General features: G+C 36.0%; 2 protein-coding genes across 3 annotated transcripts; both read right to left on the reverse strand.

The window, feature by feature from the left end:
• Nucleotides 1-14,999: 14,999 nt before the first annotated feature.
• Nucleotides 15,000-80,660, reverse strand: LOC150101381 (alpha-(1,6)-fucosyltransferase-like). The gene is made up of 10 exons (XM_090400788.1): nucleotides 80,605-80,660; nucleotides 61,810-61,977; nucleotides 56,543-56,589; nucleotides 44,827-45,013; nucleotides 40,423-40,537; nucleotides 31,253-31,505; nucleotides 21,512-21,701; nucleotides 20,651-20,827; nucleotides 19,115-19,268; nucleotides 15,000-15,367 (listed from the first exon to the last, which is right to left on the reverse strand). Exons 1-10 carry the CDS (start codon nucleotides 80,658-80,660, stop codon nucleotides 15,047-15,049), a joined length of 1,668 nt encoding a protein of 555 aa, XP_090256914.1. The 3' UTR covers nucleotides 15,000-15,046.
• Nucleotides 80,661-89,902: 9,242 nt separating this feature from the next.
• On the reverse strand, nucleotides 89,903-139,808 carry LOC150101382 (alpha-(1,6)-fucosyltransferase-like). Of its 2 annotated transcripts, none has more exons than XM_090400123.1 (10): nucleotides 139,626-139,808; nucleotides 127,548-127,715; nucleotides 122,312-122,358; nucleotides 117,999-118,206; nucleotides 114,440-114,554; nucleotides 111,606-111,858; nucleotides 94,279-94,468; nucleotides 93,464-93,640; nucleotides 92,277-92,430; nucleotides 89,903-90,268 (listed from the first exon to the last, which is right to left on the reverse strand). In XM_090400123.1, the coding sequence occupies exons 1-10, from the start codon at nucleotides 139,661-139,663 to the stop codon at nucleotides 89,948-89,950; spliced, it is 1,671 nt and encodes a 556-aa protein (XP_090256249.1). In that variant the 5' UTR covers nucleotides 139,664-139,808; the 3' UTR covers nucleotides 89,903-89,947. The 2 variants fall into 2 exon arrangements, with proteins under 2 accessions (XP_090256249.1, XP_090256251.1); XM_090400125.1 differs by having other exon boundaries at nucleotides 117,999-118,185; nucleotides 139,626-139,807.
• Between the last annotated feature and the right edge of the window lie 4,371 nt (nucleotides 139,809-144,179).

A 144,179-nucleotide genomic window follows, 5' to 3' on the forward strand; every position in this document is an offset into this window, starting at 1 on the left:
AAATACTAAGTTCTCAGTGAAACACGTCTGGCGAATAGTTATTGCAAAACGTTTGTGATGCAAGTGTTCTCAGCTTTCACTCTTTTCGACATCCCTATTGCGCACAAGCTGAAATACCCACAATTCTAACAGTGAGTTCATAATAATATGGACCAATTAATAAAAACTATTTCGTTCCCATTATAGCTAAATTATTATACGGTCTCAGGTATGTCAAAAACCTTCTCCTTGCTGTACACATAACGTGAAGATCTTCATTGCTGCTCATTCTGCAACAAGCTGCATTTAGCTGCTCGTGTGAAAAACAGTACTGGCAGGACTCCGGAGATTTCTCTGCCAATGAGCCTGTTACTACTATTACTATTAGAGTATATCAATAAGAATAAAAAATAGGTACTAAGCATATATAGTTTAAAATGAAAATCGGTTAAGCCTATCGTGAGAAAAGTGCTTAAATCATATGTTCCTATGTTATTTGATTTTAAGATGACATATGCAAAATAACCACGTTGCCTAAGATTATATATTAAGCCTTTTCTGGGTGATGCTCGAACAAGCAGACATTATTTCAATTTTATTTATACAGTTAATCCCCATGAAAGTATGTTCCGCTTTCATATCATAAATAAACATCATAGACGCTGGATTGAATTGCTCTTTATTGGATTTCCAGTTTAAGTAAAGTGAGGATGAGTTCTTCCCCCCCCCCTCACTCCCTCTTTTTTTTATCTGAATGAATATGGTTAGCTATGGACATTAGAAAAACTTTCAGATTTTCGCATTCCGAGCATTATAAATAAAAACCAGAAATAGAAGGCTGCTGATATAGATTTTGAGAATAGGAATTTTGTTTTCTGTTGGAAGACGCAAGTAATGAAGATAATAAGTAGTGAAGAGATTGAATGCGCTCATTATTAAAGGATGTGAATGAACGCATAATTAACATAAGTGTGAATTACTGTGGAACAATTAAAAAATCATTTAATAGAATTATTCAAAAATTTTCAAAAAATTATTCAGAAAATTAATCAAAAATATTTAATTTCTTTTGCGAATTTCAGTTAATACGCATACTCTGAAACGCAGTGCATTATTAAAAAAATCTTCGACTGAAGTATCATATCTAGGTCTTTTTTTCTTTTCATGAGACTCCCTAATATTGTAATGTGTATAACACATCGCAACTAATAGCTTATGTTAATAAGCTGCAGCATCTCTGAGTTTTAACATACATCCGAAGTGTGATACTGTAATTCATGAACGAAACAATGTTATTATTGACTCATTCATTCATTCATTCGCGAATTAGATGTAAAGCACCCTCTCTTGCACGAATAAATTTTTTCTATTCAAATTTGTTGCTAAAAGTCATATGCAGTGCTGAGTCATTAGTATGCTTAGAAAACGAAACTGTCTTGTCATTAATTGAACATACTTGGAGATAATATTTTTTTTTTATAGTTTAGTAGTTTAATACTTTATTTTGTCTCTGATAAATTGCATACATGTGATACAGAATTTAAGCAATATTCTTTCGTGTGTTTCAAGAACAATTTCTAATTAATATCATTATGCATAGTGTGCAAAGCTGTAACAGGATAATTCACGTATTATTAGTTACAATTACCACAATAATTTACAGTTACAATACCACAATAATTTAAGTGTACTATTGTTAAGTTAAGATTGCGTTGTAAACTAAGTGTTGCAATTTAAAGTTTTTTTTTTAAAGTTTGACAAAATATGATGATATATATACATACATACATAATATGATCATCAATATGAATAATATATAAATTTGTTTAACATCAATAATTAAAAAAAAAAAATTTTAACTGTAATGACATTTTGTTTATCATAATACAGGGTATTTTCAAATATACAATAAAGCATACTATTACAATTTCTATTCAGCACAAAATGTAGAGTACGGTGCTTTTTTTTTAATATAAATATGCATTTTTTTCCTGTATCAATATCATAGCTTCTTTTTATACAGCCTATATACATATACACAATTTTTTTTAAATTTTTTTTATTGATTTCTAAAATATCTACACAATTACAATAATCATTTTTAGTGACATTCCAACTTGTAATTTTTACAAAATTCAGCACTGAGTGCTGCATATGTGATTTATTTTCTACATTGCATTTCAATTAAAATTTTGGTAGTAATACTTTTTTGCATATATATGTACAACATGGGACTTCTAATATAACAATGAAGATTACACGGAATTTTTGAATAATGGATAATAATAATATTTTTAACACTTTATTATGTCTCTAATAAATTACATACATATATTTTAAAATTTTAGCAATAGTAATACATTTTCTTTGATGTGACTAAAGAACAAATTCTAATTAATATCGTTGTAATATGCAACTGATGTAACAGCATAATTCGGGTATTATTATTATTATAAATAATACTACAATAATAATTGACTATTTTTCACAGTTGCACAACGAAATATGATTACATGTTAAAGTTTATTGAAAGTTTATTTTTCACTTGGTTAGAGTATAATAAATTTAGTTTAATCTTTTATCCAAGTGTGAGCAAACAAAGTTTGCGCCTGAAAGTATCTTTAGGACTGGGGTAAGGTGGTACAATACCAGGGCACTCGTTGCAAAGGTGGAGCAAGATACCAACACTCCTATCTCAGTATCTCCCATAATGCAAAACACATCTCCTTGCGGATATGTCTAATGTTATGCATTAAGGGAAAGGCCACAACCCAGACTAGTTTCGACCTTTATTGAGGTCTCTTCAGTGGGAGCGTTAGCAGGTCATCTCTACCTATAGGTAGAGATGACCTGCTAATGCTTCTGCCTGGTATCTCCACTTGGGCCTGGCTCCCACTGTCGCTGAACTGGAAGCCTGTATATTGTGTTTCATTAAGTTTGTACGGTATTTTGGGTGCGTGTTTCTTGTTCATATTATATTCTTAAAGCTCTTTTCAGGCTATTGTAGTTTGTAAGGTTTCTGTATTCAAAAGGTAATTTGTTTATCATGACTGGGATGTAGAAGTTTCGCGTGGCCTTTCCGTAATGATTATTGTATGTATATGTGATATAATTAGTTGTCTGAGGTCTTGTTATACGGTATGTATTTCTAACTGTCCTGTAGTTGGCATCGAAATAATGTTTTAGCAAAACTGCATAGTGACATAAATGTTTTGCTGTCAGTATTTTGTGTTCTGACGTGAAATAACGACAATATGTATATAAGGTCGTTATTTTCTCTTTGTTCCCAAAAGATCAGTTTTATCATTTTGTGCTGTAGCGACATTAATCTATTTAATTTGTAGGGTGCACAGAAAGCATACGTGGTTATAGCGTTTCTTAGTATATTTTGGCATAGTGCTTTGTATATTAGTGTTTTTAGGCGTGTGGGAACTATGTCTTTTAACCTGTAGAGTTTGCCACTTATTGTTCGGAGTTTGTTGTGTAGATAGTTTATGTGGCTATTCCAGTTTATATCTGCATTGAAGTAAATTCCAAGGTATCGTATTGTTTCAACCTGAGTGATTGTAGTGGTTTTGCTGTTCTGTGTGTCAACTGGTCGACTCAGTGGATTTCTGAATATCATTAATTTTGTCTTTTCTGAGTTTAGGTGTATGGAGTTTTTCGTGAGCCAGTCTATGATCAGAGTTATGTAATGTTGCATATTTGTTTGGGTTATACTTGCGTTATTATGGATGGATATTATTGCCGTATCGTCTGCGTATTGGAATATCTTACCTTTGAGTGGTAGCTGATTAATATCGTGCGTGTAGATGATGAATAGAGTTGGCGAGAGTACAGCTCCCTGTGGTACTCGACAGGTTACTGGTAGCTGTTTGCTTCGGTTTGACCCAATATGTGTGAGATGCTTTCTATTTTGAAGGTAGTTTGTAAACCACCTGTGAAGAGGCCCCTTCTATTCCAACATGTCTCAGCTTTTCTAACAAGGTTTGATGTGTGAGTGTATCGAATGATTTAGTTAGATCAATAAAGACTACCATGGCAATTTTGTTTTTGCCTAAGGCGGTATTAATTATGTCTGTAAAGTCTTCCAAGAAAGATGTTGTTCCCTTATTTTTCTGAAAACCATATTGTGTTTTGGGGATAATATGAAAGGTCTCTGTGTATGCTGTAAATTTCTTCACTATGATCCGCTCCATAATTTGATTGATAATTTGTATTTGGTAATTTTGGTAATTGATAATTGGATATCGCTTCAATTCTTTCCATAAAGCGTCCTTTCTGTGTATTTCTAGGATTAAGTTTTGTATACTTCTAGGATTTTGTGTTGGTTTTGAACGAATTCTGAATTTCTTTGTAGCTTTCTTATATATTACCTCCAGTGTGAGTTTAATGTTGTTGTATAAAATATCTGATGCCAGGTGTTTCCAGTCTGTTTTTCTTATTTCGTGGTTGACTATTTCTTTGTCTATTACTGTTTTCTGTCGCTTTTCTTCTGTGGGACATTGCATGGATATTGTCTTGGTGTGCAGGTTTAGAGCGGTGAAGTAATGGTCTGCTACGTTGCACTTTATAACTGATGCAGTGTACTGTTTGGTGGTGCTCGTACGTTTATATGATCTAGACAGGAGGCAGTGATAGTATTTCCGAATATTTCTTCTCTAGTACATGATGTTATTGTTGGTATTAGATTATACATGGATAGCGTGTCTAGGTATTGTATGAACCAGTGCTGTTCTGGTTTTCGTTTGCAATATTTATGTTTATGTCGCCAATTATCATTGTACTCGGTTGAGCATATTTCTTGGCGTGAAAGCCAGCAATTGATTCGTGCAAGAATTTTATCCTGTTTAGGTTTGGTGGCCTGTAAATAGCATTTAGTATTATGAGATGCTGTCTATTTGTGGTATTAGTGATTTCGAGGCAGAGGGTTTCAGCATGCTCAAACTGATAGGCCGTTTCTTTTGCTATTAATTTTTGTTTGATAAATATTACTATTCCACCCCTCTTTTTGTTTGGGGGCATTATCTATGTTGTTGGAAGCCTGGAATTTGGAAAGCAGTCGCTTCGTCATTAGTTATGGATACTTCTGTTAGAATCAATATATCAATAATATCAGTGTAATTCCTCAGATAAGCCTGTAATAATAACCAATGTTTTCGGATGCTTCTGATGTTAATATGCAAGATTGAGAGACCTCTCACTTGTACTGTGTGTTGTTTCCATGCATCAAGCGATTCGAAAATACAATTACTGATGTATTCTGGTGTAATTACATTTTTCTGATGGTTCACATTCATTTTTGTTGTGTTGAGATCTTCTTATTGAACTAAGTTGAAGTCTTTTGTTTCACTCTGGCAACCTATCTCTATCATCTATTTATATCTCTATTTTATATTATATCTATATTTTACCGTTTTTGATCCATACGATACTTTTTTCTGTTTTTTCTTTTCTTGCTTGGTTCAAAAGATTTTGATTGAAAGGTGTTAAATACTCAGATAGAAAGATTGGCGTATTGTCTTGCGATGCATTTAAATCCTTGATTACTGGTTTTTTTCAGTCTGAAATGAGATTGTCTCTTGTAGCCTTGCTTGTCAGACGGATTAATCTGGTGCGGGTCATGGCAAGCCTTGTTTTTTGTTCTTCCTGGGAACCGATTTATGGTCTGAATATCATTATGCTCTAGGGGGGGGATGTCACTTGCATGGCCTAACTTTAAAACTACGTCTCTGAGATTTTCTGTGGATTCGGTTTCTGGAAGACCGTTTATGACAGGGTCTTCTTTATGTTGTTGTTGGTTTAAAACTTCGTATTATAGTTTTATGGAATTAAATCCTTGATGGAGTTCCGGTGTCTGTTTCATCAATTTGTTCTGCCTGTCAGTCAGTGCGTTAATGCTGGTTTTAATGTCTTTTACCGTTTGTAAGACTTCTTCGACTTAACTACGGTAAGGCTACGGGAAACTTCTACATCCAAAACAGGATAAACAAATTACCTTTTGAATACAGAAACCTTACAAACTACAATAGCCTGAAAAGAGCTCTAAGGACATACTATGAACAAGAAACACGCACTCAAAATACCATACAAACTTAATGAAACACAGTATATTCGTTCAGGCTTCCAGTTCAGCGACGCATCAATACATTCCAAGTTATTGTGTGTGTGTGTGTGTGTGTGTGTGTGTGTGTGTGTGTGTGTGTGTGTGTGTGTGTGTGTGTGTGTGTGTGTGTGTGTGTGTGTGTGTGTGTGTGTGTGTGTGTGTGTGTGTGTGTGTGTGTGTGTGTGTGTGTGTGTGTGTGTGTGTGTGTGTGCGTGCGTGCGTGCGTGCGTGTGTGTGTGTGTGTGTGTGTGTGCGCGCGTGCGCGTGCGTGCGTGCGTGCGTGCGTGCGTGCGTGCGTGCGAAATCTATGATTGAGAAATTCGTGCGCGCGCACGAATTCATGTAATGTACGTATCACATGTAAATCGATGTATGTAATGTATGTATTACATGTAAACAAATGTAAGTAATGTATCATATGTAAACAAATGTAAGTAATGTATCATATGTAAACAAATGTAAGTAATGTATCATATGTAATCAAATGTATGTAATAACTGTAACAAAAGTATGCAATATAGAGTGATTATATCCATTGATATTGTATATATAGAGTGTGAAATTGCAAAGAAACATCTGTAATAATCATTATTATGAATATTATAATAATATACGTTGTAAACAGTTATTGTTATTATTATTATTAAAAAAACTTTATGTACGAGAAAGTATTTGTTATGCATAATTGTGTTCCTATAATGTATGTAATTTATCTGAGAAATCAATAAAAAAATAAATAAAATAAAAACAAACATACCGAGTGTTAATATATTATAAATATTTTCATTTAATCATATAGCAGAACTCATTATATTAATTAAATAGAAATTAAAATGAAAGTTAACATTATACAGAGTGGCCATTAAGTCACGAAGCGGTTTAAAATGCGAAAAAGGTTTTTGAGTATTAATTTTTTTCATTTTACTTTTTCCACGTATTGTAAGGAAATTAATCATGATAAAGTTCACAACCCAACAATGAAGTGCTGCTTGAACCACAATGGAGCTCATAAGGCACATTTTTGGGCAGATAATTTCGGGACGATGATTAATTGGCCATCACGTTTTCCAGATCTGACAGCTCCCGACTTTCTCCTATGGGATTACCCGAAGGAAAAGGTGTAAGTGAACAAGCCTCAGACAGTCCAACTGCTGAAGGAAAACGATTCGTACAGAAATTAGGCCACTGCCTCCAGAAATATTAACAGATGTCGTGGAGAACATGCCGTAGAAAGGACCCACCTTTGTGAAACCGAAAATGGAAGGTATTTACATGATGTGGTTTTTCATAACTAATAAAAAAATCTCCATGTTTTGTATTTCATGATAACAAAATAGAATAAAAATAATTAATAAATAAATAAGTTATTAAATGTTTAATCCCATTCGTGGCCACCCTGTACTTATAATGTAGAGTGAGTTCAGTTTTCTAGGATGTCTCTGGTACAAGAACTATTCTTTGGTTTATTTTAAGTATTGAATTATATTTTACCTTACATAAGTAGACTCTATAGGTACAGTAGAGCTCTTCCAGTTATTGATTGATGGATTAATTTGAAATCCAGTTTGTTTTCTTCTTATTTACTGAACGAAATCATCTTGAGTACTAAATGAACAGTCATGTGATTCTCTGAATCTCTTTCATTGGTTTTTTTTTTTTACTTTGTAATTAGCCGATATCACCTCGCTACGAACCATTCATCATATAGAATGGCTCAAAAAAAGTACTGAATAACTATTCAGTACTTTCAGTACTCCACAAAACATATGATATATGTTTTGTGGAGCAAACGGGTTTATTAACAAAGAAATATGTTTACACATTGTGATAATGTACATCCACAACTACTGGATGTACAACTGCTTTCAAAACCTGTCTTGAAAGACAACTGCTTTCAAGACAGGTTTCGTAATGCATGCGAAAGATCTCGGTCATCTTGGAGAACAAACGTTGGGATATCTACTGGGCATATTGTGAAATTTTATCCCTTGGTTCATCAAGGTTTGAAGGCGGGTCAGGGTGGAATTCTCTTCCTTCAACATACTCCAAATGAAGGCATCAAGTGATGTGAGATCAGAAGAATGTGAAGGTACGGGAATTCTGTGAACCTCGAAATGAACCATCCGGGTCAGTGTTCTGATGAATAGGTTCTAGAACCACGTGATGCGTGACAAGTTGGTCCATCCTGTTGGAATACCTGTGGGCGAAATGGAATGTTTTTTGCGGGTCACATTCTATGCAGATCCTGGGTGAACGGAACCAAGCACATTTTAGCTGTCGTTCACGGAAAATTCATCGAATGGACAATTCATCGCAAGAAAAATTCATCGCAGAAAAATTCATGGCACGAATTATTGATCGCAGAAAATGTTATTCGCTAGAAAATTGAAACGAATTGCATTAATACTGATGTATAAAAAGTAAATTAAAGACGGAAATGCCAGCCTGAGTGTCCGAGTGGTTAGCGTATCCGCTCTCCAGCCAAAAGGCCGCGGGTTCGAATCCCGCTGTGAGCATGGATGTTTGTGATTGTCTGTGAAAGCACTTGTGGTGACAGTCGGCGGTAAATGGCATTGGTGTTAGATGATGAACGTTGGTGGAGTATTGAGATTGTAGAGTTGATGCCCTCCCTCGATGAGTCTTTGGACTCCCTGGAGGTGTGATATAATAATAATAAAATATAATTTTATTGTTATCTATGAATTAGTCCGCGCGGTTATCCCAGTGACTCGTTGCTTCACAACCATATGCCTGGGAAAGGAGTGTCCTGGGTTCGAATCCCGTCGCTGACATGAGGAGCTTAGGATCTTTCTCAGACATAGCCAAGTTAGCCAGTTTTGGGCGAGGACAACAGGGTTTTCTTCCCCAGTTTATGTGGGGTTTTTCCTCCCACAAGCAATCAAATTAGTCCTGAAAACATAACGCTTCTACAGACATAGGATACACTGGGAGGCATAGGGCCAACCCCCTCATCCTCGTATAACGGTTTCGGTTATAATTTTGTAAATATTAATATTCCTTCAACAGAATCTGTAGTATCAAAGTAAGAAAGAATATTTATATCATTTTAAGACGAAACAGAAATTAGGAAACTCACCAATCAATAAAATATTACTTTCACTGTATAAGAATAAAAAAAAATTATGAATAAATAAATAATACATAGATTATCCCTCTTTTACCTCTACGTGTCGAGAGTTTCTATTCCTTATAACCGTAACCGTTATATCTGGATAAGGTGGTTAGCACTATGCCTTCCAGTGTATCCTATATCTGTAGAAGCGTTATGTTCTCAAGGCCGGTTTGCCTGCTTGCGGGAGGAAAAAACCCACATAAACTGTGGAGTAAAACCCTGCAGTCCTCGCCCAAAACTGGCTAACTTGGCTAAGTCTGATAAAGATCCTAAGCTCCTCATTTCAGCGACGGGATTCGAACCCAGGACAATCCTTTTCCTGGCATATGGTTGTGAAACAACGAGCCACTTGGCTAAACGCACGGACTAATACATAGATACATAATAAAATTTTATTTTGTGAAATTTACCTTGCACTGCATTTACTTTTAATATATCGGTATCAATGCAGTATCATTTCAATTTTCTAGCAATAACATTTTCGGTGATGAATTTTCCCTGCTATTAATCTTCCCCGCGATAAATTGTCTCGCAATGAATTGTCCGAATACGTCTCGCTGTAGCTTCGCTATTCAAGGTCACGGTTACACCACCCTCTTCAATCAAGTAGGGCCCAATTATGTCATGGCCGGAAACTGCACACCATATGGTGACTTAATGTGAAGAGGCTTCTCTTGGACAAATTCAGGTCTCGAAAAACCAAGAAACCTGTAGGTTCATCATATGCTTCCTCCTCCAAGAACAAGACATTATGGTGGAAGGACGGGTCTTCATAGACATTGGCCAGCACGCGTGCAGCGTAATTCGTTACTGTTAAACACTGACCAGCCTGAAGGACGTACGAAAAGGCATACAGTTTTTTAGGATTCTCTTGAATGTCCGCCTCGGTATCCCAAGTTTTACCGCTGTTCGGTGTTGACTGCGTTTCGGACACTACTTACAACAGTTGCTCTAGCACAAAACCGTGATTCTCGTTTGTGTTAACAGTTCGTGGTCTCCCACGAATTCCCTTTGCATTACGGCAGAACACTCCCAGTACGTCGGAACCTCTCGATTAAGGCAATATTGAAGCTGTTGCTTGGGGCGCGCTTACGGAAACGACTAACAAACTGCTCACAAACATGTAAGCTTGGACCATTTTTTCTACAACTCCGTACGAACGAAAATAATGCTCAACAATAAACGTCTTTACACCATTGCTACAGCTAAATGTAATGCCGTAGGCTCTACACCTGCTCTTTTATTAATATGCATGCAGTCGAACGCTATATCTCATACCACGTGTATTGAAGGGGGGGGGGGGAATCGAAGTTCAGCATTTTTTTTTTTTGCGCGATACTGTATGTATTTTGATATGTAACGGAAGGGATAAATATTAAAAAGATGGCTACTTACTTACTTACTTACTGCTGTTTATCACTGGTATCGTGTTCTTGAAGATGAGTACACTGTTCGGCATGATTACAGTAATTAATTTCCTTCAAGTATATAAAATTTTGATAACGCTCAGTTTATCAGACAGGTCATAAAACTCAAGTTTTTACTGAGGCATGATTATCTGATTACCTGATGCCACCGAACTACTTTTAAAGCAAAATAGTATAAAGAAATATCTGAAAGAAAATCCGTAAGTTAAAATATTCTCCGTAAAAATGTATGGGAGTATATGAAGAAAAAATACTTTTACTGAAAAAGGTCACCCTTTTTTGAATATGTTGAAAAACATTTTAGACACAGCTCGAAATTCTCTTAAACCAAGCATCTTGATTTATAAGTCAATAAATAAAGAGAATTATAATCTGACCATGTCTTCCATCTGTAAAGATACCAGAAATGTTTTCTAGTCTTCTACAGCCGAAGATGATTTTTATTAGAGATGTTTTTCGTTAGAAACTCACCCTGCACAAGACAGAAATCAGTCAATAAATGTACCTAGTTGATAGGCCTAACATACATATCATAGCTTCAGCGATCCTGACGTTAATTCTAGCAATCCATTCTTCTTTTTCATTGAATTATATTATATAGCTTTCCATTAACCATTGGGAGGAATTTCTCACTTTTTTTTTTGCTGGAGGAAAGGGGTGTGAATATCATTTCCTTGAAACTTTCTTCTTTCATATATTTGGAGGGGACCAGAATATCCATTTCATATTTTGCACGTTCCTCAGGATTTCTTTCAGGCTCCCATATTCTGCCTTTCCCAACTCTCTCTCTCTTCCAGATGTATTGTGCCCATAAACTTAGAGTAATTTATTTTATTTCTTGGATGTGCTAGTACACATTTTAAGAACGTTTGTTCATTCTGCACGTATTCACTCTCTGAAGAGTCTTTTTCAACTAACTGCTCGACAACGAATGATGTTTTGCAGGAGTTTTGAAAGAGAAATCGAATTCAGGCAGTAATTAAAGGAGGTGTAGTGAAGTTTTTAAGAACTAAAAATATAATGCAATTTGTAAATATATTTCAATTTGTAATTCTGAAAAATCAGCTTTTATTTTTAAAACGAATGTTGTCGTCGCACGTTTTGTATAGACATGTTCTTCTTATGCTGAACATTCAGACAGGAGGGCTGCATCTGCTTTGAAATAATGCATGCACATCTTGTTACCTCCTTTAATTCTTTTTCAGTAATACCAGGTGAAATTATTGTAATTTTTATTGAACTACAACCAAGTATTGAGTTCAGTAACGCTTACTAATTACTTTTATTTACAGCAAATTAGAGAATTGGACTGATAAGCCAATTTTCATATCTCTCTCACTCTCTACAAAATGAAATGACTCCAAAATTACACGTTTGTGTTATACTGGTGTCCAAAACCTAAGCGCAAACACTATTTCTGAAGATTACAACTGCAAATTTAGACAAGTCAGCTTGTGGCAATTTGTGTAACTGACGTTTTCGAATAGAAAGCGGATACACATTCAAATTTTCGAATCTCGCACAAAGTGGTCACGTGGTGGCACTCAACAGGCTAGCAGGCAAAAGTGTGCACTAAGCGAATTGTGTTTAAAGGAAGCTCTTTTCGTGAAGGGACAATGTTGCAAACTTGGATGTCTTATAATGTCTCAAAGACATCAGCTAGATGATTTCACTCGGGGAAGAATTATTGGAAAGCTTGAAGAAACATGAAGAACGTCTGGGACACATTCGTTTCAAACCGAATGTGTTCCAGACGTTCGCTAATAGGTCGCCCTCACTCTACGAAGGAACTTGAAGACAAATTTTTGGTTATAACAGCAAAACGTAATGGACGCGCCACGGCAGGCCACTGCCAAATCGGCTCCATTCAAGCTCAGGTACTCGGATATCTCACCAAATTATAGCAAGACGTATACGACAAGTAGACCTATACACCCGAAGGTCTGTATTCTGCGTTCCTTTATCCACGGCTCATCGTAGAGCACGTTTTCAGGGGCATTGTATTAATAAAAATTGGACAAGACACCAAAGAGCTAATGTACTCTTTACGTATGAAATTCGTTTTAGTCTTTCTTCGGATTCTAGACGCACTTGATCTGGCGCGAAAATGATAGCATCGCCTTTGTTGTTTTATCGCAACAGATTCTCCAGACACATCCCCATACGTGTTGCATTGTGCTCCTCTTGCAATTGTCGGGACACCCAACGGGAACGCACTTCGAAAGCCAAGAACATAGTGAACAATTTCGCAAACAATGGGCTTACGGAAGTTCACCACTTGTGCAATTTCATGCAGTTTGTCTTCTGTCGTTGCTGGATGAATGCCTGCCATCCGATATGGATCTTCAATTTCATTGCTGCCCGCTTTAAATTCATTGCACCAAACACAAACTTCTTTGACATAACCTTTTCGCCATATACATCAACCAGTTCAAAATGAATGTCACTTGGTGAAGTCCGTTTTGCTTGCAAAAAACGAATAACTTCACGGATACCTTTTTTTGGACCACACTTCCACGGTAGGCGCTATCTTGCAACTGGAATTAGCTGAGAGCGCCTCACTGCAATGGCGGTGTTTTTAGATGTTATTAACGGTTTATCGATCCACCGTGTTTTATTTCATTCGCTTTCGCCATTATTAAGAAAAAAACGCGTTACCTTACTTTTCGGAAACCCTTCATAATAATACAGCTTGATCGTGTTACGATTTAATTTTCGATTGTCGATATTTCTTTTGCTTTCAGCAAGAATTATCCTGATGTCTGCAGCATATTTACTCCAACTAAAGTGATACTTTGGTAAATAAAAAAAAAAGTGTGTATGTGTTGAACTTGGACTCCCTTTTTTGGCTTATGTTCTCTAAATATCTAATTTGTTTTCCATAATTTGACCTCTACAAATGGTCCGATTGAAACCGAAATGACTTCACTAGTTTTAATAGCGATCTTAAGCCTTCATAGCTCAATTCGCATAGACGATTCTTCTGGTTGGAAAGACCAGTTTCTAATCCCGTCTATAACGTGAAGAACCTTTATCAGATCTTACTGAGGGGTGTACAGCCACCGTGATCATAATACTCGTTGCTCACGCCTTTTCAATTCGCGTCGGCGATAATGAAAATACGTTCAGTTCATGCAAACAAGAAAACTAATATGCTCTGTAACTGTGAAGTCTACGCTCAAAAAAAAAAAAAAAAAAAGATTGCAGCGCAGTAATGTAGCGGTTTGTATAGTTAAAATTTAATCTACGTTTCACTATGTTCAAACCAATATAACTGATTAAAAAAAGTAACAGATTTCAGTAAAATGAATACATATTCTTTTGTACTATTCTGTGGAGAAAATGATAATGTATCTGCATTGCGTTTATTAAAATTATCAGAATAGGCCACCAACTTGAATGTACAAGTGGTGGCCTTGGTGATCGAGTGGATAGCGTCGCCTCATTCCACCCTACAGGCTATGGATCCAAATCGCATCGCACTGTGGCATGGATGTTAGTGAATGTCTTTAGGTGCGAGATGAGTTTTATCTTCCTGCTTATTTCTTATTCAGAAGCCGACCACGTGGTTGTTTGTCTCCCTCAACCTAATGGTTGGTGGGATAGCAGTGCTACCTACCTTAGTAGGGAATTATGATAGAACAATGCGGTTTCCCGCTGCATTCCTTACCAGTGTACGTGTATGTCCCGTGTGTGTTCAGAGTTATGTACCAGAGGCTGTCTTTCGTCTGTGGGATTCACATAAAAATAAAATGTGTAATAACAGTATACATGAGGAATTATAAGATAATGAAAATTTAGTTTCGTGTAATTTCGCCAGCTTCTTCGGCATTTATCGAACACAAGCACTTCCCACTGACTTTCACTGAGAGTTTTCTATTTAGCTCGGCCTAACAACACTGCTGGTTATCGAGTCAAAGATAACCTTTCTTATTTAAGTTTATGGAATATCAATATTTTTATCGAAGAACATATAATTATCGTTTGGTGAAACTGAATACAAGAAAAGCCTAATGGAAACAAAATGAGTATTCAGGGAAAACAAATCCAGTTCCTTTTCAAGTCCTAGCTCGTGATAACTTAAAAAAAAAAAAAAATCAGCTAACGCCTTTTTTGTTCCCGTATATAGGGAGTAGGCGAGGCCGTTTTATATATATATATATATATATATATATATTTTTTTTTTTTTTTTTTGTATGTTGAGCCAATACACAAGAAGTTGGTTGGTCAACCTATAGTACGTTAGTACCCTGTGTGGGTGGTGGATTGGGAGGTAAGAAACTTGTTTACATTTAATGTAAAAGCTTGTACTGTATATTGTCTCTTTGGGGTGATGCCATACAGAGCTAACACGCTGGCATTTTAAATTCATTTATTCCGTGGTTTGTTCACAAGGGGGTTTCAATAAAATTTGTTCCTTTCAATGGTTTTATATGCAGGAAAAAATCCATCTTCTTTAGTATCGGTCAACTTTCCTTTGTACAAACCATCATATTTCTTTCCTCCCGAAGCTAACTTTGTGCCTTCGTCCATCATGCTTATTTTTTGTCCTCTTCGAAGATTTATCTCGCTTGACGACAATGCTTCATGGTCATATAATACCTCTCGATCCGAAGAGTAGACGAACGCATAGTAGTAGTTGAGGTCTAGAGAGTGAATCACAGGAAGTGATGCATCTGTCACACGAAATCCCAGCATTAGCTCGTAGGCTAGACGACAGAACTGAAAAGAAAATGCATGATCAATAGAATTTTAAGATAGCTTAAAGTGCATTCTAATAACATAATATATCACACTAGTCTAAGGGTGAAAAGTGAAAGAAAGGGTAAAGTATTATCACGTGCCTTTATAGATTCGAATACACGAAGAAAGTAAAGAACTATCTCGAACCGTTGACTAGTCTCTCACTAATGCGATCTGGAAGGCTCAGTACTCTAAGTAATCCCTATTCTTAAGAGCTAAAGTTCTGAATAGCAGTCAGAACACGCTTAAACAATGATAGGATGTTCGATGACCAAACCATTTTAAAACCAACGGAGAACAAAAAAGCAAAGAATATCCTGGGAATGACCGTATCTTAAGTAATCTTCGAGGTAGACGAGGTCGCTAATTAGAAATGTTCCTTTCAAGGGTGGGCGTTGTTGAATATAGATTCTAGAACATCTTTCCTTTGCTTCTTTGTTTTCTTGCCTTTATACTTAAACCTTAAACCCTTTGTCAGCTTACATAAGTGACTTGTAGCTTCTAAATTTACATTTCCGTTGTTGAGAAAGATGCAGAGCATTGCGAACTAAAAGAAAGTGGGAAGAAAGAAAAAAAAATCGTGACCTTGAAATTTGCTTCTGAACCAGATTCTTTTCCCAATTACTTTGCTAGTCATTCGTTAAATGATCACCTTATATAAAAAAAATTTTCTGAGTAGTACTGTCCTTTAAGATTTCGCCTTGGAGCCTGAGGTATTTCTTTGAATTCGTATGTTATTCGGGTGGTTTCTGAGCTAATAAAACTGTAATTTCCTGCAGGAAATGCTTTGCCACTTTTGTTTGAGAATGCTAATTCGCTTTCTTTTCACAAACTCATGTATAGGCTCTTCGAATCCAATAGGAGATTAGTTCATAGATATTTGTTAAAAGATGACGATTGAATTATACAGAAAAGCATAGAATAAATAGATTTCAATCGATCGCCCAGGTAGATTTGCTCATGCTTGAACGTTTACGTATACCTACTGAGACGCTTTTCTTCCATTTATCACGCAGGTGAAAAAGCACGCAACAAGCCAGTAAGCATTTCAATGTCTGGTTAAGAGATATTTACATGAAGTTAGAAGAGCACTGTCGAACAAAGTATTAAGATGCTTCATTGTACTTCGATATTTACGATGACTTTTTCATCATTAAACAAAAGCTTTCTCTTTTACTTTTTGTAGGAATGAGAGTTCAGTGAAACTTAACAAAAGGCAATGTTTACCACTTCTTCCATGCAAACATTTAACAAAGAAAGGCAGAAAGATCGATATTTCCTTGCATATCTATCCAGTGATCGCCTTGTATTATACATTTTATGTAGATTTTTCTATTTGAGAGCGTTCCTTTGTTCGTGACTGCTTTCACCACTGTGTGCAAAATATGTATGTGTGTGTGCGTGCGTGTAGGCAGATGTTTCCTCATATACATAATGACTTTCTGGTGGACAGGACATCTGTTTCATCAGCGTCTTAGACTTCTGAGGTTTACTGCTACATACTGAATCCATGCAATCTGCGTTGATTATCTCGAAAAGATTGCCTTCAGCCCCTTTTGGCCTTTTTAATTTATTGATATGGGGATTTATCTCAGACAGAAAGGATATAAATTCGCGCCGAGTTATAAATAATTATTAATTTCACAAGTCAGTTTAACTGATATTTAGGTTGCTGCATTATTTTACATTTTCAATGAATAATAGTAGATTCTAGTTATCATTAAAAACCTTAACTCAGGATATAGGCAAAACTCTTTGGTTGGGAAGATCTGGGTTTGAATCTCGCGTAAGAGGCGAAGAACTGTATCAGGGCTTTTCAACTGATGCTGAGTTAACTAGCCTCAAGCGGATGTGGAAGAGTTTTTTTGTCCAGGTAGAACACACGCAATATACTGACAAAAGCATACTTATAAGCATAGGGCTAACCCCCTTATCCTCGAGTTACGGTTACGAAATCCAAAGATGCTTGGAGGTCGTGACACTTAAGTGCCTGTTAGAACCATTGATAATGATGACCTAATTGTAATTTATACATAATTAACAAATAATTATATTACCCAGAATTTCTTTCATCGTTATGAATTTAATGTTAATGTAATAGCATACATAAATCTATAATTTTTATTTTCTCTAAGTTGGTTAGGTCAGTTTAGCACGTTGTCTTTCACATTTAAAATAATGATGCAGTAATTGCTGATATTTGGAAAGATCTAAAATAAATTTTATTTTTAATTGCAAATAAATTGCAATTTTACGTGTTGTAGACTTGGATAGAGAGTGACTGTTTCGCTTTCCAAACAATAGAACCTGAGATAGATTTAATCTGACTGCGAGCATGGATATTTTTGATCTGTAGATGGCAGAAAAAATTTCATTGCCCAATGCTTGCTAGAAGCTTGAAGACTGGATTGAAAAGGTCCCATTTTTGGTCTGTACAGCAGGTTTTCCGTATTATCTAAAAACGGCACAACAATGCGTAAAAGCATGTTTGTGAAAAATATCCCTAAACATATAAAAGTGTATTATGGTTATTCAAAGGTCTTGAAAAAGAAAACAAGAACAGTATTTAAGACTTACATATAAAAGACACTAACATACATTTCAGTTTATTAATTTTGTTACATTTTCTCCTCTGAATTACGTCACGTCAACTGTACTTCAAAATTCTCGTGGCTGTGGTTTGTTTTATTTTTCAGGAATGATGCATACATATTATACTAGGTTAGACAGTTGACAGTAGGCAACTGCGTAACCCAGTTTAGACAGTAATAGGGAACTGTCCTAGAAGCAATAAGATAGTTGCCAAAACAATAATATACAATTTCATCATTGTTTATAATTTATTATTCTCATTATTAATCGGTTTTATTTGATTGCATTTCATTTTGAATTTTATTATGTTCTGCTAATAATTTTTTCCGCTTAATTGTGGATTCTCTGACTGTCCTTCCATGAAAACTTCCCTAAGTCAAGAATTAAGTATTTCTTGTTTCAGTGGTCATATTCTTAGAAGGATAATGCCACTGAAACGGTTCAGCAACACTGTCAGTAAGTGTAATTTCCTACATTTATTGATGGTTGCTAATTGCTGAAAGAGAAAATCCACTCCTTATTACCTTTTGTGTTAGGATTACAGACCACAAAATGGCGGCATTCTTTTCCTTCTCTTCACTGGATGTCACGTAAAATTAGTGATAGTCTTTGGTCAGCTCCTCAGATCGGCTACCACTGGAGGCTGAACTCCCCCCCACCCCCAGTCTCCAAATGTCTGGCCTAAAATGGCATTATCTACCTTCCTATCTAAGGGAATAAAAGGCGTTTGCGGATTTGTTTTATTTTACTACTTTTTTTTTGCAATAAGCAACTGCTGTATATGCTGATACCAATGTAACTTTTTTTCAGGTATTCTGGAGAATTTGGGTTCATTTTTCATCCGTTGTGTTAAACGTTATGCAAGGAAAGCTGAGTTGAAACAATTCTGGATAAAATAATCCACAGAACCAACTCAGATAACAAAATACGATGATAGTATGTATTAGTAGGTGCATATACGCAAAATAAAGAAAGTATAGTCATGATTATCCTTTAATTTTTTAAGGTATTTTTTTAAAGATTTTAAAGATAGCATAACTACAATGGAAAAAAAAGAAAACAAACATTTTTAAAAAATGCTTGAAATTTCTCTATTTCTAGAAATAAATATACTTAATGTAAAATGGCACTTACCCCTGAAGACAGGGTGCAAACGATAAAGTCTGATTGGGCTAACAAAAACAAATCCTGCAAAATCTGCCACGTCGAGAGATTTGAATCACGTTGATTTAACTGGCGTGCTTCATATGCAACCGCGGGATTATTAATACAGATATAGGATACGTACCTATTGGAAATAAAATATTAGTTTGGTATCCTGCAGAGACTCAAAATACATTAAATATATCAAATAAATCACTGCAATCCTTTTTATATGCTCGTAAATAAATTACTGTGATCCGATATATTTACTAATCTGTTTTGTAACTAATACCCTCTGGGATACCATTCCACAGGGATAATACTATAAGAATTTCGAAGATGTTGAGGGATTGGTGATTGTTATAAGTTGTATAACAATTCCTTCCTACCCAATACAGTGGCACTTGTTGGCAACTAATCATATAATTGATGGCGCCTGGCCTGCGATATCAATGAGAGTTGTGTGTTGGAAGCAAATTGAACTTTAGAATTCGCTGAATAACATTAACAAATTGTGCACTATACTAGTAAATACAGTGCTTATCCTGATAGAAAAATTAAATGCACTTTTGTCGCATCTTTCAAAAGCGTATATATATATTAGGATAACCAAGTTATTTAATAAACTTGGTTATTTTAACTCCTAATCCCAAGTATGCAAACAATTAAGTCTGCGCCTGAAACTAAGTTCAAGTGTAAAGATGATACAACACCAGGGCAAATCATTGTAAAGGTGGATAAAGATCTTATCACTATTCTTAGTATTTTCCCATAATGTAAAGCACATCTCACTAGAAGATGTATACTGCAATGCATTATGGGTGGGGTCACTACCCAGACCGGTTTCAACCTTTTTTGAGGTCTCCTCTCCTCAGTGAGTAGCTAGGCCCTAAATACCAAAGTTATAGTAATACTGAGCTTTATCAACTTTACCTATAGAAGTTGCAACAAAGTGTTTTTATTTTTAATAATATATATATATATATATATATATATATATTCTTAGAAATGAATATAAGTAGTTTTGAGAGAGTTTGGTGATTGACTTTTTTTAAAAGAAATATTTGACTAGGATTTTAATCATTTTTGATATTTTTAATCTCTACAGTGACGTGTGACTACTATAAAACGATGGTATGGTTTGGAAAGGCTTTTTGCATAATTCGATATGCTTTTCAGTTGTTTCAGTAATTAGCTTCAATCTAAGGTACACCAGATGCCTTGAAGTACATGTTGGGTTGTAATTTCAGAACAATTCAAGTATGAACTAATAATTATCTAGTTATCAAGCCGTACGTAATTCCATTCTTTTCCGACAGCGTATTTTTAACAAGTTAAGAAATGCACTGCGTAACATTGCTAACTCTAGGATGGATTAAGTAGTTTTGAATTGCATCCGAAGCCGTAATTCCAAGCACTGCGCTGGAATTAGTTTCGATCTCTTATTCTAAAGATTCAGATGGTTGTAATGTACAGATCATTTTGCAGTTTTAAAAAAATAAAAAATAAGGTTATAGTGAAACTCACTTGTTTTTGCATTCCTGCACAACACGTGGATCGTCTGTAGCGATGAACACTCGTCGTTTTAGAGGACCATACTGCAACTCCATCCGAAGATAAACGTCTTCCACCTTATCCATATATTCTTTCAGGTCATGGAAAGAAGCTTCTGCCTGCAATTTATCGGTCCTTCTCACGTGGATTCTATAACATTCGAGTAAAAATATATAATAGTTCAATGGAGGCAAGAATTTTTATTCACTAGTTCATTTTAAAAACAAAATGATTGCTCTGCACTGTGTAAATAGTGGAAGCAGTACTACTTTATGCATTACGGTATATCAGTAGGAAATATTCTAACGTCACCAATATTGGTCGGTGGAGTGAATGCATCCGGAATACATTCACCTACATATTCACTTATCTGTGAATTGCTTTTTGATGGTAGTGGATGATTTTTCACTCCCACTGTGAAACCACCACCCTATTCATTGGAAAATTCAATTGGCATGAGGCAAAAAGTTCCATGTTGATTTTGTAGAATAGGACTTACCAATTGTATGACCCTCAACTCATCCAAGGTAATGTAACGTTCTATAAGCTTTCAAACTTTTATTATTAAAAAATCCCCTGAGAAAGAATTAATCAGGACAGTAAAAATGCCAACAAGAACAAGAATATATGCTTGTTCTTGTTGGCTGTTTAAACATATCTGGCTGTTTAAAAACAACCAGAATATATATACTTAGTTCCTTGCATGCTACAAAACATCTGTTTACATCCTAGCAAATTAATAAATATGTTCTATAAGTTTGGTAAAAACATTCAGTGATCCCAACAGATCAGCATTCTAATTTCAGTTTGAAGAAATAAATGCTGCATTCTTACCCAACAATAGGATGCGTATAGCCAATGTGTGATTTTTCTTCTTCAAGGAATGCTAACAGTTGCTCGTTTGGACGCATAGCATAGTAAAGAAGTTGTCCGTACCACCAAGCCATTGGGTGTTCTTGTAGAAGACTTATCTGAGGCCCAATATCACGAGGTAGATAGGTGAGTAGAACTCTTGAATCAGGACCTAAATATTGTTATGTGTAGTGTTTATTTGTGAGTCGAAACCAACTGAAAATATTGCTAAAATCATTAATACCAAACTGAATTATTTAACATAAATAAAGAAAACACCATATTTTCAGAATAGTAATGGTATGTGAAAAATTAAATGAAACACGAATGAAGAATTTATTTAAGTTCAAGGTAAACGTTTACATTTTTGTAACTAAGTGAAAGCACTCCTGAAAAATACACTATCCTGCAGTCAGTCATATAATACCTCCTACTGTAGGCAAAAAGAAGATACATGGATCGCTTATCTTCTTTATAACGGAAGTAATTTCGATCTTGTAGACCGAGCAGTAAATATACAAAAAGAGGTGATAGCAGTTCAGGGAAGGAGGGGGGGGATAATAGTGGGATGAAATTTGGAAAAATGTCTATGTGCTATTAGACGGCTGTAATTAAGCATTTCTAATGCCAAGCGTCTTGAAGAAATGAAGACCCACAGGTTGGTTGTATCCTAAATCCTGAATACAAGTAAATGGCGCTAAAATATTGCCAGGCCCAATGCTTCATGAAAAGACTAGTTCCCCCATTTTCCCTCATATCTCACTGCTTACAATTACACATAAGCATTCCCATAAGTACCATTCGTAGCTCAGTCGGAATAGACGAAGTCCTTTATTCGGAAGAACCTCGGTTCATTTCCCGTCAACGACGTGAGGAATCTTTATCTGGTCCCTTTCGATGAAAGATCAGTTAACCCGTCTCATACGGAGGTTGGATTTTTTTTTTTACTCGGAAACTGGTTTTTCGTCCCACAGAAGGCAAACCGGCCACGTGAACGCTCACGGATTACAGTCACATATATTGCTTTTAATGGAATGCAGCAAGGAGTGACGAACCAGCCGCATTCAGTTCGTCGTAAATCCCTCATTAGGGGACTCCACCGTCTTAAAAAGAAAAGAAAGAAAGAAAAAAAAACGGGTTGGATGAGAGTCAGTCCCATAAGTGTTTTCCTCGACACGAAGATAACGCTGCATGCAAGAAATTTCACGAAAGCACTTCAGCCCATAAACCTTTGTTAACAATAATGAATACAAATCATCGCTTGACAAGAACCAAGATCCGGAATATGGGTGTGGACCGCGGTTTCACATACACGCTCTTCTGCTTAATGGGCGTGTTTGAGTATTTATTTTAATAGTTTTCTAGTAGTTTTCTTCGAATCATGATGATCGGAATCGAGAATGCAATGACGTGGGATTGTTTATTTTTTTTTCTTTTTTCTTTTTTTCTATCGTATGGAGTAGGTCTGCCTGTTGTGGTGCGTGGGATCATTACTTCTAGAATTTTCATTGTTTTTTCTTTATAATTGTGAATGAGGAGATTTTTGGTAGTGGTAAACACGCGCATGCCAATAAAACGGTTATTGTCAACAGGCCATTTGAAGATATCAGAATTGCATCGTCACAACCTAAACCCGTTGGAACATTTCTTGTAGAATTGGAATATAAAATTGAAGCACGACCACTCCTCTTCATGTGAGCATTAGTGTAACATACTAATGCTTAACGGAGGAGTGGAACAAAATGTTGCCAACTTTCTGGTGGAAATTAGTAAAATGTCTTCACAATGCATTGAAGCAGTGATCAAACGACGTATGCGTTATTAATTTCAGTAAAGATCTGTTTTGTATATTTCTGCTCGTTTGATGACTGGGCAGGATAACGGATTTTCAAAATGTTTCTTGCCATTCTGTATTATTACGTTTATAAAATTTTGGTGTCTGTTTAGCCTTGTTAAAAATGATATTTGCTTCCATAGAGTGATATAGGATCGATTCTAGTCGCTGAATGGAGAAACTTTATCTAAGCATTTCTTCAGCCATTTCACGGGGTAGTTGATCTTTTATACTGCCAAGGAGGAAGGGGGAGAGGAGTTTGACTATCCTGGCAAAAATTCGGGGGTTTAACTCATTTTGTCACATATTTGAACAATTCAGGAAACGAGCAAAAGTTAAGAAAAAGTCTTTTCCTTTTGGTATTCCGTTAATGTGGATTGAGTTGCCACAAAAAAGGCATTATGTATATTTGGATAGTTTACTGTGAAATCGTTAGTCTACCATAAGATGGGGTACTCAGGGAACTCATCTACTTTATATCTTTACAGCCAAAATGACTATATATAATTGTTTCATCCGATTCATAATATGATGTCAGTATATGTGGTGAAAGTGACTTATCAGTCTGAAATTGAAGGGGAACTGCAAACGAAGTTATCTTCTGTACGATTTAGTCCACCAAAGGATGATGCATAGATCTCGTGACTAAGAGCAGAGATGAGAAGACACGTGCTTCACGAAGTTCAGTTTCGAGGTAAGTAATCGTGTTAAAATAACTTTTTATGCTACAAAGGAAAATGCGTCCGCCTTCATCCCAGTTTCTCATGATCTAAACGATGCTGTGATATCTCGAACGAATATTGAAATTCTTGGTATAGTAAGAAGAAATGTACGTAATAGGCATTTTAAACCTTGTATAGGATGGATAAATTCAAATAAAGTTCTCTTATCACCATTTCATATACAATTCAAGTTAATGAAGCAAACTGGTAAGGCATTAGACAAGAATTGAACAAAATTGCCAACATTTATAATGAATATTGCGTCTTGGAACGTAAGGGGTACGGACGAATATATTACGACTTTAGATGATACAGTATACGGAGATATAAAATAGGTATGATGTTTTCCTTACTAAGATTACCATCTGAATGTTTACAAGCTGTAAAAATTAGATGGTATAAAATACAAAACAATAAGAACAATATGTGATTGAACATAAGAAGAAAAAAAAAACAATTATGGATCAAATATGTTTATCATGTTTAAAATATTATTTATAGAAAATTTCGAAATATCTGATTACAGATAAAACAGTTTTGTTCAAGCTTTATTCAAAATTTTTTTTAAAAAAAAAATCAAAATCAGCTAACGCCTTTTTATTCCCCGTATACGGGGAGTAGGCGAGGCCATTTAGCCCTATCTAACTTTTGGAGACTGAGTGGGCAGTTCAATCTCCACTGGTACCAATCAGAGATAGATGGCCCAAGGCTATCACTAATTAAGCGGTACTCAGTGAAGAGAGACGGCTCAAATGTGCCGCCATCTCGTGGTCCCTTACCCTAACACAATATATTTAATGTCTGAAATAATGTGGGTTCTACGGTCGATTTTCTTGAGTTTACAGGACGAAAAACCCGAGTTTCCGGGAGGAAAAACCTGCTTGCCCGTGCCAGAGATCGACTAACTCGGGAACCGGTCGAAAAAAGGCTTAGAAAAATTTCCTCTAGTCGCCGACTAGACTCGAAACCAAGTCTTCCTTCGTGCGGCCAAGCGCGTTGGTTGGCAAACGCCACATCCACTGAGCTACACAGGCTCTTATTCAAAATTATGGACCAATAATAATACCTAACAAACAGGTAATGGAAATGATGAAGTTATAATAATAGATTTAAAAATTACTTTGCGAGAAACGAAAATGTTTCTGTTCATAATAAAATCATAAGCAGAAGACAAATTCAGAATTATATAAATGTGAAAAATAGTATTAATTTTACTCTGGTGTTCTACTACACAAGTGATTACTTACACTTGGGCTCGCCGATAGTTTTTTTGGCATGAAACTCTGGGATTTCGATCCGCGTTTCGTAACCGGCTGTAGAATAAAACGGGATTTACCATCTCCCTTAAACTTAAAATAAAAATTATTAATTTTATTTTAGAGTAAGACATGTTCAAAGTATATACTACATGATTAAATTCACATTATCGTTAATGACCTGTGAATAATTTTCTTCCAGTTAGTCTATTACTTGTCAGCATTGCAATATTCTCAGATCTAAACTTTCGTATTTCTAAGGCAATTCTGACTGCATCAATCGTGATCTTGGTCTCCCTCTGAGTATGTTTCCTTCCATCTTGGCATCAAATGTCTGTTTGCTAACTTCTCGTCTCCCATTCTGGTTAATTGGCCATACCATCTAAATGAATAAATGCAAATAACGTCAAGTTCCTTCAGCATAACTTTAGTTTTAATATGATTCTGCCACTGACGCCATCTATTCAGGCCCCTAATTTTGCTCAAACTCTCTTATCTGTGGTCTGCAGTCTTTGGTCAAGTGTTTTACTTCTGACCCAACTCAGATTCATAAGTTAAAATTGGCTTGAACTCAGTCTTATATACTGATAGATTGGTGGTTTGGCTAATTTCTCTCTTATACCATATAAAATTCTTCAGCAGGCAAACCAGTTCTGCTTCTTCTATTGTTGATTTCCATATTTAATTTGTATCTTCACCTAAAATTGTCTCTAAATGACTGAAATATTTGACTTATTCTATAGGCTCTCCATTGAAAATACAGATGAAATTTCCTTCCAGCCTGTTTTCATAGTTTTGGTGTTTTTATTGCTAATTTAGTTTAAAAAATCTTGGAGACTTTCACTGGGATTTGTGTAGGAGTTCAATATCATCTGCATAAATTAGACTGCCGAGTTTCATATCCCCGATTCTAGAATCATGTTTAATGCCTTTTCCGAGCCTCCGTAGCTCAGTCTGTATAGACGAAGCGCTTTGGTGGGAAAGCCCTAGGTTCGATTCCCGTCCATGAAGTCTGGTCTCTTTCGACTAAAGGTGAGTTAGCCGATCTCATACGGCGGAAGAGGGTTTTTTGTCCTTCAGAGCAGTAAACCGGTCCCGTAAACACACATCGATCTTCAGTCATAAAATACATACTTAATCCCTCATTAGGAGCGCTTAATCTCTCATTAGGAAGAAAGGGGGGAACCCCATACGAAACAAATAAAAATAAATGCCTTTTCTTCCACCACTATCTCACCCATGATTTAAACGAAGCCATCTTCCTGTACTTTATGGATTTAATTCTAACAGCAGAATTACAATTTAAATATTGACTGTTTATTGCTCTGCATAATGTTCTATTTATCCCATACAACTGTAGCGTTCAGAATAACTTTTCTCTTGGCACCTTGTCATATGCCTTTTCCAGATCTACAAAACATAAATACAGATTCTTGTTTTACTCCCTCGATTTCTTAACTATTAATATTACAGGAATGACAAATACCAAATAACATTCTACGCGCTATTATACTCATATATTTTATATATACTGTATTTACATGAAACATTAATAAAATGGAATAGAAAGAACCATTCGGATATTAAACTCAGTTCATTTCATGTTTGACGTCACTCGAAACAAACTTTCTTTCGTAGATGAGTAGGTTCTAATTACTGATTACCTGTAATAATAATTACTAAAACCCAAAAGAAATAGCCGAAGATTTCGGAACAATAATCTCAACGGGAACTTCATAAACACCGATCGCCAAAACTAAAGAAGTTATATTTTCAAAAATCACGAGTGAAAGCAATGCTCATCGTCTTTTCGACGCGGAAAGAGTCATTCTTCGTCAGTTTGTTTATAATGGTCAAAAGATCAATGCCTGATTTTATAAATGCGTTGTGCATCGCCGACTACAAAGAATGAATCAAGTGAGACCGGCATTGTACCGATTCGTTCTTGCTTCCCGCCAATGTACTATCACTCAACGCCGCGATTGATAAACAATTTTTCACAAGCAGGAAAATCACTGCCTTTCACCATTCCCCCTACTCGCCAAACCTTGCTCCAATCAATGATTTTCTTTTCCCGAAGTTGAAATTTTCATTTAAAGGTCGTCATTTCCAAACATTAAATGACATTCAAAGATACCAGATACAAAGATTTACACAGCATTAAGGAATAGACGTTTCTGGATGGTATCAGCAAAATGTCTGAATTCACGAACAAGTGTATCAGTCAGTGAGGAGTTTACTTTGACGCTAAACCTTCTTCTTCTTCTTCTTCCTAACATGGAATATAGGCCATGTGGCCTGTTCCGGTCTCATGCCATCTCTTTCTTGGTCTTTCCGATTCTTCTTTTTCCACTTATTTAGTATCTGTATAATATTTTTGGTAGTCTGCTGTTGTCCATTCGATTTAAATGTTCTAGCCATTTTTGTTTATACTGTCTTATGTAGTAATTAATTGGTTTTATTTTTAAGGATTGTAAGATTTCTTCATTTGTTTTGTGGTCCTACTTGATATATCCAGCTGTTTTTCTGAGGAACTTCTTTTCTGCTGTTTGAATTCGTTTTTCATCTTTCCTTTTCATGGTCCATGTTTTGCTTCCGTATAGTAGAGTTGGTTTTGACAAGACATTATATAGTCTGATTCTAGGGATCGCTTAAATATATTATTTATTATGCCATTTACTTTGACGAAGTTTGATATTTTAGTGTCTATGTCTTTTTCTTCTTCGTATGATAGATCACATCCCAAGTATCTGAAAGTGTTTACTTGTTCTAGTATTTTATTATCTATCACTATTTTACTTCTTATTGGGTTTTCTCCTTTGAATGCCATTATTTTTGTTCTTTCTTTGGATATTGTCATATTATATTGCTTTGAGATATCATTTAATGATTTTAATGATCTTTGTAAGTCATCTTCTGATGTAGCTAATACTATTTGATCATCTGCAAATAGTAGTGTATCTATCTTCATTTGCGGGGTCATTTGTATACCAAATGGGTTATGCTGTTTCCAGATTGTTAATATTTCATTTATACTGTATATATATTGAAAAGCAGAGGTGAGAGGGCACATCCTTGTCGTACTCCTCTTGATATATTTTTCCATTCTGAGGTGTGTTCTAATTTAACTGCTATTTTATTTCCTGTATATATTTCTTGAATAGATTGTAAAAGTTGGCTTGGTATGTTTAAATTGGTTAATATTTTAAACAATTTTTGTCTACTAATTTTGTCAAAAGCTTTTTCATAATCAACAAACGCCACATGTGTTTCTTTTTGAAATTCTCTTCTCTTTTCTATTAATAATTTTAAAGTAAAAATTGGATCTATGCAGGATCGGCCTTTTCGGAAGCCATTTTGTTCTTCTAGTAATTTGTTTTCTACAATGCTGCTTAGTTTCTCTTTTAATATTCCTGCATATATTTTATATCCTGTATTCAGCAGGCTAATTCCCCTATAATTATTGCAATTGTCTTTATTTCCTTTTTTATAGATTGGGGATGACCAGTGCTTTTTTCCAAGAGTTAGGGGTTTTTCCGGACATCCAAACCATATTAAAAAATTTCAAAAGTCTTTCATAAATTTTTCACCTGAATTTCTATATTTATATTGTCTTCTCCTGGCGTTTCCTATTTTTCATCTTCTTTATTATATCTTTCAGTTCTAACATTGTGATATTTTCTATTAGGTCATTCTTTGTCTTATAAAATTTTAATTCATTGTTCTCATCTGTCCACAGATTTTGGAAATAGGCCACCAATTTTTCTAAATCTATTGTTTGTATTTTTATCTTTTCTTTTATTTCTTTATTCATGTATTTTACTACTTTATAGATTTTGGGTTGTGGCTTAAATAAATCCTTTTCTAGTTCTGTTACGAAATTGTTCCATCTTTCTCCATGTTTTTTCCTTACTTCTCGTTTTGCAATTGCACTATTTCTTTTATACTCTATTTCTGCTTCTATTGTTTTGGAATTTAGCCATTTCTGGTAACTGTCCTTTTTGGTTTTTATTATATTTTCTATTTCTTTGTTCCAGTCTCGTAGTCCTTTTTTTCTAATCCATTTGTGCTTTATTCCTAAGGTTTCTGTTGCCGCTTTTGTGAGAATTTTTTTCAAATTTTCCCATTCATCTTCTATGTCACATGATTCATATGTGGTTTCTGTTTTTAAGTTTGTGCATTTCTGATATTGTAGTCTAACTTGAGGATCCTGTAATGAAGAAATTTTGTAACTTGGCTGGTAAGAATTTTCAATTCTATGTGTTTTTAGCCACTTTGGTTTAAAACGAATTTTTGCTGATACCATATAATGATCAGAGTTTAATTCAAAGCCTCGATATGCTCTTACATCTAAAATTAACTCCGCTAATTTAAAATTTGTGATAACATAGTCAATTACTGATTTGTATCCTCTGGCTGACCAAGTATATTTATGTATTTCCTTGTGTTTAAACATTGAATTCATTTTTCTCATATTATTATAAATGACAAAATCGCGCAATCTGCGACCATTTTGATTACATGTATCTTCGCCAAATTTACCTATATTTGTTTTGTATTTTTTGTTTCCTATTCTGGCATTTAAATCTCCTGCTAGCAGTAAATAGTCAGTTTTGTTTGTTTTATCTATGGCATTCTGTAAGTCTTTATAAAATATATTACTGTCTTCTTCTTTTCCCTCTTCTGATGCATAAGCACTAATTATTGTTATGTGACCTCTTAATGTCTTGAGTCTAATTTCTATTAGTCTTTCATTCAAATAGTTGTAATATACAATATTGTTCTTCAGGGATTTATGTACCATAATCATTATACCTGCTTTTGCTCTTTCTTCTTTTTTTACTCCACTGTAGATTTGTATACAGTTGTTTGTTTCTTCTGTACCTTTTTGTTTTTTCTTTGTATCTGTTACTATACATATCTTTATGTTAGCTTGGTTTAGTTGTTTATCAAGTTCTTCTTCTTCGTGTGCAATGCTTCTCACATTCCATGTTGCAATCTTCATTATGTGTTCCTTTTTCCAATTTCGTTTACCGTTTCCTGGGTTGTGGTCTTTTCCTTGGCAGTCCGTCCGGCTTTTCTTTGCATGAAACTTGAAAGTGTTGTGAATTTCCCCAGGGCAGGTTACTAACCTGTCGCTGGGTAAGTCCAGTGGTAGGGCTGCTACCTAACAACGCTTAACCTAAAATTAGCATTTATTGTTGGTTTCTATTTATTGTCTCAAATCATTCAGCTGCATCTTGTATGATCACAAAAAAGATTAAATACGGTATAGGAGAAAGTAATAAATTATATGGCTAAGTTTAACCTTGGTGCATAATAATAACAGCTGAAATGCAGTTTAAGAATAAAATCAATTTGATCATAAAAGAAATGAAGTTTACCCATTTAACCAAGAACCAGTAATAGAGAAAATAAAGTGAATAAAAAGGAAAATGAACACAACTAAATAGTTTATGTTAAAAGTGTACAAACAGAAAGATTTCCCAAATAGACACTTCGGTAAATCAGTTGGAAAACGAAACCAATCCTTTCTTTAAGGAAGTTGAACGAAACCTTCTGAACCCCAAACTGGTCTTAATACGTGAATGATGATGCGATCAGGCTTGTTCTGTAGTCGTTTTTAATAGTGAGCTATACGAATTTCAACTACATTTGATGAGTTCTCTAGGTCTGTATAATTTTATTCGCAAATAAGAAACCACTCCGTACAGATGCAGCATAAGATGTCACTCGCAGTTTTAAGGATATCACGTTTAAAAGGATGGAGACAAACATCAGTCACTTTCTTGGCCTCTAGCATTTTACACCATAACTATCTCTTTCTCTTAATAAAATAAAATATGCAAAACAGTCAATGCACAATACGAAATGAAATAATTTAATTGTCAAAACGATTAATTCCACTTACCGTTTATTATTGGATACGGACTTTTTGTTTGTACATCTTCTTTCGTTAAGGGACACTTGCTGCTTAAAGGATGAAAAACGTTTTCCCAAAGTCTAATAGGGAAATGCCAATGGGAAACGTCAAGAATTAGCCGGCGACCTTCTTTGTAAGCCTTCGCTAAACACCAAAGCAGATCATGTATACCAGATGCAAAACCATATGGATTGGTGAGATTGCAGACCATTTTGGGAAAACTGCTGCAGTTCCTTGGGTTCTGCGCAATAAAATAGTATACTGAGTGGAAGTAGTTTACTAACCACAAGAAAATATAACTTCTATACTTGCATTAAAAAATGACTAAATTGTTTGGATATTTTATGACAAGAGATTGCAAGTTTTTATTTAACGGAAGCAAACAGACCTACAGATAATGATTAACTGTTACATTGACAGAAACCATCGGATTCAATGGACAAAAAAAGCCTCTGTAAAGAGAAATAAATTCTAATTTACATATGTATAATAAAGTGCTTTTCAGAATGTACCACACTCTACTAAATTCTCCTCACCTAAGAAATACAGCTCCCTAACTCTGTCCAAAATCTGAAAGGCCTTCATTAGAACGTCAGTGGAAATTCTCCACTGCCATAGAGATCGCTGGTTAGACTAGAATTCACCATTTTGAACACAGTTGTGTTTGCCTTCTCGTTGTTGTTCCTGCGTGCACGTGCAATATCTCACATCTTTCTGTCTATGAAAATATCTTGGTAACCATGGTGAAATATCGGCTAAATATCACTACATAAAAAGTGATTTATCATTCCTAAACGTCTGTTTCTTCTGATAAACAAAAACGTGAGTGATAACACAGTCCAACACAATTTTTGCTGACTTTTATATGAGACTTGTTTTTTACTGATTTGGGTGCACTGATTTCAAATATTACTATTACTATTATTACTATTATTACGGGCAACTCCAGGGAGTCATTAGACTCATCGAGAGAGGCCCCAAATCATATTCATCACAACTATTTGACATTCATACAGTATCTATCATACCTCGCCTTAAACTCATTCACTGTCACAGCATCCACTACAGACTCAGGGAGCGCATTCCACTCATTCACTACTCTAAAAGTAAAGAACCCAGCTCTAACTCCTTTACTAACCACACTTTTGCCCAGTTTCCATGGATGTCCCCTAGTCCTCCCACAACCAGCCCTGTTCTCAAAAATATCTTCTGAATTAATTTTATAGAAACCCTTCAGTAATTTGAATGTCTCAATCATATCTCCCCTCCTCCGCCTATCAACCAATTTTTGCAACCCACAAATCCTCAACCTGTTCTCATAAGGTTCATTCCACAGACCTGCTATCATCTTGGTCACTCGCCTCTGGATCCTCTCCGCCTCCTCCCCATCAAGAAGAAACCTAGGTGACCAAATCTGAGCACAGTAGTCTAGATGGGGTCTTATCAAGGCTCGATAAAGAGGAACAATAACCTGCTTGTCCCTGCTTGTCAACGTATTTCTTCAGCAACCAAGTGATTTGATGAGGTGTTTTGGTCACTTTTGCAATGTGTCCCCTAAATTTCAATTCCTTATCTACCAACACTCCTAAATCTCGTGCCTCATCAATTTCCTGGAGCAGGGTTCCACCAATGCAGTAAACTGCCGCCAATCTTTTCACCCCAAAATGCATAACCTTACATTTTGCCACATTAAACTGACATCCATTCTCCTTAGCCCAGACCTCCAATCTATCCAAATCATCCTGCAAAATTTTGACGTCATCTGCATTCACTATTGCCCTACCCAACTTCGCATCATCCGCAAACAAATGAACTGTTCCTCTCAGATCATTTCCTATATCATTTGAACAAATTAAACAGCAGTGGTCCAAGAACAGATCCTTGTGGCACACCACTAGTCACAGGCCGTCTTGTGGACTCTACTCCCGAGTAAAGCACTCTCTGATATCTCTCCGTCAACCACCCTCCTATCCATCGCACCAACCCTATGTCCATTCCCATATGCTGCAATTTACTGATTAGAATTCCATGTGGAATCCTGTCAAAGGCCTTGGCAAGGTCCAATAGAATCACCGTAAACCCATTACCCTTATCCAGTTCAGCCGTCACTGTGTTATAATACGTGAGCAAGTTACTGAGGCATGACCTACCCTTCACAAAACCATGCTGTCCCCGATACAGTATCCCATTTTCTTCTATCCAATCTTGTATTTTCCTCTTGACTATTTTCTCTAAGACCTTGACAATGATTCCTGATATGCTAATTGGTCGGTAATTTACAACAGCAGTCTTGGAACCACCTTTATGCAGTGGAACTATTTTCCCCTCTTTCCACCCGCTCGGGACTAACCCAGACCCGAGACTCAAATTAAACAAAATGGTCAAGGGTACTGACAATTCTTTAGCTGCTTCTCGTACAACACGAGCTGGTATACCATCCAATCCCACAGATGTATTGACATTGAGGTTATGCAATAGACTACTCACCTCCACTTCATTAACCACAATTCCCGTATAATCTACTGGTTTATTTGTTTCTGCAATGTCACCACCTGGATGATATACTTTTGCAAAGTGCTCACTCAGTAACTCAACTATCTCAACTGATTCAGTTACCTCCCTACCATCCGCATTCTTTAAAATCAATCTGCCATGTACATTTTTCCTTTTACTTGCTACATATCTAAAAAACTGTTTAGGATTCTCTTTAGCCTGCATGGCCAATGTTCTTTCGTAATCCTTTTTTGCTTTTCTTACCACACTCGTCACCCTTCTGGCCTGCGCTTTATACCGTTCATGTGCCTGCCGGTCACCCTTCTCCTTAAATTCCCTCCATAGTTGTTTCTTTTTTTGCAACTCAAGCTTAATGGTGTTATTCATCCATTTAACCCCTACTTGATTTATTATTCGGACTCTAGGTATACAGTCAGCCATTGCTTCATGCAAGCACTTCTTAACTACCTCCCATGCACTATCAACTTCTAGTCCTTGCAGTTGTACATGCCATGGCACTGAACCAATCAAACTCCTAAGCTTGTCATACTTTCCCGCCCGATAATTCCACATGTACCCAGTCTTAATTGAAAATTCCACACCGTTAGCCACCTCCCAAGTTAAGACCCTATGATCACTCTCACCGATTGGTGGCAATGTGGTCATATTTGTTACAGCCAAATCCTCAGATGTAATTACTAGGTCAAGCACTCTCTGACCCCTAGTATTTTCCATTACATGCTGTCGCAGATAGTTATCACTTAATAACCGCATAAAATCCAGTTCCTTCCTCCCGTGTGTCCTCTCCTCACTCCAATCAATGCGACCATAGTTGAAATCTCCCATAATAATCACCCTCCTTCCACCCATTTCTTCTATTTGCTTGTGCATACTGTCACCACCATCTTTTCCATCACCTGGTCTATAGCAGCACCCAATTGTATATTTAGTTCTGCTAGCCACAATCTCACACCAAATGGCCTCAAATGTGCTCTTTTCTCTATCCTGCAATTCAACTTCTATTCTCCTTGGCTGGAGCTCATCAGCTATCATCAACAATACTCCTCCCCCCATTTTATTCTCTCTGTCATTCCTGAACTCACTATACCCATCACATTCAATCCCACTAGTTATATCATCTACAGTCAGCCATGTTTCACTAATAACTATAACCTGTGGTCTGGAAGTGCCGACCATGGCCAAAAACTCTTCCTTCTTGTTCCTAATACTCCAAGTATTAGTGTACATGAATTTAAGACCCCCATTATCCCCAACCCTACCTTGAAGCCTTATATTAACTATCCCACTCTGATTTGTTGTCCTTATTTGCTCTGGCATATTATATTCATTCTTACATTCAACTGCCTCCATAAGGACTGTATCTCTACCCCCCCCCCTAACAAATCTAGTTTCCCTGAATTTGCACATCCACTACATTCAGCAACACTTTCTCAAGTCTTCTTACACCGTAACCATTCAAATGCAAGCCATCCATCTTATATAGATCCTTTCGCCCATCAAACTCACTCCACACATCCACAAATTCCACACCACTCGTCATACATAACCCACGCATAAAGTCATTTGCAATTATAGCCCTCCTTTTAAACATTTCACTGTCATACCGTGGCAAAAGACTAATCATTCTAACTCTCTCACTCTTTTCTTTTGCTACCTCAAACAATTCATTCAGGTCTTCTATCATTTCCATTTTATCTCCTTTCAAATCATTCGTACCTGCCACAACAATCATTTCTTTCACCCTTTCCTTTTGCTCTCTAATAGACGCAGTTACGTCCTTTATGGTCGCACCAGGTTGGTACGATTTTGTCAAATCCTCTACTAACACACCTCGTACTAACGAGTCTCCATACAGCACTCTATCCTTCATTTTGTTCATGTTCACATTCATACGTCTATTTTTCCTGTCATACCTTTTATTATTGGTTGGTTCATTCAGTCTACTTTTGTTCATGCACTCTAGCTGCTGTTTTGCTCTTTCTATCGCACTATTCAACAACGCGATCTCATTCAATGCATCTATCTCATCTTTTTTGTTCTCTGAGAAACCATTTATACTATCATTCACACTTTCTACATTCACACTCTCACAATTTTCATGTACAACCTTGCCGTTTCTTGTCATATCCCTATTTCCTTCATTCTGAAGGTTGACAAAAATATCACACTCACGATCCGAAATACACTTCAATTCCGCATTCTCCCTACATTTTCTACACACATTCAATCCTTTATCATCATCTAACCACACTCCGACCGCACTCCGCAAAGCGTACATTTCACACATTTCTTTTATGCTACCGTTCTTTGATAATGATGGCGAACCTTCATTACTGGCCGCCATTTTCCTACGCACAGCTGCCATATTTATCTGTAACGTGTTTTGTCAAATTAAACGTTATAACACACCAAAAATAGACGCACTAAAATACGCAAGGCAAACAAAACAAAACTACACAATATTAAGTAATTTGTATCGATAACTGAAAATGATACTTATCTTATCTGGAGCTTGCACGAACACTACTCATTACGAATTCATCTAGCGGCGACTTCCCGACATAGATTATGTTATAAAACACTTTAGTACACTAACCACGTTAATAAAGCTCTAATAATATACCAAAATTAAACACTTAAGTCCATTAAATTGAATCCAAAACACCAATAAATCAACAAAAAACACAAATCTCTCAGGAGCTCTCCGATAGCACGTCCGTTCACCAGCTAGCCTCGACACCGATCTTATATATCAAACCCATTTTTCTCTATCCCGTCAGGTTTTTCCTCTATGGCATTTTCTTTTTGCTAATTTGTAAGTTTTTGGTAGTTTTAAGGAGGCAGTACTATTTAGAGGATCAAAAAAATCGATTTTTTAATATTATTTTCTGAAAGTATGTACTTTTAAAAATCTGTTTCTAACTTTTTATCAAGAAAATCGAAAAATTCCCGAAGATATAACCTATTATTCAAAGCGATGCGCCGATCAGAATCGGAGCGCTCACCGCTCTCGCTTTTTAGTAAACGAATAAATGTGTAAGAACCTGCAACGGTACGAACTGGCGCTTTGAATGCGAGAGAGGCCGATAATTAGATACATAACTACTTAACAATATTCATTAAAATTACAAGAATATTTATAAAAAAAATAACAATTTTACTTACACATGAGTTTCAGGGAATAAATTTTTGCTTGTAGCAATTTCTGCTGTGTGTTCTGTTTTGGCAATCCCTTTGAATACTCCAACAGTAGTCGGCCATCATGTGAGAATTCCATCTTCCTTGGTACCGATCTTCCATAGTTTTTAAGTCTTGATGAAATCTTTCGCCTTGTTCATCGCTTACAGCACCTAAATTCTCGGGAAATCTATCAAGATGACTGTATAGGAAATGAAGCTTTATGCTCATGTTGCAACCTAGGCGCTGGAAATTTTCAAGCATTGTTTCCACTAGATCTTTGTAATTGCACGCTTTTTTGTTTCCAAGAAAATTATTCGCAACCATCGTAAATGAAGTCCAGGCCTCTTTCTCAGTTTCGTTCATAGAGTTTATGAAATTTGGGCTCTCATTAAAGTTCTAATTTGCGTTCCATCAAATACACCAGCTTTAATTTTTTCATAACTAAGTCGTGGAAATTTTTCACATATGTATTGGAAACAGTCACCTTGTAAATCTAAAGCTTTAACATACTGCTTCATAAGACCTAGTTTGATGTGTAGAGGTGGAAAAATGATTTTTTCTCTGTCGATTAAAGGTTGATTTATAACATTCTGTTCTCCAACATTTAAGGATATTCTAAGAGGCCAATGTTTCTGACTCCAGTGTTGGTTTCTAGCTCGACTATCCCAGAAGCATGGAAAACACGGAAACTTTGTATATCCTCTTTGAAAGCCAAGTAAAAAGTTTACCATTTTAAGATCCACACAAATGATCCAGTTATGGTCTGTATATTTTAATAACTTCAGAACCTTTTTAATGTCCTCATATGTTTCCTTTAAGTGGACTGAATAGCCAATAGGAACTGAGCCATATACATTCCCATTGTGTAGTAAGACACACTTGAGACTTCTGCTTGAACTGTCGATAAATAAACGCCACTCATTTTGATGATATTGTACAACACTCATTTCAGTTAGTAAACCTGACACATTGTTACAATAAACAAACCCACACTCGTGTTTAAAATATTGTACAAGATTACTTTCCCTGCTACGATAAAAAGTTATCTTCGTATCTTGCTCCAGTAAGATTTTTTTCATTTAATCTTGAAGCTAACAATTCCGATGATTCCTTTGATAGTCCCAAATCTCTTACTAAGTCATTCAATTCCGCTTGAGTAAAACGGTCCAGAACTAGAAATTAAATTTTCATTGTCTAAATCAACATCCGGGTCTTGCTCCTCAAGAACATCTGGCATATCCCGATCATGCTCGTTCTCAAGTAAAGGAAGTCCTTTATAAATTGGCACGGCTATTTCATTGGAATGAGCAACTGGCCGAATTGCTGAGTCGAGATTTGGATACACAATTTTTTTCTTATTCTTCTTATTATAACCAGAAGTCTGAACTAAACAAACATAGCAATCATGTACGTGATTTTTCGGTTCACGCCACATTATTGGAATGCCAAAAGTCGATTTCTTATACTTCGATTATAATCGACGTATAAGAATAAATACCAGTTATACAAAACATTTATTTGGATATTATCAATTGTGTTAAATTCTTCCCAAAATAAAGAGTAAAGTCCTATAATTCGATCCTTTCTAATTAAGATTGCTTATTAATCTATTATATGGATTAAGTGGAACTGCCTATTTTCAGTTTTTCTTTTTTTTAAATCAATCTTCCCATTTTCATGTCCTTCTTCTGTGACGCATGGCTAACAGTATAATTATTCCCATTAGAACGTGATTACTTTTCTCTAACGATATTAGGAGTTGTGGATAATGCAGAGTCCGTCAAAAAAATATGCATATACACTTCAGCAAAACAAACACCTTTATAAAAATTGTAATACTAAATTTATACAGACATCAAAGGATGAATACAAGTTACCTTTGACCTCTACAATTACACGAGGTACTCAAAGTGGTTACCATTAGCGTCCAGACATTTATTATTATTATTATTGCGTAATCCTGCTCGGGCAACGTTGGCCAAAGTGTCCAGTGGGATTGCTGCTCATGCCGTTTCAATTTCTTTCCGAAGTACCACCAGTATAGCTGGTTTTCTACGACACACTACATCTTTTAGAGTCCCCCATAGGTAGACGTCCAAGGGTGTTAAATCAGGAGAACGTGGAGGGAACCCAACTGCACCTCTTCGTCCTATCCATTGTCCCTGCAAACTCTCATTGAAGTAAGCTCTTGCGTCTCAGTGGTAGTGTGGTGGTGCGCCGTCTTGTTCGAAGAGAAACTGATCATTCCCATCAAGTGCATGAATGGCAAGTAAAATGGATGTGCGTAGCATATCTAGGTACACTTGACCAGTAACAATACCTTCAAAAAACAGTGGTCCTATTAAACCCCTACATGACGATCCACACCAGACATTGAGCCCCAGTAAATTGACTGCCTTGTCTAAATGAATGCCGGGATTTTCTTAAGCCCAGTAAATTCAATTATGCCAATTCACTGTTCCATTAAGCTGAAATTGTGTTTCATCGGACCAAACGTCTTCCTCACAAATTCCTTATCCTCATCTACGATGTGCTGAAACCACCCACAATGGTCCTGCGTTCCTCGAACGACAAGCGTGCTTTTGGCCATTTTTTTGCTATCCTACCGGTCACGTGTTGATGATACTATTCATATAAGTAACGACATATTTTGAGAGAACACCATACTACACATTGCTACCGTAATTCGATCCAACTTCGAAGAAAGTCCATCTATTAAAATGTGTATACATTTTTTATGGTAGACTCTATATTAGTAGGATATCAGTCTGAATTATTAGTAGAACACCTTTGTATCATGGCACGTGTAGCAGAAAATCTGCACGGACACTCTTCCCTCTCTCGAAAGTTAAACTAGTTTCACTTGAAAAATACAAAAACTGATTTCCTAGAACAGTAAATTAACTCCGTTTCTTTGCTTCATCGTCTTTTTGGTAAGCGACCTTTTTTTGTGTGTATATTCGTTGTTTTGTTCGATACCTCTGTTTTGACTATGCAAAGGAATTGTGGTATCTTCTCTTCTTTCTGTGTGATTTTTCTCCTGTACTATAAGATTTTCCACAAAATCAATCGTTCACTGGCTTTCTCAATATTCTCTGATTTATATGTTATTAATTTTGTTTAATAACCGTTATGCCTTGAGTTTTTCTTAATGTTTTCACATTATTTTAATTTTTGTAGTTTCTCCTGCATATGCGTTATTGCTCGTCTAGCAATACCTTTAAAGGTTCTTTTTTTCTTCTTTCTTTAATTAGGTTCTTATTCTTCAGATAAGCCTGTTAAGGTATCTGACATTCTACTTTCTTCTTAGCAGAATATCTAGGGTAGATAAGAATTCCATCTATTCCATCCAGCTGATTTGCTTTTATTTTAATTATGTAATTGTTTTTTTTTTCAATTTATATTTTTAACATGCAATTCAACACAATGGAATAAAGATAGAAACGAATATTTCTTGTACTTACTTGCAACTGATGTAGACGCTGCCGAACTAATTCTTGTAAAGCACTGACATATTTTCTGCGCAACTGTGCCGAACCGTCAGTTTCCAGCAGCTGTCGTAACTGGTCTTGTGTTATTCTGAGTATTAAACAAAACAAAAAAGAATATGAATGAGTACAAACTTAAATAACTGGACGTTTTACTAACACATTTTACATTGAGTTTCTCTTCGAATAAACTGAAACAAGTTTTTCTTTTATCACAAATCTTTCGTATACGTGCCATCATTTTAATATTATCATTATAGTGAAATCGGCTGTATTTTTTTTTCATGCGTGAAAAATCAACAATATCAACGTCTATGATGATGATATACCGACCTGGTTGGCCAAGTGGTTAGTGAATCCACTCCAGAGACCGGTTTCGAATTTTGCTATGGGCATGGATCACTCGTATAGATATACTCTTCTAGATGGATTGGGTCATCATGGGAGTAGACCAAACCCTCCTGCATTACGGAAAGGCCTTCACCCAGCAGTGGAGTTTCTACAGGCTTCAATAGCATATTGATCATTATATATATATATATATATATATATATATATATATATATATATATATATATATATATATATATACAGGGTGTTCGGGATAAATTTGACAGTTTCGTAAGGAAAATGAAAATCTTCTTTGTATCTATTAAATTTGATGAATTGAAAAAACAAAACATTACAGGCAGAGTTAATTACAATACTATCAACAAGATTTACTCAAAATAACCACCATTAGCATCGATCACAGCTTCAATTCTGCTTCGGAACCTCGAACAAGCTGATGCTACAGTCTCCCTGGGATGGGCCGCAAAAACTGTTTTAATTTTATCCATTAACTGGGCTTTTGTATTACTGGAAGTGCGATTGGTGTCTTTTTCAACTGCGCTCCATACAAAATAATCCATGGGGTTAAGGTCTGGGGAGTTTGGAGGCCAAACATTTGGACTGGTGAAGTCGTAGAAATTTTCAAACAACCATTTTTGACTTTTCCCAGAGGTGTGGCAAGGGGCCGAATCCTGCTGCCATACATACGGCCTACCATTGGCTACCCTTGTTATCCAGGGCTTGACTACAGTTAGCAACTCCACGAACAAAGCCCGAATTCCAATGCCAGGGTTCTTCAACACCTGTTCCTGCAGATTTGCGAGGAATTCTGCTGTACGAACGCAATCAGATCGTCTGCTAGGGATCTTTCTTCTTGCTACATCCTCGTAGTCACCATTGCAAGTCTCTAGTTCATGCCTGATTGTTTTTACTGTATTCAGGGAGCATTGGGCAGCAGTCGTAATATCCTTATTTTGATGGCGGGCACGAATCATCATGATACAAGTTATTCTCTTCCATGATTCAGGTGGGTTCCAGCTATCCATCCTTTCTGACATCTTGTATATGAATGAAGAAGGGTCCAAACTTTTAAATGAAGAGAAGTGTGTGTTAATACATGTAACTTACGGAAAAATATAATTAATTATAAATATGTCAAATTTATCCCGAACACCCTGTATATATAGAATAAGACTAAAGACAACTCACAAGAATTCTATCGATATGCTGCAAGTTAAAGAAAGAATGAATATGAAAGAATTACTCTTCTAAATCCACTTGGCGTGAAGGTTACAGATGCAAAAGAGGTTGTTCAGTTAATGAGTGCCCATTTTGTTAAAAGGTATCAACCTGGTGAACGCAACATTGAGCTCAGTGTTACTTCACTAGATGAAGAAACGCAGGTGTGTGAGGCTGAGATATTAGAGCTGTTGCAAAAATTGAATTAGAATTCAGCAACAGGGACTGATGGAATATCAGCACGTGTGCTAAAAGAGTGTTCAGCTGAACTGGCCATTCCTTCGAGCAGGATGTTTAATGAGTCTCCGAACAGAGACGATTGCTCAAGAATGTAAGGAATGTATAGTAATTCCATTGCACAAGGGTAGTGCAAAGACCGATGTATTCAACTATCAACCAATTAGTATCTTAGGAGTGGTGGTGAAGATTTTGGAAAAATTGGTCAGGGCCCGCATTCAGAAATGGGTTGACAGTGAATCTGTACTTTGCAATGAACAAAATGGGTTTACTAAGGGAAGGTCATGTTTTAGCAACTTGCTCACATTCTATAAAAATACTACCATTGAACTAGACAAGGGGGAATGGATATACCATGATACCTTTGGATTTTGCTAAAGCTTTTGAGAATACAGCATGGTAGACTGTTGCATAAATTGGAGAAAATGGGTTTGTGTTATACAATATTAGCATGGATAAAAAGATGTCTAACTGGCAGATATCAAAAAGTGGTATACGGGGGATCTGACTCTGCAAGGTTTAAAGTAACAAGTGGTGTACCACAAGGATCAGCCCTTGGCCCACTGTTATTCAATCTGTACATTAATGACAATATGAGGGAACCAACAGGCGACATATAGCTATGTGGTGATGATGCAAAGATAGGTAGGGTAATCAGGAATGCTGCTGATATGCAGTACTTGCAGAACGATCTCAATAGGATGGAATTGTGGACATGAGAAAATGGATGTCAGTTCAACATCAGTAAATGTAAAGTCATGCACTTTGACATGATTAGATATCCAATGTCTTATTATATTGTTGGGATTATGCTAGAAGAAAACAGATAAGGCTAGGGATTTTGTAATGTTATTGGAGAGTTAGTTGAAGTTAAGGGGCAATGTAGAAGATTGCAAATACAACTCAAAAGATAATTGCAATGTGCTGAAACGAACGTTCACATGTAAAGATAAGGGTGTTATTTTGTCTCTTTAAAAGGCCTTGATAAGACCTCACTTGGTCTACTGTGCGCATGTCTGGTCTCCTAGTTTCTGCTGTGATTCTGATATATTGGATAGAGTACAAAGGAGAGTGTTAAAAATTATATCAGGATTGTGGAATACTGATTATGGAGACAGATTGAGAATTTGCAGACTGCAGACACTAGCAAACAGGAAATAGAGGGTGTTATGATGGAGACTTACAGATTTCTGAAACGATCATAGAGGATTTCATTTGATGGAATTTTCCAATTTATGGAGGGTAGGGAAAGGACGAGAAGGCATCCTTGGAAGCTGAGAATGAAGGTCGCCAACAGGGGTGTGAGGGCTAGATTTTTCTCTGAGAAGGTGGTGCAAGATTGGAATTGATTGCCATTGGATGTTGTGAGTGCAAGCAGTGTGAATGAATTCAATAATATTTATGATAGCTCGTTTGTGCTATATGTGGCCTCCCTCGATGAATCTCTGACTCCCTGGAGGTCTCTCTTAATAATAATAATAATAATATGAATCTCATGAAAGCGACTTCGTAACGCAGTTGCGAGGATATTCTGACATTTGTTCTTCAGTTGGCATGAACTAGGTTCGAATTCCATCTATGCTGCGAAAAACTTTCATAAGAGGTTTTTATTTGAAGATGAATTAGCAAGTCTCATGAAGAAGAGAAAAGATTTTTCCTGCGGAAAACTTGGATTTTTTATCCCTCAAAAGAGACACACTTGCTGCAGAATATACACGAATAACAGACTGGCCTCATGTCCATCGTTGATCTGGGCGTTATTTATAACCACCAGCATGGAATCTAAGATATCGTTAACCTTTGAATCGTATTATTTTAGCTGAACACTTCAGTTGATGATTTAATGGAGCTCATTTGAAATTGTACTTTGTTTTATCACAAGCATTTAAGCCCACACTATCAACAGGATGTCACAGGTGCCATAGTTTAAAAGCTGATGGGCTTATTATTGACCTAAAACAATATCGGAAATGATGAGAAAAAATACTCAACGGGAAAAATGAGAACAAAAAATTATCAGAATGGAATTTTTTAAATGTTTAAGTCGATTTGTAAAACATTTATTTGTAATGGCTAACTTGCAAGTTTAGTTGCAGCCCACATTATTTATCTGCAGAAAAAACCGAAATATTAGACTTATGCCACCAACTACATCTGTTTAATTACGTTTTTCCGTGAAATAACATTTAAATAAATTCTAAACATGACAATAATGCCCCTTTACTTGAAGCTTCATCTTATGTGAAGTTATTTTTCGGTTATTAAAATTAAATTCCTTTGTGGTAGCCATCATTGGCCAATAGATCAATAACTTCATTTACAATATGTTCTTGTGTAAATGATAATTTGCAAGGAAACATATAATATATTTCATTGTAAATGGGTTAGCTATCAGGCTTTAAAAAAAAAAAAAAAATTCCCGTAGACTGCTCTAATGACCCATTGCGATTTTCACCTTTTTTTCTTGTTAAATTTTAACTATAAATTTATTCTTCAATTTAAATAATTTGGTAATTTTTATATAGGAAATATATAATGTCAATTAGGATAGAAAATAAAAGCTGTGGCGTTTACCTGCGCATCTGGGTAGCGTGTTCTCTTAAATAAAGGATTTCCCTCAGAACATCTGATGGAAGATTCTTGCGATGAAGAAGCTTGTGAAAATAGTGATGAAGAAAATATCCCGTCTCGTAGATTGTCTTGCTTAAGCGATTCTGCCTTTCATATATTTCATTTTCATTCACAGACATGTCTCTGAGTGCTGTGTGATGAGCAAAGTTATCTTTATGAAATGTTAATAAATGGTTAAAATAAAACAAGGTTTTGTTTTATTTAATTCAAATTAATTAAAACAAGGTATTCATAATATTCTTTAATGACATTCATATCTAAGAAACATTTACATCATTAATGCATTCTCCAACTCTTTGCATAGTAGAAAGAATAGCATATATATATATCATCATCATGCGTATCAAGGATTTAGGCCTAGCATCTCCTAGCATCATCTGACTTCCGGCCATGGAAGTCATCCTTGAATCGTTTAAGAGGACGTCCTGGTTTTCTTTTTCCTAATTGCTTGTACTTTAAGGCTTGTTTTGCTAATCTTTCTGTTTTCATTCTTTGAACGTGTTCCATCCATTTATGTATATATTTTTTAATTTTTTCTATTACTGGTTCTTGGTTTAATTCTTTCATAATTTCTTCGTTTCTTTTGTGATCAAATAGGGTATACTTTGTAGTTTTTCTCATAAACTTCATTTCTGCTGTTGTTAATCTTTGTTTGTCTTTTTGTTTTATTGTCCAGATTTCGCTTCCATACATTAAGACTGTTAGGGCTAATGTATTGTATACTTTTAGCCTGGTTTGTTTTTGAACTAGGTTTGCTTTACATATAGAGTTAATTTCACCTGTTATTTTTAAATATTTTGCAATTTTCACGTTTATATCTTTTTCATTTTCATATGTGATCATACATCCTAGGTAGTGAAATGAATTCACCTGTTCTATGATGTTGTTATCTATTACTATTTTAGTTCTTGCTGGATCTTGTCCTTTAAAGGCCTATAGTTTTTGATTTTTCTATTGATATTATCATGCCATAATCTTTAGATATCTCATTTAGATCTAAAATAAAATAGCTTTCTGTAAGTTATCTTCAGAATTTGTAATTATTATTTGGTCGTGGGCAAAGAGGAGAGTGTTTAAGTTAACTGTAGGTGAAAGTTTAATTCCTTGATGTAAATTTTTATTCCATTTTATTATTATTTCATTTAAGTAGATATTAAAAAGAGTTGCTGAGAGGGTACATCCCTGTCGGACCCCTTGGTTTATCTCTCTCGTATATGATAGCTCGTGATTTAATCTTATTTGTATTTGATTATTTTCATATATACTTGTGACAGCTTTTAGGATATTATTTGGTATTTATCTTTCTTTTAATATGTTAAATAATATGTTTCTTTTAACTTTGTCAAATGCTTTTTCAAAGTCAATAAATGCAATATGCATTTCTAAATTGCATTCATTGCCAAGTTGAAAATTGGAATTTCGTGTGGTGGCCAAATTTTTTTATTTTTTTATTTAGTTTAGAAACTTGATAGCGACGTCCACGCGATATCGCGTGATTGGCAATGAACGTGTTAAAGATAGGAATCACAATTGCTTTTTTCCATTGTATTGGGGGATACCAGTTGAGTAAATGTTATTTAAAAATAATAAGAGTCTTTCTTTGAATCTTGTTCCTGCGTATTTATATAGTTCTGAATCTAGCTTATCTTCTCCAGGTGATTTTCCGTTTCTTCTTTCTTTCAGGCTGATTTCTAATTCTTCTTTAGTTAGTTTCTTTTCATTTTCGTTAATTGTTTGCCATTTGTCTTTTTTAAAATATTTTTCTGTCCATCTGTGTAGTAATTTAGAATTAGAAATTCTTCTAATTTTATGTTTTCTTTGGTATCTGCATTTAAGTGTTTCAAAATCTTATATACATTGGGTCTTATTTTATATAAGTCATGTTCTAAATTAGAAACAAATTTATTCCATGATTCTCTATGTCTTTTTCTGACTTCTCTTTTAGCTATGGCTCTTATTCTTTTATATTCTATTTCATCTTCTAATCATTTACTGCTTAACCATTTGTGATAGGCTTGTTTTTTCTTTTTGATTATTTCTTTGATGGTATCATCCCAGATCTTTAATTTTTTTTCTTTTATTGAATTTTTTGGTCTTTCCTAAGCTTTCATTCGCTGCTGCATTTAGTATCGTTTTTATGTTAAGCCATTCTATTTCTATTTCTTCATTTTGTTTTATTTTATCTAGATATTGGTCAATTCTTTGTTCATAATATAGCCATTGTGTCATTCAATAGTCTAGTTTTATAAACAAATGTTTCAATTTTTCTTTCTGTTCTTGTTACTTGTAGCCATTTAGGTGGTAATCTTAATTTTATTTTAACAAGCAAGTGGTCACTGCTTATTTCATATCCTCTGTGAACTCTAACATCTAGTGAAAAGTTTGATGTCTTTTCATTTAATATGAAGTAATCTAATATTGATTTCCATCCTCTTGCTGCCCAAGTATATTTATGTATATCTTTATGTTTATAGAAGGAATTCATTATTTTTAAGTTATTATAAACTACAAAGTCAATCAATTTTTTACCATTCCTGTTTAGAGTGTGTTCTCCATGTATTCCTATATTATTATTAATTTTTTCCAATTCTTTCATTTAAGTCTCCTGCTATAATTATGTAATCATTTTTATTTATTTTATTATATATGTTTTGTAGCTGATTATAAAAATCAGTATTATCCTGTTCTCTTCCTTCTTCTGGGGCATATAAACCAATTATTGTTAAATAGCCTCTATCTGTTTTTATTCTAGCTTCTATTATTCTTTCATTCCATAATTTATAATGTTTTAGCTGTTTTGAAAGGGAGTCATGAATCCAAATCATGACTCCTGCTTGTGCTCTTTGGTCTCTGTCGACTCCACTGTATATCACATTAAAATTTTCGGTTCTCATAGTTCCTTTTAATTTCTTTTTTGTTTTCAGTGATTACTGTTGTCTTAAAGTTTCTTTCATTTAATAACTGGTCTAATTCTATTTCTTTATATGCTGTTCCTCTTACATTCCAGTTTGCTATGTGTATTATATTTGGTCGTTTCCTTTTTTGTTTTACCTTTTCCATTCCAGGGTCGTTTCCCCTAGATTCAATCCGATTATCTTTTTCTGTCAGCTTACAAGTAGGATTATGTTCTCCATGTCAGGGACTAGCCTGGCGATGGAATAGTTCAGTGGTAGGGCTGCTACCTTAAGGCTTCTGAACTAGTCTTCTTCTGAATTTAAACCCATAGGAGGAATAGGGTATATTGAAGGGGAAAGAGTAGATTATAGAAGAATTATAGTAAAGTTTATAGAGAGGGCATAGTTGTAAGGCCAGAAAAGACCCCATGGCCCTCGAATACTCTAATAGCATGAGGGTCATAAAATAAAAAGAGTTGGCTGATAAGGCCTTATAGGAAAGATTAAAGTAAGTGGATCTTCCTCAAAGTAGAAGAAGGAGAGGATAGATCCAGCTACGGGTCCATGCGAGTGCCGCTTCCCTTACAATCAAGATGATTGCCCCTTATGGCCCTGTATATACACACACACACACACACATACACTGAGTTAGCTTTGCATTAGGAACCCCCCCCCCCCAATTTACATATGCGGCGCGATAACAAAGTATCACTTGACGCTACTATAAATTGGCACACCTATCTTTCGTACGTAATCAGTATGCGTTTGCCAGTAATGGGAAAACGTGGCAGCGTAAGCTAATTTGACCACGTGTGGATAATTGGGGCCGGTGGTAGGTGCCAGTATTTCGGAAAAATTTGGGGTTCAACAGGCTGGTGAAGGTGGTATTGTGGTCTGGGAAGCTTTTTCCTGGCACGCCCTTTCAAGGGCGCACCAGGACTGGATTAACCATGAACAGACATCCAGCAGAAGGACTCACATTGGTCAGCCACACGTGGTTCATCCTAGAGATGAGTATCGGGTGTCACGACTGGTATCTCAGCAACGACGTGCAACAGTTACACAGCTCACCCACTAGTACGACTGCCGAGAAATTCGACATGCACCTTGCGCCATACCTTGCTTCGCCTGGGGTTCCACAGCTGGAGTCCAACAAGGGTACCAAGAATGACAGCCAGGCAGCGTAAAAACAACACCTCTCATGGGCCAAGGAACGTTTGCAATGGACCCCTTGACAGATGGAAAAATGTCATCTGGAGTGATGAGTCCCGTTTACTATTGTACCATGCTGATGGCCTGGTTCGCACTTGGCGTAAACAGCATAACGCTCTGGTTGCACATTTTCGATTCAACAGGCTGGGGAAGGTGGTATTATGGTCTGGGTAGCTTTTTTCTGGCACGCCCTAGGTTCGTTGGTTATCATCTCACAAACACTGAATGGTGAACGCTACAGGGACTTATTAGCCGACTATCTCCATCAATATCTGCAGAAGATCTAACTCGAACACAGCGCCATCTTCCAACACGAAAATGCACCTTGTTATTGGGCTCGTACAACTACTGAGCGGTTGGAGTAAAACAACAACGAATTCCTAACATTACCCCCCCCCAAACTCCCCTGATTCTAACCCAATTGAACATGTGTGAACTGTTGATCGTCCTCCACGGAATGAGTGAGAACTGACGGAGTTGCTGATGCGGACATAGGGCGAAAGTTATGCATGGAGAATGTTCGACACTTTCTGGAATCTGTTCCTAGGCGTCTGATTGAAACGAAAGCCGGATCAACGTCGGATATATACAGGGTGTTCGGGACAAATTTGACATATTTATAATTAATTATATTTTTTCCGTAAGTTACATGTATTAACACACACTTCTCTTCATTTAAAAGTTTGGACCCTTCTTCATTCATATACAAGATGTCAGAAAGGATGGATAGCTGGAACCCACCTGAATCATGGAAGAGAATAACTTGTATCATGATGATTCGTGCCCGCCATCAAAATAAGGATATTACGACTGCTGCCCAATGCTCCCTGAATACAGTAAAAACAATCAGGCATGAACTAGAGACTTGCAATGGTGACTACGAGGATGTAGCAAGAAGAAAGATCCCTAGCAGACGATCTGATTGCGTTCGTACAGCAGAATTCCTCGCAAATCTGCAGGAACAGGTGTTGAAGAACCCTGGCATTGGAATTCGGGCTTTGTTCGTGGAGTTGCTAACTGTAGTCAAGCCCTGGATAACAAGGGTAGCCAATGGTAGGCCGTATGTATGGCAGCAGGATTCGGCCCCTTGCCACACCTCTGGGAAAAGTCAAAAATGGTTGTCTGAAAATTTCTACGACTTCACCAGTCCAAATGTTTGGCCTCCAAACTCCCCAGACCTTAACCCCATGGATTATTTTGTATGGGGGCGCAGTTGAAAAAGACACCAATCGCACTTCCAGTAATACAAAAGCCCAGTTAATGGATAAAATTAAAACAGTTTTTGCGGCCCTTCCCAGGGAGACTGTAGCATCAGCTTGTTCGAGGTTCCGAAGCAGAATTGAAGCTGTGATCGATGCTAATGGTGGTTATTTTGAGTAAATCTTGTTGATAGTATTGTAATTAACTCTGCCTGTAATGTTTTTTTGTCAATTCATTAAATTTAATAGATACAAAGAAGATTTTCTTTTTCCTTACGAAACTGTCAAATTTATCCCGAACACCCTGTATATATATAGTCATTTGTTTTATATTTCCTTCTTTATATGATATGCTTTTGCCTCATGATTTCCTTTGCACTTTTAGTTGCCTTCATTTTACTCCCTTTATCGCTCTCGTGATTCTGATGATTAGGCTGACCTTTATAATTGTTATTTTGTAAATCTGATACGTTCGGTCTAATCACCCATATAGCGATATAATCTTCCTTAGAGATTTTTCAACGCCCGCCGTTCTGACTAGTTCTCCTTTAACCTTAATGCACTAAAAAGGACCACACTGAATTGTTTGATGTCCGTAATGATCTAACGCAAATGGTTAATCTACCTACCTACCTAATTTCCAGAAAATCCGTATCATCCTCCCAATACCCTGGACATTTTATCAACCAGCATACCTTCCGTATAGGCCATTGGCATTAGCTCTCTTCTAGGCAACTCTAGCCATAACCTTCTCCGTGCTCCTTTTTCTACAGATTGTCTTCTCTCAGCCAATCCAACCTCATATCCTCTGGCACTACAGTGGTGCCAAATGGGATGATTTTCAGGATTTCTCTGCTTCTTTTCCATTGTGTGATTGTTGATTCCGCTATCATAATACAAGCACTTATATGTTCTAAAAACTAAAATTATTCTTCCTGGGATGAGTGCCTATATTTCTCCTTACACTCATACTTCTCGACCGTTATCCAAGCCTTGCTTTCCAAATAAATCTGGGAAAGCAGTCCAAACTAAAAAATCGAACAGAACCATAAACTCAATGGCAACCTGAAATCTTCAGCCTCAGCCCATAACAACTGGGGGCGGGGAGCAAATCTATAGCAGACTATAAGAACGAAATGCACTAACTTTGGTTCCTGTCCAAATAGCAACCAAGCATTTTTTTCCTTCTTGCTAAAGCTATTTGGACAGAAATTCTGTCCTAGTATTGTTCATCTTCCTCTCTCTCTCCTGTTGAAGTAATCTCAACAGCTCCTAAAGATATAGAAAACCGCTTGTTTTCTCCAGTTTTCTCCTCTAACTCTTGTTTAGACGACCAAAACAAATCTTTCCTTACTAGTCCACAAATCATCCACAGTATGCCTGCTTTCATCAGAACATCAGAAAAAATAATTAATAGTCTTGATAATAAATCCGAGACCTGTGTAGCTCAGTGGAAGTTGAGCTTGCGTTCTCTGCGCTTGGTCGCTCGAAGTCAGATTTAAGTTCAAGTTTAGTCGCCGACTGGAGGAACTTTTTCTAATCCTTTCTTCGCCCGATTCTCGAGTTAGTCGATCTCTGGCACGGGCAAGCGGGTTTTGTATCCCTTAAATTCAAGAAAATCGACCGTAGTACCCACATTATTCCAGACAGTAACATATCTTGTTAGGGTTAGGTACTAAGAGATGGCAGCACTGTTTGCCAGCCTCTTCATCGGTGGCTGCTGTAATTAGTGATAAACATGGGCTAGCAATCTCTGATTGGCTACTGGTGGAGATTTAACTGCCCACTCAGTCTCCAAAAGCTAGATAGGGTATAAAGGCCTCGCCTACTCTTTATAAGGGAATAAGAGGCGTTAGCTGATTTATTTATATTTTTTTATGATAATAGGTCCTCCGTCCCATATGGTATCCCTCCAATGGTAAAAAGAGCTTGTGTTTCTGAATTATCCTCCAGAAATGTATCGCCTTTATAAGCTATCCCGCTCATTTGACATGTAACTAACAGCATGGAAGCAAGCTTTTATCTAGCCATTTGCTTAAAAAAAGGAGATAGAAGTTAGCCATCAAACTATCGTCCCATTGTCCTAACCTAAATATACCTAAACGTTTTATCTACATACATCTTCTTCACTACCTAGAGACGCATCAGTTAATTGGTCATCACCGATACGCGATTCTCATTTTACATCAGATCTCCTTGCTAAACTTATCCACCTCTATACACAGGCCATAGAAAGATATGGAGACTCTCGTGGTCACTCTAGATATTTCCAAGATATTAGATCGAGTATGGCATCGTGATCCTTTAAGAAGTTGCCATTTTATAATCTTCCTCTTACGCTTTGGAAATGGATTGCTAACTTCCTTTCTAGTTGCTCACGGTGTATCATGGTCAATTATTTCCTCTACTTATGATTTTTCTAGCAATGTTGAAGTACCCAAAGGCTCTGTACTTTCACTTACATTCTTTCTTCTATGTTAATAGTATTCTGTCCCTATCGTTCAATACTATTCATATCTAGGCCAAATAGTACACCACCTCCATTCTTTTTCGCTATTCAGAAAACCTTGTAGTACTCTGATGACTCAAGCTTCAAGATCTATTGCTAATAGCTTAAGTACCAATCCTCTGGCCATTCTCAAGTGGAATGAAGATAATTTAGTAAATGTTAATGCTACTAAAATACAATCCTGCCTTATTTCCCAAAAAATGACCATGCCTCACTTTCCCATACTTTTGATAAAATTTCACTTACCAACCAAGATCACTTTTCTTTGGGCTGATTTTCACATCTAGCCTCTCGTGGTATAAACACATCACATCCATAGTCTCTTCATCTTCAAAAAAAAAAAAAAAAAGCCTGGTATTCTGTTTCGTTCTAGACAGTTGTTCCCTTCTGCTCACCTCCTAACTGTATAAATCTCAAATTCCCCAGCTTAAAATTTGTTTTTGCATCTGGGATGGTGCACTGTAACCCTTCTTCAGAATGCTACCTTGTGTTTAGAAGAGAGAGAAAGAGATCCGCTTAATAAATGACCATTCTCTCTTCCCTTCTCCCTTTAATTGCTTTCCCGTAGGCATTCTATTTCTTCATTGTGTATTCTCTATTGGTATTTCCGTAAGTACTGCATACTCCACTCAACTGACCGCCACTGTTTTTGTCACTTTCCTCTAATCATGTACGAACAGCAGCTGCTGGTCAACACTCATATACCATTCAGCTCCAGACTCACCGAACCAACTTCTTGTCCTCTTCCTTCATATACCGCTGTCCGCATGGTTCAGTTAGCACAATGATTGCAAAAATCTGTTACACTCATTTTGTAAGGGATTTAAGGAATCTGCCGAAATGATTCAAACTTCAGCACACTATACTGAAATTGATGGTATGTGACAGCGAGGGAATTATGTGTATAAACCGCCATTTATGCATATCCGCATCCAGTTACTTAATATAATCATGTTGATACGTTATTCAATTGGAGAGGCTGTGCTCCGTTTAGTTTTTGTTTAGTGTGCTTTATTAGGTCTATAAGAAGACTATCTTTCTTTTCGTACCTCTGTTTTGACCAGTTCACTTGTTTTGTAGAATGAGGACGGAGATGGCACTACGAAAAGTCCCGCCTTGCCCCCTGCGTCTGAGACTGGCAAACTTGTTTTAGCTGAAATGCCCGCATAACGATTCGTCATGTCCTAGATGGGATTCGAACCCAGGTCTTTCAGCGAACATCCAAATAGTATCGTCGTTACGTTCTAGCTATGGAGGCTCCCCTGCCAATCGTCTAAGGATTGATTCATCTGTTTAGAAACGGCCAAATAAATGTTATTGATCAAGAACGAACAGAAGAACATTCCTCAGTACCACCATTTAACGAGAACATTGCAAACGTCCTCGCACTTATTTTCGACAACAAAAATAATTATCGACCAAGTGCCAACCCAGCTCTAGATTGACCGTGATCGTTTATATATATATATAAACAGTGAGTCGACTTGTTATTAGATGTTCTGGAAATCGTGCTGTAAAGACCAAATATGGTACTTTTTAAACCCACTTCAAGCCTCAAATAAGTTGCTCACACTAAGCGACGAAATTTATTTCTCACCTACAAATGAGCTTTCAAACAACTCACGAATGAGCACTGTGAAACTGTGCGACATAGAACTGTCTTCCTCGCAATATCATTAGGAAAGTGACACATTACTCTTGGAGAAATGAGGATCCACCATTGTGAATGAAGAACTGACTTTAGAATTTAAATAACGACATTTGCTGTTCGCAAAAAAATTTAAATTTCAGTCTGAGTAAATAAATGGCGTTGACACTTTTTTTTAGGTTCACAAAAGCTGCTGCATAATCATTATCAGAAAGGATATTACTTAACCTCAGTTACTACATTATAAACTTTCTGCGGTTCGAAATAAATGGCACGAGGATTTTTATTCGCAGTGTGTTGTCGCATAAATGCGGCAACACCCTGCGATCACACTAGAAACACTCCAGGCGTTTCAGTAGGTCGGACAGCATTCTCCTATTTAAGTACATCGAACTTCCAACTGTTGGCCTTATTTTGCAAAAAAAAAAAAAAAAAAAAACTCATCGTTTTGCCAAAAAGCAGTAGGGCATAAGTGAGGTACTGCTTGGCTAGAATTAATTGTTTTATTTGATGTAACAGTAACAATAAATGCAACAAGTCTGCACTGTTCTCGTTGTTCACGCGATGATCTTAATATACGTACATTACAGATGCCTTCTAATTTAAGTTCATATTTAGTTCAGTAATTAGATTAAGCATTGTATTCCTAGTTTATTTTGAAAACACTTCAGTACGGGTGAATTTGCTGAAAATGCTGTGGTCATGAAACAAAAATAACAAAGGTTTCTCTTCCCGCTCAAAAAACACACTTATGTTCAACCTTAGGTCACCAAATATTTTATATATGAGAAGCACATTATCAGAACGCTTAATCAATTATCAGGACACAGGAACCCCATAGATCTGTAACAATAATTTGTAAGCAGGTTTCACAAATCTGCTGAAACGATCAGAACTCCTCCACGCTGTAACAAAAATGATCGAATTCTCGTAGGTATCCTGTAGTCAGTGGCCGTCAAATGCTGCATACAAACGTCAAATACTGCCACACAAACAAAGATATTAAATCTATGTTTGCATTGCCATTAAGAGGCCGTAAATGAAAACGAAGAATAAAAAATTATATCGCCAAGGGTTCGTGATCAGAGATCAATAAACATCTACTGTACTCATTTAAACACCTCTCTGATCTGAAAAAGATCAAGGACATTTAAATGAGCTTAAGTAAAAATGTTTAAGTGTCCCTAGCCAAAAATATTTGTTGGTATTAACTTTGACCTTATTAAATAAAAATCTCAGGATGAGAGTAAGATGTAGAAAGTGTTTTACCTTGATTTTTTATTTAATAAGGTCAAAGCACCTTGTGGTAATTTGTTTAGGTAGAATTTATAAGCTCTTCTAATATTACTTCAACCTTGGCATTTTTGGGTCGTGCTCCCATTGACGAGACCTCAATAAATGTCGAAACCGGTCTGGGTAGTGGCCCTTGCCTTTAATGCATGGCATCATACATCTCCGCAAGGGGATGTGATTTGCATTAGGGGAAATACTAAGAAAAGTGATCAGAGCTTATTATTCCACTTTACCACGAGTTGCCTCAGACCTGAACTATGTACAGGCGCAAACTTGACTTACTTGTCTGTTTGCTTACTTGGGAAAAAGGATTAAAGCCTAGTTTATAAAATTGCTTAGTATCTTTAACATAGTATATACCCAAGGTAAAAAACTTTCTCTCTCTCTCTCTCTCTCTCTCTCTCTCTATATATATATATATATATATATATATAGGTATTGTCTTCAGGACATTGTGACCCGATGGATCTAGATTCTTCCAGCAAGACAACGTGCCAGTGATTCGCAAAGATTCGCATTGCACAAGCATGGTTCGAAGAACATATCTAGCATGCCTTCTTCTCCCCTGGTCGCCTAATTTTCCTAATTAAAATCCCGCTGAACATCTGTGGGATCATATGGAACGCAGCATCCGCCGGTCGCTGGCTTTCGGGATGGTATTCTGTCTAGTTGGTCCAGAATATCTCAGGACCATCTCTCCTGTGGTCTGTTGGAGTCGTTTCTAACACTAGTGCAAGCAGTTATCTCGGCCAAAAGAGGCTCGACACGCTATTAGATAGGTGATCATAATGTTTTAGCCATAAATGTTTCTTCCATAAAAAATACAGCACTAAAAAAAATCAAGAATATATTTGGATGGTCAACAATCAATGAAATCTTTAGTGCGAAATCAGCTCCATCTTACCTGTTAATGGAGGAAGCATGTCATCTATAGCGCCTTCTTCATGTGACCTGTAATAGAAAAATATACATCTGTAAAAGTTCAAACGCGATTTTCCCGGCTTCGTAAACAAAAGTTGATCGAAATTTGACGTGTTCGTAAATAAATAAAATTATTCTAAATTATCTAAATAAATATGTATTTTATTTTAAAATTTTATTCATTGTAAATAAAATCAGTGTCTTTAAATACTAAGAAATTTTCATGACACCATTTTTATAATTGTTTCATAAATTTAAGTAAAGCCTTTTTAAAATCCATGCATGAAAATCTGTTTTTTAATTTTCGTGTCAACTTCAATTTACGAAGTCTAGTTAGTATAATGTATGATATCTTACCTGTTTAAAGTAACGCGTCAATTAAATTTGTAAATAATAATGATTATATTTATTTTTTATGCACTGTGGATAGAAACAAGTTTCAAGAGATGTTTGTAAAGATAGCGTGGCGATTAAATAAATAAAAGTAAGTAATATGCAGATTTCAATTTCATTTTAGTACCGATACGTTGTTGTTTTTTCCAATCACTGTGTCATGAATGTTTTTAAAACTTTTGCCGGCTCATAAAATTCGTTATTTTTATAATAATAAATAAATGAAATTTAAAAAAACGTAAAAAAATTATGTTAGATGCTCAGCCCTCTGAAGTTTCATTTCAGTACCATCCCCAGCTTATCTAGCTAATCTTATCCAGCTTAAGAAACTTTGACATTTTCCCCTCTTCTCGGTAAAAGAACTTTTTTTTTCTTTTACCGAGAAGTCTCCAACATTTTGAGAGAAGGCTCCAACTTGCGTCTCCAACTGTTAGTTGGAGACGCAAGCTTTCATGGCATCTTATATTTTAACATTTTATTAATATTTTTTTTATTTATTATGACTTGTTATTACATTCATTAGAGGCTTATAACAGCAAAACAAAATGTGTTAAAAAGCTTTACATCAAACGTCATTGTATATTTTGTATACTTTTTTGTGTATAAAATCCTTCATTTTTTAACATCTTGAGCAGCAAGAGTTGCGTAAAAAGTACCGAATACAAATACAAATGTCTTATATTTGTAAAAATAAAATATATTAACTAGCCGACATAAGAAACCAGAACGAAGTACACTACTGTGCACTCTACAAGCCACGTCAGTTGTTACTTTATTTTTATTGGGAGAGCATCATACTAAAATACCCTACATGGAATCAGCAAGGTAGTCGTTTTCATGGCTCTTTTGATTTAAAATAACTTCGAAAATCAAAATATTCTTTATAATGATTAAATAGTCTTGATTACTCTTTGTTATAATTTATATATTCATGCTTTATATTGGGCCCAAGATCCGGAAATCATGAAGGTGGCACAGCTAGAGCTGATAACATTAGGTACAGATTCTGAAGGGAATCTGAACTTTCCGACTGCTAGATTTACAAGTAATACTATTGTACGTATTTTGATGATCTGATACATGACTTTAGAAAGGCCTCCATTATTTTAATCAACTCTGCACACAAATTGTTTTATAACACCTTTCGTGTGCAGCAGTGCTGGTTAGGCAAGAGATTTAAGGGGTGAATGGGAATCTGTTGTGATTCTTGAACAGATGAGCTGGGGCTGTGTTTTGGGAAAGTAGAGTGAGAGAGTCTGATGGAATTACAGGATTAGAAGTTAGTTCAGTAAGTTTGAATCTGGAGAGAAAATGGATATTGACAAGAAGCCCTCCTACAAATCTCCGCTGATGCGCAAATGGAAATCGTCGAATACGAAATTTTATTAATTCTGGAATGTTAACGTATTTTAATTTAACTCATATAAATTTCGATTTTTACATGAACTTAATCATATACAAAACTATTACATATCCATCTTCTTCCTTTCCGGATAACAGGCCTAGTGGCCTGTTACGGTCTCTCTTCCCATCTTTTCAAAGTTCGTCCTCTCTTCCTTCTCCCTAGAGGTCGATATCTCTATCTCTCTGGGGAGTTTTCCTGCGCTCATTCTTTCTGTATGTTGTCTCCATCTCACTCAAAGATCGATGTAGTCTATTATATCCAACTGTTTTGGGCATGAATCTCATTTCAGAGCTTATCATTCTTTTTCTGTCTACTTGAGTTATGGTCCAGGCTTCTGAATCATATGTTAGCATAAGTCTTGCTATTGAGTTATGGATTCTTATTTTTGTTTTCTTGCTTATTAAATTTGGATTGAATATCAGATTGATAGTTTTTGTTATTCGTGTATAATTAGTTATTTTATGTTACATGTCTTTCTCTCTTTCATAGGATAAGTGGTAGCCTGGATACTTGGATGTATCAACCTGTTCTATAATATCATCGTTGATGCAGATTTTGCTTCTAATTGGTCGCGGCCTTTAAATGCCATGACTTTGGTTTTGGAAGTGGAGATTTCCATAGTGTGTGTTTTTGCTATTTCATTTAATGAAAAGGCTGCTGGTTGTAGTGAATCTTCGTTTTCTTCAATTAGAACCTGATCGTCGGCGAATAAAATTATATCGAGGTTGGTGTAATCATTTGTGTGAATGCCAAAACGGGTTGTTTCCTTCCACTCTCTTATAATATTGCTATTATAGATATTAAAGAGAAGTAGCGATATATTGAAAATTGTTTTCACTGGTTAGAAATGTTATCATCTCTTAAAATTTCCAGTAGCTTATTACGATTAACTTTATCAAAAGTCTTTTTTATAATCAATGAATAATATCATCACGATTTATGCTCATGCGTAGACCCACACTTCACCCTGCAGGCATTCGAAACCGAAAATCCCATGGAATAGGTCGGTCAATCCTTATTCCAGGAGTGTCCTATGTCTGTAGATGCATGTGTTCACGATGTCGGATTTCCTGTTCTGGGGGACGAAAAACGCGAATTTACGGGTGAAAGAAACCTACCCACGTATAAGATAGACTAACTGATATTTAGTCGAAAGAGACCAGATAAAGGTTCCTCAGCGTATTTGGTCTTTACGACCAAAGGGCTTCGTCTATACTGACTTAGCTACGGAGGCTCTATGAATAATATATGGGTCTCTAAATTGAATTCGCTTTTTTCTATTTCCTATCAGGAACTTGAGAGTTAAAAAAGAATGAGTGCAGGATCTGCCTTTATAGAAACCATTTTGTTTCTCTGTAAAAATATTTTCATAATATTTGATTAGCTTAGTCTTTAAGAGACCTGAATATATTTTATATCCAGCGTTTAAAAGGTTAATGCCTCTGTAGTTTTGACATTCATTAATATTGCCTTTTTGAAGGATGGGAATGATCGTAGCATTTTGCCAATTTTCTGGTGGTAATTGGCCATTTAAGATCTTAATCATGAATTTTAGTAGTTTGTATCTGAAGTTATCTCCAGAGAATTTGAAAAGTTCCATTTTGATACCATCTTCTCCTGGGCTTCTATGGTTCTTGTATTGTTTAAGTGCTGAATAAATCTTCGAGGGTAAAGGAGTATGTTGAATTGTTTGCAGGTAATGGTTCTGAGAGTGGGTTGTCATGAATTGTCCATAATTCTTGAGATTGTTTAAGCTAGTCCTTCAAAGGTATGATATAGATCTTGATCAATTCTCTAAGGTTATTATTCATATGGCTTGTGAGCTGTATGTTTTTTACGTGTTTCTCTTTTTGATATTGCTCTTTTGTGTTTATATTCAATTTCATTCTCTATTTTGTTTGTGTTTAACCAGTTTTATAGGCTTTCTCTTTATCATATATGATTTTTCTGATTTCTTGTTCCTAGTTACGAAGACCTTTTTTTCCCTTTTCCATTGTGTTTTCATTCCCAAGATTTCTAGGGCTGAATCTCCTAAAATATTGCAGAGATGATTCTACTCTTCATTAATAGGGTCATCTGAGGGTAGTTGCTGTAATTTTTCATTTATTTTTTTGCTGATATAGTTTTCCTTTATCGGAGTCAGATAAAGAGCCAACTTTGAACCTGAATTCCTTGTTTTCTAATGGATTCTGGTACTTTATTCATCTTGGAGGGGGGGGGGGACCGTATTGATGTCCCATATAAATAATGATCTGATTCAATTTCAAAACCTCGTAAGACTCTAACATCAAGAATGAATCTACCTATTTTATTATTTGCTATTGTATAGCCTATACATAAATTAATAAATAATCTTGATTGCTAACCAAACTTTCGTAGTTGGGGAAGTTAATGGGAAGTTCCCGTTTATTTTTCAAATAAGCAGAATCCCCGATCATCAATGTGAGTAGTTTAACTAACACTCTGGATGCATTTCTTGGGTAAAAATATAAGTACGGTTTAGAGAGATTAGCAAAGCAGACAGAATGATGCAAGTAGAAATTGCTTGCTAAAATTGATGCAGAAAGGAAAGATTAAGTTGGACGTAATGGACAGATTTTTAAAAAACTCACTCCTTCCTGTCATGTCATCCTCTGAGGATGAGCCTTCCACAAGTTAGGCATCTGGTGAGCCATCATCAGAATGCCTTATTGCAATTCCTGAATTTGAAGAGTTGGTTGTTGATGAACTAGCCATCGCTAGCCCGATGAACGAGACATCCAACGAATTGTCCGATTAATAAACAACAGATGTGTTTCCAGCTGTTTATTTTCCTGGTAAGCCCTGTACACTCATATTTCATTATTTATTACAGTACATTATATATGACAATTTTGTGTTGTATTATTTCACTATAAACAAAGAATAAAATTAGTTAAAAATATAACAGAATAGATCTTACACTTTTTAGTATTCGCAGGTTAATTGTTAGCATAATCCATATGGTTGGTTCATATGGATTGGTGAAGGAGTTCTCAACCTTTTCCAGTGGCGTACCACTATATTTAATTCAAGATATTAGATGTACCAGTAAGCAAATCTGTTTTCTTACCATCCGGCAGTGGCTCACGTACCACCAGTGGTACGCGTACTATAGGTTGAGAATCCCTGATATAGTGATTTCCGACTTATTGCGATGGGATTGTCGGAACGGAACTCCGTCATAAGTCGAGGACTGATTGTACAGTGAAAAGCACGACACATGCGGGAACTCAGATAAGATTATCGCTTTATATTTATAAAATGGTTTTTGCGCAAGTTGTGGATGGTTTTTTACTCGAAAATATTAAGACAAAAAATCGATCAAGTGTTCAATAACTGCTTTCATTTAGCTTACTTTTCGCATGCATTCGCTTCAGTGATACAAACAACTAAATTCTGCTTACTAATCTTTAAATAGAAATTGAACTTACCGTGACTCGCTTTGGAATGGTAGCACTTTCTGCCACAAATGTGCTTCGTTGTTTTCCTGGACATCAAAGTTATATTTGAAGAGAATTTTACTGGCTGTTAAACAGAAGATTATTACACCGGAGCTCAATAAAAACAACACCAGTCTCATACGATATGCCATTTTTTTTCTGAAAATTAAAAAAAAAAAAAACAATAATAATAATGATAATGCGCAAAAAAATATTAAAAGTCGTGTGTGTGTGTGTGTGTGTGTGTGTGTGTGTGTGTGTGTGTGTGTGTGTGTGTGTGTGTGTGTGTGTGTGTGTGTGTGTGTGTGTGTGTGTGTGTGTCCGTCCGTCCGTCCGTCCGTCCGTCCACGGGTGCGTGCGTGAGACCAAGTCAATAAGTTCCAATGTACCTAGTTGGTTTAACCACATTGCAGGTCAAAATGGTCAACGCTCCTCAAATGGTCACAGCTTTTTAAAAACCAGTGTGCAAGTGAAAGGTGTTGTTAACAGTGAACTAAAATCTGGACAACCGAATTATCTTCCCCACACAGGAGCACCAAAGATATATGCATGCTGAAGAAGGACATTGCGTTAGTGGGAATTTCATAGGGTGTGGCGAAAATTCACCAAAATATTTCATTCATCGAACAAGAGTCCATTGACTAAAATTAATAGAAATCCACAATTCATTGACGGAGAAAATAATTATTCGGAAAATGAATTGGAAGCCTGTTTATTCTAATCCATCAGTGATTGTAATAACAATTTGCAATTCGCTGTCTACATCTACATATACGCACAGAGAATTCTTTCGTGTGATTGTTTTCTTTAATATGTTTAAAATTCAAAAATTTAAGTATAATATTTACGGGTTTGAACTTAAAATTTTTAATTTTTAAATTGAATTAAATTATTAATTAATTATAATTATTAAAAGTATTAAAACTTATTTTTACTGCGCAGGACCGAGTGAAAGTCGGTGTAAAAAAATATATATATTTATAAATTATTAAATTAAATCTTCTTCTTCATGTAGCTTCCTCGGTGGGAGGTTGCAGCACCTTGTCCTTCCAGTTCTCTCTGTTGGTGGCTTTCCTTTTTGTTTCTGCATAGCCATGTGATCCTGTCCATGATCTTGTATCTTCAAGCAATGTCCTTCGTTTTTTGCCTCTTGATCCTTTTCCCATAATTTTTTCTTCTAAAACTGTTCTAAATTAAATCTATAAAAAGTTAATTAAATTTTAATTTTAAAATCTAAACATGCGCACGACTATTTTTTCAATTCAATTTCGATTGTTGTGTGATAATTGTACTGATGATGTCTCATGATATATAACGCGAAATATTTACATGATAAAGAGTTAGTTTCTGTGACATACATGTTATTCTATAGTTATGGATATCCCACAGGTTTCACTATATAACAAAAAGCATAAATTTTATTCTACTAGTTCAGTACAAGTTTATAGATTATACATATGTAGAATGAAGTTCAATATGTTCTATATTATACTCGACTCTACTCTACTCCTTTTTAAAATTAAAATAAATAAATCCTCTGTCTTTTTGTCTCCAGGGCGAATTTCCTTCATTACCATTTTAAAGACATGATGATGATTATTATTATTATTATTATTATTATTATTATTATTATTATTATTATTATTTTAACGGTGTCTCCATGGAGTCAAAAGACTCATCGCGGGAGACCCGACATTGACACACTAACCATTATTTACACAACACCCTTGTTAACCACACTCTTGCACAATCTCCAGGGATGGCCCCTCGTTCTCTCACATCCTGCATTGGTCTTAAGAATATCATCAGTATCAATCCTGTAAAATCCCTTTAACAATTTAAATACCTCTATCATATCTCCTCTCCTACGTCTATCAGCTAGTTTTTGGAGCCCACAGATCATCAATCTATCCTCATAGGGAACATCCCACAGACCTGCAACAATCTTTGTAACCCGCCTCTGAATCCTCTCTACCACTTCCGCATCACCAAGAATCCCTGGCGACCAGATCTGTGCACAATAGTCCAAATGCGGCCTTATTAATGCCTTATAGAGTGGAATAATAACTTCCCTATCCCTGCTTGTTAGTGTGTTCCTCAACAACCATGTAATTTGATGTGATGTTTTGGCAATCTTAGCAATATGCCCTTTAAACTTAAGTTCTCTGTCCACAATAACTCCCAAGTCTCTTGTCTCATCAACTTCCTGCAGTTCAGTTCCGTTAATATAGTAAACAGCATGCGATGTCATCCTCCGAAGTGCATCACCTTACACTTAGCCACGTTGAACTGACAGCCATTTACCTCAGTCCATAGCGTCAGCCTATTTAAGTCATCCTGTAAAATATCCACATCATTTGAATTGATTATCGCTCTTCCCAATTTTGCATCATCAGCAAACAAGTGGATATTTCCATTCAAGGTATTTCCAATATCATTGATGTACAAATTAAACAATAGAGGACCAAGAACTGAGCCCTGAGGTACACCACTAGTCACTTGCCTTTTCCTGGACTCAGCTCCTCCGTAAACCACTCTTTGATATCTGTCCGCCAGCCATCCTTTAATCCAAATCACCATCTTCGGATCCAAACCCATTTGCTCTAATTTATGTAACAGAGTTCCATGTGGAATCCTGTCAAAAGCCTTTGCAAAGTCAAGCAGTATCACTGATGGCAGACATCTGCTGCCATCTCGTGGCCGTAAATCCTAATACTCGTATTTTGTCCTCAATATGTTCTAGTGTTCAGTTTTGAGATACAAAGTTAAAAACTGGAGTTTCCGGGAGAAAAACCTCTATTTGTTCGTGCTAAAAATCACCTAAACTGGCCGAAGAAAAGTAAAACAATTTCCTATAGTCATCGACTAGAATCGAACACCTATAGCGGTCTTTTTCTGGGGGCGTCTAATTTCTAGAGGCTAGTGATTTGCAATCACTAGATTGCAATTCTGAAGATTATTATTTTTTTATTATTATTACGTGACACCTCCAAACAATCCAGAGTCTTATCGCGGAGAGCACCTACTCTACAACTCTTTGTCTCCACCAACTACAACTAGCCACAACTACACCAGCGCTATCTACCACCAACCACCACCACTGGCATTTCCGCAAATATCCATGCCCACGGCGTGATTCGAACCCGCCGACTTTTGGTTGGAAAGCGGATACGCTAACCACTCGGCCAACAGAGATGTATAATGAAAGCTTACTTTCCCGCAGAAGCAGGCCAGAAAACAACTGAAATGAAATGATAGTTCTGAAATCGATTGCAGGCAGGTTTTTTGCTACCATCAGTTAATGAACACGTGATTATTATTTCGTGTTAGCAGATAAGAAATGTTGGGCGGGGGGGGGGGGAGAACAAACGAACATCTTTAGTAATTATACAAAATATTCAGGTGAGATTAATGAAATACTGATTTTTACACGATTATTTTCCCCTGATTTTATATGGAAACAGCATCGACCAACTTACAAAATGTATTTAAGGTCATTAATATCCGTGTGGGAATAGAATTAATATTAAGTGAGAGCAAATATATTTCTTAAGATGGTTAATTGCGAATTAGTCATTATCATCATGCCTATCAAGGATTTAGGCCTAGAGTGGCCTGTCCAGGATTTAAAAGTCATTCTTGAATCTCTTAAGAAGCCATCCTGGTTTTCTTTTTCCTAATGGCTTGTACTTTAAGGCTTGTTTTGATAATCTTTCTGTTTTCATTCCTTCAAGGTGTTCCATCCATTTATGTTTATATTCTTTAATTTTTTCTATTACTGATTCCTGGTTTAATTTTTTCATAATTTCTTCATTTCTTTTGTGATCAAATAGGGTATACTTTGCAGTTTTTCTCATGTTATTAATCTTTGTTTGTCTTTTTGTTTTATTGTCGAGATTTCACTTCCATGCATTAGGACTGGTAGGGCTAATGTATTGTATACTTTTAGTCTAGTTTGTTTTTGAACTAGGTTAGGTTTAAATATAGAGTTAATTTCTCCTGTTATTTTTAAATATTTTTACATTTTTAGGTGTATATCTTTTTCATTTTCACATGTAATCATACATCCTAGGTAGTGAAATGAATTCACCTGTTCTAAAATCTTGTTATCTATTGCTATTTTATTCTTACTGCATCTTGTCCTTTAAAGGCCATCGTTTTTTATTTTGATATTATCATTCCATAATCTCTGGCTGTCTCATTTCAATTTAAAATATCTTTCCGTAAGTTATCTTCAGAATTTGTAATTATTATTTGGTCATCGGCAAAAAGGAGAGTGTTTATGTTCACAGTAGGAGAAAGGTTAATACCTCGATGGAAATTTTTATTCCATTTTATATTTTATTCCATTTTTTTGTCATTTATATTTCATTTTTTATTCCATATATTTCATTTAGATAGATATTAAAAAGTGTTGCTGAAAGGGGACATCCTTGTCAGACTCCTTGAATTAGTATATCTTTCGTACATAATTGTTCATAATTTAATCTTATTTGTATTTAATTATATTCATATATATATACATACATTTCACATATATTATCAAGTATATTTTTAAGATGGTTAATTGAGAATTAGTATGTTAGTTTTAGTTGTGTCGCGCACCTTATCAACTAGCCTACAAGATGATATAACTGATAATTGCGTGCCCCTTATAGTATCCCAACAGAGGTGTATGAAAAAATATCTCCAAGCCCGAGGACTGCCAACAGTTGCCATGACCTGCTAACCTACGTAGAACAAAGAGGTATAGGACCAACTTATTGCTAATCTTAGAAAATGGCGATACGCCGCAAAGTATTATAGAATATTTACAAGACTATTATAGAGTGCATAAACTCTAACTGTAACTATCTATCATTTTTACCTCTCAGGGCCGCATGAAAGTCAGTACAAAATATTATCAAAAAACAGAAAGCAGAACTGGAAATGTATTCCATGCAAATTTACAAGTCCTTTGTCCCAAAGCTGTATGCATTCCAGTGCTGACCAGAGCTCACTTGCAAATGAGTCACTCAGCCCTGACACCAGTGCAGCTACGTCCATTGCTAACTTAACGAGTGTAATCTGCGACTTAAAGAAGGCTCTGCTGAATACACATCTGCTAAAATAGACGAGTATCTATACACGATAATGGACTAACAGAGGAAATCTAAAAATACAGAACTGGAAAATTCCACTTTACAGTTACGGCTCGAACTTAGATAAATCAATTAAACTGATGATGATGATTCAGTCAACAAGCCATAAACAAAAATTTGGAAATAGTACGTGTCCCTCAAGAGCCGCAACAAAGCGTGTATGAGATAACACAAAAGATTTCACAAATAACTCAAGTGGATTTTAATGAAAAGGACATCGAAGCAACCTACAGACTTCATAATGCATAAACAAACAAACAAGCCACATATTATTGTAAAATTCAGGTCTAAGGAGACGAGGCATAGATCTAGAAGGACTTTTTTTTTACTTTTCAATAATGAGACTACTCTAAAAGTATTGCATTTAAACATAAGAGTATAAGAGATAAAATGGAACATCGAACTAATATTAAATGATCTATATCATAATCTAGGTCATTATGAAATATGAAAATAGAAATATGGATAAAGGAGCATGAAGTTGGCTTATACTGTACTACAGTATTTAGGAGCTTTTAAACAATGCTATCACTGTAGGAATTATGACAGATCTGGGAGAGTAATGCTCTTTTTGCTCGAAGACATTTAACTATTAAACACATTAACAGTACAAAAATGAAAACAGCCGAGAATGTTAACATTTACATAGAAAACTACAATTATTACATGATGGCTTTTATAGATCTCACTCGTTTACGCCTTACGACTTTTGACAAGAACTGGACAACATTCTGCATGACATCGATTCTGATCATGTTTTCATAATTGGTGACATAAATTTTGACTTGCTAAGTGACAGCCGTTATTCTCTCGATTTCATGGATTTATTAATCCATGTATGGCTAGCACCACGTAAATATCCCAACGTGGGATTTTAATGGATGCACTTTGCGTTTTGATCATGCGGTGTTAAAACAGCCAATGACAGATCACTTTGGAATATCTGTAAGAATCCATCTATAGACACAAAGGACGTCAGCGTCCAGTATCCCAAAATTAATTTCAGCGTGCTAAAACATAAATTAATTACTATATCCTAGGAGCAAATACAATCTGACACAAATGCGTGACGATGCTTACTGCAAATTCATTAACCTATAGATACTGAAATACAACGCTTGGAAGAGACAGGCCAAACCTGCGAGGTATGACACAAGACATAAAACAATGTATGAAACTCAGAGATAAGATGTATAAAAACCAAAAAAATATTCTCACAATGAATACTATGAGAATAGCTTCGGACATTACAGGAACCGAGTAAGCTATAAACGGAAAGAAGGGAAAAACGACTATTACCGTAATGGATTTTTGAAATGTGCCAAAAAATAATGGAAATTCGTAAACAATTTTCTCGGCAAAAATATCTGAGAATCAACACTTCCAAGACTTAGTAATGATGACAGCAATCATATAGATTTAAACAGTGAAAGAACGTTAGCAGACAGATTTAGTAATTATTTCGTATCCGTAGCTCCTGCAAGACGCACTCCAATGATGATCCTTTCTGGAGGTCACTGAGGTCTAACATTTTGCACACCAACTGCACAACATCTAATTCAGCATCATCGACTATGGCTATGTGATATGCGAATATCTCACTGCACCGTGTTGTATACCTTACTTTAGTTGTTGTGCACAATGTCAGACCTCAATAAAAAGTAAAATATCAGACCTTAGTGACCTCCAAAAAGGTATGATCATTGGAGTGCAGCTTGCAAGAGCCGCCGTAAACTAAAATGGCAGAAATCGTAGGTGTATGACGAGCCACAGTATCGAAGATTATGACAAGATAGGGAAACGTACAAAGCGGTGTCTCCAATCGGTTCTCCAAGGTTCGATCACATTTTCCGCCTGCAACATCACTGGCACAGTTGGGACATATTTCGCAGGAAGAATGGGCCCAAATTTCATTATCCTATGCACATGACGTGTATCCACGTCGAATTCATGGTGTTCTAACAGGCCGGGATGGAGCCACAACTTATTAATAAAAAATTCTCCAAAAATGTTATAGGTGTTTCCATTATTTTGATGACCCCCTGTATATACACTGCTATGGCACAAGGTTGAAAACCTTCCATGTTTGAATGCAACCGATTTCAGAATACCTCATGCTTGCCTACGAGATTTTTTTTCTCTTTGGCTCGGAACAAACATGCAGATATTTTGAACGGTTATCGACATATTGTAATGAAATAAAATAAATCCGCTAACGTCTTTTATTCCTCAAAGAGGGTAGGCTAGGCAGTGTTAGCCGTATCTAACTTTCTGGAGATTAAGGGGAAGTCACACTCAAGAAAATTTACCATAAATCTACCACACTATTTTAGACTAATATATTGCGTTAGGGTTAGAGACCACGAGATGGTGCAGAACACTGATCTCAAGAATGCATCTGTTTTATACCAACTCTCCTCCCCGCCTGTTAGTAGAAATAAAAACATAAGATATTATACTTATTCAAAAAACTTCAAAAGCTTCGAACTGAAGATTGCGCGTTTAGATAACTGCCTCTACGTTTAGAAAATATTGTATGTACCGAATGACAGTAATCATTTTAATAACAGGACTTTTCACATTAACCGAACCACTCATACTGTATTTCAGTATCTAGCTAATATAAAAAAAATCCTGATGAGTGGAGCATTTCGATCGCGGATCTACATATTTGCAGCATTCTTGTTATTCATTATTTTTAGACAGTTTTAAGCATATTTTATAGAAAACATTTTATGTAGCATTATTTACATCTCCGGGAAGATTTGCCATCTTTCCGTGAAGAATACTTGACGCCCAAATAAATCAGATTGCTTTGATATTCTCATTGGAAGCGTTTCGTAGTCCCCACCCCTTAATAAGTTATTCTATTAGCGATATTTATTTTTTTTAATTACATGCGTTACTATATTTTTAAATTAAATATCTCAATCTCTGAATGTTATTTAAAATTATGTCATTTTTTTACTTGAATCCTACTCACGAAAAGTTAAACTCACGACTGCATTGATTACATTCCGATAACTAAATAAAAATTAAAACAAAATAGCAGATATCTGAAACTGAACAAAGAAGAATCGTTTTTATCCTCATTTAATAAAATCCACTCCATTATTTGTTGCTATGAGAGAGGATTGCCAGTACCGTAGCGTGATTATCAAAGATATTCCAGCAAAGAAAGTGAGATGAAACCCGTTTTATCCCACCTCACTGGAAACCATTGTTACCACGAACTCATTTCTTGCTGATGGTTATACAACATGATTTTCATATGTGCACGCGCACATTTTCTGTGAATTAAGGGAAAAAACTCATGAAAAATGCCACGAGACTGTGTTCATTTTAAAAGTTGTGTGTAATCAAATTAATTTACCAATTAAACTCAACTGAAGAACGTCGAGAGAAGAAAGTGAATTTTCTTATATGTATATATATTTATTTATTTATTTACCGAAACCAATTGAGTAAGCACTAAGTATAACAAAAAACACTAAAGTCTGCTAATAACTCGTAATGTATAGGGGGAAAAATCCAGTGATACAGCTTCCTTTCTGTAGAGCAGCGAATTCCCTTGCTGAAAACAACGAAAGGTAAACATGGTGACCTTATTAATAATGCTATATTAATGACGCCGCCATCCTGTTTGGAAATCAGATGTTAATAGAAGGGAACAGGTCAGGGAGTATGGTGATAGGAAGGTGTTTGGAGAGCTCTGAAAACTAAGTTGTTTAGTTTTTAAAAAATAGCGTTATCAGTTAAAAATTTGTGTTAGAATTAGACTGTATTGTAGGATTGAAGGGTAGGGTGAAAGAAATGATCGTAGTGGCAGGGAAAAAGTATGGCATGAGAGAGGACATGAAAGAATTTCTGGAAGCAGCAAAAGAAAAGAGTGAGAGAGTTAAGATAGTAAATCTGTTGCCGCGGTATGACAGAATAAGACTGAGAAGGAGGGCCATAATAGCGAATGACTCGATTCGCAGATTATGCAGGAGGAGGAGGAGTGAGGAGTTTGTGGATGTGTAGAGTGACGGGTGAAAGAAGAGTGGTTTGCATCAGAATGGATTTGGTGTTCGGAGACTGGAAAACGTGTTATTGAATGAAGTGAAAGTGGATGTGCAAAATCAGGGAAACTAGAGCTTTGAGGGGATGTGGTGAGGAAGCTGTTGAGTGGATATGCAAACATCGGTGAGGCAGTTAAGTGAATGGATGTGCATACTATGCTTAAGTTAGTACCACAACAAACCAGAATGGGATAGTTAGCATAAAGCGTCAGTATATTGGTGGGTCGAAGGCATTTTTACACTTTATGCACACTATGCCAGAAGCATTCGGAACAAGCAGGAGGAATTCTTGTTATTGTTTGGCTCATTCTGGCAAGTGAGACATGGCTAACAGAAGATGATATATTTAGTGGGATACAATGTGAAGGGTATAGTGTGTTCTGGGAGGATAGAGAGAAAAGAATGGGAGAAGAGTGCTATTGATGATAGCAGATGAACTACAACTACGGGCCAGTGAAAATAGTACTTTTGGAGCCATCTGGTGTGAGATTGAGGCCAGCAGAACAAAATATACAGTTGGATGCTGCTATAGAATGTGAAGGGTATAGTGGGTTCAGGAAGGATAGAGAGAAAAGAATGAGGGAGGAGTGCTGTTGATGATAGCCGATGAAGTGCAACCAATGAAGGTAAACTGCAACTACTTGCCAATCAAAATAGTACTTTTGGAGCCATCTGGTGTGAGATTGAGGCCAGCAGAACAAAATATACAGTTCGATGCAAAATATACAGTTCGAAGGATAGAGAGAAAAGAATGAGGGAGGAGTGCTATTGATGATAGCCGATGAAGTGCAACCAAAGAGGGTAAACTGCAACTACTGGCCAGTGAAAATAGTACTTTTGGGACCATCTGGTGTGAGATTGAGGCCAGCAGAACAAAATATACAGTTGGGTGCTGCTATAGATCAGGGAATGCAAAGTTGGTGCAGATAGTATGCATCGGAAAATAGACTCAATGAGTGGAGGGCAGGTAATTATTATGGTGGATTTCAACTACAGGAACATAGATTTAAAGGAGGAGAGAACACATGGCAGGAATCAAATGGATTCTATACAGTTACTAAGGGACAATTACCTTAGACTGCATGTAATGAAATATACTGGGGGTTCGTGAGTGCTCGATCTAGTAATTGAATCTGAGAATATGACCTCTTTGTCTGCAAAGAGGTTGTATTCGTTTACCAGTCGGTGAAAGTGATCATATGGTGATCACTTTCACAAATGTGATCGTACTGGTAGGTGGCAAAATGTATGAAATTTTCAGTTAAGACAGGGTATATATGGAATTACAGGGCTGGTAAGTATGACAAACTTAGCTGATTGCTTGGATCGGTGAGGAGAGTAAATCAAGTGGGAGTTAAATGGATGAATATCATCATCAAGATGGTGCTGCAAAAAAAAAGAAACATTTGTGGAATGAATTCAAGGAAAAAGGTGACCTGCGGGCACATGAACAATACACGGCACGGTCCAGAAGGGCTAGTGTGGTAAAAAAAGAAAAAGCAGATTATGAAAGGAAGTTAGCAATGCAAGATAAAGAGAATTCCAAACAGTTCTTTGGATATGTTGCAAGTAAAAGAAAGAATGTATATGTAAATCCATCAGGGGCACCTTATTCGGCGCAAAGGTGAAATCATATCCTTGATAAAAGTCCACTAATAGACAGTGAACACTGCCTGTTAGTGGACGTCCAGAAACATTGATAACTACTTTATCTGTATCAATAACATTAGCGCTGTATCTAGATAGGCTGACCAGTGATTCAAACTTGCGTTTTAACTTATCACGAGAATCATTAAAAATTAGAAGATATGCGCAATATAGTGTTAAAAATTTAAACCGTTAAAACAGATTCTATAGCGTTCTTGATGTCCATAATTTCTCTATTTAAGAGGGCTAGAGATTTTTTAGCTTCGTGTAGCTGATAATTTTAAAGAGACTTACTAGCTTTGAAATAGATCCGATGATCCGAATAAGGTGCCCTTGATGGATTTTTTTCATAATATAGTCAGAGGTATTCGATCCTTATCCCACAAAACAGCCAACAGGTTACGTTTTGAATGTGAAAAATTATTTTTAATATAAAGCGTCCTCGTCCTAATCTTTCTTACTGTGAATTTAAAGCACTGAAATCACTGAAGAATAATAATAATTTAATTATGACAAAAGCTGACAAAGGGAAGGCTATAGTTATTCAAGATAGGAAGGAATATGAGAGAAAAATATCTCTATTACTCCGCGACTATTCAACTTATTGGCCTCTTACGTCGGATCCTACCGGGAGTCAATTGAAGAGACTTAATTCTCTTATAGATAATGCATCTACATCGGATGAAGATCAAAAGAAAAAACTTAAAACCTTCTTAGGTCATCCACCTAGATTGTATGGTCTTCCGAAAGTTCATGAACCAGGCAATCCGTTGAGGGTAGTTGTAAATTGCATAGGTTGTCCTACTTACAAAATTTCAAAATTTTTATCAAATTTATTCACTTCTTCAACTAGACGAACTGATACTTATATAAAAAAAACCTTGGATTTTAAATATAAAATTTCAGATCTTCATTTGGACGTTTCGAATGTCATAATCAGTTTAGATGTTGTTTCTATATTTACAAATGTTCCTTTATCTGAAAGCATTGAATTACATTACTACAACAGGAATTTCCTTCAGACATTGTAAAAATATTTGATTTTGTAATACAATCTGGCTATTTTTCCTTTAAAAATAAGTTGTATCAACAAATTGAAGGAACAGCAATGGGCAATCCTCTTTCTCCTGCTATCGCCAACTTCTTTATGGAACATTTTTTGAACAACGTATCTTTGACAACATTTGTCCCAGACCTACTCATTGGTTAAGATATGTCGATGACATTTTTGCCATATGGAATTGCTCTTCTGATGAACTTCAACAGTTTCTCTCTAATTTAAATGCATTTTATCCAAGGATCCCTAGTTTACCCTAGAAGCAGAATCAAATAAGCAGTTAGCCTTTTTAGATCTTTTAATTCTTCTCCAACCAGATGGTAACCTACATTTTTCGGTCTATAGAAAGACGACTCATACAGGCTATTCACCATGATGGTGAATCTCATTCAAAGGTCAAAAGGCAGGAACTATTAAAACACTGGTTCATCGGGCCAACTCCTTTTGTTCTTCAGACGATCTATTACAGAAAGAACTGCAATATATTACTTCTTCCTTTCTATCTAATGGATATAAGAATTCCTTCATCAAAAGAGCCTTGAGTAGTTTTAATGTCTTCCTCTTCAAATTCAGAAGAAATAACGCGCATTCCTATCCCTTATGTACAAGGCATTAGTGAACGTATAGCAAAAGTTTTAGAACCACTGAATATTTTTGTTGCCTTTCGACCGTTAAGAAAAATCTCCACCTTTCTCACTTCTCCTTAGGACCAGCTTCCACATATCTTAATTATCCAGCTGTCTACCAGATTCCTTGCTCTTGTGGAGTATCTTATTTCGGACAAACAGGAAGATCTGCCTCCATTCAGCTAGAAGAATACCAGTCTTATATTCAATACCTTGAACCTGAACAGTCTGGACTTGCAGAACATGCCATCAATACTAGACATACAGTTCATTGGAATAAGACAAGAGTCCTTCACAAAAGTGGGTTCCTCATGGAACGGCTTTATAAAGAAACATGTGAAACTTTTCTTCACTTTCCTAACTTAAAAGATCCTATGGTTTACATCTATCCCCTTTGTGGGACTTATTACTCTATAAATCAGCTATTCTTTCCTAACTTTAATTATATATATAACTTTTTTTTTAGTTAAGAAATTTATTGACTTTTTTAGTTATTTTAAATTAGCTACTTAGGTGGCACTTTTTGAAATTGTCAGTTATTAATTTTTCCGTTATTAATTTTGTATTTATATGTCTGCTCACGGTATTCCCTTATTAAAACTTATGGAGAGCTTTGCTTCTATGGTTCAAGCAAATTAATCATAAGATGTAAAATAAAATAAAATAAAAATGAGTTAGAAAAAACTTACGAGACTGTTATCCTCTAGTTCTTAATCAGTCGCCCGGTTGTCATTTCTATTCGATCTTACTAATACAGGCATGAAACATTCGTTGTTCTGCTTTTGTAGAAGAGTATACGTAGCGACGTTGTTGTCCCTATAGTATTTGCGATACAGGTGTGCATACCTTTGCCACATGTTGCGTGTAACTCGTGTGATAACAACTGTCAGTTTCTTTTAAAAAATCATAAAATTAGCTGTACTTATACTGTTCCTTTAGTTTCAGCGTAAATTGGAAATGAGTGTGGAACGTCTTTGTACTGTTTTGCGAATGAGTATCTGTATAAGCACACTTGGAAAATAATCAAATTATAAACAAAAACAACAACAGAAAACATATACGTTACCTTTACCAGCTCTACTGTACTTGTAGTTTTAACTTCAGTTGAGAATGATTATGAAAAAAGGCGTATATGTATAAACTCATTGTGGAGAATAGTTGTTGCGAAAACGTTTCTGATGCAAGTGTTTTCAGCTTTCACTCGTTTCGACAATTCCTATTGTGCACAAGCTGAAATACCCAGAATTCTAACAATGAGTTCATAATAATATGGACCAAATAATAAAAAATATTTCGTTCCCATTATAGCTAAATTATTATACGCTCTCAAGTATGTCGCTAACCTTCTCCTTGCTGCACACATAACATGAAGCTCTTCATTGCTACTCATTCTGCAACAAGCTGCATTTAGCTGCTCGTGTGAAACACAGTACTGGCAGGACTCCGGGGATTTCTCTGCCTATGGACCTGTTACTCTTATTACTATTAGAGTATATCAATAAGAATAAAAAAAATAGGTACTAAGCATATGTAGTTTAAAATGAAAACCGGTTAAGCCTAATCGTGAGAAAAGTGCTTAAATCATATGTTCCTATGTCATTTGATTTTAAGATGACATATGCAAAATAACCACGTTGCCTAAGATCATATATATATACCCAAGACCACCGATATCGAGAATTTCATCAAGATGAATTGTGATGCCCGAACAAACAGACATTATTTCAATTTTATTTATACAGTTAATCCCCATAAAAGCATATTCCGCTTTCATATCATAAATAAACATCATAGACGCTGGATTGAATGGCTCTCCATTGGATCTCTAGTTTAAGTAAATTGAGGATGAGTCCTTCCCCCCCCTCACTCCCTTTTTTTTAGCTGAACGAATATGGTTAGCGATGGACATTAGAACAACTTTCAGATTTTCGCATTCCGAGTATTATAAATAAAAACCAGAAATAGAAGGCTACTGATATAGAATTTGAGAATAGGAATATTTTTTCTGTCGGAAGACGCAAGTAATGAAGATAATAAGTAATGAACAGATTGAATGCTGTCATTATTTTAGAATGTGAATGTACGTATAATTAACTTAAGTGTGAATTACTGTGGAGCAATTAAAAAGTCGATTAAAATGTTTAATTCCTTGAACGAATTTCAGTTAATACGCATGTTCTGAAACTCAGTGCACTATTAAAAAATCTTCGACCGAAGTATCATATCTAAGTCTTTTTTTTTTCATGAGACTCCCTAATGTTGTAATGTGTATAACACATCGCAACTAATAACATATGTTAATAAGCTGCAGCATCTCTGAGTTTTAACATACATCCGCAGTGTGATACTGTAATTCATGAACGAGATAATAATGTTATTATTCACTCAACACTCTCTTGCACGAATAAAGTTTTCTATTCAAATTTGTTGCTAAAAGTCATATGCAGTGCTGAGTCATTCGTACGCTTAGAAAAGGAAGCTGTCTTATCATCAATTGACCATACTTGGAGATAATAATAATATATTTTTTTACATTTTTTATTACATTACATACATACATTTGATTACATAAGATACAACATTACTTACATTTGTTTACATGTGATACTTACATTACATACATTGGTTTACATGTGATACATACATTACATGCATTTGGTTACATATGATATATATACATACTTCCTTTTTTTTATCTTCGATGAGAAGTAATTTTTCAGCTTTCTTCCTCGAAACTTACTTGTAAGCTTATCTGAGGATGACACCAGTTGGTTATTATTTATTGGTTTGTTTGCTGTGTTGGAAAGCTACGAAATCTATGATTGAGAAATTCGAGGGAACGCACGCACACACACACACACACACACACACACACACACACACACACACACACACTTGGAATGTATTGATGCGTCGCTGAACTGGAAGCCTGAACGAATATACTGTGTTTCGTTAAGTTTGTATGGTATTTTGGGTGCGTGTTTCTTGTTCATAGTATGTCCTTAGAGCTCTTTTCAGGGTATTGTAGTTTGTAAGGTTTCTGTATTCAAAAGGTAATTTGTTTATCATGTCTGGGATGCAGAAGTTTCGCATGGCCTTTCCGTAGTGATTACTGTATTTATATGTGATATAATTAGTTGTCTGAGGTCTTGTTATACGGTATGTATTTCTGACTGTCCTGCAGTTGGCATCGAAATGATGTTTTAGCAAAATTGCCTAATGACATAAATGTTTTGCTGTCAGTATTTTGTGTTCTGACATTGCAGTGTATATAAAATCATTATAGTATCTTTGTTCCCAAAAGATCAGTTTTATCATTTTGTACTGTAACGACATTAATCTATTTAGTTTGTAGGGTGCACAGAAAGCATACGTTGTTATAGCGTATCTTAGTATATTTTGGCATAGTGCTTTGTATATTAGTGATTTTAGGCGTGTGGGAACTGTCTTTTAACCTGTAGAGTTTGGCAGTTATTGTTGAGAGTTTGCTGTGTAGATGATTTATGTGGCTATTCCAGTTCATATCTGCATCGAAGTAAATTTCAAGGTATCGTATTGTCTTAATCTGTGTGATTGTAGTGGTTTCACTGTTCTGTGTGTTTTTTATGTTGGAGAGTGGATGTTGGATGGTTATATATTTGTTATCAGCTGGTCGAGTCAGTGGATTTCTGAATATCATTAATTTTGTCTTATCGGAGTTTAGGTGTATGGAGTTTTTCATAAGCCAGTCTATGATCAGATTTATGTCATGTTGCATATTTATTTGGGCTATGTTCGTATTATTATTATTATTATTATTATTATTATTATTATTATTATCATTATCTGAGACCTCCAGGGAGTCAAGAATTCATCGAGGGAGGCTGTAAATTACCCAACCCAGCTATCATACCTACCCTTGAATTCATTCACACTAGATACACTCACTACCCCTAAGGGCAAATTATTCCACTCACTCACTGCTCTCTGAGAGAAAAACCTAGCTCTTACCCTTTCTTGACTGAGAACAACCTTAACTTCCATGGATGCCCGATTGTTCTCTCCCCGCCTACCATATAACGAAAACTTTTATCATTTGAAATGCTATAACACCCATTCAAAAGTTTATAGATCTCTAGTGATTTTATTTCTTGATTACTTGTATAATAACTATAACACACTTTTTTTGAATGTTAGTCAAGTGAGTTTTAATTTATCGTCCTACATGTTTCACCGATTTTTGCTATCACATCTTCAGGGAATACAATTCGTAAGCTATATGAATGTAACAGACTAGGTTTTAACTGACAGTTCTAATTCATACAAAATTAGTATTGTGCGAGACAATGCGCGTGTCTCGGTAACATGATTTATTTGTTACGAGACATAATGTAATTGGCGTGAAAGTTAATTTCTTTGATGTTTAGTGATCTGATTAAAGTTTTCCAAATTTCCGGTAGGATTAGACCTTGATTCTTATTTAGGTTTCCTGTTGAACGGGCGACCGTAGCAGTCTCCTTGAAGGTTCTGGAATGGTAGTTCTCTTCTATATAGGTCATATGACTCTTATCCCACTCAATGAGATGGTTAGTAGAGGCAAAGTGGCAAGAAAGACCTGAAATATCTTGTCTGTTGTTTCTGACATATCTTATGTGTTCTTTCTTTCTCGTTTCGAAGCTTCTAGAGGTCTGACCAACGTAACTAACACCACAGGAGTAAGGTATATTATTAGAGAGCTATCCTTAAATGGTTATCCTAAAAGGCTCTGCAACAATATCCTCTTTTCGGATATACCACAAAGACAACATGATGACAACCAATACATCAGTACCATAACTATTCCATTTGTCAGCAGTATTTCCAAAAAATCGGCTCTCCTTCTAAAACCACACAATATTAGAGTAGCATTCAAGCCGGTCAATACTATTCGGAAATTTTTAAGATCACCGAAAGCCCCTCATCCATTATACAAGTACTCTGGAGTATATAATATACCTTGCTCCTGTGGTCAGACCTCTAGAAGCTTCGAAACGAGAGAGAAGGAGCACATAGGCTATGTTAGAAACAACAGACAAGATATTGCAGGCCTTTCTTCCCACTTTGCCTCTACCAACCATCTTATTGAGTGGGATAAGAGTCATATGACCTATATAGAAGAGAACTACCATTCCAGAACCTTCAAGGAGGCTGCGCTATGGTCGCCCGTTCAACAGGAAACCTAAATAAGAATCAAGGTCTAATCCAACCGGAAATTTGGAAAACTTTAATTAGATCACTAAACATCAAAGAAATGAACTTTCACGAAAATTACATTATGTCTCGTAACAAATAAATCATGTTCCCGTGACACGCGCATTGTCTCGCACAATACTAATTTTGTATGAATTAGAACTGTCAGTTAAAACCTAGTCTTTTACCTTCATATAGCTTACGAATTGTATTCCCGGAAGATGCCGATAGCAAAAATCGGTGAAACATGTAGGACGATAAATTAAACCTCACTTGACTAACATTCAAAAAAGTGTTATAATTTTATAGATCTCTATCATATCACCTCTCTTTCTCGTGTTAACTAGAGTCTGTAATCCACTAATCCACAAAGATTAGATTAGATGGAAATACGCTTCGTCGTCCAAGAACAAGACTTTATAGATGAAGGACTGATCTTCATGCACATTAGCCAGCACGCGTGCACAGTATTCCCGCCGTGCAGCGTAATTCGTTACTATTAAACACTGACCAACCTGAGTGACATACGAAAAAACACAGTTTTTTAGGATTCTCAGCAGTGTCCGCCTCGGTATCCCAAGTTTTACCCCTGTTCGGTGTTGACAGCGTTTCGGAGATTACTTGCTCCAGCACACAGCCGTGATTCTCGTTTGTGTTAACAGTTCGTAGTCTCCAACGAATGCCTTTTGCATTACGGCAGAACACTCCCACTTGAAGCTGTTGCTTGGGGCGCGCTTACGGAAACGACTAACAAACTGCTCACAAACATGTAAGCTTGGACCATTTGTTCTACCAACTCCGTACGAACGAAAATAATGCTCAACAATAAACGTCTTTACACCATTGCTACAGCTCAATGTAATGGCGTAGGCTCTACACCTGCTCTTCTATTAATATGCATGCAGTCGAACGCCATATCTCATACCGCGTGTATTGAAGGGGCGGGGGGGGGCTCGAAGTTCAGCATTTTTTTTTTTTTTTGCGCCATACTGTGTGTATTTTGATATGTAACGGAACGGATAAATATTAAAAAAATGACTACTTACTTTCTGCTGCATATCAGTGATATCGAGTTCTTGAAGAAGAGTACACTGTTCGGCATGTTTACAGTAACTAATTTCCTTTACTCGGTTCAAGTATATAAAATATTGATAACTCTCAGTTTATCAGACAGGTCAAAATTCAAGTTTACTGAGGCATGATTATCTGATTACCTGATGCCATTGAAGTACTTTTAAAGCTAAATAGAATAAACAGATTTCTGAAAGAAAACCCATAAGTTAAAATATTCTCAGTAAAAATGTCTGGGAGTATATGAAGAAGAAATACTTTTACTGAAAAAGGTCACCCTTTTTTGAATATGTTGAAAAAAACTTTAGACACAGTTCGAAATTCTCTTAAACCAAGCATCTTGATTTATAAGTAAATAAATAACGAGAATCATAATCTGACCATGTCTTCCAACTCACGGATGCCATTTACCTACCCTACTGCCTTTGGTTGCAACGACATGGGTTCGAATCCCGCCTCTAAAGATACCAGAAATGTTTTCTAGTATCTAGTATCTAGTTTTCTAGTATCTTCTACAGCCCAAGTTGAATTTAACCCATCCCAGTTGCTATTAGGGATGTTTTTAGTTAGAAACTTACCCTTCACAAAACAGACAAACCAGTGAGTAAATGCACCTAGTACACATATCATTGCTTCAGTAGTCTTGACGTCAATTCTAGAAATCCATTCTTCTCTTTCATTGAATTATATAGCTTTCCATCATTGGGAGTATCTGGAAGAAAGGGATGCGGATATCATTTCCTTGAAACTTTCTTCTTTCATATATTTGGAGAATATCCATTTCATATTTTAACGTTCCTCAGGATTTCTTTCAGGCTCCCATATTCTCTCTTCCAGATATATTGTGCCAATAAACTTAGGATAATTTATTTTGTTTCTTGAATGTGCTAGTACACATTTTTAGAACGTTTGTCATTCTGCACGTATTCACTCTCTGAAGAGTCTTTTTCAACTAACTGCTCGACAACGAATGATTTTTTTCAGGTGCTTTGAAAGGTAAGTCTAATTCACAAAGTTCCTAAAGGGGGTGTAGTGAAGTTTTTAAGAACTAAAAATATAATACAGTTGCGATTTGCAAACATATTAAAATATGAACGTTTATGTTCATGCCTTTTTAACAATCCTTTGCACACTACAGCAGAAAGAATATCGTCATTAAGTTATCCAGAATTGTTGGATAGGTGACTTCCACAGCGGCGATATCTCGCATTTCAATTTGTAATTCTGAAAAATGAACTTATTTCTAAAACGAATGTTGTCGTCGCACGTTTTGTACAGACATGTTCCTCTTATGCTAAACATTCAGACAGGAGGGCTGCATCTGCTTTGAAATAATGCATGCACATCTTGTTACCTCCTTTCATTCTTTTTCAGTAATACCAGGTGAACTTATTGTAATTCTTATTGAACTACAACCAAGTATTGAGTTCAGGAACGCTTACTAATTACTTTTATTAACAGCACATTAGTGAATTGGACTGATAAGCCACCTTTTGAATATTGTTTACATCTCTCTCTCTCTCTCTCTCTCTCTCTCTCTCTCTCTCTCTCTCTCTCTCTCTCTCTCTACAAAATGAAATGACTCCAAAATTACACGTTTGTGTTATACTGGTGTCAGAAACCTAAGGGCAAACACTATTTCTGAAGATTGCAACTGCAAATTTAGACAAATCACTTTTGACAATTTGTGTAACTGAAGTTTTCGAATAGAAAGCGAGTACACATTCAAATTTTCGAATCGCGCACAAACGGATCACGTGGTTGCACTCAACATGGTAGCAGGCAAAAGTGTGCGCAAAGCGAATTGTGTTTGAAGAAAGCTGTTTTCGTAAAGGAATAAAGTTGCAAATTTGGATGTCTTGTAATGTCTCAAAGACATCAGGTAGATGATTTCACTCGAGGAAGAATTATTGGAAAGCTTGGAGAAGAAGACCGCAGAATTACTGATATTACCACAGAGTTTGGAATCTCACATAGCCTTGTATCCAGGCACTGTGATCCTTTATCCACGGCAGCGTTTCAAACCGAATGTGTTCCAGACGTTCGGTAATAGGTCGCCCTCATTTTACGACGGAACATGAAGACAAATTTTTGGTTATAACAACAAAAAGTAATTGACGCGCCACGGCAGGTCAGCTGCCAAGTCGGCTCCATTCAAGCACAGGTACTCGGATATCTCACCAAATTATAGCAAGAGGTATACGACAAGTAGACCTATACACCCGAAGGTCTGTATTCTGCGTCCCTTTATCCACCGCTCATCGTAGAGCACGTTTTCAGTGGTATTGTATTAATAAAAATTAGACAAGACACCAAAGAGCTAATGTACTTTTTACATATGAAATTCGTTTTAGTCTTTCTTTCTAATCAAGTGTGTTGCGAAAGTGAGAGCATCGCAAGAATGCTCTCACAGTATCTCGAAAGGGATAGATACAGCGGTTCTGGAATCATGGTGGGGAGGTATTTTGCTTAAAAATGCCTCCCCACACCATTGGTGTCCAAATGTGCTGGAAAAGGGACTATGTCTGGTGAACGATATTCCATCGAAGTTCTTCAACGTTCTGTTCGATTGTTCTGTGGTACTGTAGACGAAGAATTCATTTTTATGGATGACAATGCCACAACACAACGTACACGAGCAGCGGAGATACTTCTGGAGACCGAAGACATTAATCGAATCGAGTGGCCAGCAAGCTCCCCACTTCTGAACTCCACAGAACACGTTTGGGACGCAATAGGGAGATGAATTGCCACTCGGAATTCCCCTCCAGAAAACCAAGGCCTTATCCTTGCTCTGAAGGAGGAGTGGGCCAGTTTACTTCAAGAACTCCTGAATTATTTGATGCTAAGCATGATATGACATTGTGAGCACTGCATCACAGTTCAGGGTGGCATATCTCATCATCTTCCTTTTACCCTCTTTTACCTTGCAGTGTCAAGGGCTAAATAATCATCGGACCTCAAGCCGTTCACAGGATAAGGTAGTCGGCCCTACGCCCCGGTGTATCCTATGTCCTGAGTTCTCAAGGCCGGTTTGCCTGCTTTGCGGGATGAAAAACCCTACTGTCCACGCCCAAGACCGGCTAATTTGGCTATGGCTGAGGAAGATCCTTCAGCTCCTCACGTCTCCGACGGGAATCGAACCTAGGACACTCCTTCCCCAGGCATGTGGTTGCGAAGCGCATAGCCAATTGGCTTACCGCGCGGACCAGGGTGGCATATTCCATTCTGAAATGTCTCTCCGCATAGTTTTCTGTAAGCACTATCTTAACTACGTCGTTAGGAATTTTGTAACTTTTGCCAAAAATGTATTGCACTTTAATTTGTACGAATTTATAACAGATTTTTGTGTAATATAATTTATCAGTATGCTGGCAATAAATTTATAACCACATTTGACTGTAGTCGTGAATCCTTTTTTTTTTTTTCATGTTCAGGTAAAAATGTAGTTCATTCGTACGAGTAGCGTTTGGACACCAGTGTGTTTGTTAGTTCATCAGACACTGTAGCACATCATCTTATCCCTTCCTAGTCATTCTCTTATGTGTTGAACTTTGAAAGCCTGGTCTTTTCTTATTATGTTCATATAATAATTGCATTTGTTATGGTTTCAGTATATCGTTTTTGTAATACCTAAGCCGAAGAGATCTCTTGGTGTTACACTGAATTCTTTCTACTGAATTGGATTTGGTGTTACACTGAATTTCTATTGAATTTGGTGTTACACTGAATTCTTTTTACACTGAATGCGTGAGTTCAAATATTCCTCTAAAGACACCGTATTTTGTAAATATTGTGAAACAACCATAATTCAGCTGTATCTTCAGATCGAAGGCATAAATGAATTGCTTACTTTGAAGCAAAAGCATCAGCCCATAGTGACCAAAGTATTATTAACAAATAAGAAAACCATCGCAGACAATCTTAGAAAGGCCAATTTCGTTATTCTCTTACTGGAGGCAAACTGACAAACACACCCAATTAACAGACATAATACTCTGACTTCATAGCGTTAGTTGCGTCGGTTGTAATTCAATAATATAAAACGACGAAACCCAACGCATTTCGTAATAGCATTCTGTTCAGTGACACTATTCAGGATTGCAATTTGACTTAGACCCGTTTCTAGCATGCTTCAATTAAAATGACCCAGTTATAGCAAAAAATATCGGAAAATTATCCACTTGTATCGATACAAGTGGAATTCTAATTTAAAAAAAAAGCCTTTCACAAAGCTTTCTTGAACCTAACACTTATTTTACAACGAATATTACATACAAATAAAATATAATATAAATGATAAATGTTTAATGTAGCTGTCTTGAATTTAGAAGTTCTTCAGCATCGGAAATTATATTTTCCTGCTGAGTGCTCATTGCACCACACTCATATTAAACTCAGCAACTGTAATTAGACATGTTTCGTGTCTGAAAATGGACAATATCTGTGACTCGTTTCTGTTGTTCACATGTCAATTATTTCTAGAATCTGGCTAGTCTGATTGTACACATATGTGGAATCCTTACAAGTATGCATTAGCCCTTCCAATTTTATTTCGGTCAGGCAGTTAGCATTTACACAAAGGGATTCAAAGGTATTGAAATTTTATGCTGCAACAACTCTTTTCTAAGTGAATAAAATCCGTAGTGAAATATCTTCCGGAAACGTGTTTCTTGAGACGGCTTAACTAGTGGAAGCCTCAAGGCGCTAAGTCTGGGCTGTGTGTGTGGGGGGGGGAGTGTCCCAACGATTACAGTGCAACCGCTGACGAGTGGTGTGCGCAGTGGGTGGAATTGCGTTGTCGTGCACCAAAATCACGCCCTTGGCATGAGTCCTGGTCGTTTGCGCCGAATGTTGGCTTTCAGTTTGTCCAACGTTCCACAGTAATGTTTATTGGCTGTTCGTCTCTTCGACAAGAAGTCTACCAATAGAACGCCTTGACGATGCTAGAGCAAAACGTGACTTTTCGGACGGTGAGAACGGTTTTGAATTTTTTGTGCACAGGAGATTGGATTTTCCTGGTCATGGAATCTTATTTGCTATCCCGGGTGAAGTGATGAACCCACGTTTCGCCTCCTGTGACTAGACGAGCGAGAAAATCGTCGCGTTTGTTGTTGTATCGCATCAGATTCTCCAGATATCCCCATACGTGTTGCCTTCTGCTCCTCTTGCAATTCTCGGGACACCGAACAGGAGCACACTTCGAAAGTCAAGGAGTGAACAATTTCGTAAACAATGGGCTTACTGAAGTTCACCACTTGTGAATTTCAAGCGGTTTCACTCGCTGCTCGTCAAGAAAAGCCCATAATGCGCGAAATGTCTTCTGTCTTTGCTCGATGAAGGCTGCCACCCGATGTGGATCTTCAATGTCACTTACGGCCCGCTTTAAATTCATTGTTCCAAAAACACACTTCTTTGACATAACCTTTTCGCCATACACATCAACCAGTTTACAGTGAATGCAACTTGGTGAAGTCCGTTTTGCTTGCAAAAAACGAATAACTTCACGGACACCTTTTTTGGACGACACTCGCATGGTAGGCGCTACCTTGCAACTGGAAGTAGCTGTGAGCGCCTCACAGTAACGGCGGTGTTTTTAGATGTTATTAACGGTTTATCTGACCACCGTGTTTTATCTCATTCGCTTTCGCCATTATTAAGAAAAAAATGCGTTACCTTACTTTTCGGAAACCCCCTCATAATACAGCTTGATCATGTTCCGAGTTTAATTTTCGATTGTCGATATTTTTTTTTGCTTTCAGCAAGAATTATCCTGATGTCTGCAGCATATTTACTCCAATTAAAGTGGTACTTTGGTAAATAGAAAAAAAAAGTGTGTGTGTGTTGAACTTGGACTCCCTTTTTTGGCTTATGTTCTCTAAATATCTAATTTGTTTTCCATAATTTGGCCTCTACAAATGGTCCGATTGAAACCGAAACCGAAACGACTTCACTAGTTTTAATAGCGATCTTAAACCTTCATAGCTCAATTGGGATAAACCAGTGTTTTCCAACCTGTGGTCCGCGGACCCCCGGGAGTCCGCGAGTAATTCAAAGGGAGTCCGCGGGATAGTTTATTTTCATTAAAATTTATCTTATCATGTTGCTCACTCCTGGTCTAATTGATATGTTCGTATTCTTCCGAATATCTCCATTTATAACAGTATTGCATTGTCATAAAAAAATAACACATTTAGTGTTGTTAAATTGTAATTTATTACTTCACCTTTATGATATGTAAAATATAAAAAATTTCCATTTTGGATTTTATGGGGGTCGCGGTGAATTAACATTCGCTACAGGGGGTCCGCGACTTCAAAAAGGTTGGGAAACACTGGTATAGACGATTCTTTTGGTTGGAAAGACCAGTTTCGAATCCCGTCTATAACGTGAAGAACCTTTATCAGATCTTATTGAGGGTGTACAGCCACTGTGATCATAATACTCGTTGCTGATCTATTTTCAATGAAAAGAGGTCAGCAACGAGCATGAATGAAAATGAAAATAAGTTCAGTTAATGCAAAGAAGAAAACTAATATGCTCTGTAACAGTGAAGTCTATCCTAAAAAAAAAAAAAAAAGATTGCAGCGCAGTAATGTAGCGGTTTGTATAGTTAAAATTTAATCTACGTTTCACTATGTTCAAACCAATATAACTGATTAAAAAAAGTAACAGATTTCAGTAAAATGAATACATATTCTTTTGTACTATTCTGTGGAGAAAATGATAATGTATCTGCATTGCGTTTATTAAAATTATCAGAATAACAAACTTGAATGTACACGTTGGTGACCTTGGTGATCGAGTGGATAGCGTCGCCTCATTCCAACCTACAGACTATGGATCCAAATCGCATCGCACTGTGGCATGGATGTTAGTGAATGTCTTTAGGTGAGAGATGAGTTTTATTTTCCTGCTTATTTCAGAAGCCGCCCAAGTGGTTGTTTGTCTCCCTCAACCTAATAGTTGGAGGAATAGTAGTGCTACCTTATTATTATTATTATTATTTGACACCTCCAGGGAGTCCAAACACTCAACCAGGAAGAGCACCCGCTTTACAACTTCTGCACCACTGAATCCACAAACTAACGGCTACACCACGCCATCTACCGCCGATCACCACCACTACTATTTCCACAGACAAACAAAAATATCCATGCCCACGGCGGGATTCTAACCCGCAACCTTTTGGCCCCAGAGTGGATACGCTAATCACTCGGGCAGTCTGGCTGGCTAAAGTAGTAAGAAATTGTAATAGAACAATGCTGTTTCCCGTTGCATTCCTTACCATGTACGTGTATGTTACCCGTGTGTGTTCACCTGGCCGGTTTGTCTGTTGTGAGGAACAAAAATCCTGAATTAACCTAAAGATTATTCTCGTCATAGATACGCTGGATTTGAACCAAGGTCCTTCCAACCAAAAGGCTCCTTCGATACAACTGCGTTACGGAGGCTCTCCCTATCCGCGTAATAATGTATTATAAGCTTTCAACATATCATGGGCTGAATAATTAATAAAAAATATTATTTCTTAATTTAGTCTCTCTGGTTTCGAATATACATGGCTGTTTTGTATGTGTATAGAATTTTTTTCAGCTACTCTCAAGCCAGTTTGGCATCGCCTCCTTCACCGCTTGATTGCTGCCAAATGACAAGAAAACATTTCAGAGCTCTTTTCGAACAGCATAAGAATGTTAGGATCAGAGAGAGAGAGAGCAACTCTGGACTGTCTGGAGGATGATGTAAAGACATGGAAGGTAATGATCAGTTTGTCAGGATTGACAAGACCCAGTCCTTCAAGCATTATCAAGTACGGAATATGATAAACTGTGCGTGTGACAGTCGGACCTTGTGCGATAAGGCGAAGGCAGCGATTTGGACTAAACGACAAGGAGTGTTTTCACCAGGCTTTGTAATGTTCCATGAAAATGTTATCAATGTAACGCTGAAACATACTAGACACGCTGAAAACTCTCTAGACATTGCGGAAACTCAAGTCGTAATATGACCACGCCTGTTTAGAACTGGAGTGGTCATCTAACATCTTGGAGGACAAACAAAAATAAATAAAAGTATCGAAGCATTCCATTTTACAGTGAAGCCAGTGTTAAACAAAGAAAATTATTCTACTCCACTGTCACCACTTTACTGTTAGAAAGTTAGAAAATCGCCCACTCTTTTTTTTTTTTTGAACTTTGTTCCATTCCTTTACCCAAGAACACGACTAATTGAGGAAACTTCACTAAATGGCCTGGTGGTGGTGGTGGGTAGTAGAATGTTTAGATAAGGCTGCGAGAATGGAATTTGTTAGTTGAAGGTGCGTGAAAATACATATTAGGAAAGAGAGCTGACAAACTTCAGCGTTTTTTTTTTCTTCTACAAGAATTCTATTTGCATGGCTTGACATACAAATGGGCCGATGAAGGAATTAGGATTTGAACACAAACTCGATGAAAGAATGCTATTTATTAATTCCTCATAATCCAGTTTGAAGATTAATTTGAACCACAACGAAATACAAAACACTTTCAATACGGGCTGTTTCCATTGGTATATCTCGAACAACAAAGGTTGTTGATGAAAAGCAGCGTTGTCAGGTAGAGCTAAAGAGAAACATAAGCATGATAGTAACAGCAGTCCCCTCGTTAAGGTTCCTTTAACAAAATTTAATGAGGAAACTCCCAGCCCACCTACTGAACTAACATAAATGTACCAGAGGCGAGCTGTCTTTCGTGTGTGGGATTCACATAAAAATAAAATGTGTAATAACAGTATACATGAGGAATTATAAGATAATGAAAATTTAGTTTCGTGTAATTTCTCCAGCTTCTTCAGCATTTATCGAACACAAGCACCTCCCACTGACTTTCACTCAGAGTTTTCTATTTAGCTCGGCCTAACAGCACTGCTGGTTATCGAGTCAAAGATAATCTTTCTTGTTTAAGTTTTTAAAATATCAATATTTTTATCGAAGAAGATATAATTATCGTTTGGTGAAATTGAATACAAAAGCTTAATGGAAACAAAATGAGTATTCAGAGAAAACGAATCCAGTTGCTTTTAATGCTCTAGCTTGTGATAACTTATTGCCAATATTTTTTTTGTTTAATGTTGAGCCAATACACAAGAAGTTGGTTGATCAACCTATAGTACGGGTGGTGGGTTGGGAAAGAAGAAATTTGTTTACATTTCATGTAAAAGCCTGTATATTGTTTACGCTGACAATTTCACTGCTATGTTTCTTTGGGGTGATGCCATACAGAGCTAACACGCTGGCATTTTAAATTAATTTATTCCATGGTTTGTTCACAAGGGGTTTCAATAAAATTTGTTCCTTTCAATGGTTTTATATGCAGGAAAAAGTCCATCTTCTTTAGTATCGGACAACTTTCCTTTGTACAAACCATCATATTTCTTTCCTCTCGAAGCTAACTTTGTGCCTTCGTCCATCATGCTTATTTTTTGTCCTCTTCGAAGATTTATCTCGTTTGGCGACAATGCTTCATGGTCATATAATACCTCTCGATCCGAAGGGTAGACGAACGCATAGTAGTAGTTGAGGTCTAGAGAGTGAATCACAGGAAGTGATGCATCTGTCACACGAAATCCCAGCATTAGCTCGTAGGCTAGACGACAGAACTGAAAAGAAAATGCATGATCAATAGAATTTTAAGATAGTTTAAAGTGCATTCTAATAACATAATATATCACACTAGTCTAAGGGTGAAAAGTGAAAGAAAGGGTAAAGTATTATCACGTGCCTTTATAGATTCGAATACATGAAGAGAGTGAAGAACTATCTCTAACTGTGGACTATCTCGAACCGTGGACTAGTCTCTCGCTGCGATCTGGAAGGCTCAGTACTCTTTGTAATCCCTATTTGTAAGAGCGAAAAGTTATGAATAGCAGTCAGAACACGCTTAAACATCGACACAATGTTCGATGACAAAACCGTTTTAAAACCAACGGAGAACAAAAAAGCAAAGAATATCATTTCCTGGGAATGACCGGATCTTAAGTAATCTTCAAGGTAGACGAGGGCGCTAATTAGAACTGTTCCGTTCAAGGGTGGCCGTTGTTGAATATAGATTCTAGAACATCTTTCCTTTGCTTCTTTGTTTTCTTGCCTTTATACTTAAACCCTTTGTCAGCTTACATAAGTTACGTGTAGCTCCTAAACTTACATTTCCGTTGTTAAGAAAGATGTACAGCATTGCGAACTAAAAGAAAGTAGAAAGCCATAAAAAAATCAAAAAATCGTGACCTTGAGGTTTGCGTCTGAACTAGATTGTTTTCCCAATTACTTTGCTAGTCATTCGTTAAATGAATCATCTTATATAATTTTTCTAAGTCTATTTATTGTGTGGCTACCCATTGGAATTTTACATTGCAAACACGTTTGCATTGAAAATCTTTCAGTGGAGCGTGACTAGTACTATCGTTTATGATTTCGCCTTGGAGCGTGGGGTATTTCTTTGAATTTGTGTGTTATTCAGGTGATTTCTGCGCTAATAAAAACTCTAGTTTCCGGCAGGAAAAAAATTTGCCACTTTTGTTTGAGAATGCTAATTAGCTTTCGTTTCAAAAACTCTTATAGAGGCTCTTCGAATCCAATACTGGATTAGTTCCCAGATATTTCTTACAAGACGACGATTAAATTATACAGAAAAGCATAGAATAAATAGCTTTCAATCGATCGACCAGGTAGATTTGCTCATACATGAAAGTTTAAGTATACCTACCGAAACTCGCCTTTCTTCCATTTATCACGCAGGTGAAAAGCACGCAACAGGGCAATAAGCAATTCAATGTCTGGTCAAGAGATATTTACATGAAGTTAGAAGAGCACTGTCTCATTAGTTTTTGCAGGAATGAGAGTTCAATGGATTAGAAATTAGAGACCACGAAATGGCGGCATTCTTTGCCTTCTCTTCACTGGATGGCATGTAAAATTAGTGATAGTCGTGGGTCAGCTCCTCTGATCGGCTACCAATTTGGAGATTAAAGACCCCCCTTTAGTCTCCAAATGTTTGGCCTAAAACGACATTATCTACCTTCCTATCTAAGGGAATAAAAGGCGTTTGCGGATTTGTTTTATATTTTTTACTACTTTTTCGTGCAATAGGCAACTGCTATATGCTAATACCAATGTAACTTTTTTTCAGGTATTCTGGAGAAGTTGGGTTCATTTTTCATCCGTTGTGTTGAAACTTATGCAAGGAAAGCTGAATTGAAACAATTCTGGAGAAAATTTTTAATATTAGTTGGTTCCTATTCATTGGAACCAACTAATCCACAGAACCAACTCAGATAACAAAATACCATGATAGTATGTATTAGTAGGTGCATATACGCAAAATAAAGTGAAAGTATAGTCATGATTATTCTTTAATTTTTTTTAAAAAAAAGGTGATAGGATAAATACAAAGGGAAAAAAGGAAAACAAACTTTTTTTAAAAAATTAGAAATATTGCAAGAAAACAAAAAAGAAGAAAATAGAGTTATATCAAGGGAAAATATAGCGAAGCTTTATTTCTGAATTTCTAGAAATAAAACTTGAAAATAAAGAAAGAATTTCCCTTATAGAGAGAGAGAGAGAGAGAGAGATACTTGAATATTAACATACGTAATGTAAAATGGCACTTACCCCTGAAGACAGGGTGCAAACGATGAAGTCTGATTGGGCTAACAAAAACAAATCCTGCAAAATCTGCCACGTCGAGAGATTTGAATCACGTTGATTTAACTGGCGTGCTTCATATGCAACCCCGGGATTATTAATACAGGTATAGGATACGTACCTATTGGAAATAAAATATTAGTTTGGTATCCTGCAGAGACTCAAAAGTACATTAAATATAGCAAATAAATCACTGTAAGTTATATACTCGTAAATAAATTACTGTGATCCGATATATTTCCTAATCTATGTTTTGTAACTAATACCCTCTCGGATACCATTCCATAGGGATAATACTGTAAGAATTTCGAAGATGTTGGGGGATTGGTGATTGTTATAAGTTGTATAACAACTTATAACAATCAATTATATGATTAGTCGCCAACAAGTGTCACTTTTTGGCGACTAATCATATAATTGATGGCGATTGGTCCGCGATATTAATGAGAGTTGTGTGTTGGAAGCAAATTGAAACTTTAGAATTCGCTGAATAACATTAACAAATCGTGCACTATATTAGTAAATACAGTACTTACCCTGATAGAAAAATTAAATGCTCTTTTGTCGCATATATATAAAACACCATATATATATATATATATATATATATATATATATATATATATATATATATATATATATATTGACTTTTTTTTAAAGAAATATTTGACTAGGATTTTAATCCTTTTTGATATTTTTAATCTCTACAGCCACGTGTGACTACTCTAAAAGGATGGTATGGTTTGGAAAGGCTTTGTTTGCATAATTCAATATGCTTTTCAGTTGTTTCATTAATTAGCTTCAATCTAAGGTACACCAGATGCCTTGAAGTACATGTTGGGTTGTAATTTCAGAACAATTCAAATATGAACTAATAAATCCGTTATATTCTCTAGCTCTATGTTCTAGTTATCAAGCCGTACGTCATTCCATTGTTTTCCGACAGAGTATTTTTAACAAGTTGGGAAATGCACTGCGCAACATTGCTAACTTTGGGATGGATTAAGTTGTTTTGAATTGCATGCGAGGCCGTAATTCCGAGCAGTGCGCTGGAATTAGTTTCGATCTCTTACTCTAGAGATTCAGATGTTTGTAATGTACAGATCAATTTGCAGCTTTAAAAAAATAAAAAATAAGGTCATAGTGAAACTCACTTGTTTTTGCATTCTTGCACAACACGTGGATCGTCTGTAGCGATGAACACTCGTCGTTTTAGAGGACCATACTGCAACTCCATCCGAAGATAAACGTCTTCCACCTTATCCATATATTCTTTCAGGTCATGGAAAGAAGCTTCTGCCTGCAATTTATCTGTCCTTCTCACGTGGATTCTACAACATTCGAGTAAAAATATATAATAGTTCAATGGAGGCAAGAATTTTTATTCACTAGTTCATTTTAAAAACAAAATCATTGCTCTGCACTGTGTAAATAGTGGAAGCAGTACTACTTTATGCATTACGGTATATCAGTAGGAAATATTCTAACGTCACCAATATTGGTCGGTGGAGTGAATGAATGTATCCGGAATACATTCACCTACATATTCACTTATCTGTGAATTGCTTTTTGATGGTAGTGGATGATTTTCCACTCCCACTGTGAAACCACCAGCCTATTCATTGGAACATTCAATTGGCTTGAAGCAAAAGGTTCCATGTTGACTCTGTAGAATAGGACTTACCGAATGTATGACCCTCAATTTATCCAAGGTAATGTAATATACTATAAGCTTACAAACTTTTGTCATTAAAAAAATCCCCTTAGAAAGAATTAATCAGGAAGCTAAGAATGCCAACAAATAAAAACACCAGAAGATATATGCTTAGTTCCTTGCATGCGACAAAACATCTGTTTGCATCCTAGCAACTTATTAAATATGTTCTATAAGTGTGGTAAAAAAAATTCAGTGATCCCAACAGATCAGTATTCTAATTTGAGTTTGAAGAAATAAATGCTGCATTCTTACCCAACAATAGGATGCGTATAGCCAATGTGTGATTTTTCTTCTTCAAGGAATGCTAACAGTTGCTCGTTTGGACGCATAGCATAGTAAAGAAGTTGTCCGTACCACCAAGCCATTGGGTGTTCTTGTAGAAGACTTATCTGAGGCCCAATATCACGAGGTAGATAGGTGAGTAGAACTCTTGAATCGGGACCTAAATATTGTTATGTGTAGTGTTTATTTGTGAGTCGAAACCAACTGAAAATATTGCTAAAATCATTAATACCAAACTGAATTATTTAACATAAATAAAGAAAACACCATATTTTCAGAATAGTAATGGTATATGAAGAATTAAATGAAACATGAATAAAGAATTTAGTTAAGTTCAAGGTAAATTTTTAAGTTTTTAGAACATCTGGAGAATATCTTTTATCTGAGTAGTTTTCTTCGAATGGTGATGATTGGAATCAAGACGTGGGATTTTTTTTTGGTATGGATTAGGTCTGCCTGTTGTGGTGCATGGGATCATTACTTCTAGATTCTTCATTGTTTTTTTCGTTATAATTGCGCATGAGGATAGTTATGGTAGTGTTCTATATGTTCTATGGTAGTGTTCTATACATCTTTTTACCTTCCGAAAGGTATTCATGAAAACGCATGCCAATAAAACGGTTATTGTGAACACGCCATTTGAAGATATCAGAATTGCATCGTCCCAACCTAAACCCGGCAGAACATCTCTTGTAGAATTGGAATATAAAATTGAAGCACAACCACTCCTGTTCTTGAAAGCATTAGTGTAACATACTAATGCTTAAAGGAGGAGTGGAACAAAATGTTGCCAACTTTCTGGTGGAAATTAGTAGGTCTTCACGATGCATTGAAGCAGTGATCAGACGACATATGCGTTATTGATTTCAGTAAAGATCTGTTTTGTTTATTTCTGCTCGTTTGATGACTGGGCAAGATAACGGATTTTCAAAATGTTTCTTTCCATTCTGTATTATTACGTTTATAAAATTTTGGTGTCTATTTAGCCTTGTAAAAATTATATTTGTTTCCTCAGAGGACTGCCCATAGACTAATATAGGATCGATTCTAGTCGCTGAATGGAGAAACTTTATCTAAGCATTTCTTCAGCCATTTCACGAGTTAGTTGATCTTTTATACTGCTAAGGTGGAGGAGGAGGGATTTTCCTAGCAGTAATTCGGGGGTTTAACTCGGATTGCCACACATTTGAACAATTCAGGAAACGAGCACAAGTTAAGAAAAAGCCCTTTCCCTTTGGTATTCCGTTAAGTTGCCACAAAAAGGCGCAATGTATATTTATGGTTTACTATGAAATCTTTAGTCTGCCATAAGAAGTGGTGACTCAGGGACCTCATCTGCTTTATATCTTTACAGCCAAAATGACTGCATATAATTGTTTCATCCGATTCATAATATGATGTCAGTATATGTGGTGAAAGTGACTTATGAGTCTGAAATTGAGGGTGAACTGCATCAGTTCACACAAGGAAACGAAGTTATCTGCTGTACGATTTAGGTCCACCAAAGGATGATGCATAGATCTCGTGATTGAGAGCAAAGATGAGAAGACACCTGCTTAAGGAAGTTCAGTTTCGAGGTAAGTAATCGCGTAAAAATAACTTTTAATGCTACAAACGAAAATGCTTCCGCCTTCATCCAGTTTCTCATGTTCTAAACGATGCTGTGATATCTTGAACGAATCTTGAAATTCTTGATATAGTAAGAAGAAATGTACGTAATAGGCATTTGAAACCTCGTATGGGATGGGCGAATTCAAATAAAGTTCTCTTACCACCACTTCATATAAAATTCAAGTTAATGAAGCGAACTGGTAAGGCATTAGACAAGAATTGAACAAAATTGCCAACATTTATAATGAATATTACGTCTTGGAACGTAAGGGGTGCGAACGAATATATTACGACTTTAGATGATACGGTATACGGAGGTATAAAATAGGTATGATGTTTTCCTTACTAAGATTACTATCTGAATGTCTACAAGCTGTAAACATTAGATGATATAAAATACAAAACAATAAGAACGTATGTGATTGAACGTAAGAAGAAAAAAAAGCAATTATGGATCAAATATGTTTATCATGTTTAAAATATTTTTATAGAAAATTTCGAAACATCTGATTACAGATAAAACAGTTTTATTCAAGCTTTATTCAAAATTATGGACCAATAATAATACCTAACAAACAGGTAATGGACATGATGAATTTATAATAATAGAAGTTTTAGAAATTACTTTGAAAGAAACGAAAATGTAAAATCATAAGCAGAAGATAAATTCAGAATTATATAAATGTGAAAAATAGTATTAATTTTATTTTAGAGTAAGACATATTGAAAGTATATACTACATGATTAAGTTCATATTATCATTAATGACCTGTGAATAATTTTCTTCCAATTACTCTATTACTTGTCATCATCGCAATATTCTCAGATCTAAAATTTCGTGCTTCTAAGGCAATTCTGACTTCATCAATCGTGATCTTGGTCTCCCTCTGGGTATGTTTCCTTCCATCTTGGCATCAAATGTCTGTTTGCTAACTTCTCGTCTCCCATTCCGTTTAAGTGGCCACACCACCTAAATGAATGAACGAATGCAAACAACGTCAAGTTCCTTTAGCATAACTTTAGTTTTAATATGATTCTGCCACTGATGCCATCTGGTCAGACCCCTAATTTTGCTCAGAACTCTCTTATCTGTGGTCTGCAGTCTTTGGTCAAGTGTTTTACTTCTGACCCAACTCTCAGATTCATAAGTTAAAATTGGCTTGAACTCAGTCTCATATACTGATAGATTGGTGGTTTGGCTAATTTCTCTCTTATACCATATAAAATTCTTCAGCAGGCAAACCAGTTCTGCTTCTTCTATTGTTGATTTCCATATTTAATTTGTATCTTCACCTAAAATTGTCTCTAAATGACTGAAATATTTGACTTATTCTATAGGCTCTCCATTAAAAATACAGCTGAAATTTTTTTTTGGCCTGTTTTCATAGTTTTGGTGTTTTTATTGCTAATTTAGTTTAAAAAATCTTGGAGACTTGCACTGGGATTTGTGTAGGAGTTCAATATCATCTGCATAAATTAGACTGCCAACTTCTAATATCAGGTTTAATACATTTTCCGAGCCTCAGTAGCTCATTCTGTATAGACGAAGCGCTTTGGTGGGAAAGACCTAGGTTCGATTCCCGGCCATGACGTGAGGAGCAGTTATCTGGTCTCTTTCGACTAAAGGTGGGGTTAGCCGATCTCATACGGAGGAAGAGGGTTTTTTCACCAGAAACTCGGGATTTTTCATCCTTCAGAACAGCAAACCGGACCCGTGAATACACACGGATGTACAGTCATAAAATACATACTTAATCCCTCATTAGGAGCGCTCAACCGGTCCTAAGGGACGGGGGAAGAAAGGGAGGAACCCCCATACGAAATAAATAAAAATAAATGCCTTTTCTTCCACCACTATCTCACACATTATTTTACATGAAGCCATCTTCCTATACTTTATGGATTTAATTCTAACAACAGAATTACAATTTAAATATCGACTGTTTATTGCTCTGCATAATGTTCTATTTATCCCATCCAACTGTAGCGTTCAGAATAACTTTTCTCTTGGCACCTTGTCATATGCCTTTTCCAGATCTACAAAACATAAATACAGATTCTTGTTTTACTCTCTCGATTTCTTAACTATTAATATTACAGGAATCACAAATACCAAATAACATTCTACGCGCTATTATACTCAAATATTTTCTTTCTATTCCATTTTATTAATATTTCATGTAAATACAGTATATACTGTATTTACATGAAATATTAATAAATGGAATAGAAAGAACCATTAGGATATTGAATTCAATTCATTTCAGGTTTGCCGTGATTCGAAACAAAACTTTCTTTCTTTCGTAGATGCAAGGTAAAGCAACACTGGTAAGCCCGTCAATGTGATTGCACACCTTCTGATGGTCTCATTCTACAGTTACGACCATTTTGAAAAATAAGGATAAAATTGTAGAGGCTGTGAAAGGATCTTCTTCCATTAAATCGGCGATAGTGACGAAGCAACGACAAGTTCGTATCGGTGATATGGAAAAGCTAATTGCATCATGAACCAAAAGCACATACCCCTTACCACTGTGACCATAACCGCTAAGGCAGAATATCTCTTCAACATGTTGAAGGAGAAGGCAGAACCCGATTATGAGTACGAATTCACCGTTTCTTCCGATTAGTTCATGAGATTTAAGCAGCGTTTTGTGCTGCATAATGTGAAATGTATGGGAATCTGAAAGTGCCAATGAGAAGGCTGCCAAGGAATTTGTGGAAAAACTGGATAAAATAATTATTGAGGAAAATTATTTGCCACAGCAAATATTTAATATGGATCAGACGTCCTTGTTTCGGAAAAAAAATGCCTTGCTTCGGAAAAAGCGGACATTCTTCTACAAAAAGCTAAAATCTATACCTAGTTTCAAAGCTCTTAATCCCCGTATTACGATTCTGTTAGGGGCAATGTGGCTGGATATAAACTGAAACCATTTGTGATATAGCACAGTGAGAATCCACGAACCTTCAAAACCATTCCATAGCATACCCTCCCAGTTCATTATCGGAGCAATAAGAAGTCGTGGATGACTCAAAAATTGTTTGAGGATGTCTTAATCAGCTGTTATGCGAGTGAAATGGAAAGTTATTGTGTGAAAGAAAATATAGAATTTAAAATTTTATTAATTCTAGGTAATGCTCGATATCATCCGTCCTATACGTGTTATAGCCGTGATCTTCATCAAGTTCAAGGTCATGTTTCTCCCTCCGAACACTACTTCATTGATCCAACCGATGGATCAGGGAGTTCTTGCAATGTTTAAGGCTTATTTTCTATGGAGAACTTTTTCACGCGCCATTTCTGCTACTGAATGAAATGACCAGACTCATGCAATTCTGAAAAACATTCAATATTTATCATGCTATTAAAAACATTGCTGTGGCTTGCGCCGAAGTGACCTCCTAATGTATGAGGGGCATATGGAAAAGACAATAAACAGGTTTGTGCATGATTCCGGAAGTTTGTAATAGTGGGCCTAGCAAACAATCTGAATCTCGAAGTGAATGATGACGACATAATTCAACTCATAGAAAGTTCCCCTGAAGAGTTGACCAACGAAGAATTGGTCGAACTGGAGGAACAACTGTTGAAGAAGAGGAAAAACAAGAAAAGGAAGAGGGGAAAGAGAAACAGGAAGAGGTTAAACAATTTACAGTGAAGGGTCTTGCAGAAATGTTCTTTGCAGTTAGCGATGTTCTCAAAATGGCTGAAGACATGGATCCCAGTGTTAGAAACGAAAGTGCATGATGCGTTTGCTTGCTATGAACAACTTGAGATGAAAAGAAGAAGAGAAATGAGCAAAGCACATTGGACATTTTCATCTAAAAAAAAAACAAAGGTTACACCAGAAAAGCCACGGCCTGATTTTATAGAGCCAGTAATGCACAGTACAGTTTTATAATAAGGTTTAAAAATTAAAATTACAGTAGACTTATTACAGTTAAGTCCCCAACCCCTATAACTCTGTTGATTTAATGTATCGACTTACGTCCGGCCGGATGGAACGGAACCCGGATGTAAGTCGAGGGATGACTGTACTACCACGAGAGAACTGTGCATCCTATCTGTTGGCTTGGCCGACACTTGAAATAATTGTAGCGAACCTTCGACCATTACGTGACCAGGTATAGTACGTTAACCTGCGTTTCGTGAATGAAGCTTTTTTTTACATGTCGTTACTAACGCAGTGGAGGAGCAGAGAGTAGCGATCAAGTTCTGTAAAAGTGCTGTAGAAATGTTACAAAATGCACAGTGAAGTGAAGCATTGCATCATGCTAATATGGAGAGATGGCACGGCGCTTCCTTGAGAGGGCGGGGGGAGAAGGCTATGAAAGATGATGCTAGAAGTGGCCGCCCTTCGACAGCACATACAGATGAAAATGTTAAATCCGTTCGTCACCTATCTGATGAGGACCGTTGCATGACTCTCAAAATGATGCTGAATATCTCTCCAGAGACTGCACGCCAAATTGGGAGATTTAGGGAAAAGAAAGTGCTCAAGATTTGTTCCTCGCCCCCCCCCCTGACGACGGAGCAGAGAACAGGATTGGATTGCTTCGTGTCAAGATCTTTTAAAGAATGACAGAAGACGAATCTTTTTTTTGAACACAATTGCTACCAGTGACGAAACTTGGTGTTTCGGAGATAATCCTGCAACGAATCGACAGAGTGTAGCGTGGGTGGGGGAAAAAATCACCAAAACTAAAGAAGTTATATTTTCAAAAATCTCGAGTGAAAGCGGTGCTCATCGTCTTTTTCGACGCGGAAAGAGTCGTTTTTCTTGAGTTTGTTTATAATGGTCAATAGATCAATGCCTGATTTTATAAATACGTTTTGCATCGCCGACTACAAAGAATGAATCAAGTGAGACCGGCATTGTACAGATTTGTTCTTGCTTCCCGCCAATGTACTATCACTCAACGCTGCGATTGATAAACAATTTTTCACAAGCAGGAAAATCACTGCCTTTCACCATTCCCCCTACTCGCTAGACCTTGCTCCAATCAGTGGCGCAACCAGGGAGGGGGTCAAAGGGCCCTGGCCCCCCAAAAGAAAAAGTTAAAAAACACTAAAAAATTTTCCAAAATACTTTTCCTAATTAAAATTCATTTTTTTTTATTTATGTTGTGTCATGTCTTCTATTTCTATACGACTTATGAATTAGGGGTCACATAAGGTGAGAGTACTCTATAGCAGTGTTTCTCAACCTGTGGTCCGCGACGATGGGACACGTGGTCCACAGGCAGATTTAAATTAACCAAATGAATCTATATATTTTAATTATCCAAACAAAACAAATTAAATTGAATAAGTAAAAACTATTGAAATAAAATGGATACTTAAAAAAAATAAAAATAGCGGCAGAATGTTCATTCCATGAACATTCTGCCACTATTTTAATTTGTAGCGGCAGAATGACGAATAATAAAAGAGGGGTTAAGTGAACAACAATATGGTTTTGTTGCTTCCACTCACCCTTGCTGTTTTGTCAGATTTTTGAAGTGAACATGTGTTGTCCACATGACCACATTTCAACCAATTGCTTGTTGTTTATTGATTTTTATTGTTGAAGGTTTCCTCCTTCAACCAAGGCTCAATATATCTTCAGAAGTGCTAAGTAATACTTGGACAAAGTGTGTTGTGAGTTAACCTCAGTATTTATATATTTTTAGGAAATCGCGCGACTGAAAGATAAAAGCAAGCTGCCAGTTGAATTGAAATGCTAACTCTCTTCAACCGAATTCCATATGTGAAACTGACACAACAACATTCACTATATATATCTCTTAGTTTTAACACGTTTACGAATTTTAACACCTTCTGTTGAACTTTATTGCTGCTTTGGGGCACGTGAACTCACACATATCTAATTAATAACAATAGTTTTTAGTTAGATACTGTGTTTTCCGGTGCAGCATATGGTTTTGCTTGAGTCTATACAGCATAGTTTCTGTATGAAAGGATGTGATTCATTAATTAGTATCGTTTTTATCCCAGTTGTCTCTAATTGCACTATTTGTTGAAAAATATATTACAAAGACTGCTGGTACCTTATTCACTGACATAATAAAAGTACTTGTTTTTCTTGCCTCTGCAATATAGTGGCTATTGGGGAGGGCATGTTGTTTACCGCGGGAGCAAGTTACTATCCCCCCCCCACGCCTGAACGAGTTTCAGCTTTTTTTCATTTCCGAAGTATATGCAAAACTTTTTAATTTCTTTTTTCGAAAAGTAAAATCAGGGGTGCGAGTTATATTCGAGTAAGTATGGTATTTCAATTATGGATAAGTACATTAGTACCTTCTTTAAACGGAAAAATAGCTCAGATGACAGTGATAATACAAAACGAGTTGGTAATGACAGTTTGTGTGTAGTTTCTGAAGAGAAAGAGGTCTGTACGAATCCACAGAAACACAGAATTCCCATCAATTGCAATGTCATAATATTAATTCACTCAACGAAATGAAAGATTCGCTGATTTGCTGGACAACCGACCAGTGGATCTCATTCAAAGGTAAATACAATTGATTATTTTGTAAGAACATTTTTCTGGTTTGTGACTTTCCTCCCTTTACGGTAATTATGCCTACATTATTGTGTTATTATTCAACAATTTTTTACAGTTTTGAATATGTATATAAAGTCAATATCAACAGTAGCCTGATTACGAACGCGTGATGAAAGGGATGGGGAGGTTTGGAGCACCCGGATAGTATTCAAACGGTAAATACAATTGGTTATTTTGTATGGGGCCCTGAAACTTAGTTTAGAATTTAACCACTGGGAAAGCGTTTGTGTCCACCTCAAAACTCTGAAACAGAATTTGGAAACATATTTTCCAAATAACTTTTATAAGAAATTTCTGTGGGTTCACGATCCATTTCAGGCTTGCAGTCACGAGAACGACCGTTCGTTATCGAAAAAATAACAGCTAATTGAGCTTTCAAGTGACAGTGGGCTTAAAATGCAATTCCGTGATCGTGGTTTGGCTTGATTCTGGATCTCGTCTTCACTGAAAAGTGAATTTGCGAATTATCTGAAGAAGCATCGAAAATTGTCATGCAGTTTTCTACAACCTATCTTTGCGAGAAAGGATTTTCATCGCTTCTTCAAATAAAAACAAAATACAGAATTCGTCTTAGTGTGTGTGTGCCGATCTTCGACTGAAGTTGACCAATATTGAGCCAGATATCCAGAAACTCTGCAAGGCCGAGAAGCTTATCCATCTCATTAAAACTAAATAGTGAATAATTATATCATATTATTTATTTGTTTAATAAAAATTAAACTTTATTCGATGATGATACACTTTTAATCGTTTACTTCCAAGTTAATTGTGTTTCCATATATATTCAAAACATGCTTTTAGATCTATTATGTTATAAATGGCGCAGTTTTTTACATTTGGGATTTCCAAAATGTTGGTAATCCCCACATACGTTTTTTAAAAAATTGCATAACTTAGTGGTCCATAGAATTGTTTTAGACATTTTACTTGTCCTTGGACTTAGAAAGGGTGAGAAACGCTCTCCTGTAGCTATTCGAGCCGGGCCAGAGAGGATCACTGGTATCATGTATTGGCGAATCATTGCAGATGCTCAGTCATAGGTCGTGTGCGACCTATGACCAAGACATGCTCGTAGCATGTCTTGAACTTGAAACTTCTTTCCATCTCTGAAGAGTAACCTTACCGTATAAATTCTTCAATAACATTGAAGTTAAGTTAAAGTTAAAATTTTAAAGTTAAATTTGTAAAAGATTTTATTTTGTTTTTTGGATTTTGTGCTTCAAATTATGGCTGAAAAACGTACGCAGAGTATGTTATTGAACTATTTCAAAAAACAAAACAAAAAAGGATGATTCAAATGTTAGTAGCAATGTTGGCGCTATTAATATTGTCAATACCGATTTGGATTCGGTTTCCCCAGTCGTAGGTCTGACAAAACCATCGAATTATCCAGAAGAAAGTACTTCTTTAGTTATTAATAATTCTCACGACATCGCATTTTTGAAAGAACAAACATTTAATTCTGACGATAATTTAGATATTGTGAAAAAGTTGTGGAAATCAGAACCAAATTTTAATTTTCCTGCAACCTGTGCTGCAACTCACAACCGAAGTTTTCAATGCACATGGTTTCAAAAATTTAGACGGCTTGTGTACTTTCAAGTTGAAAATAGTGCGTGCTGTAAATATTGTGTGCGTTTTGCACCTGCTAATGTTGGAAAATCTAAATATGAAGTACCTGGGCAGTTAATTATTATTACGCAAGGCTATAATAATTGGAAGAAAGCCATTGAAAAATTTAATAATCACCGAAAAACAAAATATCATATAACGGCTGTTATGACTTTCGAAAGGCTAAACAATATTCGAGATGGAAAATGTATTCCAATCAATTGACAAATTGATGTAGATAGTGCATCACAAGCTGCAGTTAATTGACAACGATTATAAAAACAGTAATTTTATTTGGTAGGCAAAAATACCCTTGAGAGGGCATCGTGATAATGGAAAATTTTTATTTGAACAGGAGCCAATCGCCAATCAAAGCAATTTTCGAGCTTTGTTAAGAACGAGAATCGATGTGGGCGACAAAAACTCGGCTGAACATTTTAAACATTCTGCCAAAAACGCTACCTACATTAGCTGGAACATACAAAATCAAATTATAAATGCATGTAATGAAATCATTTTCAACTGTTTGGTCGAAAAAATTAATTCGGCGAAATGTTTTTAATTCTTGCCGATGAAACTTGTGACATTTCTACTACTGAACATCTTTCCTTGTGTGCCAGGTATATAGACGAAGAAAATTACAACAAAATTTGTGAACAATTTTTACAATTTGTTCCTGTAACAAGTAGTACAGGAAAAAACTTATCCGACGAAATATTAGAAAGCTTAAATAATTATGGCATCGATTTGTCATATTTACGTGGGCAAGGTTACGACGGTGCCGCATCAATGAGCGGAAAGTTTAATGGTGTCCAATCTCACATATCCACAAGCTTTATATGTTCATTGTGCATCACATAGTTTGAATTTGGCAATTGGAAATGCTATCTGTTTACTGAAATAAGAAATTGCATTGGCATAATTGAAAAGGTACACAATTTCTTCAATACCCCTAAGAGACAGGACATCCTTGTTGACAACATTGATAAATATACGCGGATACTGAGAGACAGAAACTACGCCAAGTTTGCAAGACTAGGTTGGTGGAATGCCATGAAGCCATCATGACCATGGTGGAATTATATGATGCACTGATTCATAGTCTTGAAACAATCATTTCTTGGGAAGACAGAGACTCGTCCTCTAACGGAAAACTTTTGAATAATTCATTGTGTGAATTTGGTTTTATAATATCTTTATTTGGCTTGCAAAAAATATTTGTGTACACCTTACCATTGTCTAAAATAATGCAAAAATCTGACACTGACCACTTAATTGACCTAAATTTTGTTGATGATGTTCTAGGTCAATTAAATACCATTCATGAAACACCAGATTTTTCATTTAAAGATATTTATGATGAAGTATGTATCGTAAATATCTTTATGATAAATAATTTTAATATTGAGATTAAAAGGCAAGGACTACATCAAAACAAACATTAAGGTCCAATGAATAACTAACTTTTATTTAGAAGTATTGGCCAAGTGTTAATAAACTATTCAATCGCCAACTAGTTTCGCCGGCTATTGCTGTCGGCATCTTCAGGGTACAAATAAGGTAGGCAAAGTAAATTACAAGCTAGATGTTAACTGACAATTCTAATTCAATAACAAAATAGTACTGAGCGTGAAACAATACACGTATCGCGGATGCATGATTTACTTGTTGAGAAACATTTTATAGTTGGCGCTGAAGTTCATTTCATGTGTGTGTTTAGTGATCTGATTAAGGTCTTCCATATATCAGGTAGGATTAAACCTTGATTCCTGTTGAGGTTTTTTGTGGAACGGGCGACTGTAGCTGCTTCTTTGAAGATCCTGGAACGGCAGTATTCTTCTATATAAGGCATATAACTTTTATTCCATTCAATAATGTGGTTGGCTATAGAGAAGTGGGAAGAAAGACCAGATTTCTGTCTGTTATTTCTTACATAACCGATGTGTTCCCTTTGTCTCATTTCGAAGCTTCTAGACATCTGACCAATGTAACCAAAACCACAGGAACAAGGGATTTTGTAAACTCCAGCATACTTGTAGAAAGGATGGAAGTCTTTTGGTGATCTTAGAAATATCTGAATAGTTTCAACTGGCTTGAAGGTCACTCTAATATTGTGTGGTTTTAGGAGGATAGCCGTTTTTGGAAATGGTACCAACGTATGGAATAGTTATAGTGGTGATATATTGGGTGACATCACGTTGTCTTTGTGGTATATCAGAGAAGAGAATCTTGTTGACGAGTCTTCTAGGGTAGCCATTTAATGATATGTCGTTGGATATTGTAGACAATTCTTCTTGTAGAACATTTTGGTCCGTAGTAAACTATATAGCTCTGTTCTTTAGCATATGAATAATGCTAAAATTTTTGGGAGATGTGGTGTGATGAGCTGAAGTGTAGATAACGTCCAGTATTTTTAGGTTGTTTATAAACAGATACGTTGACACTGTTATTTTCTTGTTTCTTTATTATGATGTCCAGGAATGGCAGTTGTTTGTCCTTTTCAAGTTCTAGTGTGAATTCGATAGTATGGTGGAATGAATTGATTTTGTTGAATTGAAGATGTCATCTACATATCTAAACCATGCTGTAGGTTTTGGATTAATCTGAGAGAAGATTGTAGTTCAAAGATCTTCATAAATAGGTCAGCAGAAGAGGGTGAGAGGGGACTACCCATGGCCAATCCGGTTAATTGTTTCTAAATGGTTTTCTTCCATTAAGTTAAACAGTGACTAAACAACGAAGTGATGTCTTGTGGGAACAAATTGTCTAAGATGTTGATGACTTCAACTACTGGAATGTTAGTAAACAGGGAAGTAACATAAAGGCTAGCAAGTATATCATCTTCAGAGATAGGGATGTTTTTTAATTTTTCAATAAAATGTTGAGAGTTTTTAATATAAGTATCTGAGTTATGGATGTGTTGTTGTAGAATTTTGGCTAGATGTTTAGACAGTGAATAAGTTGGAGAATTGATTCCATCTACAATGGGGCGTAACGGTGAGCCATCCTTGTGCAGTTTTGGAACGCCGTACAGTCTAGGAGTTAGAGGATGCATAGATCTTAACTTTTTAATTAAATCTGTAGGCCAGTTTGTCATCCGACTTAATAGTTCATTGGTGTCGTTATGATTTTTTAACGTTGGATATTTATTAAGGACATTATAGATGGACGTATCTGATAACAGATTGTTAAGTTTATCTTCATAGTCTTTTGTGTTTAAGATGAAAATACTATTTCCTTTGTCCTCTTTAAGTATGATGGTGTTTTTGTTATTCTTTAAGTTGAGCAGGGTTATTTTTTCATAGGGGTGAAATTTGTGTGTGGAGATCTGAAAGGAGACGAGAGAGGATGGAAGAACGGTAGTTTTCTTCTATATAAGGCATATAACTTTTATTCCATTCAATAATGTGGTTGGTTGTAGAGAAGCGGGAAGAAAGGCATTGTCTCAACAACTTGTTAATTCTAGACAAGCTAAACGTATTTATCATAAAACATCACTCTCCCTTCTACGTGAAAGAATACGTCATACGAGATTCACACTAAGCCAAATAGACTCAAAATGTTATGAGTTCTTTACATACATCTCTAGTACCGTTGACGAAGATATTTGGTGACTTCTAGATAATATCATTTACACAAGTTATGATAAAACCTTCAGAAATAGCAAGCAGACGCAATCCGAGAAATTCAATTATTTGTATACTAATCATATTGAGTCTAAACCTTCTCTACAGGATAACAAGAGATCGTTAATCAATCAAAGCACATACTAACAAAACCTGAGATCACTATTCCCAAAAAAGGCTTCAATTTTGCCTTAACACCTGTTGTAATACCCAAAGTAGATTTCATCTGCAATTTAGAGAAAGCCATCTCATTACTACCACAAGCTAATGACCTTAGATTGAAAAGCAGCATAACCCTCTCATCTCCTTCCAGATCTCCACACAAAGATTTCACCCCTATGGAAAAAAGAACCCTGCTCAGCTTAAAGAATAACAAAGACATCATCATACTTAAAGCGGACAAAGGAGATAGTACTGTTATCAGATACGTCCGTCTATAATGTCCTTAATACAGATCCAACGTTAAAAAATCATAACGACACCAACGAACTATTACGTCGGATGACAAACTGGCCTACAGATTTAATTAAAAAGTTAAGATCTATACATCTTCTAACTTCTAGACTGTACGGCGTTCCAAACGTGAACAAGGATGGCTCACCATTACGCCTCATTGTAGATGGAATCAATTCTCCAACTTATTTACTCTAAACATCTAGCCAAAATTCTACAACAACACATCCATAACTCAGATACTTATATTAAAAACGCTCATCATTTAATTGAAAAATTAAAAAACATCCCTATCTCTGAAGATGAACTTGTTAGCCTTGATGGTACTTCCCTGTTTACCAACATTCCAGTAGATGAAGTCATCAACATCTTAGACAATTTGTTCCCACAAGACATCACTTCGTTGTTTAGTCACTGTTTAACTTAATGGAAGAAAACCATTTAGAAACAATTAACCGGATTGGCCATGGGTAGTCCCCTCTCACCCTCTTGTGCTGATCTATTTATTGGAGATCTTGAAACAAAAATCTTATCTCAGATTAACCCAAAATCTACAGTATGGTTTAGATATGTAAATGACATCTTTATCATATGGAACCACAAAAAGGAAGAGCTATTGGATTACCTAAACAAAATCAATTCGTTCCACCATACTGTCGAATTCGCACTAGAACTTGAAAAGGACAAACAACTACCATTCCTGGGCATCATAATAAAGAAACAAGAAAATAACAGTGTCGACTTATCTGTTTATAAAAACCTACAAATACTGGATGTTATCTACATTTCAGCTCATCACACCACATCTCCCAAAAACTTAGCATTTTTCATATGCTGAAGAAGAGCTATACAGTTTACTATGGACCAAAATGATCTACAAGACGAATTGACTACAATAACCAACGACCTATCCTTAAATGGTTATCCTAGAAGACTCGTCAACAAGATTCTCTTCTCTGATATACCATAAAGACAATGTGATGTCACCCAATATATCACCACTATAACTGTTCCATTCGTTGGTACCATTTCCAAAACACTGGCTCTCCTCCAAAAACCACACAAATTAGAGTGACCTTCAAGCCAGTTGAAACTATTCAAAAATTTAAGATCACCGAAAGACTTCCATCCTTTCTACAAGTATGCTGAAGTTTATAACATCCCTTATTCCTGTGGTCTTAGTTACATTGGTCAGATATCTAGAAGCTTCGAAATGAGACAAAGGGAACACATCGGTTATGTAAGAAATAACAGACAAGATATATCTGGCCTTTCTTCCCACTTCTCTACAACCAACCACATTATTGAATGGAATAAAAGTTATATGCCTTATATAGAAGAAAACTACCGTTCCAGAATCTTCAAAGAAGCAGCTACAGCCCGTTCCACAAAAAACCTCAATAGGAATCAAGGTTTAATCCTACCTGATATATGGAAGACCTTAATCAGATCACTAAACACACATGAAATGAACTTCAGCGCGAACTATAAAATGTTTCTCAACAAGTAAATCATGCATCCGCGACACGTGTATTGTTTCACGCTCAGTACTATTTTGTTATTGAATTAGAATTGTCATTCTAGCTTCTAATGTAGCTTGTAACATGTAACTTGTAATTTACTTTGCCTACCTTATTTATAGCCTGAAGATGCCGACAGCAATAGCCGGCGAAACCAGTTGTTGATTAAATAGTTTATTAACACTCTACCAATACTTCTAAATAAGAGTTAGTTATTCATTAATCTCTGTGGTCAAGAATTATGAGAATTTCAAATTAAAGTCCAATGTTCCAGCCGATTGTTTAGAAGAGTATTTCAGGATAACTATTTTCATTCTATTTATTGATCAAATATTGACTCAACTTCAGGAACGTTTCACTCGGCACTTGCAGCATTTTGAAATTTTTTTTTCCCTTCTACCAAATGGAAAAGATGCTCCAACAGCAAGTGCAATGGAAGATTTTCGTCAGTTGTGTGAATTTTATGCGGGTGATTTGCCTTATCCAGCAATTTTGAACGCCAAATTCAAGTTGTGGTATAAGAAATTTGAAAAACCGTTTGCAATAGCTTCATGCAAAAATGCCGTTGATGCAGTTTCGAAGTGTGACAAAATGATATATCCTAACATCTATAACTTATCAAAAATATTTGCAACGTTTCCGGTAACATGCGTCAGTGAAAGGTCATTTTCTAACTTACGCCTTTTAAAAACCTATTTAAGATCTACCATGACCCACAATCACGATTGAATGGACTGGCTTTGCTGTATATACAGAGAGCGATTAATGTAACCACGACTGAAATAATTCAAGAGCTTTGTAAAAAGAAAACTGGATTTCATTCTTTAAATAAATTTTTATAATCATCTAATGAATTTTATTTAATGAATGAAATTTTACGAATTTTAGTTGAACGGATAAAAATATTTTTATCCGTTCAACTCGGGCGCCTCTCCCTAACATTAAATCCTGGGTGCTCCACTGGCTCCAATCAATTATTTTCTTTTCCCGAAATTGAAATTTTCGTTTAAAGGTCGTCATTTCCAAACATTAAATGAGATTCAGAGATAGCATTATGCAAGGATTTACACAGCATTCTGGAATACACGTTTCTCGATGGTATCAGAAAATTATCTGAGTGCACGAATAAGTGCGTGAATCAATGAGGAGTCTACTTTGACGCTTAACCTGAAATTAGCATTTATTGTTGGTTTCTATTTATTGTTTCAAATCATTCAGCCGCATCGTGCATGGTCACAAAGAGATTAAATACGGTATAGGAGAAAGTAATAAATTATGTGGCTAAGTTTAACCTTGGTGCATAATAATAACAGCTGAAATGCAGTTTAAGAATAAAATCAATTTGATCATAAAAGAAATGAAGTTTACCCATTTAACCAAGAACCAGTAATAGAGAAATTAAGTGAATAAGAAAGAAAATGAACACAACTAAATAGCGTATGTTAAAAGCGTACAAACAGAAAGATTTCCCAAATAGACAATTCGGTAAATCAGTTGGAAAACGAAACCAATCCTTTCTTTAAGGAAGTTGAACGAAACCTTCTGAACCCGAAACCGGTCTTAATACGTGAACGATGATGCGATCAGGCTTGTTCTGTAGTCGTTTTTAATAGTGAGCTATACGAATTTCAACTACATTTGATGAGTTCTCTGGGTCTGTATAATTTTATTCGCGAATAAAATTATACAGACAACCACTACGTAAAGATGCAGCATAAGATGTCACTCGCAGTTTTAAGGATATCACGTTTAAAAGGATGGAGACAAACATCAGTCACTTTCTTGGCCTCTAGCATTTTACACTATAACTATCTCTTTCTCTTAATAAAATAAAATATGCAAAACAGTCAATGCACAATACAAAATGAAATAATTTAATTGTCAAAACGATTAATTCCACTTACCGTTTATTATTGGATATGGACTTTTTGTTTGTACATCTTCTTTCGTTAAGGGACACTTGCTGCTTAAAGGATGAAAAACGTTTTCCCAAAGTCTAATAGGGAAATGCCAATGGGAAACGTCGAGAATTAACCGGCGACTCTCTTTGTAAGCCTTGGCTAAACACCAAAGCAGATCATGTATACCAGATGCAAAACCATATGGATTGGTGAGATTGCAGACCATTTTGGGAAAACTGCTGCAGTTTCTTGGGTTCTGCGCAATAAAATAGTATACTGAGTGGAAGTAGTTTACTAACCACAAGAAAATATAACTTCTATACTTGCATTAAAAAAATGACTAAACTGTTTGGATATTTTATGACAAGAGATTGCTCAAGTTTTTATTTAACGGAAGCAAACAGACCTACAGATAATGATTAACAGTTGCATTGACAGAAACCATCGGATTCAATGGACAAAAAAAGCCTCTGTAATATAGAAATAAATTCTAATTTACATATGTATAATAAAGTGCTTTTCAGAATGTACCACACTCTACTAAATTCTCCTCACCAAAGAAATACAGGTCCCTAACTCTGCCCAAAATCTGGAAGGCCTTCATTAGAACGTCAATGGAAATTCTCCACTGCCATAGAGATCGCCGGTTAGACTAAAATTCACCATTTTGAACACAGTTGTGTTTGCCTTCTCGTTGTTGTTCCTTCGTGCACGTCCAATATCTCACATCTTTCTGTCTATGGAAATATCTTGGTAACCATGGTGAAATATCGGCTACATATCACTAAATAAAAGTCATTTATCATTCCTAAACGTCTGTTTCTTCGATAAACAAAAACGTGAGTGATAATCGACGTATAAGAATAAATACCAGGTTATATAAAACATTCATTTGGATATTATCAATTGTGTTAAGTTCTTCCCAAAATAAAGAGTAAAGTCCTACAATTCGATCCTGTCTAATTAAGATTACTTATAAATCTATTGTATGGATTAAGTGGAACTGCCAATTTCCAGTTTTTCTTTTTTTTAATCAATCTTCCCATTTTCATGTCCTTCTGTGACGCATGGCTAACAGTATTTTATTCCCATCGGAACGTGATTACTTTTCTCTAACGATATTAGGAGTTATGGATAATGCAGTGTACGTCAAAAAAAATATGTGTATACACTTCAGCAAAAGAAAGACCTGTATAAAAATTGTAATACTAAATTTATACAGACCTCAAGGGATGAATACAAGTTAACTTTGACTTCTACCATTACACGAGGTACTCAAAGTGGTTAACATTAGCGTCCAGACATTTATTATTTTTATTATTATTATTATAGCGTAATCCTGCTCGTGCAACGTTGACCAAAGTGTCCAATGGGATTGCTGCGCATGCCGTTTCAATTTCTTTCCGAAGGGTCACCAGTTTAGCTGGTTTTCTACGATACACTACATCTTTTAGAGTCCCCCATAGGTAGACGTCCAAGGGTGTTAAATCAGGAGAACGTGGAGGGAACTCAACTGCACGTCTTCGTCCTATCCATTGTCTCTGCAAACTCTCGCGTCTCGGTGGTAGTGTGGTGGTGCGCCGTCTTCTTCGAAGAGACACTGATCATTCCCATGAAGTGCATGAATGGAAAGTAAAATGGATGTGCGTAGCATATCTAGGTACACTTGACCAGTAATAACAATACCTTCAAAAAGGAATGGTCCTATTAAACCCCTAGATGACAATCCACACCAGACATTGAGCCCCGGTAAACTGACTGCCTTATCCAAATGAAGGCCCGGAATTTCTTAAGCCTAGTAAACACAATGATACTGATTCACTGTTCCATTAAGTTTAAATCGTGTTCCATCGGACCAAACCAGTTTCCTCACAAACTCCTTATCCTCATCTACCATGTGTTGAAACCACCCACAATGGTCGCGTTCCTCGAACGACAATCGTGCCTTGGCCATTTTTTTTACTATCGTACCGGTCACGTGTTGATACTAGTATTCATGTGAGTAACGACATCTTTTGAGAGAACACCATATTACACATTGCTACTGTAATTCGATCCAACTTCGAAGAAAGTCCACAGATGACATCTATTAAAGTGTGTATGCATTTTTTTGGCAGACTCTATATTAATGGGCTATCAGTCTGAATTATAAGTAGAACACCTTTGTATCATGATGGCACGTGTAGCAGAAAATGTGTACGGACACTCTTCCGTCTCTCGAAACCTAAACTAATTTCACTTGAAAAATACAAAAACCGATTTCCTAGAACAATGAATTAACTCCGTTTCTTTGCTTCATCGTGTTTTTGGTAAGCGACTTTTTTTGTGTGTATATTCATTGTTTTGTTCGATACCTTTGTTTTGACTATGCAAAGAAATTGTGGTACCTTCTCTTCTTTCTGTGTGTTTTTTCTCCTGTACTACAAGATTTTGCACAAAACCAATCGTTCATTGGCTTTCTCAATATTCTCTGATTTGTATGTTATTAATTTTGTTTAATAACCGTTATGCCTTGAGTTTTTCTTAATGTTTTCACCTTATTTTAATTTTTGTAGTTTCTCCTGCATATGCGTTATTGCTTGTCTAGCAATACCTTTAAATATTTTTTTTTCTTCTTTCTTTAATTAGGTTCTTATTCTTCAGATAAACCTGTTAAGGTATCTGACATTCTACTTTCTTCTTAGCAGAATATCTAGGGTAGATAAGAATTCCATCTATTCCATCCAGCTGATTTGCTATTTTTTAATTACTTAATTGTTTTTTTTTTCAATTTATATTTTTAACATGCAATTCAACACAATGGAATAAAGATAGGAACGAATATTTCCAGTACTTACTTGCAACTGATGTAGACGCTGCCGTACTAAGTCTTGTAAAGCACTGACATATTTTCTGCGTAACTGCGCCGAACCGTCTGTTTCCAGCAGCTGTCGTAACTGGTCTTGTGTTATTCTGAGTATTAAACAAAAAAAAAAGGAATATGAATGAATATAAAATTAAATAACTGGACGCACTAACACATTGTACATTGAATTTCTCTTCGAATAAACTGAAACAAGTTTATCTTTTATCACAAATCTTTTGTATACGTGCCATCATTTTAATATTATCATTATAGTGAAATCGGTTGTATTTTTTTTTTTCATGCGTGAAAAATCAAAAATATCAACGTCTGTGATGACGATATGCAGACCTGGTTGGCCGAGTGGTTAGCGAATCCACTGCAGAGACCGGGTTCGAATTTTGCTATGGGCATGGATGTTTGTTATTGTCTCATTAATTCACACAGCCATACAGATACACTCGTATAGATATACTCTCCTAGATGGATTGGGTCACCATAGGAGTAGACCAAACCCTCGTGTATTACGGAAAGACCTTCACCAGGCAGTGGAGATTCTACAGGCTTCAATAGCATATTGATCATTATATATATATCTATATATATTTTTTTTTCGAGAAATAATGCTAGACTAAAAACAACTCACAAGAATTCTATCTATATGCTGCAAGTAAAAGAAAGAATGAATATGAAAGAATTACTCTTCTAAATCCACATGGCGTGAAGGTTACAGATGCAAAAGAGGTTGTTCAGTTAAGGAGTGCCCATTTTGTTAAAATTTATCAACCTGGTGAACGCAACATTGAGCTCAGTGTTACTTCACTAGATGAAGAAACGCAGGTGTGTGAGGCTGAGATATTAGAGCTGTTGCAAAAATTGAATTAGAATTCAGCAGGAGGGACTGATGGAATATCAGCACATGTGCTAAAAGAGTGTTCAACTGAACTGGCCATTCCTTCGAGCAGGATGTTTAATGAGTCTCCGAACAGAAACGATTCCTCAAGAATGGAAGGAATGTATGGTAATTCCATTGCACAAGGGTGGTGCAAAGACCGATGTATTCAACTATCGACCAATTAGTATCTCAGGAGTGGTGGTGAAGAGTTTCGAAAAATTGATCAGGGCTCGCATTCAGAAATGGGTTGACAATGAATCTGTACTTTGCAATGAACAACATGGGTTTACTAAGGGAAGGTCATGTTTTAGCAACTTGCTCACATTCTATAAAAATGCTACCATTGAACTAGACAAGGGGAATGGATACACCATGACACTTTTGGATTTTGCTAATGCTTTTGACAGAATACAGCATGGTAGACTGTTGCATAAATTGGAGAAAATGGATTTGTGTTATACAATATTAGCATGGATAAGAGGATGTCTAACTGACAGATATAAAAGAGTGGTATACTGGGGATCTGGCTCTGCAAGGCTTAAAGTAACAAGTGGTGTACCACAGGGATCAACCCTTAGCCCACTGTTATTCAATCTGTACATTAATGACAATATGAGGGAATCGACAGGCGACATATAGCAATTTGGTGATGATGCAAAGATAGGTAGGATAATCAGGAATGCTGCTGATATGCAGTACTTGCAGAACGATGTAAATAGGCTGGAATTGTGGACATGGAAAAATGGATGTCAGTTCAACATCAGTAAATGTAAAGTCATGCACTTTGACATGATTAGATATCCAATGTCTTATTATATTGTTGGGATTATGCTAGGAGAAAACTGATCAGGCTAAGGATTTTGAAGTGTTATTGGAGAGTTAGTTGAAGTTAAGGGACAACGTAGAAGATTTCAAATACAACTCAAAAGATAATTGCAATGTGCTGAAACGAACGTGCACATGTAAAGATAAGGATGTTATTTTGCCTCTTTAAAAGGCCTCGATAAGACCTCACTTGGACTACTGTGCGCAGGTCTGGTCTCCTAGTTTGTGCTGTGATTCTGATATATTGGATAGAGTACAAAGGAGAGTGTTAAAAATTATATCAGGATTGTGGAATACTGATTATGGAGACAGATTGATGATTTGCAGACTGCAGACACTAGCAAACAGGAAAAGGAGTGTGTTATGATGGAGACTTACAGATTTCTGAAAGGATCATAGAGGATTTCATTTGAAGGAATTTTTCAATTTATGGAGGGTAGGGAAAGGACGAGAAGGCATCCTCGGAAGCTGAGAATGAAGGCCGTCAACAGCGGTGTGAGGGGTAGATTTTTCTCTGAAAGGGTAGTGCAAGATTGGAATGGATTGCCATTGGATGTTGTGAGTGCAAGCAGTGTGAATGAATTCAAGAATAAGCATGATAGCTGGTGTGTGAGTCGTATGTGGCCTCCCTCGATGAATCTCTGACTCCCTGGAGGTCTCTCTTAATAATAATAATAATAATATGAATCTCATGAAAGTGACTTCGTAACGCAGTTGCGAGGATATTCTGACATTTGTTCTTCATTTGGCATAAACTAGGTTCGAATTCCGCCTATGCTGCGAAAAACTTTCATAAGAGGTTTTTATTTGAAACTGAATTAGCAAGTCTCATGAGGAAGAGGAAATATTTTTCCTGCGGAAAACTTGGATTTTTTTATCCCTCAAAAAAGACACATTGGCTGCAGAATATACACGATTAACAGACTGGCCTCATGTCCTTCGTTGGTTTGGATGTTATTTCTAACCACCAACATGGAATCTAAGATATCGTTAACCTTTTTCAATCGTATTATTTTAGCTGAACACTTCAGTTGATGATTTTATGGAGCTCATTTGAAATTGTACTTTGTGTTATCACAAGCATTTAAGTCCACACTATCAACAGGATGTCACAGGTGCCATAGTTTAAAAGCTGATGGGCTTATTATTGACCTAAAACAATATCGGAAATGATGAGAAAAAATACTCAAAGGGAAAAATGAGAACAAAAATTTATCAGAATGGAATTTTTTAAATGTTTAAGTCGAATTGTTAAACATTTATTTGTAATGGCTAACTTGAAAATCTAGTTATTGACGACTAAGATATACACTTCAAACATGTCTGTTTAGAACAGATGTTCAATTATTTTGCAGCCACAATATTTATCTACAGGAAAAACCGAAATATTAGAGTTATGCCACCCACTACATCTGTTTAATTATGTTTTTACGTGAAATAACGTTTAAATAAATACTAAACATGACAATAATGCCCTTTTACTTGAACCTTCATCTTATGTGAAGTTATTTTCAGTTATTAAAATTAAATTTTTTTGTGTTAGTCATCATTGGCCAATAGATCAATAACTTCATTTACAATATGTTCTTGTGGAAATGTTAATTTGCAAGGAAACATATAATATATTTGATTGTAAATTGGTTAGCTAGCAGGCGTTTTTTAAAAAAAAAAAAAATTTCCCGTAGACTGATCTAATGACCCATTGGGATTTTCACCTTTTTTTCTTGTTAAATTTTATCTATAAATTTATTCTTCAATTTAAATAATTTGGTAATTTTTAAATAGGAAATATATAATGTGAATTAGGATAGAAAATAAAAGCTGTGGCGTTTACCTGCGCATCTGGGTAGCGTGTTTTCTTAAATAACGGATTTCCTTCCGAACCTCTGATGGTAGATTCTTGCTGTGAAGAAGCTTCTGAAAATAGTGATGAAGAAAATATCCCGTCTCGTAGACTGTCTTGCTTAAGCGATTCTGCCTTTCATATATTTCACTTTCATTCACAGACATGTCTCTGAGTGCTGTGTGATGAGCAAAGTTATCTTTATGAAATGTTAATAAATGGTTAAAATCAAACAAGGTATTCATAATATTCTTTAATGACATTCATATCTAAGAAACATTTACATCATTAATGCATTCTCCAACTGGTTGCATAGTAGAAAGAATAGCATACATATATATATATATATATATATATACACTGAGTTAACTTTGCATTAGGAACTCCTCCCCAATTTACATATTCGGCGCGATAACGAAGTATAACGTGCCGCTACTATAAATGGACACACCTATCTTATGTACGTAATCAATAAGCGTTTGTCAGTAATGGGAAAACATTGCAGCGTAAGCCAATTTGATCATGCGCAGATAATTGGGGCCCAGAGGGCAGGTGCCAGTATTTCGGAAAAATTTGGGGTTCAACAGGCTGGTGAAGGTGGTATTATGGTCTGGGAAACTTTTTCCTGGCACGCCCTATCAAGGGCGTACCAGAACTGGATTAACTATGAACAGACATCCAACAGAAGGACTCACATAGGTCAGCCACACGTAGTTCATCCTAGAGATGAACAAACAAGTTTCCACAAGGTGCTTTGACCTTATTAAATAAAAATCTCAGGATGTAGAAAGTAAGATGTAGGAAGTGTTTTACCTTGATTTTTTATTTAATAACGTCAAAGCACCTTGTGGAAACATGTTTAGGTAAAATTTATAAGCTCTGCATTACTTCAGCCTTGGCATTTTGGGGTCTGGCTCCCACTGACGAGACCTCAATAAAGGTCGAAACCGGTCTGCTTGTTATCTTTAACATAGTATATAACCAAGGCAAAAAACTTTCTATATACAGTATAATATATATATTGGGGGGATCCTCCCCCTGACGCCTACGGCGCCTCCCCCCACCGAGTTCCAGACTGGTAGGCCGGTTCTCCTTGAATTCTGATGACTAGAAGGGGGGGGGGGTTCCCCCACCCTTCTAGGCGCCAAACCCCCGAGTTCCGTACTGGTAGGCCGGTTCTCCTTGAATTCAGATGATTCGAATTTTGAAGACTCGAAATGGGACTTCCCCCTGGCGCCTACGGTGCCCAACCATCCCGAGTTCCGGACTGGTAGGCCGGTTCTCCTTGAATTCTGTTGACTCGAATTTTGAAAACTCGAAAGGGGTACCTCCCCCTTCCGAGTGTTCGGCTCCCCCCCCCCGAGTTCCGGACTAGTAGGCCGGTTCTCCTTGAATTCTGATGACTCGAATTTTGAAGACTTGAAAGGGGGCATCCCCCTGGCGCCTACGGTGCCCCCCCCCGAGTTCTGGACTGGTAGGCCGGTTCTCCTTGAATTCTGATGACTCGAATTTTGAAGACTCGAAAGGGGGGCATCCCCCTGGCGCCTACGGTGCCCCCCCCCCGAGTTCTGGACTGGTAGGCCGGTTCTCCTTGAATTCTGATGACTCAAATTTAAAGACTCGAAAGGGGGGTTTCCTCCCCCCCGGGCGCCCAACCCCCTGAGTTCCGGACTGGTATGCCTGTTCTCCTGGAATTCTGATGACTCGAATTTTGAAGACTCGACACTCAGGATAGCCATGAGTTTCAAAACATTTCAAATAACTTGACAAAAAACGTTACAAAAAAAGCCTTATCATTTTATATTATAGAGTATATATATATATATATATATATATTAATGTTCATTATTTACTCGGTAGAACTGTATATAAAAAAGGAAATTAAATGACTTTATACCGAGAATGACAAATTTATTGTTAAGATACAACTAGTTTCGTTGAAATACAACTTCTTCAGGTATCATTGGTAAAGAGTAAAATAAAAATAACAGACACATGAAAAAATCCATTAACAGATCTAGTATAAAACAAGTACATTTAAAAGGAATGCGTGCTAGAGTTCCAACTGAAGTTAATTACGTGCGTGAGCTGGTATTAGTGCGCCAGTATTGGACAGTGGCAATGTGCGCATCAGAAATATGAGATGAATCAAGTGATATTTCTTTAGATTCAATTATTCTTCTTTCCAGTTCATCATAGCACACATGGATATTACAGGTTTTTTGCCAATCAACGATGTGTTGGCGGCCATCATCTGCGTTGACGGAGAAGAGAACGTGGCTAGAGAGAGCGCTGGCTCTGGTTCTATTGTAAGAAATGTCTCTTTGATGTTCCTCCATGCGTAAAAGGATGGATTTAGAAGTTTGGCCGTAATATGGCTTGCCACAATCGCACAAAATTTTATAGACTCCTGTATGCTGAGTAGGACGATGTTTCATTTTAGGTCCACTTAGTATGGAGCGAAGTTTAGGGAACGCAGTGAAGCAAGTTCTAATGTTGAATTTCTGAAGCATTTTTTCCAGTTTCGGGGAGAGAGAGCTGATGTATGGTAACGAAATAAAACCTCTTGGTGGAGAAGAATCTTCAAGAGCAGTTGAGCGATACCTTCATGCTTCTTCCCATCACTACCCTCCACAAAAGTTTGGTATTATTTCAACCCTGGCACATCGTGCCAGATCTTTATTAACAGATGAAACAGAAATTGAATATGAACTCAATTTTTCTTAAAAAGTCTTTCATTAATAATGGATTCTCTCTTAAAATGATTAATAAATTTCTCTCTGTCCACCACTCAACTGCTCTTGAAGATTCTTCTCCACCAAGAGGTTTTATTTCGTTGGTGGAGAATAATCTTCAAGAGCAGTTAAGTCTGAAGCATTTTTGCCGAAACTGGCAAAAATGCTTCAGAAATTCAACATTAGAACTTGCTTCACTACGTTCCCTAAACTTCGCTCCATACTAAGTAGACCTAAAATGAAACATCGTCCTACTCAGCATCCAGGAGTCTATAAAATTTTGTGCGATTGTGGCAAGCCATATTACGGCCAAACTTCTAAATCCATCCTTTTACGCATGGAGGAACATCAAAGAGACATTTCTTACAACAGAACCAGAGCCAGCGCTCTCTCTAGCCATGTCAACGCAGATGATGGCCGCCAACACATCGTTGATTGGCAAAAAACCTGTAATATCCATGTGTGCTATGATGAACTGGAAAGAAGAATAATTGAATCTAAAGAAATATCACTTGATTCATCTCATATTAATAACAGCCTTAGCTATAATATTTCTGATGCGCACATTGCCACTGACCAACACTGGCGCACTAATACCAGCTCACGCACGTAATCAACTTCAGTTGGAACTCTAGCACGCATTCCTTTTAAATGTACTTGTTTTATACTAGATCTGTTAATGGATTTTTTCATGTGTCTTTTATTTTTATTTTACTCTTTACCAATGATACCTGAAGAAGTTGTATTTCAACGAAACTAGTTGTATCTTAACAATAAATTTGTCATTCTCGGTATAGTCATTTAATTTCCTTTTATATATATATATATATATATATATATATATATATATACGGTTCTGTTATGTCCCTAGTATCTAGCTCAGATATTTAATTTCATTCTGGTATGTAAAAAAAATTTACTGAAATGAAACTTCACGTGTGATACTTAACACTCATCAGCCAAATCATTATGACAACAGTCTATTTCCGATCAACTAGCATGAACCAGACCAGGATCCTATCTAGTATGGGGATTGTTCTCATGGACATCATTGGATCCTTCATCCTCATTGAACCCACCTTGACTGCTAATTCTTACTTGGAGATTATTTTGGACCAGGTATTGTCTGCAGGATAACATTGTGACCCGATGGATCTGGATTCTTCCAGCAAGGCAACGTGCCAGTGACTCGCAAAGATTCGCATTGTGCAAGCATGCCTTCTGCTCCCCTGGTCGCCTAATTTTCCTAATTAAAATCCCGCTGAACATCTGTGAGATCATATGGAACGCAGCATCCGCCGGTCGCTGGCTTTCGGGATGGTATTCTGTCTAGTTGGTCCAGAATATCTCTGGACCATCTCTCCTGTGGTCTGTTGGAGTCATTTCTAACACTAGTGCAAGCAGTTATCTCGGCCAAAGGAGGCTCGACACGCTGTTAGGTAGGTAATCATAATGTTTTAGCCATAAATGTTTCTTCCATAAAAAATACAGCACTAAAAAAAAATCAAGAATATATTTGGATTGTCAACAATCAATGAAATCTTTAGTGCGAAATCAGCTCCATCTTACCTGTTAATGGAGGAAGCATGCCATCTATAGCGCCTTCTTCATGTGACCTGTAATAGAAAAATATACATCTGTAAAAGTTCAAACGCGATTTTCCCTGCTTCGTAAACAAAAGTTGATCGAAATTTGACGTGTTCGTAAATAAATAAAATTATTCTAAATTATCTAAATAAATATGTATTTTATTTTAAAATTTTATTCATTGTAAATAAAATCACTGTCTTTAAATACTAAGAAATTTTCATGAAACCGTTTTTATAATTGTTTCATAAATTTTAATAAAGCCTTTTTAAGATCCATGCGTCAAAATGTCTTTTTTAATTTTCGTGTCAACTTCAATTTACGAAGTCTAGTTAGTATAATGTATGATATCTTACCTGTTTAGAGTAATGCGTCAATTAAATTTGTAAATAATAATGATTATATTTATTTTTTATGCACTGATGATAGAAAAAAGATAGAATCAATATATTCAAGAGATGTTTATAAAGATAACGTGGCGATTAAATAAAGAAAAGTAAGTAATATGCAGATTTCAATTTCATTTTAGTACGGACACGTTGTTGTTTCCAATCACTGTGTCATGAATGTTTGTAAAACCTTTGCCGGCTCAGAAAATTCGTTATTTTAATAATAATAAATAAATGAAATTTTAAAACACGTAAAAAATGATGTTAGATGCTCAGCACTCTGAAGTTTCATTTCAGTACCATCCCCACTTATCTAGCTAATCTTATCCAACTTAAGAAACTTTGACATTTTCCCCTCTTCTCGGTAAAAGAAAAAAATTTTTCTTTTACCAAGATCTCCACTTTTTGAGAGAAGGCTCCAACTGTTAGTTGGAGACGCATGCTTTCATGGCATCTTATATTTTAACAGTTTATCAATATTTTAATTTATTTATTTAATGACTTGTAATTAAATTCATTAGAGGCTTATAACAGCAAAATTAAATGTGTTAAAAAGCTTTACATCAAACGTCATTGTATACTTTGTATACTTTTTTGTGTATAAAATCCTTCATTTTTTAACATCTTGAGCAGCAAGAGTTGCGTAAAAAGTACCGAATACAAATACAAAAGTCTTATATTTGTAAAAATAAAATATATTAACTAGCCGACATAATAAAACAGAACGAAGTACACTACTGTGCACTCTACAAGGCACGTCAGTTGTTACTTTATTTTTATTCGGAGAGCATCATACTGAAATGTCCTAGATGGTATCAGCAAGGTGGTCATTTTCATGGCTCTTTTGATTTAAAATAACTTCGAAAATGAAAATATTCTTTATAGTGATTAAATAGTCATGATTACTCTTTGTTATAATTTATATTTTCATGATTTTTATTGGGCCCAAGATCCGGAAATCATGAAGGTGGCACAGCTAGAGCTGATTACATTAGATACAGATTCTGAAGGGAATCTGAACTTTCCGACTGCTAGATTTACAAGTAATACTATTGTACGTATTTTGATGATCTGATACATGACTTTAGAAAGGCCTCCATTATTTTAATCAGCTCTGCACACAAAGTGTTTTATAACACCTTTCGTGTGCAGCAGTGCTGGTTAGGCAAGAGATTTAAGGGATGAATGGGAATCTGTTGTGGTTCATGAACAGATGAGCTGGAGCTGTGGTTTGGGAAAGTAACGTGAGAGAGGCTGATGGAATTACAAATGGAATGAAAGAGGAGGATTAGAAGTTAGTTAAGTAAGTTGAAGCTGGAGAGAAAATGGATATTAACAAGAAGCCCTCCTACAAATCTCCGCTGATGCGCAAATGGAAATCGTCGAATAAAATTTTATTAATTCTGAAATGTTAACGTATTTTAATTTAACTCATATAAATTTCGATTTTTACATGAACTTAATCATATACAAAACTATTACATATCCATCTTCTTCCTTTCCGGATAACAGGCCTAGGGGCCTGTTACGGTCTCTCTGTCCATCTTTTCAAAGGCCGTCCTCTCTTCCTTCTCCCTAGAGGTCGATATCTTTATCTCTCTGGGGAGTTTTCCTGCGCTCATTCTTTCTGTATGTTGTCTCCATCTCACTCAAAGATCGATGTAGTCTATTATATCCAGCTGTTTTGCGCATGAATCTCATTTCAGAGCTTATCATTCTTTTTCTGTCTACTTGAGTTATGGTCCAGGCTTCTGAATCATATGTTAGGATAAGTCTTGCTATTGAGTTATGGATTCTTATTTTTGTTTTCTTGTTTATTAAATTTGGATTGAATATCTGATTGATAGTTTTTGTTATTCGTGTATAATTAATTATTTTATGTTACATGTCTTTCTCTCTCTTTCATAGGATAAGTGGTAGCCTAGATGCTTGGATGTATCAACCTGTTCTATAATATCATCGTTGATGCAGATTTTGCTTCTAATTGGTCGCGGCCTTTAAATGTCATGACTTTGGTTTTGGAAGTGGAGATTTCCATAGTGTGTGTTTTTGCTATTTCATTTAATGAAAAGGCTGCTGGCTGTACTGAATCTTCGTTATCTTCAATTAGAACCTGATCGTCGGCGAATAAAATTATATCGAGGTTGGTGTAATCATTTATGTGAATGCCAAAACAGGTTGTTTTCCTTCACTCTCTTATAATATTGCTATTATAGATATTAAAGAGAAGTAGCGATAGATATCCTTGTCGGACACCTGCATTTATGTTCTGTGATTCAGATTTTTGTGCGGCTATCTTTATTGTAATTTGGTTATTGTTAAAAAATATTGAAAATTGATTTCACTGGTTAGAAATGTTACCATGTCTTAAAATTTCCAGTAGCTTATTACGATTGACTTTATCAAAAGTCTTTTTATAATCAATGAATAATATCATCACGATTTACGCTCATGCGTAGACCCACACTTCATCGTGCAGGTATTCGAAACCGAAAATCCTACGGAATAGGTCGGTCAATCCTTCTTCAAGGAGTGTCCTATGTCTGTAGATTCGTGTGTGTTCACGGGACCGGTTTTCCTGTTCTGGGGGACGAAAAACCCGAGTTTACGGGTGAAAGAAAAAAAACCTACCACTGTATAAGATCGGCTAACTCAGCTTTAGTCGAAAGAGACCAGATAAAGGTTCCTCAGGGTATTGACGGGAATCGAACCTAGGTCTTTCCGACCAAAGGGCTTCGTCTACACTGACTAAGCTACGGAGGCTCTATGAATAATATATGGGTCTCTAAATTGAATTCTCTTTTTTTTTTCTTTTTTCCTATCAGAAACTTGAGAGCTAGAAAAGCATGAGTGCAGGATCTGCCTTTATAGAAACCATTTTGTTTCTCTGTAAAAATATTTTCATAATATTTGGTTACCTTAGTCTTTAAGAGACTTGAATATATTTCATATCCAGCATTTAAAAGGCTAATGCCTCTGTTGTTTTGATTAATATTGCCTTTTTGAAGGATGGCACGATCATGGCATTTTGCCAATTTTCTTGTGGTAATTGGCTATTTAGGATATTATTCATGAATTCTAGTAGTTTATATCTGAAGTTATATCTCCAGAGAATTTGAAAAGTTCCATATTGATACTATCTTCTCCTGGGCTTCTATGGTTCTTGTATTGTTTACGTCTTGACTAAATCTTCAAGGATAAAGGATTCTTTGCAGATAATGGTTCTGAGAGTGGGTTGTCATGAATTGTCCATAATTCCTTAGAGTATTTAAGCCAGTCCTCCAAAGGTATGGTATTGATCTTGATCAATTCTCCTAGGTTATTATTCATGTGGCTTATGAACTCTATGTCTTTTACGTGTTTCTCTTTTTGCTATTGCTCTTTTGTGTTTATATTCAATTTCATCCTCTATTTTATTTATATTTAACCATTTTTATAGGCTTTCCTTTTTTCATCTATGATTTTTCTGATTTCTTGGTCCCAGTTACGAAGACCTTTTTTCCCACCTTTATCGGAGTCAGATAATGAGCTAACTTTGAACCTGAATTTCGTGTTTTCTAATGGATACTGGTACTTTATTCATCCTGGAGGGGGGGGGGGGCGTATTGATGTCCCATATAAATAATGATCTGATTCAATTTCAAAACCTCGTAAGACTCTAACATCAAGAATGAATCTACCTATTTTATTATTTGCTATTGTATAGTCTATACATAAATTAATAAATAATCTTCATTGCTAACCAAACTTTCGTAGTTGGTGAAGTTAATGGGAAGTTCCCTTTTATTTTTTATATAAGCAGAATCGCCTATCATCAATGTTAATAGTTTATCTAACACTCTGGATGCAATTCTTGGGTAAAAATATAAGTATTGTTTACAGAGATTAGCAAAGTAGACAGAATGATGCAAGTAGAAATTGCTTGCTAAAATTGATGCAGAAAAGAAAGACTAAGTTGGACGTTATGGATATATCTTTAAAAAATCTCACTCCTTGCTGTCATGTCATCCTCTGAGGATGAGCCTTCCACAAGTTAGGCATCTGGTGAGCCATCATCAGAATGCCTTATTGCAATTCCTGAATTTGAAGAGTTTGTTGTTGATGAACTAGCCATCGCTAGCCCGATGAACGAGACATCCAACGAATTGTCCGATTAATAAAGCAACAGATGTGTTTCCAGCTGTTTATTTTCCTGGTAAGTCCTGTACACTCATATTTCATTATTTATTACAGTACATTATATATGATAATTTTGTGTTGTATTATTTCACTATAAATAAAGAATAAAATTAGTTAAAAATATAATAGAATAGATCTTACACTTTTTAGTATTCGCAGGTTAATTGTTAGCATAATCCATATGGTTGGTTCATATGGATTGGTGAAGGAGTTCTCAACCTTTTCCAGTGGCGTACCACTGTATTTAATTCAAGATATTAGATGTATCAGTAAGCAAATCTGTTTTCGTACCACCCGCCAGTGGCTCACGTACCACCAGTGGTACGCGTAACATAGGTTGAGGATCACTGATATAGTGATTTCCGACTTATTACGACGGGATTGTTGGAACGGAACTCCGTCATAAGTCGAGGACTGATTGTACAGAGGAAAGCATGATACATGTGGGAATTCAGACATGATTATCACTTTATATTTATAAATGCTTTTTGCACAAGTTGTGGATAATATTTACTCGAAAATATTAAGATAAAAAATCGATAAAGTATGCAATAACTGCTTTCATTTAGCTTACTTTTCGCATTTATTCGCTTCAGTGATACAAACAACTAAATTCTGCTTACTAATCTTTAAATAGAAATTGAACTTACCGTGACTCGCTTTGGAATGGTAGCACTTTCTGCCACAAATGTGTTTCGTTGTTTTCCTGGACATCAAAGCCATGTTTGAAGAAAATTTTACTAGCTGTTAAACAGAAGATTATTGCACCGGAGCCCAATAAAAACAGCACCTGTCTCATATGGTATGCCATTTTTTTTCTGAAAATTAAAAAAAAAACAATAATAATGCGTAAAAATATTAAAAGCCCTTTGTGTGTGTGCGTGCGTGCGTGCGACGAAGTCAATAAGTTCCAATGTAGGTAGTTGGTTTAACCACATTGCAGGTCTAAATGGTCAAAGCTCTTCAAATGGTCTCAACTTTTTAAAGACCAGTGTGCAAGTGAAAGGTGTTGTTAACAGTGAACTAAGATCTGGACAACCGAATTATCTTCCCACACAGGAACACCAAAGATATATGCATGCTGAAGAAGGACATTGCGTTAGTGGGAATTTCATAGGGTGTGGCGAAAATTCACCAAAATATTTCATTCATCGAACAAGAGTCCATTGACTAAAATTAATAGAAATCCACAATTCATTGACGAAGAAAATAATTATGCGGAAAATGAATTGGAAGCCTGTTTATTCTAATCCATCAGTGATTGTAATAACAATTTGCAATTCGCTGTCTACATCTACATATACGCACAGAGAATTCTTTCGTGTGATTGTTTTCTTTAATATGTTTAAAATTCAAAAATTTAGGTATACTATTTAATGGGTTAAAATTAAAAAATTTAATTTTTAAATTAAATTAAATTATTAATTAATTATAATTATTAAAATTTGATATTATTATTATTATTATTATTATTATTATTATTATTTATTATGATAATTATTATAATAAATTAAAATAATAATTTTCATTATTATTAAACTAATAATTAATATAATAATAATTTTAATAGATTATTAAAACTATCATTTTTACTGCGCAGGACCGAGTGAAAGTCAGTGTAAAAAAAAAAAAAAAAAAAAAATATATATATATATATATATATATATATACAGGGTGTTCGGGATAAATTTGACAGTTTCGTAAGGAAAAAGAAAATCTTCTTTGTATCTATTAAATTTAATGAATTGACAAAAAAACATTACAGGCAGAGTTAATTACAATACTATCAACAAGATTTACTCAAAATAACCACCATTAGCATCGATCACAGCTTCAATTCTGCTTCGGAACCTCGAACAAGCTGATGCTACAGTCTCCCTGGGAAGGGCCGCAAAAACTGTTTTAATTTTATCCATTAACTGGGCTTTTGTATTACTGGAAGTGCGATTGGTGTCTTTTTCAACTGCGCCCCATACAAAATAATCCATGGGGTTAAGGTCTGGGGAGTTTGGAGGCCAAACATTTGGACTGGTGAAGTCGTAGAAATTTTCAGACAACCATTTTTGACTTTTCCCAGAGGTGTGGCAAGGGGCCGAATCCTGCTGCCATACATACGGCCTACCATTGGCTACCCTTGTTATCCAGGGCTTGACTACAGTTAGCAACTCCACGAACAAAGCCCGAATTCCAATGCCAGGGTTCTTCAACACCTGTTCCTGCAGATTTGCGAGGAATTCTGCTGTACGAACGCAATCAGATCGTCTGCTAGGGATCTTTCTTCTTGCTACATCCTCGTAGTCACCATTGCAAGTCTCTAGTTCATGCCTGATTGTTTTTACTGTATTCAGGGAGCATTGGGCAGCAGTCCTAATATCCTTATTTTGATGGCGGGCACGAATCATCATGATACAAGTTATTCTCTTCCATGATTCAGGTGGGTTCCAGCTATCCATCCTTTCTGACATCTTGTATATGAATGAAGAAGGGTCCAAACTTTTAAATGAAGAGAAGTGTGTGTTAATACATGTAACTTACGGAAAAATATAATTAATTATAAATATGTCAAATTTATTCCGAACACCCTGTATATAAATTATTAAATTAAATCTTCTTCTTCATGTAGCTTCCTCGGTGGGAGGTTGCAGCACCTTGTCCTTCCAGTTCTCTCTGTTGGTGGCTTTCCTTTTTGTTTCTGCATAGTCATGTGATCCTGTCCATGATCTTATATCTTCAAGCCATGTCCTTCGTTTTTTGCCTCTTGATCCTTTTCCCATAATTTTTTCTTCTAAAACTGTTCTAAATTAAAGCTTTAAAAATTTAATTAAATTTTAATTTAAAATCTAAACATGCGCACTACTGTTTTTTAATTCAATTTCTATTGTTGTGTGATAATTGTACTGACGATGTCTCATGATATATAACACGAAATATTTACATAATAAAGAGTTATTTACTGTGGCATACATGTTATTCTATAGTTATGGATATCCCACAGGTTTCATTATATAACAAAAAGCATACATTTTATTGTACTATGAATAGTTCAGTACAAGTTTATACCTATGTAGAATGAAGCCCACTATGTTCTATATTATACTCTACTCTGCTCTACTCATTTTTAAAATTAAAATAAATAAATCCTCCGTCTTTTTTTTCTCCAGGGCGAATTTCCTTCATTACCATTTTAAAGACATGATGGCAGACATCTACTCCCATCTCGTGGCCGTAAATCCTAATACTGGTATTTTGTCTTCAATAGGTTCTAGCGCTGAGTTTTGAAATACTAAGATAAAAACCAGAGTTTCCGGGAGAAAAACCTCTATTTGTTCGTGCTAAAGATCACCTAAACTGGCCGAAAAAAAGTAAAAAAAATTCCTATAGTCAGCGACTAGAATCGAACACCTATAGCGATCTTTTTCTAGGGGCGTCTAATATCTAGAGGCTAGTGATTTGCAATCACTAGATTGCAATTCTGAAGATTATTATTTTTTTTTATTATTATTACGGGACACCTCCAAACAGTCCAAAGTCTTTTCGCGGAAAGCACCTACTCTACAACTCTTTGTCTCCACCAACTACAACTAGCCACAACTACACCAGCGCTATCTACCACCACCACTGGCATTTCCACAAACATCCATGCCCACGGCGTGATTAGAACCCGCAGACTTTTGGTTAGAAAGCGGATACGCTAACCACTCGGCCAACAGAGATGTATAATGAAAGCTTACTTTCCCGCAGAAGCAGGCTAGAAAACAACTGAAATGAAATGATAGTTCTGAAATCGATTGCAGGCAGGTTTTTTGCCATCAGTTAATGAACACGTGATTATTATTTTGTGTAAGCAGATAAGAAATGTTGGGGGGGGGGGAGAAGAAACGAACATCTTCAGTAATTATAGGAAATATTCAGATGAGGTTAATGAAATGCTGATTTTTACACGATTATTTTCCCCTGATCTTACATGGAAACAGCATCCGTTGACTTACAAAATGTATTTAAGGTCATTAAATACATTTAATGTATTTAAGGTCATTAACTTTAATATCCGTATGGGAATAGAATTAATATTAAGTGAGAGCAAATATATTTCTTAAGATGGTTAATTGCGAATTAGTCACCATCATCACCATCAACCAGCTTCCTACTATACGGACAGGAAGCTCGTATTATGGGGCACTTCTTCAAGAATATGAAATTGCTAACAACTTGAACACGTATAAAGTAAATTAAACCTTACAAGTTATACAACGTTAATGTAATTGCTATTAAAAGTAATAATCGTGATTAATATCTGCCACGATCAAATGCCTTTGAAATATGAAGAAGGACCTCATGAATTTCTCCAATTTCCATGATCTGTGTCCAAGAGTGAATAAGGTTAGCAAGGAGGTTTGCTCAAGAGTTGCAGATTACCTTCACTTTCGAGAGTACTGACGTAATTGTAATGGGAAGATGGTATGAGGACTGATTTTTATGTCCCTTTTTTAGGAATAGACTGGATAAGGCTTGCATCCATGTTGTTAGATAGATGCCAGATGAATATGATGAATATCATATGATATATGATGATGGTCGGTAGATGGCGTTGATGATAATTGTGTGTAGTAGGAGAATTAAGTAGCAGGGAAGACAGTGAGATGTGTGTAGTGTAGTGGAGTAGAGTGCCCTCCAGCGATGAGTTCTTGGAGGTGTCGCGTAATAATAATAATAATAAAACAGAATGGGTGCTAATAATTCTGGACCAGAAGTTTTGAGCACAACTGGAGGAATGCCATCTGAACTAGGAGACTTATTAGTGTATTCTGATGGCCTTTTGCTTTAAGATCAGAGGAACTAAGCAATGGTCAGTTTGTAATAGTGCAGGAGGTGATTTGCCTTGGTCGTCTAAACAAGAGTTGGAGGAAAAGATTGATGCCAAGAAATCTGTCTTATCTTTGGGTGACGTTATTATAGTACCATCAGGATGTACGAAAGGTGGAAACAAAGACTGAAGGACATAAGTTGGCCAATAGCCTTAGCGAGAAACGAAAGGTCTCGACTGTCAGTTTAGAGGAGGCAAATTCATTGGCTCCTTACTGCCTCCTCAGCTGATTGTCTGCTAAAAATGCTTACTGCATTCCTCTACAACCATAGCTAGATGACTGAAAATTACCATTGAGAAGCTATTTCTGTGATTATCCATCTGGCTGTCTTCCGACCGATGTTGTGAAATTTATTTCTACGGATAAACTTGGACATTAAATTATGAAAACAATTATTCAGTGCTGTTCAGTTTACAGTAGTGTCGCTCTCACTAAGTAAATCCAAGTTTCTCATTCAATCATGAGATTTTCTGAGATGAATGGCCATTATTTTGCAAAATCATTTTGATATCACGATAAAGTACTGTATATTATGGTTAATAGAATAAAAATGGCTGAAATTATCCATTGGATATACGTGTAGATTATCGTTATTTCACACGAACGCAGTATGAACTGTGTTGTACAACAAGACAGTTTATGCATTTCCAATCTAATCAGAGAATTAGAAAGAGAATGCATCCGCAGAGTAAATGGCCTAGCAAAATAGAAGTACAAGGCGAAAACCCATTCACTAAGGACAAGGGCCGACAACGATGATGTCTAAATCCTGGAGTAAACAAACTAATTCTTTCATGTATATGAAAAAACTATTTATTTGTGTTCATCGAAATTTAAACCATAACCTGCTAATAGTCTGTTTTGATCAAACTATAGATTTTTTTATATATTTCCAGGCAAGGTTTATGCGGTTAGATTCTATTCATACAGCAACATCAAAGCATTTTCGGATATTTGATCTATAAGAAGAAAAAAAATCCTATAATTATTTTCTTTAAATATAGCAGCACCTTTCTGCATTAAAAATACTGTCATTATACTGTCAAAAACTCCCACACTTTTCTTTTAAAATTTTCCTTACGTTCAGTTTTTTCGATATGTCGCCAGTAGAAGAAAGAATGATTATGGTAGAATGGGATTGATTGGTGAAAACGGAGGAATGATAACCGTTGCGGAGGATATAGTTGAGATATTTAGTGAGCAATTTCTAAAGGTATTTCATTCTTGTGAATGTGACATCATGCAGAACTTGAAAGCAGTGGGAAAGGAGGAGGAGGAGCTGTTAGTAAGTGAACAGGAGGTATATGAGGAATTGAATAGACTTGATGTAAATAAGGCAGTGGGACTTGATGCTATTTCACCATGTGTTTTGAGGGAATGTGCCAGAGTTAACAACAGCTTTTGTATATCTTTTCAACATGAGTCTCTCACTGGGTCAAGTTCCAAAAAAGTGGAAAGAGGGTAAAATTGTTCCAATTCATGAGGGGGGTGATAAGAGGAAGGCTTTGAATTATAGACCAGTCTGTGTGTCTGGAGTTGTGGTCAAGGTGTTAGAGAAGTTAGTTAGGAATAAAGCTCAGAATTGGGTTGACAACAGAAAAATACTCTTTGGTGGCCAGCATGGATTTACTAAAGGAAAATCGTGTTTTAGCAACCTGCTTACTTTTTATAATAAAGTGACAAATGCGTTGGATAAGGGTATTGCATATACAGTGGTATATTTAGATTTTGCAAAGGCATTTGATAAATTGCCACATGACAAGCTGGTAATTAAATTGGAACGGATGGGGCTGAACTGTAGATTGGTTCACTGGATTGGAGATTGGTTGTCTGATAGGTATCAGCGAGTTGTCTATGGATGAGCGATATCCCAGAAGAGGAAGGTTACTAGTGGTGTACCTCAAGGGTCTGTTTTGGGTACACTGCTGTTCAATTTGTGTGTAAATGATATCTGGAGAGGTCTGAATGGTGATGTGCAGTTGTTTGCAGATGATGCAAAGTTGGGCAGAGCTATCAGAAGTAGTGTGGATGCTGTAGCTTTGCAAGAGGACTTGAATACACTGTCTGAATGGGTAAATAAGTGGGGATGTCAATTCAATGTTTCAAAATGTAAGGTTTTGAAATTTGGGAAGCAGGGATGGGATGTAAAGTACACAATCAGTGCGAATATCTTGGAAGAGGTAGAGGAAACGAGAGATCTGGGAGTGATTGTAGACAAGGACCTAAAATTTCGGGGACATGTTACTAAAATAGTGAAGACAACACAGCGGATAATGGGAATGATGCGGAGGACATTGACTTGTAGAAGTAAGGATGTTATGGTTCCTTTGTATAAGGCTTTGATCAGGCCACATATGGATTACTGTGCACAGATCTGGTCACCTGGTTTTCAAAAAGATGAAATTGCGTTGGAAAAAGTTCAGAGGCGATTGACTAAGGTGGTTTCTGGTCTCTGGAATGTAGAGTATGAAGTCAGATTGACAAAATGCAATTTGCAGAAATTGGTGAATAGAAGGAGGAGGGGGATATGATTGAGACATATAAGCTGTTAAGTGGTTATTACCAGATTTACGTCGGGGAGGTTTTGCACAGAATGGGTGAGGATAGCAGGAGAACAAGAGGTCATTCCTGGAAGCTGTATAAGGAGGGTGTGAGCAAAGGGAGTGAGGAGCAGGTTTTTTGCATGGAGAGTGGTGAATGATGGGAATGCTTTGCCCGAGAGTGTGGTGTGTGCAGAGACAGTGAATATATTTAAGGCACAGTATGATAAACTGTGTGTATAACAGTGGACCTCCCACGCTGAGTCTTTGACTCCATGGAGGGTGTTTTTTTTTTTTTTTTTTTTTTTTTTTTTTTTAAACATTTTATTATGTTTCAGTATAAATTACATACAATAATAATATTTACATTATTTACAATAAGGTTTATACAGAATTTTTGAATTTAGAATATAATAATAATAATATTTTTTTTTTTTTTTTTTTTTTTTTTTATAAACGACTTATTTGTTTTTACAATGAAAATGATAAGGTTTACTATCACACAGAGTATCTGCACACACACAATGAAAAACATATTATCTTTTCTGTACAGTACGAAAATTCGACATACAAAATGCAGAGTATATTTTATAAATATGAATATACATTTTTTTAAACTAGCTAAATATGGATTGGCACCAATGTGCACACAATTCACGATACAATGCAGTATGCAGCATATACACACTATTCAATAATAATAATAATAATTTTTTTTTTATTATGTCTCAGTATAAGTTACATACAATAATAATATTTACAATAAGTATTTACAATAAGGATTATACAGATTTTTTTTTTTTTGTCTCAGATGAATTGCATACATAGTTGCTGTAGTAATTATATGTATATAATATTTATAACGCATTACAAGTGTGTATAACAGATACTTGCAAGTTAGTAATTTTCTTCCTCGAAGCTTAGCAGAGCTTATCTGAGGAAGATAATAGATGACAGAGGGTAGTGGTTTCATGGTTGTGTTCCTATAGTGGTCACAAGCCAGGTGTTGATTTTACTGTTTGTTGGTACGTGTTTGAAGGACTTCGACTGCTATTACAGTTTAACTTTTATTTTTTTTTTTTTGTGCAAATAGGGTTGTATTTAGACATGGTGTGTTTGTTTCTTTGTGTTCTTGTAGTGGTAGTTTTTTGAGAGGGGGGGTTGTCATGGTTTGTGTGTGTGTGTGTGTGTGGTGGGGGAGAGAGAAACAGGAATTGCTCTAATTTTCATTCTCGCTATAATATTTATATAGTGCCTGTTTCAGCTCTCTGTATGTTCCTAGGTTTCTGTTGTCGAACGGCAGTTTGTTTATCATGTCGGGTACGTAGAAGTTTCGGGTGGCTTTGCCATTGTGATTGTTGTACTTATATGTTATGTAGTTTGTTGACTGTGGTCTTGTTATTTGATATGTTGTTCTGGTTACTCTATATGTTGGGCTGTAGTAGTGTTTTAACATGACTGTGTAGTGGCGTAAGTGTTTCACCTTAAATATTTTGTGTTTTGTCCATGCTTCCTGCATAAGAGTGGGTTGTTCCCAGAATATCAGTTTTATCATTTTATCTTGCAACCATTGTAGCCTGTTAAGTCTGTAGTCTGCGCGGAATGCGTATGATGTGATTGCATATCTTAAAATGTTTTCACATAATGCTTTATAGATTAGTATTTTTATGTGGGCTGGGGCAATGTCTTTTAATCTGTATAGTTTGCTTGCTATTATCCTAAGTTTGGTATGTAGGTAGTTTGTATGGCTATTCCAACTTTGGTCTGCATCGAAGTGAAGTCCAAGGTAGCGTGTTGTTTTCACTTGTGTGATGGTTGTGATTTTAGGTTCTGCACTTTGTGTATAGGAGGATGAATGTTTGATAGTGAGATATTTAGTTTCTATGGGCAGGGTATGGGGGTTTTTGAATATCATTAGCTTTGTTTTTCCAGGGTTTATATATATGCCGTTTTCGGTTAACCAGTTAGTGATTTGATTGATGTCGTGTTGCATATTTTTGTAAGCGATTTTTGCAGTGTTGTGAATGGATACTATGGCAGTGTCGTCTGCATACTGGAAGATTTTACTTTTTAGGGGGAGTTGGCTTATATCGTGTGTGTATATGTTAAATAGAATGGGAGATAGGACAGCTCCTTGCGGTACTCCACAGGTTACATGTGCCTCTTTGCTGTGTGCTGATCCTATACGTGTGATGTGCTTTCTGTTTTTCGTGTATGCTTTAAACCACTGGAGTAGACGACCTCCAATTCCGATATGGATAAGTTTCGTTAACAAGGTTTTATGTGTTAGTGTGTCAAATGCTTTTGTTAGTTCAATGAATACCACTAATGTTATTCTGTTTTTATCCAATGCAGCGTTTATTAGATCTGTGAAGTCTTCCAGGAGTGTTGCTGTTCCTTTATTTTTTTTGAAAGCCATATTGTGTTTTGGGTATGATTTGAAACTTTTCAACGTATGTGGAGAGTTTCTGATGTACGATGCGCTCCATGATTTGGTTGATTACAGGCAGCGTGGCGATAGGTCTGTAATTACTTATTATGTTTCTTTTTCCCTGTTTGTGTATGGGTGTGATTAGTGCAGTCTTCAGTGTTTCAGGTATGTGTCCCGTTTCGAAGATTTTATTTAACAGTTTTTGTATAACTGGAAGTAGGTCGGTTGAGTGTTTCTTGATGTCTTTTGGTCTGATTCCGTCTATCCCCGGTCCTTTGTTAGGATTAATTTGTTGAATTGCCAGTGATAGTTCTTCTTTTGTTACTGTGGGGAACCACATCGACTGGGTTGCTCGTGGACCTAGTGGAGAATTTTCGTATGTGTGAGGAAAGGTTGTTTCTTGTAGCTTTTGGACAGAGTTCGCGAAGTGCTGATTAAAGTTGTTTGCCAGCTGTTTAAGGGATTTGGGGTCGCAGGCAAAGCTTTGTTTTATTGTTTCTGTGGCAGTGGTTCTATGTATATTGTCCAGCATTTCATTAATCAGGTGCCAGGTTTCCTTTATGTCATTCTGTGCTGTTGTTAATTTGTTGCTGTAATAGTTTCTTTTTGCCGTTCGAATCTGGGTTGTTAGGAGATTCCGTTTTCTTTTGTATTCAGCTTTTAAAGCGATATTGTTCGGTGACTTCTTAAGTTGTTTCCATAGGGCATCTTTTCTTTGTATGTCTGTTAGTATGTTGTCTGTTATCCATGGATTTTGTTTCGTTTGGGGGCGTATTTTTATTTTTGTTAATGCTTTGTTGTATATTTTGTTAAATGCTAGTTTAAGATTATTATATACAGCTTCAGCAGAGTCTAAAGATGCTATCTGCATCCAGTCTGTTTTTCTGATTTCATCGTTCACTATTGCTTCGTTTACAATGCTATGATACTGTTTTGTAGTCTCAGTGATTTTTGTGGGTTCTGGTTCAGTGTGTAACTGCAATGCTGTGAAATAATGGTCTGCTAGTTTGCATGTTATGACGGCTGCTGTGTGGCTGTTTGGAGGGGCCCTTATATTTATATGATCAATGCAGGTTGAGGTTGTTGTGTTTCCGATTATCTCTTCTCGTGTATACGACTGTATGGATGGGGTTATGTTATATGCCGATAATAGGTCTAGGTATTGTTCTGTGTTGTTATTTATGTTCCTAATGTTTATATTAATGTCTCCTATTATTATCAAGTATTTTGAGGTGCCTACTTTCGTGGCTGAAAGCCATCTGTTTAGTTCTTCTAGGAATTTTGTGGTGCTTAAGTTGGGTGGTCTGTATATTGCGTTTAATATCAGGGAGTTTTCTTGTTTGATGTTTTTAATTTCGATCCATATGTTTTCTGCGTATTCTAATTTATAGTTTATTTCTGTTACTTCTAGTTTATGTTTGGTAAATATTATTATACCACCGCCTCGTTTTGTTTGTCTGCAGTGTTTGTGTTGTTGGAAGTGTGGCATTTGGTAGGAGGATGCCTCTTCGTTTCTCGTAGATACTTCAGTCAGTATTAAAATGTCTATTTCGTCTATATCTTCCTTCAGATAAGCTTGCAGGGTCAGCCAGTATTTTTGAATGCTTCTGATGTTGATGTGGAGAATACGTAGTCCTTTTTTGGGGATTGTCAGTTGTTTCCATTCTGATATTGATTTCAGAATGTGGCAATTATCATGTTCCGGGGTGATTACGTCTGCTTGAGCATTCATGTCGGTTGTGGTGCTGGTCCTTCTTTACGAGTTGTCAATATTCCTTTCAATGTGACAGCCTGTTGAGGTCATCTACGGATTTTATTTCGATTGGTTTTGAGTCTTGTGTCTTTCTAAGGAATATTTTGCTGTCTCTTATCCATATAAACTGGTAATTGTTTTCTGTTTTTACTTTCCTTGCTTGGTAGAATATTTTCTGATAGTGTGGAGTAAGGTATTCAGACAAATATATTGGGGTGTTGTCGTGGTCTCCTTTCAGATCCTTTACTACTGGATTTTTAATCCTGCTAGCTTTTATAAGTGTAGTTTTTGTTAGGCTGTTGGTGAGTCGCACTACGACGGGAGAAGGACGGGTATTATTTTCTCTTTTCCTTTTTTGTGGTAACCGATGCACTGTAATAATATAATAATAATAATAATAATAATAATAATAATAATAATAATAATAATAATAATAATAATAATAATAATAATAATAATAATTTCCCATTCTGTAACTTGGATCAAGAACTATTTCTCCTCTGTGTGTGTGACGTCACACACATATAGCTGTCACGCATACGGGAACTTCAGACTTGTAGTTCGTTTACCTAGAAACGAAGGTTAGAATCTCGAACTTGTAAGCAGACATTATTTTGTAGCCAACCACGTGCGTCTTTCATAAGTAAGTAAATCCTTATGATGTTACGAAATAATAAATGTTTGTGGCCATTTGCTCTTCTTTCTAAAAGTATTATATTTTAACCAGTAAATTCAATTTATGAACAAGAGTTATCATATAAGGACTCCAGGAAAGTTAATGCAATAATATTAATAATATAACACCAGTAATTTTTTAGCGAATAAATATGATATAATTTTATTGTTATCTTTTTTTCTGTGATAGGAAAAACCAAAGAAATAAAAAAGAAACTTTCAATAATAGATGTATTCGATTATGTTCGTGTATTGAAAGAGGGGTGGAAATACATGTAATTAACTAGCTGTTTAATGCTATTTTATTATATGTATCGTCCTACGTTTCTTGTAACATAACTGAATTATTCCTTCAAGAATTAATGAAGCAATAAACTAATCGCATGCATTTCAAGTTAACCCGTTAAGCCTACTCATCATTTCTGATAATGGAGCATTTAAAAGAGAATAAAATCATCACCCACCTTTTCGCTATTCCATCGATATATTTCCCATTGCTCATCTGTTAGTATTTGTGTTAATCCAGTTAATTTATATGCAGGCAGAAGAGTTATAATTGGCATGCAGATAAGCATAACTTCGCGGCGCTTTCACATCCACAGGCTGAACTTCAAGTAACTGTTAGCGAGTATTCGCAGCGTTGTTGTACACTAAGGAGCAATGCAGCAAGAAACGGAAGTAATGTGTAATAACTCATGGTGTATAAGGTTACAGTTATAGAGATTTGGTATCTCTGTCTACTGGAAGAAAATTAGTGTTACAGTAAACAAGAATTTTTAGTTATTCTCTGTTTTTGATATTTAATGTAAGGTAATCTTCGTGTGCGTTAGAAATGAAAGTTTGCTTGAAGATAAACATAGCAAATCCTTTGAACTTACTGAACAAATTTAGTAACTCAGTTAAACTTGTCTTTTGTAGAACTTTTTCTTGAAATGTAAATTATTAAATTTAGTGGCATACCAACATCTCATCTGTAAAAATAAAAATTAAAAACTAAGAAACAGTAAAATAAAACCACCGAAAGCATATTCACGGTGTCCAAAAAAAAAAAATAATAATAATAATAATTTTGACGTTATGTATTATAATCAGATTACTCTCCATCCCTTTCTGATGAAAGAAACATCTAATGACTTGGGGGGGGGGGGGGATATAAGCAATAAGACTAGCTTTATCCAAAGAATGCAGCCTATGAATTCTAAACCTAAAAATTTTGGAGATTTTTACTTTTGAATTCTCAATACAAAAATATCTATTATGCATGAGAAATTTTCTTATTTCTTATATTATCATTTCATTTATTTCTCCGATAAAAATTGAATTATAATGAAAACACCATCGATTATATTATTATTTTTAGAACCTAGAATTGACTGCCACTCTTGCATATGCACTATTCATAATTACTAACCTGAAAATAGTTCAAGAAAAGCTACTTATTGCATAATAAATTTAGTTTAATCCTTTATCCAAGTGTAAGCAAACAAAGTTTGCGCCTGAAAATATCTTCATGACTGAAGTACTTCAGGACTTATTGCAGTTGTTTACATACAGCACAACTTGAATTTGTTCGGAGTTAAATTTTCGACTGCTGACATCCCCCCCCCCCCATTGTTATTATTATTCCTGACACCTCCAAGGAGTCCGAAGACTCATCGCGGGAGGACACCTACAACTGTCTCAACCACTACACCGAACCTCTACTACGAATCATCTCCATCAACGCCATACACCTTCGATTACACCTTCGAATACACCTTCGATTGAAAATCGTCCAGATAAAGATCCTCCCGTCGCGACGAGAATCGAACTTATTTGTATTGTGCTATCATAACATTCTGTACACAAGTGAGACAAAATTATCTCTGCATAGTAAACATATTCCAAAAACCAGCTGAATTTCATTCTCGTGATAATAAATGTGGTTATCTTTGTTCTGTTCTTTTTTTACACGAAGCCCACGGGTAGCTTGCAAGCAGTGGTGAGCTATAAGGGGCTCGCCCGAGCCCTTTGTTAAATTTTTCTCAAATTTGCGAGTCCCTTGTTCTTCTTGTTTACTTTTTTATTTTTTCAAAAAAAAAAATTTAAAAAACATAATTTTTTGAAATATATTAAGCGAAAAACTCATACATACGGTAACCTAACAAAGTGATTTTATTAAATAAAATATTATAGTTACTGTTACTACCATTTTACAAATAAGAATTCACTAATGACCCTTGATTGGTATCGTTGATTATCACTTGAAGTATAAAAACAAAAGAGAAATATAACGTACTTCAATATTATTGTGTTTAGATAATATTATTTATAGATTGTTTGTCATAAAAACTTCTATCGCAAACAAAAGAAATTTATTTAAGTTAAGTGATATTGCATCCCATATTGTTGCTTAGCCGAATAAGAAACTCAGAGAGTTTCATGCTGAATATAGAAACTATATAAATTTCGGCGATTCCAAACGTAAGCAAATACCTGGATAGTGCAGCACATGACCCATTTGGTAGTGCAAACTGAGGCAACTCAGAAAGGGTGGAGCAAGTTCCGATCACTATTCTTGGCACTTACCCATAATGTGAACTTAGCCCCTAGGAGCTGTATTACTGTTCTACATTATGAGAGAAAATCACTACCCAGACCGGTTTCAACCTTATGTATAGGTGAAGCAGGCTCTAAAAATAAGACGATCCCGAAAGATCGCCCAACTCAGCGTTGTTCCACTCGATGACAGGCTCACCCCGTCACCTAGAAGAACTTCTCAGCATTGGCTCTACCCAGTGGTAGGCTCACCCCACCACCAAGCAGAGCCATAATCTCAGCGGTGGCCCCACTCAGAGACAGGCAAAAACCTACCTCCAAGTGGAGCCTCTCAAAGCCAGATCTGCCCCGTACCGGTTTCCACCCTCATTGGGGTCTCATCAGTGAGTAGGTTGACCTAGTTAATACCAAGTTTGTAGCGAACAGAACTTACATCCCTTCTATGAGAAATGCCAAGAAGGTGTCCTAATAAATTACTAATTATATGAAGAGCCAAAGGCTCTTCATATAATTAGTAAAAGAAATTTATTTTGTTTATAAAAAATGCGGACTATTTCACATGTGCGATTATAAAAGATTTTATTCTTATTATATTTTGATAGTTAAAAAATGTTTTTCTTATGTAAGATAAATTAACACAGATGATTGTGTGCAAAATTTCATGTTTAGTTCATGAAATATTTGTTTAAAAATGATAGTCTTTACAGATTGATTGTCCCCCTCATACTTTTTGATTGGCATTTGTATACAAGCCGTATTAATAAACGTTTTTGTGTGAAATATGGATTTTTTTTTGCTCGACGATGCGAGCCCTTTGTTGAAATTTCCATAGCTCACCACTTCTTGCAAGTACATTCGAAACAAGATCCAACAGAATAGGTGAAAATGCGAGATGAAACACCCGAGTTTCAGGGAGGAAAATTCCTGTCACCGCATGTGAGACCGACTAACTAACTTTCAGATTTAAAAAGGCCTGATAAAGGTTCTTCGTGTACTCGACGGGATTCGAGCCTAGGTCTTTCCAACCAAAAGGTATCCTCGAAACTGACTATACAACAGGATATTACGAAAAAGGAGCTATTTTATTATTGCGTGCAGTCATGTGGGCACTCTAGAGACTTATAATTTTGTATTGCCAAATTTTCTATTTCAGATGGCCCACACGAAAATAAAATTGAATTTACTCGACAAATAGATATATTTTTTATAGTAAATTCCAACCAGTCAGCATAAAGGTATTCATTTAAGTTCACATCATTTTGCTGATAAAAATGCTGCGATTGAAATCGATGTGAACCCACATGGAAATATTCTTCTTTGGATCCAAAATTCTAAACTTGATTAAATTCCACCTTGTCAGAATGGAGTTATTACAATATGTGATTTCTCTTTCACGTTTTCTCATACAGACACCGTTTCTGCATTATACCTTCATACCTAACCTCTTCGCTTTGTATCCTTTACGTACCGCTTGACACATAAGGCCAAGTCTAATTTGTTCAATGGTTGATCTACTCCAATTATCACTAACTTTTGCAATTAATTTTGCTTTCTCCATCTCTCCCAAACAGCTATCTTTCATTTTTTTAACCCGTCATTCTTTAACAAATTAGTTTAGGCCTGTTCAGTTTCTTCCCGGGATCCAGGTCAAAGCTATCCTTAAAATTTCGCCTTTGTCCATTTTCATTTCATAGTCAATACGAATATTTATACCTGCGTCTTTTTAATTTGTGTCATACTTTTTTTTTTTTTACTTCTTATGTTATATAACTCATCATTTGCTAGATGTTATGGCCAAAATGTTTTTCATATTTTAGGCATATACTTTCTTTGAAAACTATTTAATTTGACTTGCTCTTTCTTTGTCATTTTCCATGTCTCTGGTCATTATAATAATATAGCCTTCCTAGTCGCACCCGTTTTTCTTAGATGTGCTAGTACTGATCAGAAAGATAACTTACTTTTTTTATTATTCTTATTTTTAGTTTACTGATGTTTATCCAGTCTAATTTGTCCAATGGCTGTTTTATGATAAACTTTTTTTTTATCATAAAGCTGATAATATGAACTTGACGATACACTTTTATCATAAAAACAAAAATAATTTCATCCATTAAAGCTTGGAAATTTATAGTAGATCGACATAATCTTACTCTTCACCTCCCCACCCCCTTCTTTGGAGTCTGAACATTGTTTTCTTATCTTCTTCATGGCTCCATTTAGTAAAGTTTGTTTTTTTTCCCTAATGAAAATTGGTATAATCCTGATAGGCAAAATGGTGTGTGTGTGTGTGTGTGTGTGTGTGTGTGTGTGTGTGTGTGTGTGTGTGTGTGTGTGTGTGTGTGTGTGTGTGTGTTGGTATAATATACTGTATATTATGAAATTATTAATATTGGTAAAATTGGTATAATATATATAGTAAAATTGGTATAATATATATACCAATTATATATATATAATATAAAATCTCACTAGTACGC

This window comes from Typopeltis vanoorti, chromosome 11 (assembly GCF_054136105.1).
Source record: "Typopeltis vanoorti isolate ZY-2024b chromosome 11, IOZ_Tvanoo_1.0, whole genome shotgun sequence".
Taxonomy (NCBI): Eukaryota; Metazoa; Arthropoda; class Arachnida; order Uropygi; family Thelyphonidae; genus Typopeltis; species Typopeltis vanoorti.

Coding starts and splice junctions, on each gene's coding strand:
- LOC150101381 (XM_090400788.1), bottom strand. CDS start 80,660: ATGCCGAACAGTGTACTCTTCTTCAAGAACTCGATATCACTGATATGC. Junction 56,590..61,809: donor CCATTCCAAAGCGAGTCACG/GTAAGTTCAATT, acceptor TTTCTATTACAG/GTCACATGAAGAAGGCGCTA. Junction 19,269..20,650: donor GTGCAGGAATGCAAAAACAA/GTGAGTTTCACT, acceptor TATTTCCAATAG/GTACGTATCCTATATCTGTA.
- LOC150101382 (XM_090400123.1), bottom strand. CDS start 139,663: ATGAGCAATGGGAAATATATCGATGGAATAGCGAAAAG. Junction 127,716..139,625: donor ATCGATGGAATAGCGAAAAG/GTGGGTGATGAT, acceptor TTTAATTTTCAG/AAAAAAAATGGCATACCATA. Junction 111,859..114,439: donor AGCGTCTACATCAGTTGCAA/GTAAGTACTGGA, acceptor TTTATTGCGCAG/AACCCAAGAAACTGCAGCAG.